The 121,258-nt window shown below is 31.4% G+C and overlaps 3 protein-coding genes across 7 annotated transcripts; 2 read left to right on the top strand and 1 right to left on the bottom strand.

Moving 5' to 3' along the window:
- Positions 1-7,542: 7,542 nt before the first annotated feature.
- Positions 7,543-58,274, top strand: LOC134683335 (serine/threonine-protein kinase Sgk1-like). Of its 5 annotated transcripts, none has more exons than XM_063542588.1 (15): positions 7,543-7,655; positions 11,973-12,087; positions 19,692-19,775; positions 31,308-31,453; positions 41,518-41,608; positions 42,141-42,190; positions 46,732-46,789; positions 47,341-47,556; positions 49,356-49,468; positions 50,660-50,696; positions 51,295-51,381; positions 53,133-53,336; positions 53,961-54,098; positions 54,627-54,684; positions 55,440-58,274. In XM_063542588.1, exons 2-15 carry the CDS (start codon positions 11,986-11,988, stop codon positions 55,553-55,555), a joined length of 1,500 nt encoding a protein of 499 aa, XP_063398658.1. In that variant the 5' UTR covers positions 7,543-7,655; positions 11,973-11,985; the 3' UTR covers positions 55,556-58,274. The 5 variants fall into 5 exon arrangements, with proteins under 5 accessions (XP_063398658.1, XP_063398666.1, XP_063398651.1 ...); XM_063542596.1 differs by lacking the exon at positions 7,543-7,655 and adding an exon at positions 11,348-11,457; XM_063542581.1 differs by lacking the exons at positions 7,543-7,655; positions 11,973-12,087 and having other exon boundaries at positions 19,025-19,775.
- A 7,289-nt stretch (positions 58,275-65,563) lies between these two features.
- On the top strand, positions 65,564-85,326 carry LOC134683332 (dehydrogenase/reductase SDR family member 11-like). Its single transcript, XM_063542567.1, has 7 exons — positions 65,564-65,640; positions 67,841-68,016; positions 70,114-70,317; positions 82,009-82,103; positions 82,505-82,625; positions 83,709-83,861; positions 84,685-85,326. The coding sequence occupies exons 2-7, from the start codon at positions 67,885-67,887 to the stop codon at positions 84,724-84,726; spliced, it is 747 nt and encodes a 248-aa protein (XP_063398637.1). The 5' UTR covers positions 65,564-65,640; positions 67,841-67,884; the 3' UTR covers positions 84,727-85,326.
- A 24,147-nt stretch (positions 85,327-109,473) lies between these two features.
- LOC134709859 (beta-1,3-galactosyltransferase brn-like) lies at positions 109,474-112,000 on the bottom strand. The gene has a single exon (XM_063569992.1). The coding sequence runs from the start codon at positions 111,029-111,031 to the stop codon at positions 110,042-110,044; it is 990 nt and encodes a 329-aa protein (XP_063426062.1). The 5' UTR covers positions 111,032-112,000; the 3' UTR covers positions 109,474-110,041.
- Positions 112,001-121,258: the final 9,258 nt, after the last annotated feature.

Here is a 121,258-nt window from a genome sequence, read left to right as displayed (position 1 = left end):
TTTAAAATTACCAATTCAGGGGCAGTAACCCAACAACAGGTTGTCTGATTCATCTGAAAATTTCAGGGCAGATAGATTTTGACCTGATAAACAAAATTATCCCATGTCAGATTTGCTCTAAATGCTTTGGTTTTTGAGTTATAAGCCAAAAACTGCATTTGACCCCTATGTTCTATTTTTAGCAATGGCGACCATGTTTGTTGATAGATCACAACTTCGGATACAATTTACAAACTAGATACCCTAAGGAACATTCAGTTAAAGTTTGGAAGTATTTGGCCCAGTAGTTTCAGAGGAGAAGATTTTTGTAAAAGATTACTAAGATATACGAAAAATGGTTAAAAATTGACTATAAAGGGCAATAACTCCTAAAGGGGTCAACTGACCATTTCCGTCATGTTGACTTATTTGTAAATCTTACTTTGCTGAACATTATTGCTGTATACAGTTTATCTCTATCTATAATAATATTCAAGATAATAACCAAAAACAGCAAAATTTCCTTGAAATTACCAATTCAGGGGCAGCAACCCAACAACGGGTTGTCTGATTCATCTGAAAATTTCAGGGCAGATAGATCTTAACCTGATAAACAATATTACCCCATGTCAGATTTGCTCTAAATGCTTTGGTTTTTGAGTTATAAGCCAAAAACTGCATTTGACCCCTATGTTCTATTTTTAGCAATGGCGACCATGTTTGTTGATAGATCAAAACTTCGGATACAATTTATAAATTAGATACCCTAAGGAACATTCAGTTAAAGTTTGAAAGTATTTGGCCCAGTAGTTTCAGAGGAGAAGATTCTTGAAATAGTTTACGACGACAGACGACGACAGACGACGACGGACGACGGACGACGACGGACGCCAAGTGATGGCATAAGCTCACTTGTCCCTTCGGGACAGGTGAGATAAAAAAGCAAAACACACAAACACACAGTGATACAAACAAAATAAGGTATTCAACTTAAACGGGCATCAGTATTTAGTGTGATGATGAGGTGAAACTCCTTGTTGTAATCATAGGCTTTACCCCTTTGAACTGAATTTCAATACATTTAGCTCTAAAATTTGTAAAAAAGCCGCACTATACCACTTAACATAGAAAATCACTGACTTTCTAAGAACTTTGATGAAATCTTTAATCATTTCTTTGCAGCTTTTCGATCATAGAAGACTGTAAAAAAACACTGTATAATGACATGGACTATCAAACTAACATTATACTAACATAATAATAGTCCCAGATATTGATAAACCGTACAAGGAGTAATACCAATTGACATAACGAATAAGCTCTAAAATTTAAAAAAAAAAGCCGCACTACCACTTAACATATCTAAACGAGTTTTAACGTACTCATCTATTCAAATGATCCACCTAACTTTCGTCACTTTTTCATGCTTTCAACCTCAATTATTGTCAGTACAAAGCACCACTGTTGCAGTGAACAATACACTCATTTTTTTTTATTTTTTTTTGGGGGGGGGGGGGAGTATAGGAACGAACCTTTATAATTATTTATGAAGACTGCAAATGCTCGTATAAAATTCGACTGGAATAGATACCAGCACTAAAAATCAGAATGGTTAGAAAAATTGGTATTGCTAAAAGGCACAATATTAGAGGCACATGAAAAATAAATAAATTCAGTAAAATTTATTTTTACATAATTTGATAATCATACCAATGCATATAACTTAAGGTGCAAAGGCATAGCTGAAAACCACGACGGAAAACAACAAATTACCAAAAGCTTTGGTTACAAGGCAGCAAGACTATGAAACTTCTTGCCTAATGAGTCAAGGTATATATCAACATTTGTCCAGTTCAGAAAACAATATTTTCACTTAGTATTTTACAGAAAATTATACCTGTAGCTCATGCTGCAAATACTGTAAAATATGTAGTGTTGTCTTCTTTAGTTATAAAACAAGCATTCAGTATTATTTTGCTTATGTTTAATCTTTGATTTGGTTACTTACATTGATATTATCGCATATTTTAACTGGTGCTTTATTATTTTTAGCCCACTTGGACTTAAGGGCATACGATACAGTTTTGATCCCGTATTTACAGTTTGATGAAAATTGCCCTTAGGCTATTCTTTGCCTGATTGAATCAAATATGTAATAAAAAATATACCTACTTTTTGAGTCAAATGAGGTCAAAATTTTGTTTATATGCTCAAAACTCTGACTTGTGGCCGTATTTTCCCTTTTGAAAGAAAGCCATAACTTTTTTTGTTTTAAAAGATAAAACACAAACTGTTTTTTGTTAAATAATTTGTAATTTCTGTATTTTATAAGTATCCTAAAAATTTATGCATTTTTATATTCATTTTATAGAAATAAAACACGTTACTATTTCTATGAGATCTTCAACAAAATACCGTATAATTAGCAATCTCAAGATGACTGACCCTTTTGGTGTTACTAATATAATGCATGTCAATTATAATTTTTACTATAAGGAAGGCGTTACCTTAAATTCCAGCTTTATACCTAGAATATGTCCAATATGTTGATTGTTGGTTGATTAACGACAGTGGCAAATATTTCATGCATGTTCAGGACATATAGTTGCACCCCTCCCCCTTTGTCTTGGGTTGGGACCGCCTTCTTAAAATGGCTGGATCCGCCCCTGGTATTTGTCTTAAAAACATATTCTGATTCCCAAATTGACGGGAAAAAATATTCTGTTCAAGCAGGGAACAATTTCATCATCATTCAACATCAATGATTTAGTCCGGCTCTGATTTACTGTCCATTTTTTGCAGCACAGAAAACCAACAATGCTATTTTAAAACTAATACCGAAAATGTAGGTACACGAATTAAGAAGGAAACTCCATAAAACAAATTTATTCAATTTATTTATGTTAGATTAATAGTATTCCGCTAATATTATCAATGCTACAACTTTAATAAAAGAGCAAAGTTTCTATTACCTCCACTTTTGTTCTTGATTATTTACAGATATATTAGAGAAATGACGGAATGATAGCAAATCTTACAATGCAATTCCCAATATAATTAATATTTCCAAATGGCATATCTCGTATAAAGAATACTTGATATGCACTGATTTTCGAATCATAATTAACCATATTAAAGGGCCGAAAGGACAGACAGAGGAATGAACGTGCGATATTTTATTTACCCTGCACTGCGTCGCTCTCTTTGGTGAACAAAAAATAGATAGTTATTTACCAATCAAATTACGGCATAGGCTATATGTCCATGCATGCAGTCCTCTCGTTTTTGCCAAATGAGAAATTTCAAGATGATATATTGTATACGATTTCTCTCTCTGGACAAAAGCATCCTTTAGCAAATTGAAGATTCTCCAATATAAGATTTCGTTTTGTTTTCTGACAACATAAAAAAGAAGATGTGGTATCTAGATATTCATACTAGTATTTTTTTCTACTCGAGTCAAAACTGTCAGAGGACTTAATTCTTATGTGAGATTTGCCCTAACTTGATGATGACGAATTTACCAAATTATCTTCATTTTTGACTAGCATCTAAAAAATAATTATAGATTGGGAAAAACTTTATTTACGAAAAATGATAAGATTTACAAATTATAATTCGAAACCATCAGTCGACTCTAGGAGAAGTTCAATGCTTAGTGTAATTCTTGGTGAGAGCAATTACCAGAAATCAATACGTAATTTAAATAGAGACAACATTTTACTCAATTTGAAGTCCAAAATAATGAACTGTATGACTTTATTCGATAGATATATTTGTCATAAATAGATTATGACCTTTTTGTCTAAATATTTCTTCTTGTCGCTTCCTGTCGTTAAAAATGAAATTGTCTCAAATTAGTTGCACCAAAAGAGTTTTCAAAGCCGCTTATTCATTGGACAATTTAATGTCATACGTTTTCATTGGTCGTGTGTTGGTGGTGTATACCACAGGGTAATATCATGCGTCTAGTGTATGGGACTGTCCCTTGTGGATGTCTTATGCCGCTGGCTAGCAATTTATTGTGAAAAGAAAGCCGAGTGTGTAAGCCTTTCCTGCCAGTACATAGCCTCTGTATTATCAAGACTTCAGCAGAATCCTCCTCGCGGTAGCACATGGATACTGATTACTTAGTTAGTCAGGCTAATCTGCTGGAGATCTCGGAGTAGCAAGGACCCTAGAGATGCAGTGTGTAGGCCCATCGGTGTGTGGATACGCCCTAGCACTCATCAACCTTGCCCCAGTTATGGGAAAATAAACGGTCAGATAGAGGTCGTAGTCAGGGATGACTATCTATCTAGGAGAGACAACTCTGAATTGAAACATGGGTAGATCATGACTCATAGTCGGAGACGACAACTGATCTAAAGGAAGAGAACCTTGAAAGAAAATCTCCTGGTCCTCCAGGTTGGGGGTTGAGCACAAGACCAACTATCTCGTCTCGTAAAAAAACAATCAGTTACGGAAACAAGGACAAGAAACTTAACTCGTCTCGGACACTCGGAATACCAGCAATCACATGCAAGTATAAATGGTGCCAGTGAAAGCCAAGAGGAAGCTAGCAGCAGGAATGGTATTCTGAACACGAGAACAAAACTAAAGGTAGGATGTTGGAATGTTCGTACAATGTATGAAACAGGAAAACAAGCACAAATTTTAAAAGAAATGAAAAATTATAAGCTCCACTTACTAGGCATTAGTGAATGTAGATGGACAGGTTGTGGAAAGTCTATAGCAAGATCAGGAGAAACAATCATACATTCTGGAAGGACAGACAACAAGCATCAACAAGGTGTTGCAATAATTATGAATAAACAAACAGCAAAATCACTTATTGAGTACAATCCTGTAAATGAAAGAATTATAAGAGCCCGTTTCCATGCAAAGAAAGGCAAAGTAACTTTTATTCAGTGCTATGCACCAACAAACGAAGCGGAAGAGGAAGTAAAGACTGAATTCTATAACGCCTTGCAAGCTGAGATCAGAAAAATACCAACACATGATTTGACAATTGTAATGGGTGATTTAAATGCAAAGGTTGGCAACGATAATACAGGAAATGAAAGAGTAATGGGTAAATATGGATGTGGGCAAATGAATGAAAATGGAGAACTTCTGGTTGACTTTTGTGGAATTAACAACTTAGTAATTGGTGGAACCATCTTCCCACACAAAGACATCCACAAGCTAACTTGGAACTCGCCAAATGGAAGAGACAAAAATCAAATAGACCACATTATGATCAATGGAAAATGGAAAAGATCATTACAAGATGTCAGGGTAAAGAGAGGAGCTGACATTGCAAGTGATCACTTTTTAATAACAGCCAATATAAAGTTGAAACTTAAAAAGATGTCTTCACCAACAACCATTAAAAGAAAATTTGATATAAATAAATTGCAAGACACCAAAGTAAAACAAGAATTTAACCTGCAGATAAAAAACAGATTTCAGGTACTAGAAAACACAATAGAAGAAACAGCAGAACCAACATCGATAAACAACAAATGGCTGAAAGTAGAAGAAATATACAAAGAAACCAGTGAAAAAGTTCTTGGCTATAAAAGACAAATACATAAAGAATGGATTACACAAGGAACATGGAAATTGATTGACGAAAGAAAAGAAATAAACAACAAACTCTGTCAGACTTATTCAGAAAGAATGAAAGATAAGCTAAGGAAGGAATACTCAGAATGCAATAAGAAAGTGAAGAAAGCAACACGAAGTGACAAAAGAAAGTATACAGAAGACCTTGCAAATGAAGCAGAAAATGCTGCATCCAATCAGAGAATGGGACAGGTTTACCAAGTTGTAAAACAGCTATGCAACAAGAAAACTAATAAGAGCATGCCAATTAAAGACAAACAAAACAACACATTGTCATCCGAAAAAGAACAAAAGGAAAGATGGAAAGAACATTTTCAAGAAGTTCTCAATAAAAAAGAACCAGAAAATACAGTTAGCATCGATATGACAGAAACACCATTAGAATTAGATATAGATCTTTATGCACCAACCAAACTAGAAATCCAGAGAGCACTAAAAAGTTTAAGGAATAAAAAGGCACCAGGCATTGACCAATTAAATGCTGAACTCTTTAAAGCTGATGCAAAGCAAACATCAGATATCCTTTACCCAGTTTTTAAAGAAATTTGGGAGAACAACACCATTCCAGACAACTGGTCCGAAGGTGACATCATAAGGATACCAAAGAAAGGTGATCTTACTAATTGCAATAACTGGAGAGGTATCACTCTTCTCTCTATTCCTAGTAAAGTATTTTGCAAAATCCTAATTTCAAGAATTAAAACAGCTATAGATAGAACACTTCGACAAGAACAGGCAGGTTTTAGACAAGGACGAAGCTGTACAGACCACATATTTGTCCTCAGAAACATCCTCGAACAATGTGCAGAATGGCAAAGAAAAATAATCATCAACTTTGTAGATTTTGAAAAGGCTTTTGACAGCTTACACAGACAGGGATTATGGACCATCTTAAAAAGCTATGGAATTCCTGAAAAAAATAATACAACTCATCAAAGCCTTCTACGACAACTTTAAATGCACTGTAGACTCTGACCCAGACACTAGTTTTTTGGTAAAATCTGGAGTGAGGCAAGGATGTGTGATGTCATCTCTTTTGTTTATCATTGCAGTCGACTGGGTGATGAAATCAACAACGTCAAATACCAACAACGGAATAAGGTGGACACTCACTTCAAACCTAGAGGACATAGACTATGCAGATGATCTAGCATTAGTATCCCATACTGAAAATCAAATGAAAGAAAAAACGGAGAGATTAGAACAGAATGCCGGAATGATTGGTTTGAAAATCAACTCTAAGAAAACACAAATAATGACAGTTAACATGCCTAATAAACCAGACATCAAAGTAAATGGAGAACAACTGGAATTGGTACAGTCCTTCACTTACCTAGGTAGTGTTGTAACATCAGAAGGTGGAGCTGAACAAGACATCAAAACTAGAATTGGCAAGGCAAGATCAGCCTTTCACAGACTAAGAAACATCTGGAAAACACCATCAATCAGAAAAAAGACCAAACTGAAAATCTATAACAGCTGTGTAACATCAGTTTTACTTTATGGAGCTGAATGCTGGAGAATGACCGAAAAAGACATTAACAGGTTATCCAGCTTTCACAACACCTGCCTACGTAGAATCATGAAGATATACTGGCCAAACAAAATAACTAACGAAGATCTTCATAAGAAAACAAAAAGCCAAGATATTGAAACCACTCTGCTACAGAAAAGATGGAGATGGCTTGGTCATGTTCTAAGAAAACCACAAGGAGATATGACCAAAGTTTCATTAAGATGGACACCAGAGGGAAAAAGGAAGAGAGGATGACCAAAAACAACATGGCGTAGAACAATAGAAACAGAGCTGAAAGAGAGAGGTTACACCTGGGGAACTATTGAGAAAAAAGCAGAAAACAGAGAGGAGTGGCGGCAACTTGTCCTTGCCCTATGTGCCAAAAGGCATAACAAGGACTAAGTAAAGTAAGTAAGTTTTCATTGGTCGACATAAAAGTGGGCGTCTGAAGTAAATGTGGAGGAAAATTTAAAAAAAAAGAAAAAGAAGAAAGGTACATGTTTTGCCTATTGTACCAAACAACAATCAAATAATTTGTTGTGTGTGTGATGTAAGTGACAGTCATATATTTCAAAATATATATATAATTTTTATGTTCGACGTAGCCAGTTAAAAACATTCATTTTATTAAAAAATGTGTTTGCAAAATATCTAAAACTTTAATTGATTTTATAATGATAAGGATTGTCAATTTTCATTTTGAAGATTAGTTGTTTTTTGCTGATGCTTCAGCTCCCTATACCACGAATTATCCAGCCACAGACTGGCCCATAAGCATGGTTCAGTGTAGTCCAAATAATTATTTAGCCTTTCCAGTCCTCATAATTATTTGGACTAGGTTCAGTGAAGACTTGAATAAAAAGTTATTATTTTATAAATTTTATTTCTTACTTATAATGATAACAAGGATATTTAGATGTGCATACACTACATCTTACAAGGTCATCAGACCCGTGAGGCAGTCTTCATTTGACCTCAACCTCATTTCATGGATCAGTGAACAAGGTTAAGTTTTTATGGTCAAGTCCATATATCGGATTCTATAGGCAATAGGTCTATTAAATTTGGTATACGGAATGATTGTAAGACTGGCAGGTCATCTGACCTTGACCTTATTTTCATGGTTCAGTGATGAACGTCTTTTTATTTTGCTCTTTTTTTCCCTAATACTATATACACAATAGGTCAACTATGTTTGGTGTATGGAAATATTTCATCATGTAGGTGTTAGTCTCTCAGGTTAAATTTGACCTTGACCCCAGTTTCATGGTTCAATACTAAGTATTATGCTTTTGTGTTAGTTTGTTTTTTCATTTTGTTTTCTTAAAGAATTGTAAGGTGTATATGTCTGTCTGGCAGGTATCATCTGACCTTAACCTCATTTTCATGGCAGGTTCATTGGTCAATTCTAAGTTTTTATGGTTAAGTTTGTTTCTTAGAATACTTAAACTATTAAATAGGTCAACTATATTTCATTCATATAATGATTGTAAGGAGTACATATCTGTCTTGCATGGTTCATCTGACCTTGACCTCATTTTCATGGTTCATAGGTCAATGTTTATTTTTAGTGGTTGAATCTGTTTCTTAGAAACTATAAGCAATAGGTCAACTGTATGTGGTATATTAAATGATTGTAAGGTGTAAATGTATTTCTTTTTTGGTTTATCTGACCTTGACCTAATTTTCTAGGATCATGTAAAGTTTAAATGTGATACTTGTATTGTAGTAAAATTTTATATTAAGGACTCAACATAAAATCAATGGTTAGTTGGTTAGTAAAGAAAGGGAGACATTGTTGAATTTATGATGTATATTATATAGATATAGGAAGATGTGGTGTGAGTGCCAATGAGACAACTCTCCATCCAAATAACAATTTAAAAATTAAACCATTATAGGTTAAAGTACGGCCTTCAACACGGAGCCTTGGCTCACACCGAACAACAAGCTATAAAGGGCCCCAAAATTACTAGTGTAAAACCATTCAAACGGGAAAACCAACGGTCTAATCTATATAAACAAAACGAGAAACGAGAAACACGTATATATTACATAAACAAACGACAACTACTGTACATCAGATTCCTGACTTAGGACAGGTGCAAACATTTGCAGCGGGATTAAACGTTTTAATGGGCCCAAACCTTCTCCCTTTTTCTGAAACAATAGCATAACATCACAACATATAAAAACATACGATAAAATATCAATTAGCAGACTTAACTCAATCAAAAAACGTATGATTACACAAAGAACGAATAAATTTGATCTGCGATATCTGAATACAAATGCACAGTTAATTAAATATTAGAGACAAACAGTCATGACCAAAAGGCTATCAAACAAATTCAAACACACTGAGAAATATTTAACCAATCAATGTTCACTTTAGAAAAAAACCGTTTTTTTATAATCTTGAAGTTTATACAAATGTTATAAGAATAAGTGAAAAATTGAAGATATTACAAATAATCAAAGCTGGTATACAGCCAAGATCCATATAAATAAAAAATGACAAAAAAGCATTATAAACAGTATCAACAGGTCGAATTAATTTTCTTCTAAATACAAGTTTTGTATACCAACTGTAGATGCACAAGATGTAACACCACCATTTATAATATGTTTAGACCTGCCAACTTTCCCAATTTTGGGGGTATACAGAGGCGGATTTAGGGGGGTCCAGGGGGCAAAAAATTTGGTTGCTAATATAGGAAATCACTGAAGTGTGACTGGAACGGCCCCCTCTTAGATCAGTCAGTGGGCCCCCACTCATGAAAATTTCTGGATCCGCCACTGGTATCATCCTGATTATCGTGCTCGAAAAACAAGTCAAAATCCAGATTTTCACAAAATATACTTGAAAAATTAGTGATTAGTGATTTTGAAGTTTTTCTGATCAATTTTAAGAAATCTATAATTTCACCTGGCAACATATTTATGACAAGTTTAGGACCCCATGCTAATCAATAGTCACACCAGGTGTCATAATTTTTTGTGACATGTAATTGGCTTATTTGATGGGTCAAAACAATTGATTTGTACACAGAATTCGGTCAATCTTAATAAATTTATCATACGATCACAATTTGAAACATATACCATATAGTTTTATGACAGAACTGTAATTAACTGAAAGACCAAAACTATGATGAACTCATTAGAAAACAGTGTTTATCTTGAAATCTGTTAAAATTTTGAAGTCATTTGTGTTTCTGTCCAGTTATGATTTAAAATCAACAAATCAAGATATTCACTTCTACTGTGTTTCAGCCTCCCCAGTAAGCATAGTAAGAGCACCTCTGAACACAAAGAAAGATAACTCAAATTTTATCCATTCTCTCATTTATACTGATAGACTTGCTCAAAATCTGTCTTCATCCTTCTAACTTTATGACATTTAGGGTCTTTTGATTGATGGTACAAAGATAACCAGGTCTTTGGCGGAGGGAAAAGCCTTCAAAAGGGTGTGATTGGTCTTCACTTTGTATCCTTTATTCTTATTTTGTATAATTTCAAAATAGTGCTGGAAGAAAATACATTTTATCTACACAGAATGATTATACAGTGTCATGATCTAAAGGTTATGTAAAAAGTGTTTAAAAGTGTTATATTTGGTTCAGCAATTTTTAGTTTGTTATATAATTAAAGGACAATAAAAGTGATGCCACCAAAATTCCAACTTGAGAAAAAAAATGTTTTGTGGTAATAAGCATTGTGTATCAAATTCATAAAATTTGCGTGAGACAAACTTAACTAAGAGAATATTAAATTCAGCAATATTTTTCGTTTGTATAGGGACATAATGTAATCTAGAACATTAAAAGTGACATAACCCAAATATAAACTTGATCTGTGTTTTGTGGAAATAAGCATCTGTGTATAAGTTTGATGACATTTGATGTCGCAACCTAAGTCAAGGAACAGGAACCTAGTCACCTGAATTTGGAATGTTCTAATGCCCCCTCTGCTACAAGGGGGGGGGGGACATATTTAGGAAACATAATTTGTATACATCCAGGAAGACAATTGCCCAATGATACACATCCTCCTTCCCACACAGACATTAAAATATTGTTTACAAAGACTTTATTGTATCCAGTACATTGTAAGATAAATAATCATTGATTGTTCATATCAGTGTTGTGCAATCTGGTCAAAGATTACTCCAGTTGGACAAAGTGTATTAATAAATGATAACCATCATTAAACTGTGAATAGTTGTGAATTTTTCATTTGTATTCTGGATTTTTTTTCTGTTTTAAATGCAGTAATTGTAAACTGAAAACAAATCATTGAAAGGTATTTTAGTTTTATAGGACTGTACTGTGGCTTAAACAGATAAAAAAGTAGGTGAAGTATTATATAGCTATCTTTTTATAGTTAGAGTTATCTTCCTTGGATTGATATCAGACTTATCAACTGTGCAAAATGGAACGTCACAGTGAAAAATGAAACATCAACTGACAATGTGAAGTTCTGTATAACATTTGATGCTTCAATAAACTTAAACAAAAATAAAATCAATGAATATCAGGTTTTATTATTCCAGAGTATATATATACGTACATGTACATTGGCGGAAAATATAAAATTTATTTGTATGAAAACTTATGAAAATTTCTCGATACGCCACTGAGAAGCTTATGAATAAAGGACTGATGTTGAAATTATATAATGTTGACTTGAACATTGTAAAGAGAGAAATAATATTTTTAATTTTAATTATACACACTGATCATGGATTTTTTTTTTATTAATGTCCAAATTCCAATAATGAGTAGGGTTTATATTGCATCACATTGGGTGCAGATTCTCATTCCACTAGACATCGGATGATTTATAGGTAACTGTATATTTGTAGGTAAAATAAAGAAATGAGTATGGATGGACTTGCTGGATCTATTACAGATCATAATAAACCTACCAGTGCTGCCATATCTGATTATCAAACCTGGGAAACAGATAAAAGATTTGTGGTAAATATAGAATAAGAGATAAAGTTCTGACTTTTGTGTGTGTCCTCACAGTACAGAGTGATACAAATCTTACACTTATAAACTTGTATTGGGTTTTAAGTTCGTTGTTGATTTAAGGATAAATTTTATATCTGAATTCTTTAGTATTTTTATGCACAACCTAGGGAGTCAGGGAGTACACAGGGACATCATGTTTTTTTGTCTCTGTGTCCTTAAGTTCATCCCTTCATTGGTCCATCTGTTTGTCCATCGTTTTGTCCCATTTCAGGTTAAAGTTTTTGGTCAAGATAGTTTTTGATGTAGTTGAAGTCTATTCATGGTCAAGATAGTTTTTGATGTAGTTGAAGTCTATTCAATTTGAAACTCAGTTCACATGTTCCCTATGATATGATCTTTTTAATTTTTATGCCAATATAGATTTTTCAACCCAATTTCACGGTCCACTGAACATAGAAAATGATAGTGTAAGTGGGGCATCCTTCTACACAGGATGTTGCATATGATATAAAACACTTATTGCGCTTTTGAAACTGACCCTGTAAAACCAAACACTTTTTTATTGTAAGAGTAATCTCCCCTTGGTCTTTTGAATTGATTTCCTTAGTCAATCAAAAAGAAAATTGGGTCAAGGTCAGATTCTAAATTTTTATTTTGACATAATATTGCTTCTTTTCAAAAACTTTATAACATTAACCTTTGCTGTAGATTCATATTTATACATGATAAAGCCTTGTGAATATTTTCATTAGGTCAATAGGTATATGACCATGAAAATATCAATCAGAAGTGACCTTTTTCAAACGGAAGTAGCAAATTATCTCCCTTATTTAAAGCAAACTATATATGGAAATTACATATTATTTGACACTGGAAGTGACTTTGAGTTAACCAGAAGTGGCTTATTATCTCCCTCTAATGATGAAAAATAGTTCCTGAAACATTGTATTTTCAAAATCAGTATGTGATAACCTATCATTTAAGCTGGATATACTGTTTTTTCTCAAAACTTGCTTGTTGTATGTAAATTGGAGTGGAAAGACCTTCAATTGGTTCTCTATAAAACAATTGCTTATTAATTTTTGGAAGGTTTTCTATCTGACTGCTGTCCTTCAGATGTAATTGAAGTGATTACCATATTTAAGAATATGTCACCTCTGTTTAGTTGGAAACATGACTCTCATAAGTTTGATGTATAAAGGAAATCAAGAGCGACTTCACTCAGTGTCTTAACCAGACTTGCACAACTGCCCTGTTTACTTTACAATTCATGTCTCTTTTTATTAGCTATAAAACCTTATACTAAGACATGTGTTAAGTAATACATATTTATTATATACAATTAATAACTAGTTTTTTAACCCTTGTTGTCATCACTTGTCATTTTATCCTTGAAAAATGTTATTTATGAACTCTTTTGTCACTTTAGAACTTTTTTCATGGCAATAAATAATAGAGGGGGAAACACTCAAGTCTGATATATATCATCTGCCAATTGTTAGATATCATATATTTTAATTCCATGGATAGCTATTGAGAAAATTGTTAGAAATATTAATGATTCCAGGTATAGCTAAATAATTGATAACTGCAAGAACCTGAATTGCCACTAAAACTTAGAATACATCAACTATTAAGTTTCAGCAGTTTGTAAATGTTTTTGCTGGTTGCCGTCTGTCATACTAGTATTTGTTTTCATTTAACGTTTTCCCATCAATCAGGCTATTGATTTTCTTGTGTGAGTTGTTTCACAATTTCTCATGTTGGTGCCTTTTAGTGCTGATCATTCCTAATCTAATGGATTTTGCTCATCGTTGATGGCTGTATAGTGACATGTAGTTCCTGTTCTTGGTTGGATAGTTGTCTCATTGGCAGTCATACCACATCTCCTAATTTCTTATGTAATGTGTGCATGTCTTATAAGATCCTGATTAAAAAAAAAAAAATGTATAGCATATCTCATGTAGACAGACACTTCTGGTATACAAATGCAAATTGTTTCTTTTTTTAACATAATACATTTTTAATAACATATTACTCTCTTCTTGGATATATCTGTGAACTGTTTCTTCTAAGTTCTATGTAATTTTGCATTTAATATGCAATGTTAGGATCTTTTAAAATTTCTTTGCTAAAGAAAATAAATATTGTATGTTACTAAGTAAATAAGTAGCATAAGTACAAGTACATGCTAAGAATTAATTTTTGATGAGTGAATCACATTTGTTTTAAGTTTTGTTATTCTTCATAATTCATTCGTAATATAAATTATAATTTTTTTTTTAGAATTGTTAAGTCTCAAGTATTGGTATTGTATCCTAAATAAGACATAATAAACAAAATAACTTCATATCTTTCACAGGTCAGTAGTTATGAGGATTAAAAGTCCATTTGTCAAACATATATTAAGGACTATATTATTGGTGTCAGAATAACATACTTAACCATGTCTACTTCACTGATCTTAAAGTGCTTAGACGAGATACACATCTTATCACTGTTTTAATTTGTTGTTTTATTTGAAAATTTTAACAAAAAGTATTATGAATTTGACTTAATTCTCACCTTTTTGGTAAAGGGTGTGTGATGAAGGTTTTGTTATATGTTAGATAAGTATTGGCTAATTCAGGCATTTAAATTTGAGACAGCTATGTAATAAGTATTAAAGACAAGGTTTTAAAAGTTATGATTTTTTAATGTTTAGTATAACATGAGATATTATTACGGTAGTTTAATACTGTCACTTTTCTCCTAGTCATTTGTTATTAAAAATATTTTTTTTCTTTCCCTCTGTTTTTTGAAAAGTTTAGAACTAGAACTAGCTAGGAGGTGTTTTTACCGTTTTTCTAAATGTTCTTTTCTCTTTTTACCTTTTTATACAGAGAGCCATTCTTAATTCACAAACTGTTAAATAATTCTCTTTGCAATTCTCCCCCCCTAAAAAAAAGAGTACTATATGGCAGAGATGCAAATTAATGCTCATTAAAAAATCAATCTGATTATGAAAATATGTCCTTAATTAAAATGTCAACAATTTACTCAAACAGCTTTAATCTTGTACTATAGTTTGAGTATCACCAAGTATATAAGATGCAAACAGACCAAAATTTGGCATAAAAAAATAACGTTTTAAGGATATAGAAACATATTTGTAAACAATCCCAAAATACCAACTTAGACCTTGTTCAAACCTTCTCTAATAAAATGTGTTTCTTTTGTCTTATTTTATCTGGATATCCGACTGTAATGTCAGATCCATTTTCAGACCACTATATAATATGGACTATTTTATTTTTATTGAATGCTGATATTTAAAATTGCTTTTATAAAAGTCCATATCTCATCAGTTTATTGTAAAGTCAAGAGGCTTTCCCTCTCGTTAAGGTGAACCTTACTGGCTGGTGAAGTCCCTGAGGGGGCCAACCAAAAGTTGACCAGCATTATTACTTTCTATTTATAATCAGTACCCAGGGCAAAGAAGGATTTTTATCAACTTTCAAAACCATATAAATTTGTAAATGTATTCTAAATATAAAACTTATTTACTATAAATAGATATATCTGCTTGGGGCGTTTTGAAACTTCTCATATTTGTCATTTAACTAAGTTGTAAATATTGACCTTGCTTTTGAATATAGTTTATTTTCTTTTGACTAAAATAACACTTCATATGACCATGAAATATGAAGGGGAAAATATGAATACCAAGAAGATTTTCTATTTCTAATTATTATAGGGCTCCAAAGGGGAATTTATATATAAACATTAAACTTGACAATAACATCAATAATTTTAAATAAAAAAAAATCATTAGTATTCAATAAAAACAACTGTAAAGAAAGATCATTGACCTGCCAATATTTCTTTGATTTGAAGCCTGGAGCTGGCATGTCAGTTAACTGCTAGTAGTCTGTTGTTATTTATGTATTATTGTCATTTTGTTTATTTACTTTGGTTACATCTTCTGACATCAGACTCGGACTTCTCTTGAACTGAATTTTAATGTGCGTATTGTTATGTGTTTACTTTTCTACATTTGCTAGAGGTATAGGGGGAGGGTTGCGATCTCACAAAAATGTTTAACCCCACCGCATTGTTGCGCCTGTCCCAAGTCAGGAGCCTCTGGCCTTTGTTAGTCTTGTATTATTTTGATTTTAGCTTCTTGTGTACAATTTGGAAATAAGTATGGCGTTCATTATCACCGAACTAGTACATACTTGTTAAGGGGGCAGCTGAAGGACGCCTCCAGTGCTGGAATTTCTCGCTACATTGAAGACCTGTTAGTGACCTTCTGCTGTTGTGTTTTTTTATATGGTCGGATTGTTGTCTCTTTGACACATTCCCCATTTCCATTCTCAATTTTATTAGTTATAGTTTTATTGCTTTATTTGGCTTTTGGTAAAATAATAAAACTTGTTAGATATTACTTTTTTTTACACCCTCAAAAAAGAGAACACTTATTTTTAGAAAATATAAGAAATTCTTATATACACTAACCAGAAGAGCTTTCATGTAGTTGATTGAGTCAGCTGGGTGATTATTATAGATCGAAGAGGTATTCTTGTTGTTACCATGACACTGTCATGGTTTGTTTAATTTTGTAAGGCCTATCATTTGACTATAATGTTCAAGATCATGTTACTTTTACATGTAAATGATTTACAATAAGATGTCATTAAAAGTAATTGGATATCCAACATTTTCATTCTTTCCTATCATTAAAGTTAAATTGCAGAAAGACCCCCGTATCTATCATTTTGCAATACCCTAATATCCTGTAGGAAATTAGATATACCACGTAAAGACCCTCATGTAATGTGCACTCACACCACATCTTCCTATATCTATGATGTGGGATGATGTAACTAGGCCCATCATCAGTTAACTCACAAATATTTTTTGTGTTAACAGGGAGATCATAAAAACCTCAAAGAATGACAAATTCAATCTATCTTTTATTCAAATGAAGACTTATTTCCTGACAGGTAGATATCAAAATAGAATTTACTAAACAGTTTGTTGACATGTAGGTCAGTAGTGACCATGTAGCCTTCACATGATGGCAAGGCCATACTAGGTATTAAATATTCATTCACATAAGATGTATTATGCATGGTGTGGGAGGCTGTTTAAGTGTAAACCTTTCAAGATGCTATGCATATCTGAGGGTTACAGTAATGTAATTTACTGTCAATTGTCAAATGGTCATTTTCGGCTACCGTGATACATCAAAATATCCTTATCGTGATTCTTTAGAGGTCTCAATTATTTATTGTTACCAGGACTTACCGTAATCGACATTTGGCAAGAATATTTACCGTTATTAGTCATAAAAGTATCCCCATTACCCCCCTCATATCTGGACCAGAGACAATTCAAGCTGAGTGGATAAGTCAAATAATTGTGTTAATTTCAGCACTTAAAAAAAACAGATCTTGATTATTCTTCTTTCTCCTACAAATACCTATACTTAATCATGTTTTAATAAAACAAGTTTATTTTATTTTTCAAAATTAGAATAATACATTTAAAATTATGTCCCTATACAAAAATAGTTTTGTCTATTATCTTAAAAATGCTGTAAATAGAGAAAATCTGATGAGACAGAAATATTCAGAATGTTCTTATAATTGTCAACAGTCCAATAACACCCAAAACTCATTGAAGTAATTATTGTTCTACAATATTGAGTTTTACCTGCTTCAGTTTTGCCTATTATCTTAGGTTGAAGCTCTATAAAAGAAAAAAAATTTAACATATCAGTCAATGCAAAAATCTTGGGATGGCTTCTTTGAAGTGTTTTTGTCCCAACATATTGTTTTTCACTGTAATAGATAAAGACATCTTTTACGTAAATTACAAAAATGATAAGCAGGACAAGATCTACAAATTTGTGGAGATGGCAGAAATTGTTGTTTGGCTCCTATCATGTAGAAATTAATTCCTTTTAAAATTTATTTTTATCCATCTTTTACATTTTGGCCAAATCTGTAGAAGATAAAACAAGAATGTGTCCATAGTACACAGATGCCCAATTCCCACTATCATTTTCTATGTTCAGTTTTTATCTTATAAATAAGAATAAGATGATTTGGTACATATGATTTCCACCAATTCCATTTTCCATCTTTCCACCTAAGTGATCTAAAAAGATATTGACAAATATAGATTACCGTACAGTCTTCATCAATGAGAAATAACCATATCATATAGTAAGCAATATAAAAACCTCTGAATAAAAAATGTGAAACAAATTTTGACTTCTCGAAGGATTTGCCATGAAAGTTGTATTTGAATGACGCTTGAGACCAAACTAGAAATACATGTGGGAGTCGCTCGAAATAAAATTCAATAAAACAGTTTAGAAAATATGTCTTTTTATGACAGTCTTGTTTGTCTCTGTACAATTTTAAAACATGAAGCATTTGGTTATTTAGGAAAATCATTCGCTTTCCATATTGGTTTAATGCAAAAGGTTATTAATTTATATAAACTAAATAATGCTTTGATGTCATGATCTAGGCTCAATTTAACATGGTATGCATTTTATTTTCAATATTTTTACAAGAAGAATTTTTGACAAACATGATGCCCACGCTTGTTGAAAAAAGGTGAAAAAAATATTTCTAAATAAAATTAAAAGCCTTGATTTGTGCAGTTGATTAAAGACATTTCAACAACAATGATAAAAAGCAGTTTTTAAATATTTATTTTTTTAGGTAACAAAATAATTGCATTCTTTAAATCAGTAAACATAGTCTTTAAATATGACAAATCATATTAAATTTTGGGGAAAAATTCATATCATTGTCATAAATTCACTCAACAATATGTCAAGTTTTAATTAAAAATGTTAACACTGGTTGAAGCACTGTCTGTCAAGGTTATTTATTCCTTAATTAGGTAACTTTTACCTGTAGAGTTGACTGATAAACACCCCTGTGTGGTCAGTAAGAACTATCCATTGAGTTGACAAGGAGGAGGAAGATTAAATAGCTTGACATTCACTTGTTTATAGTCAGTCTATTGTAATAGTTGTACCAGCTGGTTTATATAGGCCACGGTCTAATAAGTTGATATATTAAGCTGAGGGGACTATAACTTATTAGAAATGCAAACCTGAAAATCTGTATATTCATGTGGAAACATTAGATCTGAATCTGTGGAGGACTACTATTCATATTCTACTTTTTTTTCTTTCTGAAAGCAGAGTGTACATACAACTTTTATCTCTAGTGTGAACAAGTGTGACTTACCATTAGGAAGTGTGTGATCTGATGTGATAAACTAAGGTTCCACAAGATAGGAACTGCTGAGTGGATAAATGATTTCAGTGATTTAGAACTGAATTATACAACCCTTATTTGTATTTCTTTTTTGGACCTGCAAAATGAAATAGAAATACATGCTATATCTTATCATTGTAAAGACATTGGTTTATTAGAAATGACTAGTCACAGTATTAGTACTATTTGATACTATAAACTATGGAAGAACCTAACATATCAGTATCATTAGAGCTCAGTGTCAAATGTAAATCATCGGTCAAGAAGAATATCATCCAGTCCAATTTAATGGGAATCATTAAGTATGTTCTTCCTCTGCAGGTGTATAAAGTAGTGGTCAATGCTGACAATAAGTCGTGGTTCATCTTCAGAAGATATAATGAATTCTATCAACTTCATGAAAAGGTAAGTTTATCATATACAATGATACTTTATGAAGAATGATACAAGATTTATGAGGCCAAATAAAATTCTTTAATTTACTTATCGTAATCTGTTTGACCTCTAGATGTCTTTTTGTGTTGCAAGTTTTTCTCAGAGCCATTTTACTTACATTTATTTTGATGCCTCTTTAATGTTATATTTTATTAATGCAACAATTTTAATATGAAACTAAAAAAGACATTGTTAGACAGGCTTAGTATGCATTTTTGGCACAGCTGTTTATTGTCTTCTTCAACAACTGAAACAGTGGATGTAAAAACTTGTGCTGATATTTACAAATATATGCTATGCAGGACATTTTTCCCTTCAATAGATTCAAATAAAACAGGGTAACTGCACATGTAACCTTTATGATTGCTTCAGTAAAAAAATGCAGGTGCAAGGAGGCAATTTGAAAATATATAAAAAGGGATTTATGAGAGGAATCACCAAAAAAACTACTCATCACATAAAACCACATCATAAATTGAAGAATAAGATCATATGCTCTTAAGTAAAAGGCAAACAAAATTTCTCAAATTAAAACCCCTATTGATAGAGCAACATTAAAATTATAAAGACAATAGCATGAGAAGTGTCAGAATACATGAACTGTTGAATGGTTAGTATTGTCTGTTCAGCTTGTGATATAATAATGATAAATTGTTACTTTAACCCCATGGAAATTTAAAATCTCTTGTAAAAAGAAACAAGATCTACTGCATTTCATTGAAGTCAAAACTGTCAGATGACTTCTTATAGGAGTTATTGTCCTTAATTGTCCATTTAAAAAAAATAAAAATTTGTCTGCTACTTTGAAAATTATTATAGGCACAAAGAAATTTTAATTAGGAAAAATGATTAGCAACATAAGATCTGCAAATAAGTTAACATGGCTGAGATCATTAGAAGACTCCTAAGTCCTTGTTGAAGTTATTGCCCTTCCATTATGATTTTTATAAAAAAAAATAGACATTGTTAATATGCAGGTGAGCAACACTGCCCCTTAAGAGCCTCATAAGATAAAACAAAATTAAATACATGTATCTGATCATTTTATAGGTTTTTGGTGATTTTGATTTAAAACTTTTTTAATTCAATTAAATTTGAAAGCTTTTTTCATATCATGTTGATGTAGCATGCACATTTTTTCGTATAAATTTTCCATACCAAAATAAACATTACAAATCTATATACATTTATATCCTTGTTTAAATGGTTATGAAATGTTGTTTAATTAATTAACTCTGGTGACTTATATATGTACTTCATCATTTATTACCAGATACTAGATAATTACTTATTCAGGTGCCATACAAATTGTTGCCATTTTTTAGTGACTAATTCATCTGCACCATGTTAATCTTTTATATTTAAGATTTATGATACTATTTAACATTTACTTATATGTATATATACTAACTTGACTGGGATCTAAGTATAAAGGCAGGTAGATAAGAATTATTTCATTTTGTTTATAAACCATTTATTTGAAATTGAATGAACGCATTTCTGTTTGTACTGTATACAAGTCCTTTTGAATTCCACATGTTGCTATTAAAGATTATTGATTTGTTTTTGTTTTGGTACCAGGACTAAAGGTCATTTTTTTTAGGACAGTTATTATACTAATAAAGCATTAAAAATAAGTATTTAGAGTTCCAAACTCAAACTTTGTACTCCAGTTTGTACTCAGATCCTAGACTCAACATCAAATTCTAAATTTCAGTGGAAATGACCAAATTGAAATACTATTCTAATCTCAAATTCATATTGATTGATTGATTGTGTATGGCTAGATGTGCTTGGTGCAAAAAGGTTATTTATCTTGACCATTCTTACAGACAAGGTCAAAGACTGGAAGAGTTCAAACTATTGTTAAGACAATATTTCTGTATATGCATACTGTAAAGGTTGTTATAAGTTTTTCAGGGTATCAACCAAATCTATATACATTTGAATAATGCATCTAATTGTATATTTGCAATTACAAGATATAGGTTTTTGTTTCATTTGCAGATTCTTTCCAAAATATATCTGTATTTTATTCTTGTGTCTATATACGCACCTACAACTAACAAACAACTCAGAGTCTCTTTTCAATTATTTCAATTAATTAAAGTTTTTTTTTCTAATTTAGGGTTTGATTGTATGTAATTTATGCTGAGTTCACACGTAATTCTAATTCGATTCGCATTAACTAATTCAAATTAGTTTGATTCGCATTTGAAACGTTTTACGTCCTAACATCAATTCTAATTCGAATTAAATTTCACGTCAAATTCGCTTTACTGTCCAAACGACGTTAACTTTTAATTCGTATTAACAAAAATGTATTTCTAATTCGAAATTGGGTAATTCAAATTAACCAATTTGAATTAAAAAAGAAGAGTGTGTGAACGCGATAAGCGAATTCGATTCGAATTCAATTCGAATTAAATGTCCGTGTGAACGAGGCATAAGAAATGTTATTGGATGAAAGATTGCTACCATGGCAATTTGCTTTTCCTTACATGTATAGTAAAAACTTATTGTCTCATTATGAGAGGTCATGGGTTTGTAAGTATGAGAGTATATCCCCTTCGAAAACCAGATTGTACAAGACATTTTTGGCCAACTGGGATACAGCTATGATTTCATGAATGTCAATATAAATGCCTACACAATATACAGTATACTCTGTTAAAAATCATTTAACCAGCATTTTTGGAAAAGTACAAAGTCCATATTGATTTTTTAAAACTTAGTTTTTGTCTGACCGACTGTAACATGTGATATCATTGTCATGTAAATAACCATGCACTGGCTAGATGCACTGAGGGAAAATAATCTTTATTTTGTCCCATAAAATGACAATGACTGGCTTAGATAAAGAGATGATTATCTGATGTCACTACAAATTTTGTAACAGTTTCAGTATATGTATTCAATTGTGTCAGCAGTTTCTGATATTTACTTATGTGGTTGTTTTACCTGGTTGTTAAATTATCACAAATGTCCTCAATTATGACAATAGAATTTGTTTTTCTCTCTATTTTTAGAGAATAACATGAATATAAATGAAAAAAAAATTTAGATTGCCATTAAAACTATATTTATGTTATTAAGTATGTTGTTTCTCTTAACCCCAAGTTCAAAAGTCATGTTATACATTGTTTATTGATATTAAAAGTAAAATAAAGTGTAGATCATGCATAAACATTAAAATTTGTATATTCTTGTAAATGCATTAGGTCAGAATAGGTTTAAAACACATTAAAGCTCTTGTTATATTAATCAAAGGTCGGCTAAATTGTGTTTGAATGAATAAAGAGCAACATAGTAAGTCAAGGTAATAAATTGACAAAACTTAGCTCTTCATATTATACATGAAAGATCATATGTCTGTAAGCTAAATGTCCAGTGGCAGAATCATTGACATATAATAGTGATGAAGATTTAAGATGAGATCCTATAGTAATGAATCCTTATTTATTGACCTCATTTACCTATAGAGAGCACAAGGGATACAGTGGCTGAAATATATTATTTGGGCTACTTCCAATCGATGAATGTTTGAACTGACGAAAAATCACCATGTTTCTTTTTGACAAATCTCAATTTAGAACTAATATCAAGTAAATACTGAGAAAATGTAAAAAGAAAATGTATGATCGCTAATTAGACTACTCTCCATTAGAGACCAAAATGACACAGAAATTAACAACTATAGGTCAACGTTGGCCTTCAACAATGAGAATAAAGACCAGGATTGAACACACCTTGTCACAAGTGGCCCACTGTGGGGTTCACACTCACAACTTCAGGTGATTACTATACTATATTGCCAATGAGACAACTATCTACACAGAGACAAAAGGACGAGGATGTTTAGTCCACCTTGCAGTTCAACATTAAACAAATCAATACTGAACATCAAGCTACATGAGGTGCCAGCATGACAAAATTTGAAAGGATTCAAGAGAAAACCAAAAAACTGATTTATTTTTTAAAAGGATAAAAGAAAAACAAATATGTCAGACAGCAACCAACATCAACCACCATCACAGGCTCCTGACTTGGGACAGGGACAGGAACTCAGTCATTCACCTCATAAAATTAAACAATAAAAATCAGTTTAAAAAGATTGAACTCATCTGATCGTCACTATAAAGCACTTAAAAAATCTAAGAAAATACTTAAAAAACAAGGTTAGATGTACATCCAAGAGTACTCACAATTACTGATAGCTGTCTCATAGCCAATTCAACTTATTAAACCCTGCTTTCCAATACTTTTCATGTTGTAAAGTAAATCATAAGAATATTATCAGATTCTGTGGCATTTTATGAATTTATTTGAAAAGATGCTTAGTCTACAAAACAATGTACCATTTAAAATGTTGACTATATGCAGTGTAAATTTTAATGGTTATTGAGTGGAAATTTAGACCATGGACAGAAGATTTCTTTTATGTTCTAAGTTCACTTGAACAACAAACACAATTACATGTAGTATAATTCTATTTCATTTGACTTTGAATAAGTCAGGTTTTACTTGTGTCATCCAGATTGATGTGATTTTTTTTAAAACGCAAAAAAACATAGTAAATATATATCTCAGCATACTGTATTACTCATGTTACTTTTTGTTGACATTTTAAAGGTCATTTAAAGGTTAATTAAATCTGAATGTACTGGATGATCTTAATTAAATCATCTAATTATTTTACTTTGATAGTGATCTGAATAAATAAATATATTAAACAATGTGGTATCATCAGGTAAAAAGACTCTTGAATCTATTTGTTTAAAACTATGAAGTGTAATGGAACTGAGCTCATTTATATTATTCCTATGATTTGGCATGGCTTTTAATCTTCACTTTATTTTGACCAAGTGGGACAATTAAAATGTTGTTTACATCACTTGATATTTTTTTTTATATCCAGCCATTATTCTTTGATATTATTTTGTTATCCAAGCATTTTTCTTTTAAAATTTGTAAGAAACTGCAAAATTGACACATCTTATGTCTAGGCATTCATGTTGGGAAAATTGACACATCTTATGTCTAGGCATTCATGTTGGGAAAATTGACTAGCCAGTTACAAAGCCGTCATTTTAAAAAATTAAAAACATGTAGTAAAAAGTCTTCAAAATAACCGAGAAGTTCTGAAACTGTATTAAGATTATAGTACATTTTTTAACGATCATCTTCTACTCAGTATCAACATCTTTCCTGTCATACTGTAGAGTCAGGGTTACCTCCCTTCCTATGTTTATTTACATAAGGTGGTTCACATAATATAGATATCATTCATTTTCAAATGAACTTTAAAACTTATAAAGAAAACTTTAGATAAGAATACAATAACAGTTCTTATCCAATATATAATAATCTAATTCCACTACGGCATAAGTTGACCAAAATTTAGGTCAATGTTAGTCAGGATTATAAATGGCTTGAACGTCAATAAACCCAACGACTTTAGATAGTGTCAAGTACGTTTGGGGGAAAGGACCAGTCATGCTAAAGGCCTACTTCATATAGAGTATTTATGTTCCAATAAATTCTAAAAGTGGTAGCATTTCTTTTATGATAGTGTTTAACTGTAAATGGCATATATGTACACAATGTATGTATATTAGAGACGTATATACATGTATTATTTAAGATTTGTCTCTTTTTATATAGTTTTTTTAAAAAGTTTTTGCAGTGTAAAATTCACTTTTCTTTTATAAATATTACATACTATTATTACATTGGTTGCAGTGAGTTACATTTATTTTCTAGTTAAATAAAAACCGATAATTTCACATGTGAAATAAACGTGGTTATTTCGTTTATTTCACATGTGAAATAATCGGTTTTTATTTAACTGGGAAATCAATGTAACTCACTGCAACCAATGTAATAAAAGTATGTAAACATAAGTGGTTATTTCACTCTTTGACATCATGCAACAATATACAATTATGGCCCGTTGAAAAGGTGAATATCCAAAATTGTCAACACAAGAAGGTTATTTCAATGAGGGCCCAGCCTGAAGTGAAATAACTTTTAAGGGTTGACAATTTTGGATATTCATCGATTCTAAGGGGCTACAATTGTTTTATTATACCAAATTAACAGTGGAAGGGCCTTTTGAACACTATATGTTTTACATAAAAAACATAAGCTGACATTTGAAAACAGCTCAGGAAAATACATTTGTCATGTTGGTGTTCTAGAATTTCTGTGATGTACAACAAAGTTAAAATCTTTTTGTAAAATATAAATGGCCCTGAAAAGGACCGTTTATAGGAGATAACATCGGCTGCTGGCACTCATTTACAAAGCCTTATTTCCTCGTCTCTCGATGGGCTGTCTGTGTTGCGTAAACGCTGCCATCTTGCTTACTTAGGTCTGTGATGTCATTTTCATGGGAGTTAACTCGAGTGCAAATATAGACACTAAAAAAGGTAATTCGCCGGTGAATAATAGGGTTATTCACCGCTGGTGTAAATTTTAAGGGTTATTCGTCCTCCCTTGCAATAAATGAAAATTAACCGAATTATTCCATGTCACGTGATAAGTTGTTATCCAATAGAATTGTTTGTTATATATGTATAAGGTATAATAATAGGCATTGTCAAAACGTTGATAACGGCGGATCAAAACTAATTCTGAATGCGTAGAAAAAAAATATAGTTCCTTACATGTTTTACATTAATTTCTTTAAAAAAAGCCATTTGCTAATTTAATAAAAAGAATAACTAATTAAAGAATTCAAATATCGAAAAAATATTAAACGCGTGACCGAACAACACTGATAATTAACTTATTCACACGCGCATTTGTCAACTAATGTGTTGTTTCGTCATGCGTTGAATATTTTTCTCTATTTAAATTCTTCGATTAGTTATTCTATAATTATTAAACCATTTTTTTTATATTAAAATTATTTCTCTTTCAACATTGTGTTGAACATTACATCAGAAAAAAACTTGAGATAATTGCTGTTAATTGGAACTATTATTAAGCAAAATGTTAAAACAAAAGCATTTCATGCTGTCAAAACCTAACATCTCTGTTTCTAGAGTTTTTATATGTTAGTTATTTAAAACTGTTTTTGACCCATTAAGTGGAATGCCACTGAAATATATGATTTATTGAGAAAGGTTACAAGTCCACAAAAAGCATATTGGAGACATTCCTACAAGTCCAAATGACAAAACTCATATGTACCAGTATGACAGTTACAGTTAGCTATTTACATGACATAACCAACATAAGGGGTGAACTTAGTTGAGCAGGAACTGTTTACCACTCATACACACTTGAGATTATCCTGAGTTTTGTGGGGTTAGCATTGACTAATTTTAAGTTTTGTGAGTGTTATTTTGATGACTGTTGCTTGTCTTTATTTGTTTTGACCATAATGTTTTCTGTTCTGCATTGGATTTTGGTTTTTGGCTGCCCCCTTGATATCTTAATCCAATTTTCATCTTTTATGCAAAGAATGTCACTTAATGTTAGACATAAGGATGTCAATCCAGCAATTGTGACAAGTTTGTCCTTTGCTCTTTGTATACTGTCATATTTCAGATGGATTGGATAGCCATATTTGTTCTGCAATTATCTGGGGAATATATCTGGCTTTTGTCCATTGACCTTAATCTCATTTTCATGGTTCAATAGCGTTTTAAACATGTTGTACTTTTTGGTATATAGACTCATTGCAAAGTATGCATGTGTTAAACATTAGATTCACCTCACAATTGACTTATGATTAGGTCCATCTCTCAGATGTTGTAAGTAATAAGTCAACTATATTTGGTGTACAGAATATCTGTATGGTGTTCATGTCTGTCTGATAGGATTCTTCTGACCGTGACCTTATCTTCATGAATCATTGATATTTGACTTTTTGTTCTAACTGTAGTTAGTTTGTGATATTCATGATATTAGTGACCTTCAACATAAAATCTATCATAATCAGTCAAACAGCAAAATCATTTCAGGGTCTAGTTTACAGTACTACATTTTCCCCTATACCTGGCCTGTAAATTACAGATAGTATACAATATTCTACATGGCTTCTCTTCTTATGACTGAATTACAGAGTAAATTACAAGGAAATCCTACCCTGATCTTTGTTTAAATGGGGTTAAAATTTAATATAATCATGCACATACATTTTCATGCATTATTATGTTAATGAGAAGAATTATCATGTTTTTTGGCAAATATTTTGCAAGATTACTTGATTGCACATTTTAATGGATTTATACAATGTTGAATGACATATTTCACCTGGCCAAATAACTTATAGGATCAACAAAGATTTGAGAAAAAGAACAGAAATTGACCAACAACATAATATCTATTCAACTTAAGTCACCATTACCTGGGAATCCCAGCCCAATATAGCTTTGGGTCTAGCAAGTGGAGCCAGAAACCAACTCAAGCTGGTGCTAGGGACCATCTTGCAGTGAGTTGAGCTTGTTTTTGCTCCCTGTTGAGGCCTCATTGTGACTGAGATGAAGAACAATAAAAGTGATATTCCTTTGCTTTTTGTGTGTTTATCTTTAATATTTTTTAACTGTGCATGTACTTATATTGTGTTATGGATGAATACCCAATATTCTTTGTTTTCTAATAAATGTACCGAAATGAATCAAGATTATCCAGAAAACCAACAAAAATTCCAAACAACAATGCACAACATTGTTCTTAAATTAAATGAAATGATTGTTACAACTGAGTTCTAAAATTATAACCTGAATAAAGCAAACTTTATTGAAATAATCTATTGATAGAAAAGAGAGGATATAGAGTATCCATCTCTGACACAAATCAGTACAGGAAAAGTCAAACGGGAACAGTGCTTGTATTATTGTTCTTATTCTCAAAGTCACAGCAAGGCCTTGAACTTGGAGCAAATAACTCTCATCTCACTCATTTAGTTCTTACAACATGATTAAATTACTGCATGCACAGCTTGAAATTTTGAAACATAAAAAATATGAGCTGCATCTGTATGTTAATCTAGGTTGCTTTATCACTTATCTTTACCTTGACAACTTTATTTTTAAAGATCTTAATCATGTGAATATTCATTGACATGCGTTTTACTTGTAAATTCATGTAAACTTTAGTAAAAAGATAATGCTTTAAGGACATATTTTATGGTACCTTGAAAAAAGTTAAAAACAATAGTTTAACATAGGCTATTGAACTCACTAACCCAGTATAACTTAGGGGTAATTTTTATTGTTAGTTATGTACAATGTCAATTTTCCTACAGAGCAAAAAACTAGACGAAGTAGGCCAAAAATGTCAACAATGGATGTCCATTAAATGGGACTATACCATACAAATGATTTTCATTACAATCCAGAATGTAATTCTAACACATGTATTTGAATTGTTACATTGCACTGTAATATTGGTAGCTGTACATTGTAGTATTTTCAAATAGCAACAGCATGAAGTAAGGTACAGATATGTGCAGGACACTTTTATTGATCAATGAAAAGCATAACCAGAACAGATCTGTTTATTTGTATTGGATTGTGAATTGATGATATGAAGTGGACTTGAGATCTGGTCACAATAATATGTGCTCCAGCTTGTTATTTTACTACATGTATTATGATATATTATAGAACTTTTATATCTGGTAGTCATTTGAGTAAAGTTATGTGAAGTGTTTTACTGCTTTTAAAGCACAGGCACTTGTCTCTGATTTTTTTAAAACCTATATATATACCTTAATATAACAAACACAAAAATAAAGGATTTTGGAAAAGAGGGGGAGGGCTAAACAATTATTGTCTTGTCCTGTTCCAAAATACATATTAAAAAAAATCACATCGGATTTTTAATCATAGCATCATATTAAGGTCATGCTTTTTGTTATAATACGGTATACAGGTATTTTTTTTCTGAAACAAGTGCTTGTGTTTTGAAGAACCTTTTAAAGTTAAGAATGGCTTTTGTTTGGGAACTAAATTGTCGAACTAAATAACAGTAGATCTTTGATTAATGTTTTGAATGTTTATATTGATCTGGGTATACAAAGCATGTATTGGTACCCACTCTTGTCTGGTTTTATTTACATAATGGTATTTAAAGTATAACATATTTTCAGCGTATGCATTTCAAGTAGGACTTTTGTAATAAAACGTCACTGAGATTAGAATCGGGCAATGATTAACATGTACAGACCATATAAGTCTAATTTGTGTGAAGGATTAAAAATTTTAAGCAGGATTGATATTTAGGACAACAAGATTTTCAGGCTTATATTTTTCCTGCTTACGGTGTTAAATAATTCCAAATTGGATTGACATTAAAGGTGTGAATAACAGTAAAGAAAGTTTTTAATGATATATGATAAATAATGATGTCTGTTAATTTGAAAGGTAAGTATACACTCTGAAAATTGTAATGAACTGCAGTTTAATTTATGATCATATTATTTAAATTTTTATACCATTCAGGTATCATATTAATATAACGGTGTACATAATTCATATTTCTGTATACAAGGTTGCCAAAAAATACTTTTGTTACTGTGTATAAAATGAATTGTTTATTTGGTTGTAAAACGACTATTACATTGTTGTTAAAGTGATCTTGAATTTGACTTTGCCCAGTACAGATAAGTCCAGTCATTTGCCAGTATTATATATATGACCTATGTTTGATGTCCTGTATATTGTTTGGTTGACTGAGTGTACACCTGTATAAACTGTGATAACATTACCAACTCTATACATGTACGCCTGACCCTAGGGTTTACTTTATTGATTCAGAGATGACCAAAATTTTACCTGTAAACATTATATCTTGACTTAAATGTACTTATTTCTTTTAAAGATTTTAGTCAAAAGGAAACAAAATAATGAACATTTTTGTTTTTCATAGGCAATAGGTAGTAATAAATAATACTTTCATTATATCTTTTTTTTTATGGAGAAACATTATATTTTTATGTTGTTGATATGCCTTTATTTTTAGTTTTTTATAATTGTGACTATTATGAGAGCTGATGCCATTGCCTTTTTTGTTTCTCTGCATGATTTGTTCAATATTAATCCAGAGATTTCATTGTCCCTGAGATTTTTTTAAAAATATAAATGTTTAGTTTTTAAAAAAATTGTATTTAATGTTTTTAATGTGTAACTAAAGTTGACTACACTTTCCAAAAAGTCAGTTTGTTTTTATTGATCACTGTAACAGATGACCAGCTTCTTGTACAATATTTGTTTGTTAAACAGAGTTGACATGTTCAATGACTCTACAATTTAGATGTATAGCAATACCGCTTATTTAGCCTATCAATAGTAAGAATGTTCAAATTCTAGACAATTTATTATCAAAAAAGGTGCTTTCGTACAGACAAATGTAACAGCAAGTATGTCTTTCTTAAAAGTTCTTTTACTCATAAAAGATAACTTCTTCTTACATTATGCATGAATTGATTGTTATCTTTTGTTATTAATTGTGTTTTAACTAATTTGTGACACTGATTGTTTTCTTCAGATTAAGAAGTTGTATCCTGATGCCAATCTCAGACTGCCAGGAAAGAGACTATTTGGTAATCTAGATCCAGACTTTATACAGCAGAGAAGAGATGGCTTAGATGAATTTATACAGAAACTTGTATCTCACCCTAAAATTTCTCAACAGTAAGTGAATTTATACAGAGCTTGTATCTTATACAGAACTGCTAAGTGTCTCACCCTAAAATCTCTTAACAGTAAATGAATTTATGCAGAACTTGTATCTCACCCTAAAATCTCTCAACAGTAAGTGAACTTATACAGAACTTGTATCTCACCCTAATATCTCACAACAGTAAGTGAATTAGTTCAGATCTTGTATCTCACCCTAATATCTCACAACAGTGAGTGAATTAATTCAGAACTGCTAAGTATCTCATCCTAAAAATCTCTCAACAGTAAGTGAATTTGTACAGAACTGCTAAGTGTATCACCCTTAAATCTCTCAACTGTAAGTGATTTTGTACAGAACTGCTAAGTGTCTCACCCTTAAATCTCTCAACAGTGAGTAAATTTGTACAAAACTGCTGAGTAGCTCACCTTTAAATTTCTCAACAGTAAGTGAATTTGTACAGAACTTGTGTCTCGCCCTAAAAGCTCTCAAGAGTAAGTAAATCTATACAGAACTTGTGTCACACCCTAAAATCTCTTAACAGTAAGATCATGTATCTCGCCCTAAAACCTCTAAACAGTAGGAGAATTTTTACTGAAAATTGTATCTCACCCTAAAATCTCACAACATTCAGTGAATTGTACAGAGTTGAGAAATTATGTATCATAACAGTAGGTAAATTTTACAAAGCAGTTATAGAGACTTTACTTTCTAAACTCCTTCTTATATTGAGTGGAATTTTAGTATGTGAGTCTTCTGTGATGAGTAAAGAATTGGATATTACGTTTGGTTCAGCTCTGTCTGAATAACGGGAATTAGGACTTTCAAAATTTTGTGGAAATAACAGTTAAACAGTCTTTTTTTCTGGATGACTTCAGACATGGATCTGATATTTTGTATGTGAGTCTACTTCCATTAGTTGCTGATAAAGTTTATTCCTGGTTATACTTTTCTGATTTGTGCCTAAATTATCTGAACAGTTGAAAGGACTTTTATTCTCAAACTTCCACTCCTAAAAATGACGTCAAATTTTTTGCGGCAGGGCCATTTGTGTTGTTCCAACACATCTAGTTTTGATTATTGACTCTAAATGACTAAATTTTTACTTCTTTCCCCTTGATTACCAACCAGTAAGATTGATTGTAGGAGATTACAAAATGTCCCATGTGAACTTCTGATAGTCCTTTTCATGCTGATTCTGGTATACCTGTAATCTGAATGATTTTGCAGACATTGTGGATGGTTATTTTTTTCCATTTTCTTATTGAAAACAAGAATTTACAATATCCATGTATCCCATTTCATGTTTGGAGTAAGGTAGAACTTATATTTTTAGAATTAATTTCCAGGTAGGAAGCAATAAATTCTATAAAGCATCGAAAAACTTGTTCCTATCCAAATGATTGGCCGATAAAATTCTATCTTTAAATAGTGAACTTGAATTTAAAGTTTATATTGTCCAATGCTGTACCTATATTTTGACACCTACAATAGTTTTCACATTATCATACAGTGATCATACCTGTGTCGTCCAATAAAATAATAGTATATTAGGTTTTACATAGTTCTTGTGAATCTCATTAAGACAGGAAACATAAATATTGTTTTTATGTATGTAGATGTCACTTACTACAGTGGTGTTATAACAATTGTTACTTGTGTGTATTGATATGTACTATCATGGTTAAATTTACTCTAGCAAAATTTTTCCGTAAAAGTGATTCAACTGAAAGTGAAACTGAAAGGTAAATAAATATTGGTTTTTATTTGAATATATAGATGCTTTGCTGAATGCAAATTGAATAAAAAATATTTTAATTATAAAAATGTAATATTAAAATTTTATATGACTACATTGTATCGATTTTTTTTTTTTTTTTTTTTTATCTGTAATATAAAATGGCTTGGACTCCCTCCCCCTTTTCAAAAAATGAAAAGAAAAAAGAAAACAGCATAAAACTGTTAAGTTTCCTTCCTTATATGTCCAATTATTCATAAGTATTTAAAGCACAAGTTCGAAAATCTCCTTTTTCCCATAAATTATACTTTTTGGTTCATTTACCACTTTAATATTTAGTCATTATTATAACTTTTTTAAAAGAATGAAATAATCTTTGAGATGTTTCATACTGTCATTGCAGACTATTATTTTTTTATATATCATTTGTAAATTGAAAGTGGATTGTTTTAAAAACTACCATTGTAGTAAATGCATCTATATAACCTTAAATTTAATATGCTAAAATATACATATGGTAAAGATAATGTTGAAGAGTATTGTGGTAGCATCTATTGTCAGAATCTCTTTTTTTTTAAAAGGTCAAGTTCTTCTCTGATAGAGGATAAGAAAAAATCAAAAGGTGAAATCGTTATAGTCAACACTGCATCGTGATACTGGTTTTACTATTTATAAGTTTCTTATTGTTATTTATTGTCATGCCTGCTGAAGATGCCTTTGTTATGGATAAAAGTCTGTCTTGCATCGACCTTGGCAGTGTTGATATATGATCAAATCATGCTATACTTGTCCTCTGTTTTAGTCATAAACTTTTATAGCTTTATTATAAGAACAACACTTCACCAATAATTGTGAAGCATTATTCAAGGTTATCTTTCAAAACAGACAAGATTTTTTTGATAAAATCTTTAAAAGGGAGATAACTCTGATAAAATGTTCAAAAAGGGAGATAACTGATGAAATAAGCGTGAAGGTAAAATGTGTCATGAAAGGACAAGAGAATGAAAAGTATGGATTTTAACACTAATGTTTAGCTGGAGGGTAAGAGATGTATGTCTGTTTCTATAATTTTATTGCCAGATGAATATATATTGTCCTACAATACTGCTCAGGTGTGAAATTGATGACTAGTTATTGTCTTTTATAGGTCACTAACTACTTAATATTCATTTTGAGTGCTATTTTTGTATAGAGAGTTGTCTGCTAAATGAGCATCTTTAAGCATTGTCTTTAGAATTGAATGAATTTAAAGGGAATTGTTCTTCTAAATGTAAGTTAGTGTTTAGATTTGGAGGATAATGATTTAATAAATATTTTGAAAAAATTTGAATTAATTGGGAAAATTTAAAGAAAAACTCTGTTTTATGAAAAAGTTATTATGTGTAGAGAAAATAACAACAAAGTTGCTATTTACGAATAGATTTCTTAATATGATATTTTTTTTTTAAATTTTTGATGAAAAGTCTAAAAAGTGCAATTTTTCACATATTTTTTGTGTTATCCAAAGTAACAATTATTGAAGAAAATTATATATGAATTAAAAGAGACAACCTTTTGAACTTTTGGATTAATGTTACACTATATGTTGTAATGTTGATTAATTCGTAGAATTCTTAAGAAATCCTACAAGATCAGACCATAATATGGTACGAGCAGTTTGTATCAAATAATTATAGATTTGTACTGTCAATGATGGGCCTGAGGCGTAATGTATCGTGATTTCTTGGTATGTTCATCATATCTTGTATATATGGTACTCAAATAAGGTATCATTAAGGTGAATAAAGCAGGGTAAATATACTAATTTTCTCTCTGCCAAGTACTTACAATGATAGTTTTATTGATTAGAAAAGATTTAAAGGTGGAGGTACACTTTCCCTCTTTTTATTCAAGTTAATAGCCACCTCTATTTTAAAATGAGCAATGTAAAAGTCCTACAGTGAAAAATAATTGGTTACTGGTAGTCTTTCATTTACTTTTTATTTTATGTGAAAAGAATTTGAATCAATCTAAATGACAACTGTTCTTGTCTCTGTCAATTATTAGTTTATTAAGCAACTTTTTATGAATATGAACAAAGCCTCTTTTACTTAAAGAAAAATAATTATGCACAATCATGATACTGATATTATGTGAGAAAAATGTGAAATTGTCATTCTAGTAATATATTTTACAAGCCATTGTATTAGATCCTACACTTATGTTTGCACCAAAACAAAAACATATGTACTTTGGCATTTTGAAGGTCTTCTACAAACTGTCTGCATGTGCATGCATTTTTTGTGCATATTATCTGCATTGTCATGAATAATAGAAATATCTAGACAGTCAAATTTATAGAATTTATATTAATCTGTTTGTTTTTGATGAACTTTTGATATATCAGTAGATATAAAAAGTGTATTACTTAAGTACAAAGCCATGAGTAATTCATGAATTGTTAATGGTAGGTTACATTGCTTGAAGGAAGAACATCAATCTTATTACCATGTTCAAAGTCAAATCTTTTGTTGTAGGCAGAGGTTTTTGTTAAACATGTATTAGGGGTCTACTTAAAATTAAACAAAATCAAAAGCTTATGTAAAGGAAAACTGTTTTGAATGAAGATTATACACTCTTTAACCTCTTAGTTCTGTAAATGGACTTTAAGGGTAGTAAAAGTAGATATTAATTAGTGGTCCTTTTGGTAATATAAGTATAATGCTTGCTTGGATCAGCATCTTCACCAGATAAAATTCATTTTCAAACTATGAACAAAGATTAAGTAATAACATTCTTTTTTTTTTTATAATAACTGGATGAGCCAAAGCACACATAGTGTAATGTATCTTTTTAATGAGATGTAGTATTGCATTAACAAGAAATTAGGACTAATACAGTTGAGACTGGAAATGGGGGATGTGTCAAAAAGACAACAACAATACTAATGAGCAGAAAACAGCCAAAGGCCACCAATGAGTTTCAACACAGCGAGAAACTCTTGCACCCAGAGGCGTGCTTCAGCTTGACCCTTAACAAAAATGTGCACTGGTTCAGTGATAATAGAAGTCATACTTAAGTCAGAAATATATAAATAAAATTAAAAGACATACAAGACTAACAAAGACCAGAGGCTCCTGACTTGGCCCAAGTCACTGGACAAGGGGCAACCATGTGGAGGGGTTAAACATGTTTTGTGAGCTCTTTAATCTCCCCTATAAGCAGGTATAACACCACATGTAATAATTATTAATATGCTTAAAGAAGTTGCAAAATTCTAATGATGTCCTTGAAGAAAAGTTCAAAAGAATAGATTTGTACCCACTAAAGTTAAGATTAAGTTTGATCACTATTGTGAAATTTATGAGAGTATTGTCAAATAACTGTGGTGGAATACCATTCAGGGTCAATACACAAGGTGTATGAGATCGGCATTAATCTGGGACACAGATACGGGAGGTCATAATATTGCGAAACAGTTCCAGTTCATAGTTTTGAAATTGTTTTTCAAAAGGGTTTATAATCCATACAAGATTGTTTTTCTGGCTGTTATGAAATCCTTTTAAGTTATACAGAATGCAGATTTGTATTTTAATTCTGAACTGATATTGTTTTCAAACACAATTTCTTGCAACAGGACCACAATCCTTTTTAGTCTAATAATTACAATGAAGACTTCTGAAATCATATAAGAAGTTGTCTAGTAGATTAACTGACCAATCTACATCCTAACTTTCCTATTTACTACTAGACTCAGGATGGGATTGTCTCAGGGCTTCTAAACTTTGTCCTTCAATGGGCTAGCTGTCAAAAACTGAATAACTGTTTCTCTGCTTATCTTTCCATAGGGGATTTTACAGCTGAAGATATTTTGATATTGAAGTTTGGTGAATAATTAATATCTACTTCTCACCACTGCTCTTCATTCCAGTCATCTAGCACAACTTCAACATCTATAGAAGGGGAATTATTCCTATCAAATTGGAATTTTAGGGTTAAATTTAGGCTTCATTACTATTGGTCAATTTTAACCAAACTTGGCAGAAATGATTTTAATTTGAGGTCCTCTACAAACTATTCTCATTTGGTTTCAATCTAGCAAAAAAGATATCTGCTAGAGGAACTCATTGAAATCTTATTGACACTGAACACGATTAAAAAAAAGATTCTCCTTTAACCAAATAGTTTTAAATTTTGCATGCTGGATGATTAGAGGGTCCTGTACACTAAGTATACTCATTAAATATGTATGTATAATGTGTCCAGTACCATTCATTTACCATCACATTGACAAAATAACCACTTAATTACTGTTGTTAAAGTTCTTCAACTAAATTAACCCAGGTGAGCAATTCACGATTCATCGAGTTCATTATTTAGATAATAACGATAATTTTATTTGTTAACCTCAAATATTTTGGCGGTCATTACCATCATAGATTGTTGTTTTGTATGTAGACTTTGTGAACGGAAATGTAATACAGTAAAACAGTGTTTATCAAGGATTGCGGGAAGTTTCATTCATGTTTTTCATGTTAATTAGACATAAACTAGTAGAAAATCTAAATATAGCATTAAATGATTACTATTTCAGTAAAACATCATCTTCATCAAATGACTACTCCCATGAATATAGACTTAATTAATTATTAAGTTAGAATGACGTAAGAAGGTTGTTGTCCTTTTCTTATTTTTAAGTTAAACATTAGTAATCAATGTACAAATTTATTTATCTTACTATTCACTGAAGCTTATAAAAAAACCAAGGACATTTTATAGTTTATTTCTTTTTGCTGAAAAATTTCACTTTATTTTGAATCATTTTCCAAGATTCATTTTAACTATCTGCCCCAGCTTTTCTTAAATAAGTATAAGAGTAATAGTAAGAAATATTAATGTTGTATAGTTGATTTTTTCACAAATAAACTGTTCAATGTTTTATATTTTTGTTTGATAAACAAACATTTTACCTAAAACCTGAGATATGTACTCAACAAAACTTGTTTCCCAACTTATTGACCCAGTAAACATTAGAATTTAAAACAACAATACGTAAAACTACATTCTACGTAAAACTATAGTCCACGTGTATAGGAAACCACCTGTTGCTACTGATACAAGGATTGGCTTTTTTCTTACTTACTAATTAAAAATATCGTAGGGAAAGGAATAACATTAATGAAAGGAAACTGGTTAAAAGTATTTTTAAAGGAAACCATTACCTATCAATTTAAATAGAGATTTATTGTGATGTAGGTCTATATACTACAATTACTATTTAAATCACTGTCATTTTATAGGATTTTTATTCTGGGAAGCGGAAATATACCAACCAATGGAATTTTATCATTTTAAGGAGGATACTGTTTATAAATATATGTATGGGAAAAGTTCTGGTGTAAACAAACCTCAACTTTCTATAAACTTGTGACATCACTTTACGACCTACTTTTATATTGACCATAACAAACATACTATAACTATGAATGGAGAGGACACATGCCTATCAGCTGACTCTACGACTCTGACCTAATAACTGGACATTTACTATATTACAGTGATATCTTACTACGATCAACATAACTTAACTTGTATTGGATTTAACTACTACATGTACCATAATGTGTGTTATAATGACATTTTGGACATATTGTTAATCTCTCTACGTACATGTTATTCTTCTAACGTAATTCTTACATAATAGTAGTACACAATTTACGTAAATTTGTGTTTTTATTTTGGTGAAGTGACTCAGTAATAAACAGTTAGTATATTGATACTGAGAGAGTGGATTGAAAGAAAGACTAATAGGGAAAATCATTAATGCCGGCACGTATGAAAAAAATTCTCCGATGTTTGAGCAGACTTTTACATAAACATGTGATGTATGTATATTGTAATGTTTTAAGAATAGGATTTTTGGTTGTTTTTTTTAAATTTATTTAAGAACCAAGGATTTTTATAGTAAGATACAATACAATCTTACTATACAAATCCTTGTAAGAACTAATCATCTGGCTGGAGGTTTTATGGTTCCATTTGTGACCTTGCAGTATTTGAAGTCATATCTGGATTGGTGTATTTCATCAATGATATATGTTATATGTGTTGATAATATACCATTCAATACTGGAAAATAAACAATTAGGAACCTGGATCTTGCGATCTTTAATTTTAGATGTAGTTTTTTTTTGTAGACTGCTGTTAAATGCCTTTCTTTTGACCATAGTTTTGTAGACCTATGTTTTTGATTTCTCCCTCTAGTATCCATTAAGCACTAATTTTAGCAGATTTCTGTCTTACATTACATAAAATCTGTCCTCATGAAATTAGGGGGAAACCAATTTCTAAACATTTTTTATTTATGATATGACATTAAAACAAACAAAAAATAAGAAATACATTTTCAATTGAATTATCATGTAATGTGTTCTGCTCAAACAGTATAGTTGCTGTACATAGTTGTGGTGTGAAGGGGGGTTTAACACTTATACATAAACATAAGAAGATGTGGTATGATTGCCAATGAGACCACTCTCCACAAGATGACTCAGAAATTTTAACAACTTTAGTTTACTGTATGGCCTTCAGCCATGAGCAAAGCCCATACCTAATCGTCAGCTATTAAAGGTCACATGTTCATCTTTCTGCTCCTTTTATTTTTCATGTTCATTTGAATTTTAGAAAATGTTTACATAATTGAAGATGGTTTTTTTGCAAATTTTGCTACATGTATTCATCAAGTGCAATTATCAACAATTTTGTATAATACTAAAATTGAATGTTGAACATTGAGTTATCAATTGAAAAAAAACATAGATTTTCAGTAAATTTTAATTTCATTTTAAGAAAGACAATTGAAAGTTTTACTTCAATTAAACTTTTTTTGCGTTGGTGGACTTTTTCAGTATACGTCATAATAATTTACAATATGTTGCATTTACATTAACTAAATCAATATTTTTTACATTTGGAAAATTTAAGTGAAGTACTTTATATAAGAATAATAAGTGTTTTGTTCCTGGAAATGAATGAACATTCTTTTAAAATGATTGAATTAAAATAACATTAATGTACATAATATTCTAATGAATTAGACTTACAAAAGGTATGTTCAAGTTTCTTTTAAAAAATTTGAAGTTTCAATACTAAATTTGCCATACATTAAATATTTTTATAAGGCTGTTTATGAACCAGTTTGTTAAGCAAAATATTATTGCTTTTCATCTCTTTATTATCTGAGTATTATTATGAATATAGTTATTGATTATGTAGATATTAGGCAAAACCTGAATGATATATACAGTACTTAGGTTTAATTCTTTATGTTGATCTCATTATGCTAGATACTAATGTAGGAGCAACTTGATTTTGTCATTCTACCGTTTTCAGTTAGGATTTTTCATTGTGTTAATCAATACTATAATAGCCATTGAATGATTTTATATAATAATTGATAACTGAATTATTTCTTGTCAGTAGTTCTCTTCAAAGTTTATGTAATTATAAATCTTTGAGTGTTATATTGTAGACTCTGAGGTATTGACATGTTTTATTCTCAAATGGCGTATGTTTCTGATGGATATATATTTAGCAACATTGTCAATATGATAGGAAAGATTAATTATATAAGTTAATGAAATTAATTTCGTGTTGTACATTATTCAGTAACCTTTTGATTAAATCAGTATATTTATTTTAGTATTCCATTTGATAACACAATGAAAAATATTTGAAGGGAGTGCTTCTGTTTTGATTGTGTTTATTTTAGTCCTGTGATTTGGACCTTCTTCTATGGCTAAAAATCTCACACCCATTATTCTCTTCAAGGGACTGGGTTGTCTTGTGTATTGGACCTAAGTAGTGACCTTCTTGGTACTTTTGATTCAATGTTTATTATTGTTTGCCTATGGAACTGATTTAGACAAGTGATTATTTATGTACTAAGATCATGAAGATTCTTGGAAATTTTAACATATAAATTTGTGGTGATTATAATTTTGATGGATTTTGTAAATCCCTGAATTGGACTTGACTTACTATTAAATGTCAGATTACTATATAAATATGTTATATGGACTGGCATGCTGTCTAGTGTATAGTCTATAAAAATAAGAACTGTGTACTTTAATAGCAATGAACAAGGTATAAGTAAAGACAAAAATCCATCCCATTTTTAACTACAAATTACAGTTGCTAAGAATATTTTTTCAACCATTAATTCAGGTTTTAACCAGTGTTGTGATGTGTATATGTTAAGTTTGCAACTGATATTGATCATCTTAGCCGTCTGTTAATTATGAATGTTTTTATTATTTCAGTCCAGAAGTTGTTAATTATGAATGTTTTTTATTATTTCAGTCCAGAAGTACGCTCCTTCTTGTCACTAGATAATCCTAGAAATGCTTCGGAACCTGTAGATACAGACACCTTTGAGGACTCAGAAGCTATGGTAAAAGAAATATAAGTTATAAACCTATGTCTTAAACTATTATTTATCATCAGTGGGAGATTCAGTGGTGTTTTTTTAAGATTAAACCTTTTAACTTGAATCCCTGAATACAACTGAGTTTCATTGAAGCATTTTATTACCAGTAAATTAATGAGTAAAATGTGTAGTTTATGAGAGAAAAAAAAACGTTAAATGATTGTATGACTTCTAAATATGATATCTGATTGAAATGTTACCAACCATAATATATTTTCTGTGGGAAAAATAATATTGTGAACATACATGGATGGTATGAGTAGGATCAAAACCATTAATCTTGGGATTGTAGAGCCGTGCTTTTACATCCCCAACAGGCAACTCAACCAGCTAGACTATAGGTGTAAGAAGATGTGGTATGAGTGCCAATACTCAAATAAAATCATTGTTATAATTGACAGTAAAGTGGCTAATGTTAATTTTGTGTTTTTTTTACATTATAGTATTTCCTCTGTCACATGAAAAAAATATAACAATTGCAAACTTTTTCTTCTAGAATGGCAAAGACAATAACCCAGTAAATCTTGGTCCAAGTGAAAAGACAAGGTAAGCCTTAGTTTTAAGGTGGTACATAACACTACAGGGAGATAACTCTGTACAAATCAGCTGAACGTTATTATTTAGTTCTATTGTTAAAGAAATGTTAAGCTTCTCTATGATCAAAATTGGTGTTAGTCAAACATATGTCCAAAGAAAATTTTCCCAAAAAAGTGTGTGCATGATTTAACTTTTTTGAAATTTTTGTATTTTTGTCAAAGGCTCAAAGTAAATATTTTGTCAAAATTCTATGACAATTAAATGAGCCAAATTAATTTGAGTGAAGGTGTTTGGTACCACCTTAACAGGTTTCATTAGTGACAATTTGACTGTCATATGTAGAATGGGCTTATTCTCATTTCGCCTTAGCTGTCAAAATTTATATATAAAAATAATCCCAGTTTGCCTTAGTACAAATTTTACAGGTGCACAAGAATTAACTAAGGCGAAATGGGAGCTTCTGTAAACAATGTAATTAAGTTGTTTTGTTTGTATTGCAATTAGTTGATATTTGTTATTTTGATGTCAAGTTCTACCATGAAATACTTTTTAAAAGAAAGTATTTTTTATAATTTTTGGTGTCCCACTTTTTATAGTTGTTCTTTTTTTTTCTGAAAGTGTTTCGTTTTTTACTCATGTGTTATATTTTGTAAATAAAGTCTTATTAGAGATGACACACTGGATAGGAACATTTCATATATTAATGAATAAATGAAGACACATGCAAGGCACTGATATACACATTTGAATGTTCAAGGTTAATTTAGTTTCCAATTTCCAAAGATGCTGCATCACCATACTGAATATAGTCAATTGTACCATTGTGTAGGGCTCTCTTTTTGAGCTTGTTATGTCAGCCCCCTAAATGCTTATTTGTCCTGTGTCCCTCTTCTAGTGGTGGTTCAAGGTTGGTTGTGGGTATCTGTCCTCTCTTCATATCACAAATATACGTTTACTTGGTGCAGGCATCAATCTGTGGTGCGTTTTCCAAGGTTTGTATTCTTGGTTAAGTATTTAGTAAACGTGATTGCAGTTTTGTCTGGTAGAGTGCATCTCATGATAAACTAGTCATTGGTAATTTGTTCAAATCTTGAAGAAGTCAAGTCATTGAATACCGTGTATTTTGCTTAATATAAACATTTGTATAATTAGCGCAGTTTTGAAGATTTTTCAATATTTTTTTTATTAAAGTTTTTGTTATGTAATTTAAATCAAGTCTGTGGGAAAATATGTGATTTTTTTCTATTTAACTTTTTTGTGTTGCATAATGTAAAGGATAATTAAATTATTTTGATTTTTCCAAGGATTTGTAGATACAAATCATCTACAAATCCTTGATTTTTCTAACTGCATGAATAAAAAAAAGTTGCAACTTTTATTTAATATGAAACAAACAATGTTTCAAGAGAAGCAACTTTCCAACTACTTTTTTTAGCTCACCTGGCCCGAAGGGCCAAGTGAGCTTTTCTCATCACTTGGCGTCCGGCGTCCGTCGTCGTCGTCGTCGTCCGTCGTCCGTCGTCGTCCGTCGTCGTCCGTCGTCGTTAACTTTTACAAAAATCTTCTCCTCTGAAACTACTGGGCCAAATTGAACCAAACTTGGCCACAATCATCATTGGGGTATCTAGTTTAAAAAATGTGTGGCGTGACCCGGTCAACCAACCAAGATGGCCGCCACGGCTAAAAATAGAACATAGGGGTAAACTGCAGTTTTTGGCTAATAACTCAAAAACCAAAGCATTTAGAGGAAATCTGACATGGGGTAAAAATGTTTATCAGGTCAAGATCTATCTGCCCTGAAATTTTCAGATGAATCGGTCAACCCGTTGTTGGGTTGCTGCCCCTGAATTGGTAATTTTGTGGAAATTATGCAGTTTTTGGTTGTTATCTTGAATATTATTATAGATAGAGATAAACTGTAAACAGCAATAATGTTTAGTAAAGTAGGATTTACAAATAAGTCAACATGACCGAAATGGTCAGTTGACCCGTTTAGGAGTTATTGCCCTTTATAGTCAATTTTTAACCATTTTTCGTAAATCTTAGTTATCTTTTACAAAAATCTTCTCCTCTGAAACTACTGGGCCAAATTGAACCAAACTTGGCCACAATCATCATTGGGGTATCTAGTTTAAAAAATGTGTGGCGTGACCCGGTCAACCAACCAAGATGGCCACCACGGCTAAAAATAGAACATAGGGGTAAACTGCAGTTTTTGGCTTATAACTCAAAAACCAAAGCATTTAGAGGAAATCTGACATGGGGTAAAAATGTTTATCAGGTCAAGATCTATCTGCCCTGAAATTTTCAGATGAATCGGTCAACCCGTTGTTGGGTTGCTGCCCCTGAATTGGTAATTTTGTGGAAATTTTGCAGTTTTTGGTTGTTATCTTGAATATTATTATAGATAGAGATAAACTGTAAACAGCAATAATGTTTAGTAAAGTAGGATTTACAAATAAGTCAACATGACCGAAATGGTCAGTTGACCCGTTTAGGAGTTATTGCCCTTTATAGTCAATTTTTAACCATTTTTCGTAAATCTTAGTTATCTTTTACAAAAATCTTCTCCTCTGAAACTACTGGGCCAAATTGAACCAAACTTGGCCACAATCATCATTGGGGTATATAGTTTAAAAAATGTGTGGCGTGACCCAGTCATCCAACCAAGATGGCCGCCACGGCAAAAAATAGAACATAGGGGTAAACTGCAGTTTTTGGCTTATAACTCAAAAACCAAAGCATTTAGAGGAAATCTGACATGGGGTAAAAATGTTTATCAGGTCAAGATCTATCTGCCCTGAAATTTTCAGATGAATCGGTCAACCCGTTGTTGGGTTGCTGCCCCTGAATTGGTAATTTTGTGGAAATTTTGCAGTTTTTGGTTATTATCTTGAATATTATTATAGATAGAGATAAACTGTAAACAGCAATAATGTTTAGTAAAGTAGGATTTACAAATAAGTCAACATGACCGAAATGGTCAGTTGACCTGTTTAGGAGTTATTGCCCTTTATAGTCAATTTTTAACCATTTTTCGTAAATCTTAGTTATCTTTTACAAAAATCTTCTCCTCTGAAACTACTGGGCCAAATTAATCCAGACTTGGCAATCATCATCTTTGGGGTATCTTGTTTTAAAAATGTGTCCGGTGACCCGACTATCAAATCAAGATGGCCGCCACAGCTAAAAATAGAACATAGGGGTAAAATGCAGTTTTTGGCTTATAACTCAAAAACCAAAGCATTTAGAGCAAATCCAACACGGGGTTAAATTATTAATCAGATCAAGATCTATCTGCCCTATAATTTTCAGATGAATCGGTCAACCCATTGTTGGGTTGCTGCCCCTGAATCGGTAATTTTAAGGAAATTTTGCTGTTTTTGGTTATTATCTTAAATTTTATTATAGATAGAGATAAACTGTAAACAGCAATTATGTTCAGCAAAGTAAGATTTACAAATAAGTCAACACGACGGAAATTGTCAATTGACCCCCTAAGGAGTTATTGTCCTTTATAGTCAATTTTTAACAATTTTCATAAAATTTGTAAATTTTTATTAACATTTTCCACTGAAACTACTGGGCCAAGTTCATTATAGATAGAGATAAATGTAAGCAGCAAGACTAGTAAAGTAAGATTTACAAACACATCACCATCACCAAAACACAATTTTGTCATGAATCCATCTGCTTCCTTTGTTTAATATTCACATAGACCAAGGTGAGCGACACAGGCTCTTTGGAGCCTCTAGTTTTATTGTAGATTATTACTGATTTCACAACTTTGAAATCATAAAAATGGTCACTTTTATTAAAAATAATAATTCAAGAGAACAAAATCTCATAATTACATGTTGTTTAAATTGTTATAAAAACACAGAGGTGTAATTTGTTTATTTAAGATTTTTATCTAAATTCACATTTCGCCTTAGTTCAATTCCCATCTGGCCGTAGTATATTTTTTACCTTTTTTACTTGGAATTCACAGCTAAGGCGAAATGGGAACACACCGTAGAATGTCATCCTGATATTTATGTCACTTTAATTTAGAATAGCTAACAGTAAATTGTAATAATCTGTATGTTTAACATGTTACCTTACTTAACGAGGTCATTACTTAATAAATTATATATTTGAAATAATAAATATGGTCGAAATTTTTAAAATTATTACCGGTCTTGCAGACATGGATGTTAACAAATTCATATGAAATGATTTATTTAGTGTTTAACAGTTTGTAAAAAAGAAAACATTTCACTATTTATTAATTTTCAGTTAATTAATCAATTTTCCTTTGATTGAAAAATTTCATGCCAGAAAAAAATCAAATATCTTTTTTTTCTGAGGTTATAAATTGTGCTGTTTATGGATGAACTGAGATGCTAAAGTACTTATTTTCTCCTACTTAAGTATGTAAATCATTTCCTTTATCACCAAAACAGTCTGACGCCACCCCCACCTTCTGTTTACTTTGAACTGCATTGTTTTATGCATATATGTACTTTTTATCTAGTATGTTTTACTATTTACATCCTGTTTTGTTTCAGTGTTAAACCAAGTGACTTTGAATTTCTGAAGGTTATCGGCAAGGGCAGCTTTGGCAAGGTGAGTTAACTAGTACTGACTTAAGGCTTTCTTTTAACATGTTAAGAAGTTGACTCATAATTGCTTGATTTAAATCTATACACCCATGGGTGTTTGAATTAAATTTTTATAAAATTGCTAACTTTAAACATTTTACCTATGCATATCTATTTTTACCTAATAAAAAAGAGTAGTTACCTATTTCAATTATGCAAACTTCAAGTTGAGAAGTCAAGCTATCAGTTATGTTTAACATGAATGAATCAGATCTTATACAGAAGTACACATTTATTATGTAATTTCTACAGGGGTTTGGAGGGGGACTAGAAGGGAAGGGGAAATGGGAAACACTGTTTAAAAAAATCAAATTCTCAAAAAATACTGAACTGTTAAGATAGTTTGTGTGCACATTTATCAACAGTCAGTTTAAGATGTCAAATGGCTGTTCATAAATAATATAATTCAAAAAGGCATACAAATATTCATATACATGAATTTTACAGAAAAAAAACACCTCAATTTGCATTTATTTATATGCTATAAAATTTTACTGTATGTTTTATAATTTTTAGGTGCTTTTAGCCAGACATAAGAATGAGAGTAAAATGTTTGCTATTAAAGTCCTGCAGAAGCAGGCAATAATGAAGAGAAATGAAGTGAAGCATATCATGTCTGAGAGGAATGTCTTGCTGAAAAACATCAAACATCCATTTCTGGTGGGACTTCATTACTCCTTCCAGACACAAGATAAACTCTACTTTGTCTTGGATTATGTTAATGGTGGAGAGGTAAGCAGTTTATTTGTAGTTAGTGTATATAAAAGAAAATCCTCAATGATTCTGGGCTTATGATTTTGTAAGACAGGCAACTGTTTCTCCTACAAAAGACTGATCATAAATACTACACATAGTTACTCCTGCAAATTACCAAATCAAACTGTCACTACCTGCTTTGTCCATTGATTATTTTGATCAACAAAAGGAAAAGTGGTATTGTCATGCACTCCGTACTTTGTTTTACTTGTTTTACTTGCCTAATGTTAGTAGAAAGACACCTGCCCATTCAATGTGGAAGCAGATGTGAATGGGGAGGAATTATGCAGTATATCTGTCAAAGATTTAACCATTCTCTATATTTATTTTTATACTGAAGAAATTTAGGACAGAACTGTACAATCCTTACAGGGGAATTCTGATTATAAGTATGTCATATTTGGGAATGCCTAATAAGGCTTGTTATCTAACTACATGGTACTTGTTTCACAGCTGTTAATGGCAATGAATTCATTAAAGTTGATGCACAGTTACATGTATTACAATAAGAAGACATATGTTTTTAGTCTTAGAACATTATTTATTTTTGTAACAGAATAGATATCTTGTTGACTTGAACTTTGACCTTGGTTATTTTGGTATGAATGCTAGACATTTTTGGACAGATAACCTTGTCAAGTTATTTTTAGATTTTAAATTCACCACCTTTAAACATGATACACATACCAAGAGAGAATTTGTTCTACCTGTTTTATAGAATGTTCTGGTAATGAACGATACCCCATAGAATTTGTTCTAATTGTTGCAGGGGTCCTGTTTTTTTTATTTTTGAAATCACTCAAACAGGCCCCTTTTTATGACAGTCAGTGACCCCACCCCCTCTTATGAAAATGATCCCCCACTTCAAAGAATATTTTTTTTAAAATATGTTCAGTTAATACATACAGTCTATAACTCGAACGATGTGAACTTTCGTATAGTAAGGTAAAAAAATTTGTCCAGACAGAAATACAATTGGCTTCATTAGAACTTCTCAAAGAAATCAGTGTTCATAAATATGATAGCATATTCTGACCTATAATGTTATATTTTACAGAAGTAATCTAGTAGTTAATAGTTTATCATGATTTATAACTAAACTGAACTATCATTGTTATGCTGACGAAACATTTTTTGTTTTTATTGTTATTTCATGTTGAATGATGATGGAACGGTAATACTATTTCGTAATACTATTTCGTCATTGTTTTTGTTTTGACTATAATTATTACATCTTTTTTGTCTCATTACATCATCAATGAATGTGCAAAATACATGACAACTATTGTATAGAGATGTTATTTGTGGTCTGAATCAGTACAATATCCAAATCGATACATCTAACCACAGACATGGTATTTTTGTTATGCATTTGAAAAAAAATGTTGATCATGTTTTTGTGAGATAAATATAGATTGATTTGTATTTTAAAAAACCAAAATAGCAACATATTACTAAAAGAATATATGAGTTATGTCTAATATGTAAATGTTGTTATGAAATTACTTTAGTTTAGAATATTTTAAGTCTGTCTAAGTTGATTAAACCCCACGCTGGCAATGTATTTTGTTGTTGTATGCATTCACAATGAGTATTCTTTATAAATATGTGTACATGATTGTCACATATAATTTAACCTATCAAACCACAAGTTTCATACGATTGCTGTTCACTTTTTTGTACTGACACCATATGTAACAATTTAATGTTTATGTATATATAATCTGTAGAAGGTTTGTTTGCTATAATTTCAAATTTTATTTCTCTTTTTTCAGTTGTTTTTTCATTTACAAAGAGAAAGATATTTTCCAGAACAACGTGCCAAATTTTATGCTGCAGAAATGGCTAGTGCTATTGGTTACCTTCATTCATTAAATATCATATATAGGTAAATACTTTTGTTATAGTAATAGTAGTCCCCGTACAGAAATGGCTAGTGCTATTGGTTACCTCCATTCATTAAATATCATATATAGGATATATAGGTAAACACTTTTGTTATAGTCATGGTAGTCTATCTGTTCTCTTCACTTTATTATAAACAAAGAAATAAAAGTCAACTGCTCCATTTGAATATTTCACTAAGTTCATTTTAAAATGTTTAAGACCAAAACTGTGTCTGCACCAGCATAGCAAAGAAAAACAATCATTATAAAAAAAAAGAGGATTGGAAATTCACGACATAATATGGCTTAGTTTCACATGGGAAACCTGAGAAAAATACTTGAAATCTGTCTTTAATAGAAGGTGTACATACTGTAAACCAACTTATTTTCGCGGATACTATATTTCGCTATTTACCCTTTCTTGACCACTTCGCGGCTTTTTAATTTCGTGATTTACTGATTTACTTGATGAAGTTTATATGGAAAAATCCAAGATTTATATATTCGTGAGGATTTATATTCGCATTATTTTTCTAACCGCGAAAGTTGCGAAAAATAAATCGCTCGCGAAAAATAAGTTGGTTTACAGTATTCATTAAGTATGAAATCACGGTTGAGAAATGTTGAATGGAAACTATTAAAAACCTTGGATCTGACACTGAAAATTACTACACTAAGGAAACCTAAGAAAAACAATTCAAATACGTTCAAAGTTGGAGGTGCATGCACATCACCAATCTGTGTTATTACTGTTCTAAGTAATAGCCTGATTTTAGTGGTAACTGCAGTTGCCTCTAGTAAAAATCATGAATACAAACATTTGTTTAGGTTCATTTGAAATACAAGAAGTAAATCTACACAAGTCAAACTTTTACATTATAACAAAAATGTTAATTAAAACTGCAAGGTGTTGAAATGTTAACCCAAAATTATTTTATTAATCAAAATGATAATTTCTGTGAGATGACATGACAACGTGTTATATCGGTAGACCACTATTTTTATGACTGATGTACGTTTCCTTTTGTCAGAGTCATTAATGAGTGACATACATGTATTTTCACAGAACATAAATTTTCAGGGACTTTCCGAAACATCTGGTATTTATGTTAATTACTTCTTCAAAATTGATTTATCTTTAAAAAAAATAATTTGAAAGCAGTAATTTTAATTTTTGTTTAAACTTCTTTCAGAGATCTGAAGCCAGAAAATATTTTACTTGATTCAAAAGTGAGTATTTTGTTAAATTTTTTTTTTTGTATTATATTGTTGGTAAAGAAAAAGAAAATGATGCAATACCCATATGCGTCTGATAATATATAAATAAGTAGATGTGGTAGGATTGCCAATGAGACAACTATCCACCAATGTTCAAATGAAGTGGATGTAAGTAATTATAGACAACTGTATGGCCTTCAACAATGAAAAAAGAAACAATAGTATAGTCGACTATAAAAGGCCAGAATATAAAAATATGAATCAATTCTATTAATAAAGCTCATGGCATAGTTTATAACAAAACAGTTTATGAAAAGAATAATGACGGCATGAACAAACAACAAAACTGTTTTCAAAACATATGAGAATATAGTGTGCTCTTAGATAACAAGAAACCATCTGTTGTTTTTTTTAAAAAGGGCACAATTGATAAGTCCCCATGAAGGATAATAGAATATAAGCCTTTTGATAGAATGGAATATCTCCCTCTTATTAACCAATCAAAATCTAACAATTTTAAGCAACCTCAAGCTTAGGTTTTTAAACCAAAGGAAAGGCTTGAAGTTTAATTGTTGTTCTACATACTAATTATATAATAATATGATTTTAGGGTCATGTGACTTTGACAGACTTTGGTTTATGTAAAGAGGGAATAGAAGGCATGGGAACAACAAGCACTTTCTGTGGAACACCTGAGGTAAATATGTTTATGGATAACTCAGTACTCATTTTTTAGAGGTAAGGGATTGCCACTACTGTCAAGCCTCAAATACCCACTGTTTCCTCTTCTGTAAGCATTAAATTTTCCTTAAAATCTAATTGTGATTTTTCATGTTGTACTGTTGAGCTACCATTAGCCTCAAACTGAAAAAATATCTATTGTTAAAAATTATTTAACACATTTGGCCATTGCATGTATTGAAGCATTATCCATTCCCTTCAGTATCATGTGCAGTTTTGTAATTTAACATGTCCTTATAAATAATAAGAAAGATAAGAAATTCTCAAGATATACCTAAATAATACATAAAACAAGAATCGCCAAAAAATACTTGACAGTACCACAGACCACATTAACCACAAACACTGTAGGAATAGATGTTCAAAAACACATCAACAACAACAAACAAACATGTGGTCTATATAGCCAGACAAGGTATAGACACTTAATGTTGTGAGGTTAAACTAGTTGTAATGGTGGAGATCTGTAAGAAAAAGAGAATTTTTATAAATTGAGCTTGTAATACATCTAAAAATCACTTTTTTTGAAGTACAGGGATGGCAGTATATATTTTTTTAGTAGAAATAGAGAAAGTACTTATATTGTTGAATGAATATAATATAAGTAGATGTGGTACTACATGTATTGTCAATGAGACAACTATCCACCAGAGCCCAAATAATGAAGATATTAAAACAGCTTATGGACTCTGTATTGTACAGCTTTCAACAAAAAGACTAGATTTTATCTATTCTATGTGTTTAACACCTAATAGGTTTAAATACAAAATATTTGTTCAATAATTTGTAAAAGTTTCTCCGTAAAAACTAACTCTGAACACAAACAAAACTGTATATAAAAGTACATCCCCACTAACTATTACCCCTCCAGTAGATTGATATATTAATATGTTTAAACCACAGTCTGTCAATCATACTGACAATAAACGTCACACTGTTATATTTGATTCAAACATAATAATGAAATTTTTTATGAAAATTAAATTGCAAAGTTCAATGTTATGTACAGTACTGACTAATAGCTTCAATTTTTTTCTTTGTGGCATTTTAATTATAACATGAACTAAGTTTGTTCATAACACATAGCAATGTTTAAATATGTAAATCAAAAGACCATGTTTGTGTTTGCTTGAAATTCAACCATTTGTTTATTGATAATTAGGATTTTTATTCCCCACGATAATAAATAAGACTTAATGAAGTCAATAAATTTAAGAGAGATATGTATTCAAAATAGGAATAAATCATTTAATTCCATCTAAACACTAAAAGTACATATACTTGAGGTAATTAAAACATTATAATTGATGTAAGTTGTTTGGTTCTTTACAGTACATTGATAATGATATATTGTCGCATCATGAACTACGCCATAAAGAAATATGATAATGAATCACTTCTACGTCTAAAAAGTAGAACAACAAACTTTTATTTCATGTGCTTCATGGCTATTGTAAAATTGAAATTAAATATGTTAACTTGAAACGCATAAAAAACAATGACACATATATTTATGATATTAGACGTTTATTTTTAGAAACAAGATGTTACAGTCGATTCATTATTTGTATCATGTAATCTGTGATATAGGTCTAGATGTCTGTTATCACCTGTTACATTCTTAATTTAGACAAAAAATGCATTAAAAGGTTTTAGATGATTTGCAATCCTATAGCATGTATTAAAGATATAAAATTCATTTTTCAGTATCTTGCACCAGAAGTGTTAAGAAAACAGCCCTATGACAAAACTGTAGATTGGTGGTGTTTAGGAGCTGTGTTATATGAAATGATGTATGGGTTACCTCCCTTTTACAGTCGTGATACAGCTGAAATGTATGACAATATTCTATATAAACCTCTTCGTCTTAGAACTAATGTTTCATCAGCTGCTAGATCAATACTAGAAGGGGTAAGCATTTACAAAATTATTATTAAGATAGAAGACTTGCTTTTTAATTTTATTTAAGAATTGAATGCTTCTTTTTGTAAATTTATTGGGGTGTAAAAGCGTTGACCGAAGTACATTTTGTATGAAGCGCGGAAGTATTCATACTAAAAATGTGCGCACGGTCAACGCTTTTACAACCCTATAAAGTTACAAAAAGAAGCATTCAATACTTATAATTACATTTTTTAGCTATGATCATGAAAACACGAATTTTATAAATTTTGTATTTTATTCACCTGTGCACTTTATTGTGGGACCACGTGCTTTCATGAATGAAATGTTTTATTGAGTGATGCAATTGCTTACAGAATAACAAATGATGTGCCGTTAGCCAATCAAAATAAAGTATTATAATGAAACATACATCTAATGTAATTATTTTAAAATGCATTCAGATAAAGTACAGTGTATCGTAAAATAATTTGTTATATATATAATGTATATTTCATAAAGAAATTAGACTACTCTTTCATTCTTCCTATTAAAATTTAAAAAAAAACATAAAAAGAATATTCTTATACTTTTGAGTTATTTCTGTTATTTAATTGTTTGATTAACTATTTACTTTGTATTGTCTTCCAACAGCTGTTGCAAAAAGAAAAAGAACAAAGACTTGGTGCCAAGAAAGATTTCCATGAAATCAAAACTCATTCTTTTTTCTCTGACATAAATTGGGATGATCTTGATAAGAAAAAGATTCACCCACCCTATAATCCTAATGTGGTGAGTTATTTTAAAGATCTTATAAGAACAGTGTCACAACCAAAATTGAACCATTTTATCCTAATCAAATGGTACTTTGTGTTTTAATTTTGTATAGAGTTCTGTAAAGCTATATAACATGAGTGATCTCCCCTGATATAACAAAGACATAGAATTTTTAAATCAATAAACAGACTAAAAGATGTTACCATAGGAGAAAATGTTCTTCGGTTAAATTTAGTCTCACAAATAAGTTTAATTTCTGCATCAAATTTGCTGTAGATTTGCTTCACATCACACTGAGCAATTATGCAAGATTATTAAACAATGTTAAAAAGTCACATTATATTTTACCCTGCTCTTCCAATAATATATATTGGAATTTTACCCTTGACATTTGTAGTTTTAGTGATATTGACATCAAGGTAAACTGAAAAAAGTCAATTGTTTGTTCATTTTTTTTTCATCTGACATTTAAAATTAAATTTAAATCATTCTATTTCAACATTTCCAAAGTAATACATGTATATATTTATTCATTATTTTCAGAGTGGACAGTTGGATTTGAAGCATTTTGATCCTGAATTTGTCAGAGAACCTGTTCCTGGTAGGTTTTACACTAGGAACAATTTATGTTAAATATTCCATGAAAATTGTGATTTATATCCTGAGTTTTGACACCTTAGTTGTAACTTGTTATCACCGTTTGTAAATCTGATGCTTCAAGCTGTTACATCTTATTAATATTTATTTTAACACCTGGAGTCTTAATGAATACTTGATAAAATGTAAATTGATTTGACCAGTAAACTGACCAAGCACTAGGAAATTGGTTCATATGAATAAAAAGATGTTGTATGAGTGCCGATGAGACAACCCTTCATCAAAGTCATGAATAGTTTCTGCTGTAGAATAATATAGCAATTCAATGTACATTAAAACAAATATGTGTGTTCACATAATACAGCTTCAAAGACAATTTGTTTTTTTCTTTGTTACTCATAATTTAATGTAAAAAAACAGTTTATAAGCAATCCAATTGATTGAAATATCAATATATTTGATTATCTCCCCTTATTTCACTTAATTCAAGTTAAATATTTCTTTTGATTTCAAAAAAAATAAAGGATGCTTTAGATAAGAGTTTATCAAAAAAAATTCAGAAAACAAATACTAATAATGATAATAATCTTACATAAAAAAAAATGCCTAGAAACTATACATGTCTTGCATGAATTCAAGTTTTTGTATTTGTGCTGAATTTGGATTTTTTGTTTATGCATAGAAAGGGCTGTCATATAGATTTTAATATTATTATACTTTTAAAATCGAAAAATTTAAAATGCCTTATTATTTTTTCAGCTTCTGTTGGTAAATCTGCAGGGGGAGGTAAAATGGTTAGTGCTAGTGTGATGGAAGCAGACAATATGTTTCAAGGATTTTCTTATGTACCTCCAGCAGAAGATGCATTTAGCTAGTATTTACCAACCTAACTTTCTTTATAAGCATGGTTGTGATATTAATAAAAATCCTGTCCAACAATTTTCCAATTGTGAATTTAAGTTGTTAAATATTTATTATTTGTACATTATATTGTTTTTCTTGTTATATTGTTAATTGATACAAAAATAGACATTTATTGAGGAACCAGTGAATTTTGTGATATTCCTCTCTTACAAATTTTGAGGAGACTATGAAATGGAATGTGTTCATTGATGTATTCTTTAAATAGACTATAGACATTAACATACAGTGCAAGCATGGCTCAATATTTCTACCTGTGTAAAGAATGGAACAATAAAGGATTAGAAATAAGAAATGAACATTGCCCACCAAGTGACCATTGACTTTTGTTATAACTTTTGAATAAGGTGCTATATGTTTTTATGTATATTTTATTGTTAAGACTTATACACCTTAAATATTTTGTGATTATTTTTAAAGTCACAAGTTTACATCATAGACTATCATTATGTACTCAGTGCATTTTATCATTTTGTGTTTTATACCTGGACGATTTTAACATTAGTAATTATTAAGTATCAATGTTATAACAATGTAGGTTGTTCATACTTCTAAATATTGTATTTAGAGATGTGTTTTAGTTGTCTATAATCATTCAAGTCATTAGCAAGCCGTTGAGAAATCTTCCCTTTTATTTTAGTTTGAATAGTATTTCTACAGTTAAAAATATACTGTATTTTTACATATTAAAATATATATTGTATTATTACAGTTGAAAATGTGCTGCAATTCCAAATCTAAAGTTTACAAACTTCTTGAACTTGTTGAATTTAACAATGTATTTATCAAAATTTTATCATATCCTATATTTGTCTAGTAAATGATAAAAAGTTCTGAGTATATGATAGTATATCTTGATTAAGATAGATGTATGTTTTGGACCAATAGTGTGAATAATAGTCAGATTTTACCTCAAACCAGACAATTCTCTTAAAAGGGATGATACTATATTCCCATTACATTCCATAGGGCATATTGTTTTAATGTCAAGATATATTATAATATTAAATTTTGTTTTAAAATTATTTTTATATATAATTATAAACTTTTAAATAATACTACTATAAATTCTTCATTACTATTTATCTTCAAATGAATCATAAAAAGCACTTTTTCCTAAGTTTTTGAAAGAAATGACCAAATAATCTATAGACAGTATAAGTATATCAAATTTAAATTTTAAACATTTCCATGTTTTTGTTTTGTTTACAAAATGGTAATGCCAATTATTGTCAAAATTAAAACAAACTCATAACTGAATTATTGAAATTTTGTCTAAAGATTTTGTAGACTTATAATATACCAGTATTGTTATAAATACTGGGTGTAATAGGTATTTAACTTGGTACTGGTAAAAGACAATCAAAATACTTTGATCAAAGGACTTTTTGTGCAATTATACATGTTAAGCAGACTTTATTTTAATACAACGAGTAAAATGCCAAATAAGAAACTTGACTAGTCAGAATTATGCCTTGTATGAGGTGCCTTGTATGTCATAAGCCTTTTTGAAAAATAACTGCCATTGCCAGAATTGTTTAAATTTGAATACATTTCACTGAAAGTAGTCAAACTAATTTGTTGAGAGCAGCATTTACTTCAAACTTATATTAAAATTATGGTAGTTATTTTAATAAGAGGTTTAAAATGACATACAAATGTTTTCTTCCTCTGATATTACCATAGTATGTAAACTGATTTGAGAAAGAAAACATTTCTGTTTAAAGGATTTTCATGTTGTTATGTACAGTTTATATATTTATATGTTTTGATAACTAAAATACTTAAGTTAAGACCATTTTGTTGTTTTTTTGTCATTTTTGTAATGATTAAAGGTTTTGGTCGGTATTTTTCAGCCAAGATATGACAAAAACTTTCATTATACTGAGAATGAATTTCAATTAGAATGAAAAACACAGTTCGAAAATACATTTTGTTGCTTTTTTTTTTGTAATATTTTTCAAGACGTGTAACTACTGTATTTTATATCAAATGCTTCAGTAAATTTTTAACCCCCACAAATCATTGTAGGGGTTACCATATTTTTTTTTTTCATAATACATTTGATAACCAAAACATTTCTGATGGCGTCTTCACTGAAAGTATAATTTATTGTAATTTTGTTGTTGAAATGGTATCTTTACTTTCAAGAGTACGCTTATTTTGAGCATTATTAATAAAAGTATATGAGATTCATTCTTCATTTTTATTGTCAACCCTACAACATTTTTGTAAGCAGTGTTGTCAGTCGTGGCATCAACATTGAAGTGCTTTTGTATTTAACATCAATATTTTTAGCAAATCTCTTTTTATGTAATTTGGAAAAAAATCATTTTTTCATAATGAATAATATTGACAACAGTATAGAGGAAACAAACTGTTATCAAGGAAATATTAGTTTTTTTTAGAAACAGACGATAAACATATTTGTATATTCATGAATGCTTTGTAAAGTATTTGGACAAAAAAATCATACACTTCATTTTGTAAAAGTATTCAACCTCATTTTCAGTCATATATGTAGCATTTTTAGAACACAAATTTTGTTTGTACTTAACATTGTTTAGTCATATGCTCAATGTTAAAACTTTTTTTTAAGTCAAAATGACTTTAAATATGTTGATATCTATGCAACTGGTTGCATACAATGATAAAATAAAATTACAAAACCAAGTCTTTATATGTTTCCTTTTTTTCAACCCTTTTTTTCTATTTTTTGTGTGTGGCAATATTGGTAAATGGTATAACACTTCCCAATAGTATAAACCAAAGTGGCTAGCAAGTTAATTGTTAGGTACAGGCATCTGATACAAAAGAGGTCCTTCATTGTTTTTTCCTTAAAATTTTGACACAAGTCTTTGATATGCACTATTTCATATATATTGATATCAATGAACAAGAGCCTCTCAAAAGCAGGGTTCTCGCTAAGGATTTTTGAAGGCGAGTCCAGGGACTCGTCATTTTTGGCCATGGTGAGTCCAACAGCAAGAAGAATATATTTTATTGCAATATAATGTAAAATTTTATCCCCCATGGACTAACAGAGCAATGAAATGACATTAGATTCAGATTACTTCTTAAACTTTTGCTATAAAATGATGATATTTGTGTTAAACTGCTGTGTTCAGTTTATACAAAATTTTACAATCTTGATGCATCTGTGGACTCACCAGTTTTGAAAATGGTGAGTCCAGACAGATTTTGATGAGTCCAGGACTCATTGCCTCGCCTTAGCGAGAACCCTGCAAAAGCCTGTGTCACTTACCTTGGTCTGTGTGCCGGAGGGCATATTAAACAAAGGACACTTTTCAATAAGAAAGATAAAAATAGAATTCATGACAAATTCTCAGTTTTTGTGTTTTTATAGGGTCGATTGACAATTTTGATTACTTTATTTGTAGATCTTACTTTACTGGACATTCTTGCTGTTTACAGTCTCTATCTATTATGATTTGGGCCCAGTAGTTTTGAGAAGATTTTTGTAAAAAAAAAAAAAATAATGAAAAATTGTAAAAAGCTGACTTTTAGTGCAATACACCTGAAGGGGTCAATTGACAATTTTGGTCATGCTTACTTATTTGTAGAGATAACTTTGCTGAACAGTTTTGCTGTTTACACTTTATCTCTAATTATATTATTATATTTTTCAAGATAATTACCACAAACTGCAAAATTTCTTTAAAATTACAAATTCAGAAGCAGCAACACAACTAAAGGTTGTCTGATGTGTCTGAAAAAACATGGGCAGATAGATCTGGACCTGATGAACATTTTATCCATGTCAGATTTGCTCTAAATGCTTTAGCTTCAGAGAAATAAGCTAACAACTGATTTTTTCCCAATGTTCAATTTTTAGCAATGACCGCCATCTTGATTGATTGGCTGAGTCATCAGATGCGTTTTGACGGTAAACTTGATACCCTACCCTAAGGATGATTAAAGGCAAGTACCGGTATGCTTTTATTTAGCCCAGTAGTTTCAGAGGAGAATATTTATACAAAGAATACAAAAATTTAGGAAAAAATTGTGAAAAATTTACCTTATAGGACAATAAATCCTTTTTGGGTCAAATGATGATTTTGGTCATAATTACTTTCTTTTGTTGAGCTTACTTGGATAAACAATTTTGCTATTTACAGTTTATCTTTATCTATTATAATATTCAAGATAATTACCAAAAACTGCAAAATTTCCTTAAAATTACCAGAGGCAGCAACACAACAACAGATCTTGACCTGATAAGCATGTTTACCCCATGTATGATTTGAACTTAATGCTTCTGTTTCAGATATATATATATTTTAAAAAAGTGCATTTTACCCCCATGTTCTAGTTTTAGCCTCTAGGCCAGGTGAGCTAAAAACGAAAAGAACAAGAATGTGTCCCTAGTACATGGAAGCCCCAACCGCACTATCATTTTCTAAGTTCAGAGGACCTTTTTTTTTTTTTTTTTTCTTTTTTTTTTTAAGACATAAAAACGTTTTATTCCTAAATATTTCCTGTGAACAATTACCTTAGTCGTCCAGGATCAGACTAAGGGTCCCTGTTTACAAAAAGAAACCATCTATCCAGGGGAAATAGAAGGCAATAAAAAAGTGGTCCACTTTTAACCTTGGATTTACATTTAGTGTAAAAAAAATTATATCTATATAATGTTAGAAGCATCTAACAGATCTATACTTTAATTTCAAAATAGTAAGTAAAAAACCCACATAAAATATGTGCATTTACTAAAATAACCATGATAGGCTATTACTTTTTTGTCATATTTTCGTATATACAATCATTATTCTAATGCTATAAACCATAAAAAATGTACTTTGACTCAAGCTATATTTCACTATGTAAAATGTCTAAATTTTCATTATTACAGACTCCAATTTTGTCTTATCAATGTATCAACGCCTTTCAAAAGAAGAACAAATTTTAGATTATATTTCAAGTTGTGTTTCCAAATTTTATAAATATCTTGTGGTGTTTTAGGCGTTTTGTTAAATTTTATTGAATTCCTAATTTTCCATAGTGTCCATTTAAAATATATGATAATTATGTTAAAAAAATTATCATCTTTTGGTTCTCCCGTATTTTTGCCCAATAGAACCTCCTTTTCACCAAAAGGATTATTTATTCCTATTTTTGATTTGATAAGTATTTCTTGGAGGTTTTTTAAAATTAACTGTGATGTACTACAACTGAAAAAATAAATGTTGCAGGGTTTCTATATTATTGTCATTTTGACAAATGTGGCATTTTCCATTTGATATCTTCATTTTTTTTTAATCTTTCTTCAGTATATAAAATATTGTGCATGGAATTCTTTTACTTTATTTTCAATTTTCAAATATTTTAATTCCGACCACATATTTTCCCAAGGTATATTTGTTCCAAATATTTCCTTCCACTTAATTTGACATTTTGGAGATACATCTTTATTTAAAACCGTACGAATATAATTGAGTTTTAACTTCGCTGGTTTGATTTTTTGGTTGTTTAAGTTAATGATCTCAAGGTCATTTGATATGTTTAATCTACTTTCATAATGCAAATTCTGGTTTCCGCAAGATTTCAAAATTTGCACGAAATCTTTTGGAATTGCCTGTTTAATTTTTGAAAATTCGGAAATACAATTTCTCCGATCAATCAGCTTCCTATAAATTTCATTACAGCTAATGAAATCCGTAGTTTCTAAATTCCAAATGTCCTGGATAGTTGTATTACCGCTTTTTAAAAAAGAAGAGTAAACCAATGGCTTATTTTTTCAGAGGACCTTAAGGTTCAGGTAAAACACTTACTTCGCATTGAATTGGAAATATTATCTTATAGGGAAAATGTGTACTCAGATCCAAGTTGATTGGACTTCAAATTCTTTAAAAACTACCTTGATTAAAAACTTTAACCTGAAGGGGACCAACGGCTGGATGAATGGACAAACGTACACATGAACAGACTGAAAAACATAATGCCCATAAGTAGGGCATAAAACAATGCCTTTTATGCTTTTAAGGAAGTTTTCAAGTTGAAGAGGAAATTGTTGTGGAATATATATATATGTATTATGTGTCTCTGCTAGAGCCTAGTTATGAGTTCTAATGTGACGTCCATTTTCATTGAATTGGTACACATTTTTGTTTAGGGACCATCCAGCAGCGTTTTTTTTTATATCTGATGAGGCAAATGATTCAAATTTTGGTGGCCTTTCTATGAAAAATGTGGAATATTTGTAGTTAGCATATAAATTAATACATGTCAATGAAACTGCTAGTTAAAAGATTTAATAACAGTTTTCAGTTACAAACAGGTCCTGATAAAACAAAAATAAATTAATGACAAAACTAAATGTATGACCTCCTCAAAATGCTTTTGTACAGAATTTTGGAATATGAAGTCCACTATGTCTTTTAACTTCATACGTTTAGCTTTTGAGAACCTGTATGGATGATCATCTTTGCTAGCCAAGGGTTACGATCTACTAGAACGGGAGTGAATCATAACCCTTGGCTAGTGAAGATGATGAATGATATACTAACTGTGATATATTGCTTATATTAACCAAGACAGAACAGCTCTTCATAAAATGTAGGAATGCGAAGTGTCTTTAGAAAACTTTGTCTATCAAAAGTTATAAGTTCGTTGTAAAAAAAATCAATACCAGTATATCAGTTATGACCTCTTGTTTGAATCAGTTTTTCGCAGTGTATACTTTGACTGTTACTAAAATAAAGATATCGTGTTCATGTTATGAAAGAAAGTTTTCAAAATGGTAATAGTGAGTAAAGCATTCAACATTTTATTTTGAACAATCATCACTCAGTATGCAGTTTAGCTCACAAGTTAGCTTTTCTCATCACTTTGCATCTGTCGTCCAGCGTCGTCTGTTAACTTTCGCAAAAATCTTTTCCTCTGAAACTACTGGGCCAAATTAAACCAAACTTGACCAAAATCAAATTGAGGTATCAAGTTTTAAAAAAGTTTCCGGTGACCCTGCCAACCAACAAAGATGGCTGCCATTGCTAAAAATAGAACATAGGGATGAAATGTAGATTTTGAATTATATCTCTGAAACCGAAGCAATTAGCGCAAATCTGACAGGGTGAAATTGTTTATCAGGTCAAGATCTATCTGCCCTGAAATTTTCATATGAATCAGACAACCTGTTTTTGGGTTGCTGCCCCTGAATTGGTTATTTTAAGAAAATTTTGCCATTTTTGTTGAGCCTGCAACTTTTGTTGCAGAAAGCTCGACATAGGGATAGTGATCCGGTGGCGGCGGCGGTGTTAGCTCACTTCTTAAAAGCTTTATATTTTATAAGGTGGAAGACCTGGATGCTTCATACTTTGTTTATATATGCCTCATGTTACGAAGTTTCCGTCAGTCACATGTCCAATGTCCTTGACCTCATTTTCATGGTTCAGTGACCACTTGAAAAAAAAAGTTAAGATTTTTTGTAATGTTGAATTCTCTCTTATTATAAGTAATAGGATAACTCTATTTGGTATGTGCGTACCTTGCAAGGTCCTCATGCCCGTCAGACAGTTTTCACTTGACCACGACCTCATTTCATGGCTCAGTAAACAAGGTTGAGTTTTGGTGGTCAAGTCCATATCTCAGATACTATAAGCAATAGGGCTAGTATATTCGGTGTATGGAAGGACTGGATGGTGTACATGTCCAACTGGCAGGTGTCATCTGACCTTGACCTCATTTTCATTGTTCAGTGGTTATAGTTAAGTTTTTGTGTTTTGGTCTGTTTTTCTCTTACTTTAAGCAATAGGTCTACTATATTTGTTGTATGGAATTATTGTAAGGTGAACATGTCTAGCGGACAGATGTTATCTGACCTTGACCTCATTTTCATGGTTCAGTGGTCAAAGTTAATTTTTTCAGTTTTGTTAATTTTATCAAATACTATACGCCATAGGTGAACTATATAAAGTGTATGGAAATATTTTATGATCTATATATTAGTCGCGCAGGTTTTATTTGACCGTGACCTCATTTTCACAGTTCATTGCTCAGTGTTAAGTTTTTGTGTTTTGGTCTATTTTTATTAAACTATAAGTATTAGGTCAACTATATTTGTTTTATGGAAGCATTGTTAGCTGTACATGTCAGCCTGGCATGGTTCATCTGACCTTGATCCCATTATCATGGTTCATTGGTCTTTGTTTAGTTATCTTGGTTAATGTAACGTTTATGTGACAGTTGTAATAAAGCTTTATATTTAGGACTATCAACAGAATATCAATGATTAGTAAAGAAGGCGAGACATTTCAGTGTATGCACTCTTGTTGGTTATTATCTTGAATTTTATAATAGAAAGAGATAAACTGTAAACAGCAATTATGTTCAGCAAAGTAAGACCTACAAATAAGTCTAAATGATCAAAATGTTCAGTTGAACCTTTAAGGAGTTATTGCTCTTTATAGTCAATTTTTAACAATTTCTCGTAAATTTTTGTAATCTTTTACAAAAGTCTTCTCCTCTATAACTATAAAGACAAATTTAACCAAACTTGTCCATAATCATCATTAGGGTAACTTGTTTAAAAAAGTGTCCGATGACCCCGCCCACAAAACAAAGGTGGCCGACATGGCTAAAAAAAGTACATAGGGTAAAATGCAGTTTTTGGCTCATATTCTGAAACCAAAGCATTTAATGCAAATTTTACAGGATACAACTGTTGATTAGGTCAAGATCTATCTGCCCATAAATTTTCAGACCAATCAGGCATTCCGTTGTTGGGTTCCTGCCCCTGAATTAATAATTTTCATAAATTTTGGCAGCTTTTGGTTATTATCTTGTATATTATTATAGATAGAGATAAACTGTAAACAGCAATAATGTACAGCAAAGTAAGACCTACAAATAAATCAACATGATCAAATGGTTAATTGATCCCTTAAGGAGTTATTGCTCTTTATAGTCAGTATTTTACAATTTTCATAAATTTTGTAAATTTTTGTAAATTTTTACAAACTATTTTACACTGTAAGTTACTACTGGGCCAAGTTCATTATAGATAGAGATAATTATAAGCAGCAACAATGTTTAAATATGCACAAATACCAAGGTGAGCGACACAGGCTCTTAAGAGCCTCCAGTTTATTTTACCTTATACATGTATTACTAGTACATGAGGTAAACGGTAAATAATTGTATATCTCTTTTTAGCTAATAATAGTTATCAAAGGTACCAAGATTGCTAACCTGATCCGAAGGGCCAAGTAAGCCTTTCTCATCACTTGGCGTCCGTCTTCGTCCGTCGTCGTTAACTTTTACAAAAATCTTCTCCTCTGAAACTACTAGGCCATTTAACCAAACTTGGCCACAATCATCATTGAAGTATCTAGTTTAAAAATGTGTCCGGTGACCCGGCCAACCAACCAAGATGGCCGCCATGGCTAAAAATAAAACATATGAGATAAAATGTAGTTTTTAACTTATATCTCTGAAACCAAAGCATTTAAAGCAAACATTTGCTTGTATTACTACTGGGCCAAGTTGATTTAAATGGGGATAATTGTAAGGAACAAGAATGTTCAGTAAAGTAAGATCTACAAACACATCACCATCACCAAAACAGAATTTTGTCTCGAATCCATCTGTGTCCTTTGTTTAAAATTCACATAGACCAAGGTGAGTGACACAGGCTCTTTAGAGCTTTTAGTTTTTAATGGTAAAATTTCAGTGAGACGGTTGTCTCATTGCGCCAATGAAAGCTTCACTGCCAGCTGAAGCTCGCCTCTGGTAAATTCAGGATTTTCTCGCCGCTGTGGTGAAGACCCATTGGTGACATTCGGCGTTTTTTTGCTCTTAAGTCGGTTGTTGCCTCTTCGACTCTTTCTCCATTTTCATTCTCAATTTTATTTTTCTGATATATTGATAATCAATGCGCTTGTATACTTTGTAATTATTGATGTTGGGATGATTCACGCTGTCTACACTAGTAACATGCGTATTTAGTTAGTTATTATGCAGTTTCAATCTGTCACACTTATGTCGTATAGATCGATATATTACGGTACAAAGGGTTTACAAGGTACGTACAACTTTTTATTGTAGCTCGAGGCTGAAATTTTGTTGATGGATTAGTTTTTTCTATATTACAGTATTTGAACTTTTTTTTTTAATGTAGGTATGTTTTTATAAATATTGATAATGTTTAGATTTATAAAGCACTGTAGGCATGTGCACGCATAATGCATATTATGTATATTTGCATATTGTCTGTTATACTGGGACGTAGCAGCACTTGACTAAATTCTCATCCTTTATCATTTTCTTCTTCAATGGTCTTCAATTCACCCTTAACTCCATTTAAGTAAAAAATAGTTAGAAATGGTTTGATTCCTCAAATTGACACGAAGCACAAAACACAGATATATATGTATATATAGCATGATGGCAACTGTAGCAAGAACCGATGTAAAACTGAAGACTAGTTCAACTACAATTACTAATAAATAGATAATATTCTCCGACACTAAACTATCAATCAGTACACATCCAACAAATTGAGTATAGAGACGTCATACATATGAAACTATATATACGAAACTTGAAGTATGACATGGGCATGCACAGTGAATTATAAGGGATCGGTAATTCAGTTGTAACAAAAATGGACGAAGGGCAGAAATAAAGGGGACCTGAGTTTTTTGGGAGAGGACAAAAGAGGTAATTTATTTCGTTACTTCAGATGGCGGGGATAATTTTTTTTTTTAAATTTGAGCCATTCTGTATTTCAAACATGCAAATTATGATATCTAGTTTTTTTAATAGAGTCAATGTACTGATACTAATTCCCTAGCAAAAATGTCTGTATCAGTTGAGTCATATAATCATGTAAACAGACAATGTCATCGAGAGCATAACCGACAGCCCAAGACCACCAATTGTTCTTCAACATAGCCTTTAAACCATAATGTATATAATCTGTGTGTTTTTTGGTATTCTATTTTCAGGATAAACACCCTGTCAAGTACGCTTTTTTATATATGTATTCTGCTTTGTATCAATCTTATGAGTTAAGCTCTTTTCGAATTATTTTATAGTTTGTTCTAAAAGTTGTATATAGTTACACCACTGATCTAGGAGTGAAACTTTTTTAAACATCTTTCTTTGTTTTATTTTTTTTTAAATTCTGATCTGCAGAGGCGAACTAAGCATGGGGCACACCCGACGTTACAAGCCCCCAAAACATAACAAAAGACATTATTTTTCCTCCCTCGATCCCTGGGCGGCTCGGCGCAATTGTTAAGGTCACAACCTTACTTTATTCAATTCTTGGTTTTCATCATGTTGCTGAAATTGAATGAAAATAAAAAAAAAGAAGATGTGTGCCAAAGAGACAACTCTCCACAAGAGACCAAATGACACTGAAAATAACCACTGTAGGTCACCGCACGGCCTTCAACAATGATCAAAGCCCATACCGCATAGTCAACTATAAAATGCTCAGAAATGACAATTGTAAACCAATTCAAACGAGAGAACAAACGGCCGAATTTATGTACACAAAATGAAAGAAAATATGTAGCACATCAACAAACGACAACCACAGAATTACAGGCTCCTGGTTTTGGACAGGCACATACATACATAATGTGGCGGATCCCCACCCTCCTCTAACTTCAAGTTCGTTTTGTTCGACCCTGTATTGACAGATTATATTCTCGGATAGATTTCTGAGTCCACACTAAAAATATCTCCTTTGTTGAACTCATGCATTATTTTCTAATGTTGATAAAAAAAATAGAATTCCAAGCATTACATTTTTTCAATATAAAAGCATAGGTATTGAGAAATGTTGGGGAGGGGTAAACTATTTTGTATTTGGGAGAAGGGCTTTAACATCTTCTTTTTTCATAGTGGGGACTATAATCTTACTTTTTTGTCAGCTCCTTGCTGTAGTAGACCTGTCCCTACGAGCATGATTTTTAATTTTTTTGACCATTAAGAAACGCACATATTGACATTTTTGTATACTATTTCTTGCACATATGTTCCATTGCATATGTGTACATATATTGATTTCCCTGACTAGGATTTTCCTTCAATCATTTTGTAGATGTTTAATTTGAATAATGTTAGGAATGCATGATGATAATAAAAACAATATAGAACCAACAAACGGTTTCTAAGAATGCTTGAAAACTCTTACATAATGGTTAATCAATCTCACAGTAACCATTTATATTATCTGTTTTCATGAATACTTTTTTTTTTATTCTTTTTAGTTTTTAGCACTTAATTTTATAAAGTTTTAAGATACTTAAAAATTATGGAAACATGGAGGAATAGAGTTGCCTTGGTAACTGGGGCATCAATGGGTATCGGATATATAACATGTAAGAATCTAGCAAAACATGGTATTAAAGTTGTTGGCTGTGCAAGATCTGCAGAAAAACTGAAGGTGGGTGTCATGTTAAAAACAATTAAACAGATTCTCTAGTATGAAAAATAAAATATGTGATTATATCAGAGTTGATAAAAATAGAAAATTGAAGTTCAGTGCAAACAATGATTCAGTTTTTTTAATCCAAATAATGTTCCCTTGCGTCTGTGAAAAGCATACGCTAACGAAACTGTTATTTCATAATAAAATTTGGCTTGCTCCCTTCCTACTGCAGATCAATCAGAATTCGGATCCAATAGAAAGAAATAGCAAGCTGGTATCAATAAATAGAGAGCCGTGGTGTAGTGGTTAATGCATCGGACTACTAACACAAAGGTTCCTGGTTCGATTCCCGTTTGGGATGAAGATTTCAGGAACTCAATTTTCGGCTCTCCCTTGACACCATTTGCGAGTATGGTCTTAAGGAAACGATGATAGTCCGTCGGAAGGGGACGATAAATGGCTGACCCGTGTTAAGAGAGAGCCATATCTCTTGCACGTTAAAGACACCCTTGTAGATTTCGAAAAAGAGTAGGCTAATGCCGCTACAAGGCAACACTCGTACCCGCAAAGTGGAAAGGGATTAATATAAGTTGCAAAACTTGTTTCTTAATCCACTCTAAATAAATATATTTAAACTAATAAATAGATATAGTTAATCAAACTGATATAAAATGTCTTATTCAATCGTAGTGTTCTCTTAATTTACGAAGATTTTAAATACAATACATAAATCAACGTTTTGACTTTTGTTTCTATTGGTTACCTAGTTATTTACAAAAAGCACATAGTTAAAAAAAAACCTAAAAGAGTCGTCACATAGGAATAGAAATGCAGACACAAAAGCATTAATGTCAAACAAGGGACAAATTAACGCTTACATCTAGAGACCTGAATTATATTACATACAAGACTTAGTGATAACAACCTATTGAGGGGTATACTAGTATGATGTCAAATATGCTTTATACGAAATTTGCAGGTATGATCTGATACATGAACCAGTATTTTGTTGTTGTAAATATCAAAATATACCCCTAAGAAGAAAGCTCGATCGTCTGCCTCCCAATCAATCCCAATAAAATCGTCGTTTTAAATTGTTATGACTATTGATGTTACAAATATAAATCCAATATGAAGAAAATGGTCGTGCGTGGTGTTGAAATATCACAGTAATAGAGGAGCGTTGTTTTTTTAGTCGTTGCTTTTTCATTTATTTATTTAAAACCCAAACGTTGAAATCAAGTTGGTGAAAGAGACTTTTGTCTTTGCAATTCCTCTATTGTGGTGCCTTTTATTGTCAAACGTTATCCCGCTCTGAACTCGGTTACGAACTGTTTTATTCTACCATATAGTGACCGCCTTCAACAAATTGAAGATTATGTCACAGGAGGAAACTTACAACATTTATTTATACAGTCTTTGTTTTTAGTTCAGAAAAAAATCCACCCCCCTTTCAATTTAAATGGTTGCTCCCTTTGTCGAAGACAAACGGACAACGCCATGACAGAAAAAAAAATCAACGAAAAAACCCAACAGTCAATAAAACACAACACAGTGACTGACCACCACGATTCACATGCATGCAGTAAGACAAAACGGGATGAAAGGAATGATAAGCAGATCCTGATCCATATGTGACACACTTCGTGTTGTTCATACAAGAACAAAACATTCACGACGGTTCTCATTTGCCGTCTGATGATGTTTTCCGATTTAATTTAGAAACAGACTATTTGTGATACATTAAAACGAGTTTTTTTTTAGTTTAGTTTTTTCTTTTTATCGAAAATCAATGTCGTTTTGATTTTTTTGAATGAATTCTCATAATAAGCGGTCGGTGATTAAATTATAATCAATTAACCATGTACAGTGTCAGTTTTGAAGGGTAACCACATGTTTAACTTTTTTTTAGACTTGTTATAAATATACACCTTTCTGCCAATGAAAGCGTTTTAAACGCAATATTTTTTTCTCTCTGTTCACTGTATGCATGGTAGTGTTATAATTTGACACATATCACTTAAATAAGATTTAGTGTGATGTCACTGATGTGATATAAAATTTATATACCGTGACTACGAAATTTGAATCAATAATTTCCTAATTTTCTAGGATTTAGAAGAACAAATTGTAGAAAATGGTGGCCAGTTCCTGCCAATTATTTGTGATTTGCGAAAGCAAGACGATATCATGGAGATGTTTGAGATGATAAAAAAAAGATGGGGCGGTGTTGATATTTGTATCAATAATGCTGGATTGTCACTGGATGCTCCTATTATTAATGGAGATTTTTCTTCATGGGAAAACATGTGGCAGGTGAGTTTATCGTTACATCGGTTTGTGATCGACAAGCAATTTCTTCGTTATATAAGTTATTATCATTGTAATCGGCAATTAAGCCATTGCTTCTTGTTGGCGGTGACCTTTTCGTGGGAAAATTTTTGTTGGTTATATATATAGGGTATAACTGAAGCAATGATGACTGGACCCCCCCCCCCCCATTTTTAAGGTCAGTCAGCCCCCTCCCCCCCGTGGGAAAATTTTGGTTGGTTATATAGGGTATTACTGAAGCGATGATGACTGGACCCTCCTTTTTAAGGTCAGTCAGCCCCCCTTTATGAAAAGTTCTAGATCCGCCACTGGGATTTTGCAAGTATGTTAATCAATATATAAGTTTGGTTAGTGCCGGCTCTGATTGCCATATCTTAATTCAAACCATTCTATAGAAATGGTTATTTTACTGGCACCAGAAAAATACAGAATGTGTTGCCGGCGCCGGATTTTTTTTTATTTTTCTGGCATAAGGTAAGTTCAAACTATATTGTTTACACATATGCAATTCAAATAGCGGAGTGCCTTTTATTTAAAAAGCAAGTTTAATCAAATCAATTTTTTTTTAATTTTGAAGCTATGCAATCATGGTAATCGACTTCATTATATTGTATAATATTTTATCAAATTTATGATTCAACGTGATTTTTTACAGTTAAACATTCTGAGATTCAAGCTATTCTTTTGATGCGTGTACATCATGCAACATGTAAGACTGTCATTAAATTGAGTTGTTTGTTTTATATCAATGAAAGTTCGCTCGATTGTGTAGCTTTTTAAATTTGAAAATAAACACAAATACAAACACGACAACAAACTGGACAAAAATACTAATCCCGTTAAACATCGAGCAAAACAAAACAAGATAGCTATCATAAAAATAATCGAAAAGGAGAAAAAAGGTTGTCTCATTTTAATGTAATGTTTAGGTGATTTTTTTTACTTAAAAACATTTAGATGTATTCAGATGGGACAGAAATGATTTCATGCAATTACTTTCTCGCCAAATACAACGTTTCTTCAAGGAATCGATGATTACCGAAAAAAAAAAGAACTACAACTGCTACGGTATTTGTTTACTATAAATTTTGGTTTTGATTATCTATGCAATTACTTAGGCATATACAACTGTACATTTTATATAAGAATCGCTATTTTTTTTCAAATCATCTGTCACTAAGTTATACTCGTTCTCAGTCCATAGTTTCAGACAAAGACGTTTCCTCCAAGAAACATGTAGGGCGGAAACATGTCTGATTTCATTTTGAACCTTTTAAAATTTGAAAATGAACAAAACAACTACGGCCGTAAAAAAGAGTGATGATCAAATACAAACATTTAATACAAATTGGGCCACAGATCATTCCCGTCGATGCACATGTTTAATAAAGCAAAAGAAAACAAGAAAGCTATCATAAAATTACTCTATAAGGAGAAAAAAGGGTTGTCGTTTGAATGTTACGTTTTGGTGATTTGTTTACTTTAAAATATTTTGACGTATGCAGATGTGACAGAAATGATTTCGTGCAATTACTTTCTCGCCAAATACAACGTTTCTTCAAGGAATCGATGATTACCGAAAAAAACAAACTACAACTGCTACGGTATTTGTTTACTATAAATTTTGGTTTTGATTATCTATGCAATTACTTAGGCATATACAACTCGTTCTCAGTCGGTCCGTGTAACACTTATCAATTAAAAGTTTTAAAAAGTTTTGAAATTTTAGATTTTTGGAATTTTGATCAAAGTTTTAAAATATCAAAATTTCAAATTGTGTTAAAGTTTTGAAATTTTGAAATTTTAACCAAATTATTAAAATATCAAAATTCTAAATATCGTTTATAAATTTGACAGTTTAGAAATTTGACCAAACATTTTTAAATACTAAACCTAACGCGCAATTTTGATTATTTCACTTTTTGAAAGTTTGATTTTTTAAATATTTGCTTAAAATATCAAAATAGAAAAGAGGCAATAAGAGGGATACCTGTAAAAAGCGAAACGAAATAAAAGAGGAACGAAGCGAAGCAATATGAATTAAAAACATACTGATACTTAAAAGTTTATGTATGAAATAAAACGGACAGTTGAAAGCGGTGAAAAATTGGATGACAAAATTAATATTTCTTAAAAGAAGATAATTCATTTCAAAACCAGACGTACGGCTCTGATATTGACCATTTTACCTGCTGGTTTTTCTAGCACCCATATTTTAGGAGAAACAGGAGTAACAGTAAAAACTGAACAATTTGCAGTAGGTCAAATAGTATGGTAATGTTGAGCATGTATATACATTTTCTACTAAACTCTAAGCCATAAAAAGGCCCAATACACGATGTATTATCTCTTGATTCATTTTTTTCTGTTTTGCTTTACGACTTCTTACTTTCTGCAATCATGTTGGCTAAAGAATATATCATTTCATGTACAGAATGAAAGATCATCTTAAACGTTTTTATCTGTTCTTTGTAAGTTGATTGCCCTAAATATTCAGCTTTAAGCGTTCCGTAAGGAGGTCGATCAAGAAAAGCGCTTCATGATACTGAATGCATGGTTTAAGGTTGTGCTAGACCACAGTGTGGGAGGTTTTTAATATAATTTTTTTACGCTGAAATTAAAACGGTAATAGGATCCAATATCAGCAAATTGGAGCCAAGATACTGTTACAAGGTATCTACAAAAACTCATCATAGATGGATACCAGAATATAAATTTTGCCGATTTTTGCGCCAGACGCGCGTTTCGTTTACAAAAGACTTATCATTGACACTCGAACCAAATTAAGTTCAAAAGGCAAATAAAGTCAAATAAAATTGAAAAGGCCAAATAAAGTAAACTTTTAAATCCAACGTATAGCTCTGGTTTTGTAAAAGTTGAAACCTTTCATATCATATATAAACGTATACCATAAACATTATTTTCACGAGCATTCATATTTATGTAATAATTACCGCTGTACTACATTAGGCACCCAACTTGCATTCATGTTTATGTAATAGTTGCTGCTGTACTACATTAAGCACCCATCTATCCAGTTGTAGGTGTCGGCATTTTGAAAGTTGAAAATTGTGTTCAAAAGTTTTTATCAGCGATAAATGGTAATCTTCTGTGGAACCAATATTTAGATAGTACCTGTTTTTTACTTGATACTACCACTAGGGGCTTCGATAATGATACATTAAAATATTCTGATCCCTAATTTGATGATATAATATTCTGTGCCAGAAGAGGACAAAAGAAAAATTATCCATGCCTTTAGTGTTAAATTTTGAACCAGACAAGTTGATTGAATGCGATGAAAAACTTAATAAAATTGTTAGCGCTTCGACAAAACAACCTCACCCCACTTTTAAAGTTACATGGTTGCTACCTTAAAGACAACGTTTGGACTGGTTATCATACACATAGCTCCATTATAGGTTCTAAATCAACCACTGTTTTATTATAGTAAACAAAAGGAATAGATTTTTTTGTATTAAAGGATATTAATGTCCCGTATTTGCATTTTGTTATTTGGGTATTTTGAAGTTATCGTACGACAATCGACTTTTAACAAACTAAAAGTTCACATGTACACCCAGTCAGAATGGGGCGTGCAAAGAGAAGCCACACTGTCAGCTGCATGATGGATTTTTTCCATTTTTGGCCGTAAACCAAAAAAAAAACAGTACAATGTTAAACGCTGAATTTGAAGTAAAGAATTCAAATACGGAACGCTGAAACTGAAATTTGAAATTCAAGCAAAATAAGAACGAAACAATTAAAGAGGTGTTTGACCAAAGTGAAGTTAAAACATATTTAAATCCATCTATAAGGTCTACTTTGTCCTAGGAAGTTGAATCTTAAGTTTCTTCGTAATTTTTATGTAAACAACCTTTTTTAAATTATCGATTTTTTGTTGTTGCCAGTGACAAATATTTCATGAATGTTCCGGAACAAAACAGCAATAAATGCAACAGGGAGAGAGTGTGCATACTGAGGACATATAAAACCTTTCAATTAGTTTAATTGTGGTCTGGAGCTGGCGTATGACAGTAACTGCTAGCCTTTTTTTGTTATTTTATTATCATTGTCATGCATGTTAATTAGTTTCTTAGTTTGTTTCCTATTCTGACATAGAACTTGTATTTCCTATTGAAGTGCGTTTTACTGTTCGTATAACTGTGTGTTTTTCATTCTTTATTGGCTAGAGGTATAGGGGAGGGTTGTTATCTAACGAAACATGTTAAACCCCGCCGCATGTGTGCGCCTGTCCCAATCCAGGAGCCTCGACTGTCCTTCTAAGTCTTGTATGATTTTGATTTTAGTTCATTGTTATGTACGGAGTTTAGTATTACGTCTATAATTGCTGAACCAGAACACTTTTTTGTCTAGTAGGGGCTAGCTGAAATACGCCTAGCACACTTGAACTTTTATTGCGACGCTATATTTAAGTATTCCTTCCGTATCATTTCTTGGAACTGAAATACATCATAAAAGGAAATATATTGTCATCATGCAATCGATAAACAAGAAAGGAAAACGTTTTAAGTTGTATGCCAGCCCACCGAAGCGCTTTTTCTGGATCTACCTTCATCAGGAACGTCAAAAAGGCGAATAATACTGTATGGTTTACTGCGAGTTGGTCATTTTTCACTGATACTTCTAAATGTTGGGCACTGGGAACACAAAATAGCTTTGCATTATTTATCTCAAACGCTAACCTTATATAAGAGATTTAAATTAACGTAGTTGATTCCGGTTTAAATAGGTTTAATTATTATTTTTTTTTTGATAGATGCACAACCTTAAAATTTCAGGATACTGTTATCCCATGTGATGTCTAATATGTTTCATAAAAAATACCCGACTTCTTCTTTTCATTATTTATTTTGTTATTAAGAATGATTTGATATATTCCATGCTATTTATTTATAACTAAGAATAGTTCCTTTCAGAGCCGTGTTTACATCAGTGATTACAGGTACCCCCCTTGTCGCCTCTTTTCTTTTTTGATATTTTAAGCAAACATTTAAAAAATTAAACTTTCAAAAAGTGAAATAATCAAAATTGCACATTAGGTTTAGTATTTTAAAAGTTTGATCAAATGTCTAAACTATCAAATTTATAAACGATATTTAGAATTTTGATATTTTAAAAATTTGGTTAAAATTTCAAAATTATAAAACTTTAACGCAATTTGAAATTTTGATATTTTAAAACTTTGATTAACATTCCAAAAATCTAAAATTTCAAAACTTTTTAAAACTTTGAATTGATAAGTGTTACACGGACCTCAGTCCATAGTTTCAGACAAAGACGTTTCCTCCCAGAAACATGTAGGGCGGAAACATGTCTGATTTTATTTTGAACCTTTTAAAATTTGAAAATGAACAAAACAACTACGGCCGTAAAAAAGAGTGATAATCAAATACAAACATTTAATACAAATTGGGCCACAGATCATTCCCGTCGATGCACATGTTTAATAAAGCAAAAGAAAACAAGAAAGCTGTCATAAAATTACTCTATAAGGAGAAAAAAGGGTTGTCGTTTGAATGTTACGTTTTGGTGATTTGTTTACTTTAAAATATTTTGACGTATGCAGATGTGACAGAAATGATTTCGTGCAATTACTTTCTCGCCAAATACAACGTTTCTTCAAGGAATCGATGATTACCGAAAAAAAGAACTACAACTGCTACGGCATATGTTTACTTTAAATTTTGGTTTTGATTATCTATGCAATTACTTTGGCCTTTACAACTATATATTGTTTATAAGAATCGCTATTTTTTCCCAAAGCATCTGTCACTTAATTATACTCGTTTTCAAGTTCATAGTTTTCAAAGACGTTACCTCCCAGAAACCTGTAAAGGGAGGAAACATTTATGATCTCATTTTGACCTTTTTAAGTTTGAAAATGATCAAAACAACTACGGCCGTAAACAAAAGTGATAATCAAATACAAACGCTTAATACAAATTGGGCCACAGATCAATTCCGTTGAAGGACATATATAATAAGGAAAAGAAAACAAGAAAACTTCAGTACCGTTAAATTACACTATGAGGAGTAAAAAGTTTGTCCTTTTAATTTAACTTGGTCTTTAATTTAACTTGGTGATTTGTTTATCGAAAAAACTTTTGACGTATTCAGAGGTAATATAAATGATTCCCTGTCATAACATTCTCACAAATACAATTTTCTTCAAGAGCTCGCCAATTGCCAATAGGAACTGCAGCTACAGAATCAAATAAACTGAAAAAAGCTCATACGCAAAAAGAAAATTTATATCCATAGTGCAAAACACAGTACAATATCTTACTGGCAAACCACTAAGCTACAAAAAATTAGCAGACACGAATTTGCCAAAACAGAAAGATACGCATTCACACAATTTTTTTTGTAAAATCACATTCATATCATTTGAAGAAGCTTTTCCCAAAGAACTAAACATCTATCTGGTATAAATTTCCAAAAACATGTCCATTAATTTTGTAATATTCCTGGTCTTGTATCTTCATTATTATTAATTTTTTTTATATTTCTTTTTTTTTAACAGTAAAATGACCCTTTGTCTTATAGGGACAATGACTCCTTCTGTAGCCATTTTTGTACGAACTTTTCAAAGTTCAATTGTATCAAAACTACAGATATAATGAATAATAGAGATAAGCCATTATGTACATTTTCCAAGGGGAAACTTGATGCAAAGCATTATTTTCTATTGTTTTAGTTATATATATAGCACGGCTCTTACGAATTAAGATTTTTAATGCATCGAAAACGCGTAGCGTTTGAGTGCATTAAAAATTTTAATGAGTAAGGCGTGGCTATATATGATTTGTAATATGACCAATGAAAATGCTATATTATCATGATTATACAGACATTGAAAATGTTAATTATTACGGCGTGGCCAAAATGACGTTATTCCCGCTAAAATTCTGCACGAGCTCTTGTCTGTCTAGAAGCTTAACTGAAATGTCGGAGGCAATGGTTGATTTTAAGGCGACGATTAAGAAAACTGTGTTCTCTCTCAAATCTCCGAACAAGATGCTACTGGAAGATTTATAAGATTCATTGGTCGAAACAACAAGACTTTAGGCAATTTACGGCTGGATAATAAAGATATCAAACCCTATGCAAGAGGTAAGTGTATACATATTCAAATTATTTTAAAAAAAATACATGTTTTTAAAACGGCAATTACTGAATTAGCATATCACGTTTTATGTATTTTTAAACAAAAGCCGTGACAAATTTGTGTCAGGCTAAATCGTATAAACTTGTAGAAATCTGAAGACTCCCACATTAAAAGCATGTGGTTGTCTTTTATTTTCACTTTGTCCGTCTGTCCGTTTGTTTGTTTGTCTGTCCATCCCTCCAAACGGATAGTTATTTTGGGCGCTTCATCTGAAGAGACAGGATGGGGTTGCTGACTGGCCTATATCATTTTCTGAATCTTCAGCTGTTTCCACTAAGATATTTAAAATTTTGCCGGTGGGAGACCCTTTCTAACTATTCAGTCGAGTTTTCTAGTTTTTATATGAATTTTAAACTTATTAATAAATACCACTTGTTATTTCTTTCTGTTTCTATACATGCAACATAATTTTAGCGGAGGAAAATACATTTTAAAGTTCATAATTCTTCTTTTGCAGGTCAAAGATGCATAGTTGACTTCTAAGAAACATACTTGAAGGCAATTGGATCTGGCGTATTTTATCGCAAACCACTTATTTCTGATGTCCAAGATAAGTATCGCTATGGAAAGTCCGCGTTAGGAGTGAACAAGTTGAATGGGTTATACGTGAAATGTGTGATAAGGGGGGGGGGGCTTCGTTGGCAAATTGACCGACCACTCGGGAAAAAGAACACTTGCTACTGCGCTATATCAAGCAGGAATAGATGAGCAACAGATTATGGAAAGGACTGGGCAACGCTCTACGAAAGGCGTTCGAACATACAAGACCGATTATGAGACTGGTTATATATCCGACATGAAGATTGAATTAATATGTTGCCGAGTTATTAACTGACTAACTTTGAATTTGTTTTATTTAATGTAAAGCATAACGGTGGGCTTTTATATTTTTTCACTTGAATGTATAAATTACAGTACTAGTAATTAAAATTTCATTTTATTCAGTTTTTGCTATTTTCAGAGATATTCCATGCGAGGTTCTACACAAGAGTTTAATTTTAGTGCGAATTTTAGGGAAAAAAACACACACTATTCTCTTCTTTCAAGTAAAAGAAGTTTGTTTATGTAAAAAAAAGAGGTGGATCCTTACTGTGCACTTTCAGTGAAGTTAATGCACTGCTTTTTGGCTCCTCCCACCAATGGTTTTCTAATGGGAGATTGTTGAATAATTCTACGACAGTGCAATAACGTTCAAATCGGGAAGTTAATGCACTCCTTTCCAAAACATCAGATTTTAAAGCACACAAAAGATCAAAGAAATTAGTAAAAATCATATTACAATTGCATTTAATAGAAAACCATAGAAAAAGAGGACTTTGTTGCAAATAAATCAAGATTTTTTATAGAAAATCCACAGCCTTTATCCTTGTACTCTCATATTTTGTAATTTGATAGATTAAGGATAATTGCATGCAGTGCTAGCATTGATTTCCTTAAAACAAGTTTGTAAATGTAGTTATTTAAAACAAATATAAATATGGGCAAAATCAAGTACACCTTTAATATTGGATGTGCTGACTTTAGCGACTCAGCACAAGGTTTTTTTGGAATTTACAGGCTGCTTAGAACTTTTTGTATAAAAATCTTGATTTATTTGCCACAAAGTCCTCTTTTTCTATCAAATGCAATGAAACAGTAAAAAATAATTCTTTGCATCAAGTTTCCCCTTGGAACAATGTTGAATATATACAAAATGGCCTATCTCTATTATTCCTTGTATCTGTAGTTTTGATACAATTGAAGTTTGAAAAATTTCAGTTTGTACAAAAATGGCTACAGAAGGGCTCATAAACCTTAAGGGATAACCCTCATTTTGTGGGTTGTTCCCAACACGAACACAGACATATGCAGGCAATAAGCCAAATATAGACTATCATAATACTCACCATCCCCACCTATGGTCAAAAACTGCATCAAACACAGCAACTCAAAATAACCAATTACTTAATAAATGGCAAAAGAAATATTATACCATTTTTAGCACTGCCACGATTCATTTTTATCACATCTTCTTGTCCCTATAAATAGGTTTTTTTTGTATCCTTTTGTCGCTTCTTGCATAAAGCTGCTTGTCACTTATTATAGTGCCAGAGACTACACTACCAGCATGTAGGTACATGTATGTACTATGTATACTACCAACCAGTTCATTCTGGATGTTTCTGCCACAGTCGATTACGACATACCTTGATAATATTTAGAATGAATAGAGCAAAAATATTAAAAATGCAGGAAACAGATTACAACTTAAAAAAAGTGCAGGAGGAATTTTTCATCCAAGCCCCATCCCCCCCTCCCCCCAAAAAAATAGAATAAATTAAAATAAATAAAAAATAAATCAAATAAAATCAAATGGTTGCTCCCTCATTTTAACCTGTTCTTCTGAATGCAGACAGTAACCTTTCTGTGACTGCTATATAAATAAATTTAAATTAAAAGAGATATTTCAACAATCTTAAGTTAATATGATTTACTTGATTTACACAACAATAAAGATAAGAGATTAAATTGGTACTTAGTGTCTGCCTTTGACGAATATCTGAGTTACATGCTAATAGAACATGTGACATTACTAGAAACAATAACTTCTCTACCTTCATGAGAAATTTGGAATTTGATAGGCTCTATAAATTAATGCGTCACAAAACTGAATATGATGCATCAATGTGACACTGAATGCTACATAACTTAGACTAAATATCTTAGAAACCCAAGTAATTTGAAAAACACCTGCATGGAATTTTAAACTCTTTAAAATTTTAAGTAAACTCTGTATTCAATATTAACTATCTGGTTTAGAATTTCTTGTGTAACTGTTTCAGACCATATGAGTATTTGGACCGTACCTGTACGGTCCGACCATACATGTACGGTCGGACCGTATGGGTATACGCGTACTGTCCAGCTGATCCTACATGTTTTGGAATCATATGGGTTAAATTTAAACAAACATTTATCAAAATCTTTATCTTTAGTTATGCAAATTGTTATTATTACAAAATAGATGGATAAAGTGAATACACGATCAATTGTCATTAAATATTTGTTTAATTGTATGTCCGTGAATTCTATTGTCATGGTGTTACTGTGGCCAAAGGTGACACTTACTTCTAATAAAAACCTTGTATTTTTTTATTCAATGAACATACTGAGCTGCAATTAATGAATTACTGGCCTGCAAAATACAGGAGATTAAGAGATTAAATAAGCGTGATCTTTTTAAATAGTTAAAATATCAAGTTTTTATGTCAAATGCTGTTAAACTTTTTATATTAATTGGAGATATAAGTTATGTTGATCTGTTATACATTTGTATCTAATAAAGTTGACCAACTTCTTAATATCAGTCAGACTGTACGCATACTGTCCGAACGTATGCATATTTTGAAAAAGTATGTATACGGTCCAGACCGTATGCGTATGGTCCAAATACTCATAAGGTCTGGAACATTACCATGGTAACTGGCTCAATGTCAACATTGTATCTCATAAATCCCTCTTTACCAGTGATCTTTAAAATTAGTCTCACATGAATTTGTAACACCTTCTACCTTATGAACTCAATTAATACTAAACCAAAAATAATTGGTTATTGCCATTTGTAATCCCTTGTCATCCCAGTACATATTGGAAAGTCATGGTCCGATTCATTGCTTTTGTGATTCTACTCCTGTTTTAACGATTTTACATTTATTATCCCTCTTTCACTGTTAATTCCACAAAGCAATACACACAATACCAACTTTATTATAATGTTATTCAATAATAATTCTTATATCATTTGCATATCTTTAAATACTTGAATTGGATTGGTCAATTAGATTTTTCTCTTGGTTTACACTTCGATAAACCATGTTTCCGAAACTACTTTCGTAATCTATTTATGCCCGATATACATTCTTGCAGGGATACTGGGATTTTCAGCAAATTGAGATTATATAATAATTGCATAACAGTTGTTTCTATTCTAATGTAAATAGAACAAAAAAAAAATAAATAAATGCACAAAAGCGTTAAAAATATAAAAGATTCAATTTTGAAAAAAATCCACGAAATTTCATGAAGGATTTGGCGAATTTCATCATGGCAAAACACAACGTCATACGAATGAAAATGTTCAAGGGAAAGACTATTTCGTTATGTGTTCGCTTCAAATTTGGATAATATTTAATTGAAATGAAGTTTTTTGAGGTAGGTGCTATTTCATTTTAGATTCTGTTGCATTTGTCGGACATTTATTGTTTTTAGAACGTCAAGATGGCAGCGTACTCTCTTACTCACAAGCTTGACATAAAAGCTTTTATTCAGTTTGTGAGTTTATAATCGCCCCATGAGTTTACTAATCAATAACCTCTAGAAAAAATGTGTTTAATTCTATAATAAATATTAGAAAGTTGTCAAAAAGCTGCTATTATTCTTGTTTTGAATAGTTAATTGAATGACATGTAAAGTTAAGGTTGTTATTTATATTTATGTCTTTCTAGGTGAATGTGATGGCTCTATGTCTTTGTACAAGAGAGTCTGTGAAAATGATGAGGGCCAATGGAGTTGATGATGGTCATATCATTAATATCAACAGGTGAAATCTTTATGACAGGTGTAGTTTTAAATCAAATATTAGGTTGATATAAGAATTATTTCATAAACAAATAGATACTTTAACATTTCTTTATCATATATACAGTAATAATATGGGATATGTAAATGATATGATGCACATCTATTCTCTGGTCATTCATTATTGAAAATCGCAATATTTTATTATAAGTAAAACATTCAGTGGCAAATATAGTCATGTGTTTATTAAAAATATACAAGCTGAGGATGCATAAAGATAATTCTCTGAAAAATGAACCAATGAAAATATAAAACCTGAATTGTTTTGGTCAAACTGTATTGTATTGTATTGGTGCTTTAAGTAGATGCTGTTTGATTGTCATTCACAGAAATGTGTAAACTTGATCATTCCTATATTCAAAGTTTATCTGGACATCGCTGTGGCAAAGCACACTTTTATTCAGCTACTAAACATGCAGTGACTGCATTAACGGAAGGCATTAGATGGGAACTTAGAGAAATAAACAGTCATATCAAAATAACAGTAAGTTTAGCAGTATTGTCTTTTAAAAATGTTCACTATAAAGTTAAAGAATAATATCTTCTACAGATCACAGTGGCTTCCAAAATGACTGACTTTTTTGATAATCATGATACCTTTTTTTAGCTCACCTGGCCCAAAGGGCCATGTGAGCCTTATGCCATCACTTGGCGTCCGTCGTTGTCCATCGTCTGTCAGATAAACTGTTAATAGCAAAAATGTTAAGCAAAGTAAGATATACAAATACGTCAATTTGACCAAAATTGTCAATTGACCCCTTAAGGAGTTATTGCCCTTTAAGGACTTTTTTTCACAATTTGTTCATCATGTTGACCTACTTTAAAAAATTTTCTCCTTTGAAACTGCTGTATCAATTTCAGCCAAACTTAGGCTAGATGAGTTTCAGAGTATCTAGTATAAATTTTATATTTTATTTCCTTGTATGTCAAGAAACATAGCTCCTATGGCTAAAATAGAACATAGGAGAAATGATTTTTTTTTTGCTTTTGAAGAAAATAGGACGATTCAAAGAACATTTAAATAAATTGAACAGCCAAAATAATCATTGATGAGAGATTTAACCAAAAAAATTAAGGTGAGCGATTCAGGCTCTTGAGAGCCTCTTGTTTTATTAATGAGTGTATTCATATTTTTGTTTAAATAAACTTCAGTCACTCTAATCGTTCTCATCATTTACTGAACTTTATTTTGTGATTCATTTGATTGTATAGCTCAAATTTTGGGCACCTTGATTGGTTAATAAAATATCATGTGTCTTGTTCACCTCACATATCTTCTGGATTTTATTTTATTTTATTCTAGTCATTTATTCACACTTATTCATGATTAATAAATAAGCACAAAACTCACATACCGTGCTTCATTAATCCATATCGAGCATCTTAGATGAGATATTTACAATAAAAGAAATAGTCTTATTCAAAATTTTAGATGAATGAAAGAATATATATTTTTCAGTAATATATACACTCCAGCATGCTGTTATTGTCTGCTCTTTTGTTTTATCAACACATTTTGTTTGTAACACAGAGATCCTTATAACATATATTTTATTTTTTGTTACAGAGTATCAGTCCTGGTTTAGTGAAGACTAACTTTGCCTATACTGCAGTTGGAGAAGCAGCAGCTGAGGAGTGTTACAGTACAAGACAAAGTCTAGATCCCCAGGACATCGCCAATGCTATTGAAACAGTTCTATCTTACCCATCACATGTTCAGGTGAAATAATTTAGTAGTAAAACAAAAATGAGAATTTGAATGTTTTTGTAAGTTTCTTAAAAGTTAAAAGAATTAAACCATAATATTCTATCAGAGACAAAGTTGTTTATATATATATATATTGATCTTTGGATATAAACATTATATCATTCCCTAATATTCTCATTATTGCTTTCTGTAGCAAGGACTTTAAAATTTTGGCCCTGTAAGTAAAACAGAGAAAATTGCCATTATCTGTTTGTTGTGGTAAAATTAAAAAAACCCAAATAACCTGTAAAAGGACAACAACACATATCTGGAGTCTAGTTTGGGCTGCTTGTCTTAGCACAACTATTCTTATGCTTGGGTATTAAAAACTGTTCGACATACCCACCATCCATAAATGATGCTAGATAGCCAGTTATTACATTTGTCTTTATAAATGCAACTGGTATATACCGATTGTAATGATGCTATGTCATTACTACAATGGCTTCCATTTTTACAAGTAATAAAACTATTTGGCATAATGGAGAGATAACTTTGGAGAAGTAGACTCCTGACTTTTAATAATAGTGCAAGGAGACTAGATTCATTCATTTCTTTTTGTTACATGAATTTGCAAAGTTGTATCTAAATATTTACATGTATAAGTATTTTATTCTTAAACTTTTGTTTCCCAACATAATAGAAGAGTCCAGGTTTTTCCCCCAGAGAAAGGTGTATTGTACTTAATGTCTAGGTTTGCTTGCTATTTTACTTAATAAAGCAAGTATGCTTGTTAAAAAATGAAATTAACTTAGAAAATATGGAGTTCAACCCTAAAATATCCTTTATTTTACAGGTTAGTGAAATGATGATTCGCCCAACAGAACAAGTTGTGTAGGAGTATTACATGAACAAAATACATTATAATAAAAGTGAAGATACAATCATATAGATTAAGCTCATTGAGAATGTTTGACTGTTTGGTAGTAAACTATAAATAGAAGAGACTCCGTGATATTGGTTGAGAACTAGTAGAAACTCCAAAAGCAACATATACAGTATAAATGTATGAAATAAGTGTACCTTCAGATTGTCTAATCTTCAACATCAGAAATGTAGAGATGTTGAAGTTAAGGGCTTTAACTGGATACAACATACAGGTTATGCATTACATTCATATGCTAGCTTGATATATGATTAAAAATTAGTGTTGGGATCTAGAGAAAATGTTTTGTTTTTGATTCTTTTCAATGAATACTTCGCCTTCTTAGTACCTGTATTGCACACAATGCACATTTAAATCGTTTCCTCATAACACTGTAAATTCATCTCTCTGACAGTAAATGAATTGAAAGCTTTCTGTTTTGTTTATTCAAAAAGTCAATTTTTGATGAAATCATACACATTTTATTTGGACCCTTTGAACCTGAGTGTTAACCAATTAAAATATGGGACCCAAAGTCAAAAATCTAAATACACATTTAGATTCAGCATATATATATATATATATAATAGAATCTTAAAAATTCAACACTGGAATTGGTGAAGAAACTAAACAATTCATCAAAGTTTGAGAAAAGTATTGATTTTTACCCCATTTTATACACCTGTATTATGATATAATGTTATAAATTTTAAGTTTCTGAGTTATGTTATTTTATTCATAAAAATGGCGTAATTTTCCAGTTTTTCTGACAATGCTTTCAGCAGTTATCGTGAAACTCCCTTTAGTTTTTCATAAATTTCTGATATGACATTGAGAAGTTATTGAACTTCATTCTTTTAAAAAGAATGTGTATCATGCGCTAATGGCGCAGCTACTGTGAAAGTACTTTAATTCGTGGGTATCAATTATTCCCAGAAGGTTCAGACAATAATCTCCAAATATGAATTCCAACGTACTTTTTTTTGGTATAGGACCTTGTGCAATTTCATAGAGATCAATAGATTTTTTTCTCAAGTTATTGTTCAGGAACTCTTTGTTTTTTCCCCACTTTTTAGTCCCTTATTCCCAAACAGTTTTGGTCATAACCCCTCATATTCAGTCTCAAAAGAGGGACGAAAGATACCAAAGGGCAAAGGGACAGTCAAACTCGTAAATCTGAAACAAACTGACAACGCCAGGGCTAAAAATGAAAAAGACAAACAGAAAAACAATAGTACACATGACAAAACATAGAAAACTAAAGAATAAACAACACGAACCCCACCAAAAACTAGGGGTGATCTCAGGTGCTCCGGAAGAGTAAGCAGATCCTGCTCCTCATGCGCCACCCGTCGTGTTGCTTATGTGATTACAAATCCGGTAAATAGTCTAATTCGGTAGGTCAAATTCATGAAAGGGAAGGGGATTGTAGTTACGACATAAGGAACATATCCGATATCATTTGTGAAACGGTTATTCCATAACGGTCAACCAACTCGTGATGGCGTCCGTAAAATTTACCAAGGGATGATTTCAACTTCACCATTTGGAACTCTTGGTTTAATAGCTTCCTTGTGAGCAGTAACCCTCTATCAAGAAAATCATGATAGGAAATGCAAGCACAGGAATATCGTATCAATTGGGAGATATATACCCCGTATGCAGGTGCTGCTGGAGTGTTGCTACTTAGAAATGGAAAGTTCACAATTGGAAAGCTGAAATCATCTCTTTTGTCGTAAAGTTTTGTCTTCAACCGACCCTCATTGTCAATTTCTAGATGTAAGTCAAGATATGAAGCCGACTTAACTGTATCTGTAGTATTCTTTATCTCCAATTCGATGGGATAGATGAGATCCACATAGTCACCAAATTTTGAATTGTTTAGTGAAAGAACGTCATCTATATAGCGGAAAGTAGAGTTAAAGGATATTGCTAACTTCTTATCTTTCTTCCTAAGAAGTTCCTGCATGAAGTCAGCCTCATAATAATAAAGAAACAAGTCAGCAAGTAGAGGGGCACAGTTTGTTCCCATTGGGATGTCGACAGTCTGTTGAAAAACACGTCCTCCGAAACGTAACAAATATGTTGTCAATCAAGAAATCAAGCATCTTGATAATATCGGTTTCAGAGAATTTCTCAACCTTTCTTATGAAGTTTGAAACATTGTATTGCAATTTCATAGATATCCAAACACTTATTCACTTTTATTGTCCTGAAACAAGAAAAATGTTAGTTTATGGCCCCTTATTCAGAAATAGTTGGAACAAAACATTTTTTTAATAGCTTTGATGGAAAATTTGAAGCTAGATTTTTGTTTTTGTTTTGTTGTAATTAAATCATATGCAACTGGTCTGTTTGAATATCCAATTTGTCATAAACTCTTATAACTGTTTATTAGTTTAGTAAGACAGTTTTGAATGTTATGTTTCATTATGTATACCGTTGAAAGCAACAGCAGTCAACCAATGTTTAATGACTGGGTAGGCGAAAGATTTTAACATGTGAAGTCAAGTTTTAGAATAATGGTTTTAAATTTTTGACAAATGAGACATTAATCTGATCTCAATGGCGGGATACAATCATAATATGAAAGATAGTCTGAAGGCAGGTATGATCAGGAATGTTTCTGCAGATGGATGCATCACAAAAATACCCAAACAATGTTGATAACACCCTCTAAATAATGGTGAAAAAAGGGAAGTATATACATGTATTCAGGTTGTGTGATTCTCAACACTATCAAATTTTGCTTGCTTTAAAACAGTTACTAGTATGAGTATATACATTCAAAATGAAGTATGTAAATGTGTTATTCTTTATGTGTGGCCCAAAATGCGTCAATTGCTACATGATATACTTGTAGTTATACCCTTTAGTCAACAGTAGAAACCACTAAATTATGCTTTCGATTGTTGAGAATAATAAAAAAAACAATTTCCAAGTTTTCGTCTTGACTTGATCATATATTGAACCCATCACTTGAGTCACAATGTGTTGTCCCGTAGTCTTACCCATGGGCACTAATTGTGCCCCTTTAATAGCAGACTTGTTTTTGTACTGTTACGAATTACAGTTTATGACTAAACTCAGTAAAGACCTGTCGAAATTGCATTTAATTGATAAATTCAACAACACTTACCGTTATCTTGATGATATTTTTTAGTTAAATAATCAAGAATTTTCTCAATATACTGCTGAAATTTACCCCAAGGAACTTACTTTAAATAAATAAAATTTATTCGGTAATAACTGTTCTTTCCTGGATTTAGATATTTCGGTTTTAAACGGGAAACTCCACACTAAAATTAACGACAAAAAAGACGAGTTTTCGTTCCCTATTGTTAATTTTCCATTTTTAGAAGGTAATGTTCCTTTGGCACCATTTTACGGTGTTTATATTTCACAGCTCGTTCACTATGCCCGTTTCTTTTGTGACGTTTTTGATTTTAACGAACGCAATCTGTGATTACTGGTAAATTATTAAACTAGGGATATCGTTACCATAAATTACTTAAAACCTTTACTAAATTTTTCCATAGATATAAAGATTTGGTTTTGAAGTTTGGTTGTACCTGTAGAAAACTTATTTCAACCGGGATAGCACATCCTCATTTTTACGGAAATGTTGTTAACCGTGCCCGGAAATTTAGAAATGATCCATGTAAACTTGTTGCTCCTTTAAATAAACTTATTCTAAAAGGTTACATATTCAACACTGTAATAATATCATTGAATATTGTTTTTTTAGGTATAAATATTGATTTCGTTATCAGTAAATTAAAAGCTAACTAAATATTACTAGTATGTTATATACATATACATATTCATGGATCTACAATCTGTCGATTCCTGTAACCTGGCATTGCACAAGGTCGTGTTTTTCTCTAGCTGTTTATGACGTCTTTACACTAAATCCATTGGATGTTGGATGTGTACGGATTGATAGTTTAGTCTTAGATGCATGATTTTTAATTAGTTTTTAGTGGCTTTGAACTAGCTGTCAGATAACTGTGAGTACTCTCAGATCTGTCCATTTTGTCTTTTTGTGTCGAGATGTATAAGTACTCGGCCACGTCCACTTGTATTTTTGTCCATCTGATGAGTTAAGCCTTTTTCAGCTGATTTTTATAGTTCGATCTTATGTTGTACTGTTATACCACTGTCCCAGGTTAGGGGGAGGGTTGGGATCCCGCTAACCTGTTTTAACCCCGCCACAATATTTATGTATGTGCCTATCCCAAGTCAGGAGCCTGTAATTCAGTGGTTGTCGTTTGTTTATTTGTTACATATTTGTTTTTCGTTCATTTTCTTATATAAATAAGGCCGTTAGTTTTCTCGTTTGACATGTTTTACATTGTCTTATCGGGGCCTTTTATAGCTGACTATACGGTATGGGCTTTGCTCATTGTTGAAGGCCGTACGGTGACCTATAGTTTTTAATGTCTGTGTCATTTTGGTCTCTTGTGGACAGTTGTCTCATTGGCAATCATACCACATCTTTTTTTTTTATATTATCGTCTTGTTGAAAAAATGTTGTTGTTATTTTGTTGTCTCATTGAAATTTATTCAATACTTTGTCCTCTTTTATTTCTGTTAAGGTAGCAATCGAAAGTTGGTGTGTAAATTTACCTCACAATTTGTAACAAATTCAATTGTACTGTCATGTACACATTTACGCATCAGTGTTTCTCAATAACTGGATTTCAACCCCAAAATTAAAATTATATTTTTTTTCTGGTTTTGTTTTATGCATTCATTGTAACGTTATGTATTGATTCGCCGAAAATATGGCATACTAAGACGTGGAATTTCACATGTTTCCCCAACCTCGAGGTGAAGTAGCATTTCATTTTCATATGATTATATCTTTTTTGGAATCAGAAGCATTTATCTATAACATACAAAACAGAAATTTGTATTACCGATGTACACACATTATATTTACATTTATTAGACACCTTATTGAGCAGGTTTACGTTGAATTAAACATTTTAAGACCAATAAGTCTTATCAATGGACACTTAATGAGTCAGAGATATGCAAAGGTTTGACTATGTTCTCCAAATATCAAAAAGACAAAACGTTAATTTTTAATTATCTTATATTTAACCTGTATATAGTGTACTCATAAAAAAATTAAACTAAATAAGGATTTTTTTCTTCAAAGAGTTTAAATGTCGCCTAAATTTAACAAAATTAAAAACCAAAAATTATTACGAAAGAGGAGCGAAAGATACCATAGGGACAGTCAAACGCTTAGATCGAAAGTAAACTGACAACGCCATGGCTAAAAAGAAACTGAAGACACAATATATAAACTAAAGATTAAGCAACACGAACCCCACCAAAATTCGGGTTTCTTTGTTATGCAACATTTTGGCGGGAATGCCTAATCCACAATAAGACTTATAATTATTTATTGAGAAAAGACACCCTTTCAAAATTCATGTAGAAAATATCCATTGTCTATGATGGGATTTGAACTCGAGACATTTAGCATACGAACCCACGAGACATACCCCTATACTAGGAGGACTTGATACCAACTCTCAGTAATTCAACATATTTAAAGGAAGCAACATATTTTCATAAATGGGGCGAGTTGGCAGATTTATTCAGTGGTATTTTTACCCTTTATAAAAATAATGCGAGTTGTCCGACTGATAGTCGAAATGGGCTTTTACCTTTTTGATAAGTGGGACGAGGTACACAAGAGTGGGGTGATCTCATAGACAATGACAATTTAGTGTGGGCCGATCGGACAGTGGGTCGAGTTGACAAGGTTTCATATTTAAATATCGTGTTTAGGGGTCATAAAGGGTAAATATTATATAGTTATGTATAATAAGGTATATTATTATGGATGTTTGGCGTTCTAAAATAGATTTTATGAATTGTAAATGGTTTTTCGTCTAATCTAAAACAGTTTGGATGTAAAAAAGTTATCCCATTGGGATTTGGGCCATCGGGTTGATCTTACACTGACACACCAAGTCCGAATGGGATAACTATTTCTTTTATCGCACCACGGATAAATTATCACGTTGTGATTGGTTTAACGCCGTCACGTGGTGACCCCCTATGAGACCGTAGGGAGTTAGTAAGTCCCCCTATGGATTTTACTAACCCTCTATGGATCCGTAGGGGGTCAGTAGCGAACCATATAACTTATAATATAATGTCACATTTAGTTTTCGGTTGTAGTTACCGGTTTCCTTCTTTTAATTCCTCCTATATCAGGACACTTATCTGTCCCGTTTCCACATGCTCTGTTTTTATTGCTTACCAAACTTGAAGTAACGATCCAGTAAACTTTGGAAACAAACTCGAAAGTTAATTAGCTTCGATCAACAGCCACTGAAAGAAGTAATTTAAAATTGTCGATAATACATATATATATATGTGTTATAAATATAAAGAACGTGAACGCCAGGCTAAGTATATATGTATACAAGTTGTGATGTTGTACAAATTATAATTTGTACAGATTTTTTGTACAAGTTATCAGTTATCAATATTTTATGAACTGCTTAAGGTTAATGTACCCTTCTGTAGCCATTTTTGTACGAAATTTTTAAACTTCAATTGTATCAAAACTACAGATACAATGAATAATAGAGATAAGCCATTTTGTACATATTCCAAGGGGAAACCTGATGCAAAGCATTATTTTTTACTGTTTCATTGCATTTGATAGAAAAAGAGGACTTTGTGACAAATAAATCAAGATTTTTATAGAAAATCCACAGCCTTTAATACAGAGATTTTTGTTATAAAATTTGAAACATAAATTACTCACTTGATTTTCTATGATGTGCTAGTGTTTATTTTTTACAAACAGTTCTAAGCAACCTGTAAATTCCAAAACACCTCGTGCTGAGTCACTAAAGTCGAGCGCACCCTAAAAGGTGTACTTGATTTTGGCCATATTTATATTTGTTTTAACCAATAACTACATTTATAAACTTGTTTTAAGGAAATCAATGCTAGCACTGCATGCAATAATACTATATCTATCAGTCTTCAAATTGCTAAATATGAGAGTACAAGGATAAAGGCTGTGGATTTTCTATAATAATCTTGATTTATTTGCCACAAAGTCCTCTTTTTCTATTAAATGCAATGGAACAGTAAAAAATAACGCTTTGCATCAAGTTTTCCCTTGGAATATGTACAAAATGGCCTATCTCTATTATTCATTGTATCTGTAGTTTTGATACAATTGAAGTTTAAAAATTTCGTACAAAAATGGCTACAGAAGGGTACATTAACCTTAAAACCATTCAGGAATCCTCTTTTCCAGTTTGAAGACAAGGAGAATAGCACTTAATTTTAGGTTGAAGAATATAAATTTGAATTTTAAACATTAAACGAGTACATTGTTGAAGATAAACATGTATCACCTGGTGCAAGAATGTATGTGTCAAAAAACTTAGACGTTACGCGCGATGTTCGTACCACATTAGAAAATCGGTGTAGTTGACATGATGCAAGTCCAAATATTATATTTTGTGATATCATATTCATTGCTATTGTACGCAATTTGAACAAAAATGTTTCTTTTTACATAAAAAAGAAAAATATTTGTTGAAACTATGTTTTATGCTGCATGCGATAAGCTTCAGTTTTGAAAAATGGATATTTTTAGGCTGTCCCGCGTAACAAATTTCATTTATTGTAACCACTAAACTGTGATTTTCGTCCAAACTATTTAATATTTTGAAAAACGGTTTTTTCCATTATTTAACAAAAAGGTTCCTTCATTTTTTGCGCATTTTCAATGACGTTTTGATGACGTCATAGAAAAAATAAAGTGTTCCATACTAAAAGGGCAAATCTGTCCCGCGGGAGAGAAAAAATTGGTATTCCAGATTTGAGAATCAAAAACATTTATCTAAAAGAAAAAAGGTTAGTATTTGTATTTACTACATCAATGTTATTTTGCTTAATTTTATGAATTTAAAGACAAATATTCTGAAAAATGATATATGGTAATTTATGAGCGATTTTTCAAAGGCTTACACGGTTGTCGCACCGCCAGTTTTTGACGTAAAAACGATCTCAACTCAAATTTACGTCAATTGTTTGCTTATCTGAGCTCTTATAATAGTCGAATTTTATTATTTTTTAAAATGTTATTTTTCTTAATTTTTCAAAAATCTAAAGTACATCAATTTTCGATAAGTAGTTAAAACGCACCGTCGATTTTGCGGAGTCTTACAAGAATGTCGCACATGCTTAAAACCAACGTTTCAGTCGAACTTTTGGTTTGAACGTTACGAAATATTTGCTACGTTTTGTTACGCTAACATGTACGAACATCGCGCGTAACGTCATATATAACTTGCACAAAAACCATTTACAAATTATTATTTGCACAAACTTACATCTTGTACACAACATATGCATGCATTGGTTCGATAATTTCGATAACATTAATTTTTTTTTTTTACTATGACTATAAGAAAAATAAAATTGAGAATGGAAATAGGGAAAATGTCGAGAAACCACCTGACCAAAGTGCAGACAACAACCGAAGACCATCAAATGGCCTTCAACATAGCGAGAAAATCCTGCACCCGGAAGTGGTCCTCAGCTGGCGCTTAAATATAATTGTGTACTATTTTAGTGGAAATGGACGTCACACTCAACTCCAAAACGTATAAATGAACTAAAATGATAATAAAAAACCATACAAGATAAACAAAGTCCACAGGCTTCTGTCGTGGGACAGGCACAATATTGCGGCGGGTTTGTAAGATCTCAAGTTGACAACCCTCCTCTATACCTCTAGCCAATGTAGAATGAAGAAACACATAGCAAAACTCACAGTAAAACGCAGTTAAAGAGAGGTCCGATTCCGATATTCGAATAGGTAACAAAAGAAACTAAGCAAAATGACAATGATACATAAGAGAACTTCCACACCGAGGGTTCTCACTAGGAATTTTTCATGGCGAGTCCTGGGAGTCCAAATAGATTTAGATGAGTCCGGGATGCATGTAATTTTTGGTGTCATAATATAATGAAATATGACGAAATACAACTTAAACGATTCGTGTTGGATGGGTTATTTTTATTATATCAATAAAAATTATGATCTCTTGATAGTTGTATGTAACAGACTTCTTTCTGGGTGTGTTAATTCATGATATGGTGCCACATTAAAAAAAAATGTTGCTTTGCCAAAGCCAGAGTTCCATAAAAAAGATTTGGGCGATAGATAGGATTGTAGTTAATTTAAAAAAATAAAATATGAATGGACTACTAGTATGAAATAATAAGCTCAGTAAATAATTTCTCTTATGATTTTTAGTTATCAAATTTAAATGAAAAAAAAACACACTTTACAAATTAACCCCTTCCCATTTACGCCCTTTTCCCAATTATTTGGTGTAGATTGAATGATATATATATACCAAGTTTAACGATTTACATGGCTTCAACGTAAATATCCAGACTGGGTTGTCTTTTAATTAGGTGTTAGTAAATCGTTAGTTCGCGTAAGGTCAATTGATACGTCATTGGAATGAGACTACAATACTCATTCGGAGGTCACACAGGTTTATACAACACTCGTCAATACACAAACGTAGTCCTACATAGCGATATCTGTAGGGCTGTATCTTCATAGTGGTGACCTAATTGCAGGATACAAACAAATCAATGATATGTTTTCAGAACTGGAAGCCTTTCAAGCATGTATTTAATATAAATACCCCGATGGAGTAATTATAACAAAACGGTGACGAAATTATTTACAGAACTGGAAAGAAAACCTATTGCGACTAATATTTAAAACCTTTCCATCATTATTTAAAGCAAATTTGTGATATAAATACCTTAATTGACGGATTACATCTAAATAGCCTGATTGAGAGCTTTGTCTATTCTGAAACTGAGGCGTGCAACAGATAACGGAAAATTTCTAAATGTTTACCTAGTTGGTCAAATGAATATTTCTTTTCTTTATATTGTTGTTAATTAGATTTTCCTTTAGATATTTTTTTCAGCCCTACCCTACGAAATTTACTTGATTTTCATACAGTTTTGTTCTATAGATAAAGAATTTTGATAGTAGTTTTGTTAAATGTTTTATATTATTTTTTTCTTTTTTTTTTTCCTTCTAAATTTCCGAAAAAAAATATATCAATGTTGAATGGAATTATTTGTGTTTGGTTATAAATCCAGTCATCGAGTCATATCAACAGATCTGCATTTTATGACATGTCCAAAATATGTGTTCAATATCTTCGGTAACTTCATTGCAGAAAGTACATTTATCGCTTTTTTTCTTTTTTTTTTAATACAAATTTATTTGTCCCCATTATTCTGTGTATTTTTTTTTTATATTGGAACCAGTGGAGTTTTGAGTTTTTTGTGGAGTAAAAAGACATATTGTGCACAGTTTTCCATTCAAAAGTTTTTTCAGTGTTAAGGGCCATTTTTCTACACATCTAAGTTTAGTACTGCTTTTTTCTAATAAAACATAGATATTTTTCAATAAAAAAAAATTCTTATGTTATTTGGAATAATTGGTCCTTGTGTTTTATAAAGATTGTTTATGGGTATATTATTCTTTAGAGATTTTTAAAATGATTTTATTGTTGAAATTACCCCATTATAAGTTTGATTTATTTTGTAAATGTTTTGGAATTGTTGGAAAGTTATTAGTTTTCCCTCATCGATTAAGAACTCGTTTTTCAAAGAGATCCCTTTATCTACTTTGTCTTTATAGAAAATAGATGTTGTTCCTATTTTAATGTTTTCATTATTCCAGAGCGAATCTGATACAGACTCTGCTTCATTTTTCGGTATAAATTTATTTAACAAATATGTCTAAGCTTTAAAAACTTCTTCCCAAAAAGTTTTTTTTTCATCTTTTTGTTGGGCGTAAATAAACTAGGTTTTCAATATTAGTTTTTGTAGTACTTTCTAATACCTTATTTAGTTTTGGGTTGTTTTTCAGAAACCGTCTAATCCCTCTAAGTTTCAATCCTTTTATATATAAACGTAATACTAAAAATAAATTAAAGACTGAAAGAAAATATACATAATATCTTAAATTATGTTATATGAATTTAAGGCGCAATTACTACACAAGTAAGCCGCCTTCCAAAACCAATAACAACAACAATATATTTGTCAATCATTTTCAGCCCTCCTAATTTGTGTTCAGAACATAATATTTATCTTTTTATCTTGTCAGGTTTGTTTTCCCGAATAACTGAATAAATTTTGTCATTTAGTTGTTTTAAGTATTTTTGGATGGTGCTTGTAATTTTATATATGGTTCAATTTTGAAATAATTAGTGTCTTTATTGTTGTTATTTTTTCGGGAGAGATCCGTTTGCGCCAAAAATGCGTCCTTTTGCGCCACAACTTTTTTCTCCAATGCTACGTTTGCGCCACAACTTTTTTTCTCCAATGCTACGTTTGCGCCACCTGTTTTAAAATTACATGGTATAATTTGCGCCAAAAATAAAACATACGATTGCGTCAATTAGAAGTAAAATTACTTCCCACCTCCTTGGAACCGACAGTTTACACGACAAATGCAACATACTTTCTTGTTACTGCTGCTGCATGGGTACTTCCGAATTTAATGTATGTAGTAGCTTGTAACTTCACTTTATTGTCCAAAAACACAAACATTGGAGGATGAAATGCATAAAATAGTTCATAATAATTCCTGTGGAATGCTTTTGCTCCATTACTGATACGTCTTGCGGTAGATAGTTTCAGCCGATACGCATGGTGGGAACAAAGCACTGTGTCATCAACATATGTGGCTAAAACATAATCAGCAAAAGCTTCTATTTTCACCTCTTTTGGCATATCTTGTATTAAATATTCAGCAACGCAATAAGTTTTATTCTCTCTCTGTACATTGATTGTCTAATGCATTTTTAGTCATTTCTCTCCAGATGCCCATCTTCTTGGTGAAATATCTCCGAACATATGATACTTTATAAGGCAAAAATAAGAATAAATATGATAGATATGTGTACAGGTAAATTGGCGCAAATGAGTTCCGAATATTGGCGCAATTGATACATTTAGAAAAAACAAATTGGCGAAAATGATACCCCTGAAAAAAAGTAATTGGCGCAAAAGGACTGCTGCCATTTTCTACCGGTGTTAATGTTTGTTTAGACCAAATTTTTATTACAGCTACTAAACCACTCAACGTTCCCTCTTACACGGAACGAAAACGGAACGAACACGCGAATGGAATGGAATGAGAACGAACGAGTAAAATCAGTCAGAATCGTGTTTCTCCACTCATTTCATTCATAGAAGTCAAATCGTGTTTTTCCGCTCACAGTCGTGTGTGAACGAAACGAACGAAACGAACGAAACGATCAGTATATTTCGTGTAAACACACATGTTCCGTTTAGAAACGATAATATCTCACCTGATTGGTTGTTTGGCGATTATGCTAGTTTTCAAATTTCCAAATGAAACGAATAAATATACTAAAATTAATCGGCATATAATACTACTCATTTTATTTATTTATGAATAGTTTTATTCATTACATTATTTCGTTATTGCATTTAAAATAAAAGTAATAAGTCTGAAATTAATGTTTAAAAAGACAAGTAATATAAACAAATATTTAAATTATGAAAGGCTAACAAGATCAATCTAAATATTAAAATACTTTCTCTTCGTTTGCCGGCTTGTTATACGAGTTCTTAAAAAAAATGCATATTACTTGTAAAAAAAATGTACGCTAACATTCTTTATTTCATTATTCACATCTATTGTTAAAGTTGTCCCGTAGTTTTTTCTATTGATTTTTGCTTAGGGATCTTCATATTAGTTATTGAAATATACATCGTAAAAGACGTGAATAAATTAGTGAATATCTCAGAAACATAATTTAGTGACAGTCGCTCTCCCTGGTTAAGATAAATAGAAATTATTATATTAACATTTGTGTGTCAATCTTTTTCGTTTTCAACGTCAAACGATTTGCATAGTTTTCTTTATTAAAGAAATGAATGACCGTATTCGTGTTTGTAATTAAACTAATGCCTATTACGGTTTTTCGAAAAATAAAATAAAAAATCTTCTTATTTCGTTTCACGTAGGGAAACCATGTCTTACGATGACTGTAGTGAAAACATCTCCAATTTTTTATATTAGCGTATGAACGGTATACATGTATTTAACCGTTTTCAAACCTAGTACAATTCAATTAAACCATTAACCAAATTCTGTTAATATATCTGCATAAGCAGGCCAAGTCCAGTATTATCTACATATACAATGTATTTGTTTTTATTCAAGTGCAAACACCGGTAATGATTGGTTGTTGGTTTCTTAACGTCCAGTGGCACATATTTCATGCATGCTCAGGACGAATTACGCTCACTGATATACTTAGAAAGACTTTTCAGTGAAGAAAATAAATAATCATTCAATATATAGTCCTTTCTGTTTACCTATATGGATCAAAACAATTAAACGGTTGATATTATTAGAAAATCTAACTAACGGAAATTACAAAACAGACGTTTATAAAAAAAAATGAAAATTAACCAGACACAAGAGAAGGGAGTCATTCTTAAAAAGTTTTTGAAAAAGAAATAAAACTGCTTTGAATATCAAAATATACTATGAAAATATTTGAATTGTCTTGGACAGTAAAATAAATACCAAATATGAAAAAAACAAAAACTCTTATAAGATATTTGTTTTTATGTAATATGCAAGTAAGTGACGATTGGCTTGGAAATAGAAATAATCATGTTTAAAATAAACTTTATGAACTTTTAAATTAATAACATCACTCTTTATTTGTTTCTTTTTTGCGTTCTTCGCCGACCGCAAATACAAAGCTTTGATCGGAATCTCGCTAACTGATAATAATTTCCAGAATAACTTCATACATGTAACACCTTTTTATTTCTCCTCCATATAATGTACATGTTGATTTTTAGCATCCGTCTATCGCATCGTCACTCTTTGAAGTTTCCCACCTTGGGAGAGAAATAACAAGTCGCTATCTATTTCCAAATTGGGAACTTTTAGGTGTTCGAACTAAAATCAGAATACTGTTACAGTTTAATCACGTTTATCATCGATAATTTACCAATATTATGATTTAGTTTAAACTGTAATAAATCAGAAAATTTATAATTTTTTACACTTGTTTCATTTAGATTTAATCGTTGCAAAATTGTTATAGCAAACTTAAAAATTGCCAAAATGTCAATAAATGTATATATATAAAGGGGCCCTTTATAGCTTGTTTAGAAAGAATGCATTTATACTAGTATGTTATTTTTCATGTCATAAGCTTTGACATTTTAATATATACATGTACCTTTAATATAAAACATGTTTAGCCCCGTCGTATTTTGTGATTGTCTCAAGTCAGGAGCCTCTGGTCGTTCTTAGTCTTGTATGCTTTTTAATTTTAACTCATTTATATATTTCGGAGTTAAGTTGACGTCCATAATCACTGAACTAGTACACATGTTTTTGGAGGCCAACTGAAGCACGATTCCGGGTGCGGGATTTTCTCCATGTCTTGAAGACCCATTGGTGGCCTTCGGCTGTTTTCAACTCGTTAGTCGGGTTGTTTTCTCTTTGACACATTCTCCATTTCCATTCTCAATTTTACGTCATGTTAAGTTGGAAATAACCAGGATATTCAAATCATGGTCATATACATACACGTATCTATGATGAAAATAGAAAACATTCATGGTCGGATCAAGCCATTTTAAAAAGGGGGGTTTCAACACAGGATTAAGAAGAGTTACAATCATATGACCCCATCCAAAAGCATTGATTGTCAAAATTAGTTGGTTCCAACCCCCGTAACCCAACTGAATAAGATTTGAAAGGCTCCGTTATATTTACGACAGATAGGTACTTATTCAAACTTTCATACTAAAACATATTACTTCGAAAAAAACAAATTATAATAAAAACAAATTATCAATTCTTTTTATTTTGTCAAGTAAACATAATGTATGATAGCTTTGTGAATCGATTCTTAGCTTATCTTTGTTACGTTTTCCTAACGTACAGTGGCAAATATTTCACTTAAATTCCGGATGAAATAGTGGTAATAACAAAATCTTACAATACTAAAATGTGTTCATCAAAATAGGGTAAGAATTTTGACAGCTACTGAACATTGGAGAAATATTATAAAGGGGCATACATTTTGAGAGTACAACAGGCCACATATATACGATCATTCAAAGTGTTGTTGTAATGGTTCGTTAACTCGCATAGTGCATGTAGTAATGTACCTGCTCGATGTTACACGAGTCGTCGGTTTTAGCGTCCGTTTTCAACGAAACTTGGATCTCTATACTACCTGCTCATGCATACTAGTACTTATATCTCTGTTCGCGGCATTTGGTTTTACTGCTAGATGGACGGTTCGATGATGTTTTTCATTTTAGACATATACATACAATTGAGAATGGAAATGGGGAATGTGTCAAAGAGACAACAACCCGACCAAATAAATATACATACATGTATGTACTATGAAGACGACTAAATCGAAGTCATAATAATTTATCAATAATAACGCGGAAATGTGCACTCAGAATTGTCAAATGGCGGGTTTCTTTTATGAAAGACCAATTAACAGATTTTTTTTTAACATTCGGGACAAATTGCATGACAAGCAAGTATCATCAACGATCTATCCTCTTTTTCTAATGGTGACCAAATATCATGCGAGACAGGAATTAATTTATTGCATGCTACGTAAACAACTCCAATGAAGATAATTAACATTTCGTTTCATATTTCATAAAATATGTCTCTCGCATTTTATTAAAACATCAGTTTTATAGATAGAAATATTCAAAACTGGGAGCTTATTGAATAACTGTGTTACACCTTGCATATTAGAGAAAAAAGAGAAAAACATTAAAGAAAAACTGCGAAAAGATACTGGAATAGAACTGAAATTAAATGTATCTATAGCTATCTCTGATGTTTAGATTGTTCTTTTTTTAACAAAATATTTCTCTTTTCGCGAAAAATTAAGTTGGACACACAGCAATGCAGTGCAGTAAGCAAAAGAAAGCAATTGAAAGATTGATACTTTCTTTGAACCATTTAATTCATAAACACAACTGTTTGCGGACCAGTTTAATATCTATAAGTCATTTGGTCTCTGTTGGCATAGGCGGATCCACCCATTTTAAAAAGGGGGGTCCCAACCCAGAGTAAAAAGGGGGGTCCAACTTGTGCTCCCCTTCAAATGCATTGATCGTCAAAAAAAAGGGGGGTCCAAATTTTTATTGAATATTCTTTTCTACGCTATAATTGCGATTTTTGTTATCCTTGTTTAATCTTAATATTACTTATATAATATATGATATATGAATAAACGAAAATTCAAAACTCTAAACACACTGTGCACTTTACACTAAATATAACTTTTTGTCCTTACTGACACAAAAGTGCAATATTTGAGATGATTTGTTGTAAAATTTCATATTGCTGTAAGTTATGAGTACAATTGATTAGAAAAGGAAAAAATCTCTTTTTTATACTAGTTCCTTGTTTCAAACAGTTTTGATTCATTATTTGTAGGTACTTTATATTGAAAATTTAAAGACAAAGCTGAAATATCTACACTACATTATTCATCGTTTTTAAAATCTTTCATCGGCAACATTTAGGGCTGAATACCAATTTCTGGGTTATGGGAATTTGTAAAAGATAAATTTTTTTTAGAAACATCATCATAAGCTATAATTTACCCCCCCCCCCAAAAAAAAAAACCAAACCCATTGATGATGATTGAAGTTTTTTAACGAACTTGACTGGCTATACAGCTCTTACATACATATATCTACAGGTATGCTATGCGTATTCAAATTAATTTTAAGCGTCAAATTACGGTAATAGTAAAGGTTCAGTAACTGAAAAAGCAACTATCAGTGAATAAATCGACAACTTGTTCTGGTTTATGCCTTTGTTTACACAACACAGATCATGCATATATATAAAAAAGAAGATGTGGTATGATTACCAGTGAGATGATTCAGAGCTCCACAAGACACCAAATGACACAGAAATTAACAATTTTACATATATATCGGCTCTGGCTTTCAACAGTGAGTAAAACCCATTACACGTTGTAAGCAACCGGTGATTATTTTTCATGTAACTTCTATTCTTGTGGCTTTTTTCCTGCGACTTCATTTCCTAGGGACTTTGTGCGACTTTTTTCATGACTTTTTATTCGTTTACCGTTCTCTTAACAGGTATCACGTTATAAGTACACTGTTATTGTCAGATTAGCTGAAAGCTAAAACATTTTGAATAAAAGAAATTAAAATACTGAATCATATTACTGTATACATTTTGAACACCAAAAAAAAAATCTGTATATATTCATATATCTTTATCAGTCTCATTTGCTAAAAATAACAAAAATGAAAGATCCATTTGATAAAAGAAATTTAAGATGATTGGCGGTAGAATAATTATCTGTTGAACAACTAAGTGTGAAATGTCTGTCAATTTCTCTAAAGATGTCCTGCAGAGTTCACCCGCTGGTTATTTAGATTGATTCAAAAATGCATTCTAACCTCGAAAGCGTTGTCACCACTTTAATTATTACACAACTGTTGTAATAAAATGTTGTTATAGCCATGTTAAGTAATTTTAGCCTTACAGAAATATTTTATTTTAAATAGTCCACTAAACCCAAACACAATGCTGCATATACTTGTTTCAAAATATGCATGATATTTACATGTATAATATGTAAATAAAAAAACACTTTCCTATAACAGTAAGATAACAGTAACTGAATTCAAAAAAATATCTATCTTGTTTAATTTAACGAAACACAGACTTACTGAAATATTGTCCCTATTTTTTAAGCAATCGTAGATACATTTTATATAGCATTTACTTCATTTAAAATATAAGAAAAATAAACAAACTACCACACTGCAATTTTGTACAGTCGTTTTTTTGTAAATTAGTTAGACACCATAGCTGAAACTCGGCGTATCCAATAAGCCATGTTTATAATACACTTTGAGATAGATATATTTTAAAACATCCTTTTTACCAAAATAAGGAACCAGTGAATACATTTAATCTCAATATGGAAGTAAAATATATAATATTTCCCTCGAGATATTTCCATGTCTCAACAAGTTTTAATAGCTATACTGTGAACCGAAAAGTTTTTACGGAAGCGTATTAGCGCCACACATTTTTTTTTTTTTTTTTTTTTCCCTATGTTTGCGTTATAACGCAAACCTTTGCGTTATAACGCAAACATTTTCGCAAACCTTTGCGTTATAACGCAAACCTTTGCGTTATAACGCAAACATTTTGCGTTATAACGCAAACCTTTGCGATATAACGCAAACCTTTGCGTTATAACGCAAACCTTTGCGTTTTAACGCAAACATTTGCGATATAACGCAAACCTTTGCGATATAACGCAAACCTTTGCGTTATAACGCAAACCTTTGCGATATAACGCAAACATTTGTTTTTTCTTATTTCTTATTTAAGATTCAAAGGAAACAGTAGTTATTAATGGAGGAGGCTGGATATAATAAACTTTATCACCTTTGTAGTAATTGCAAAGTAAACTACTTGAATAATTAGATCATATCAATGACTAATAATGAGCATAATAATATAAGAAGATGTGGTATGAGTGCCAATAATAAAACTCTCCATCTAAGTCACTATTCGTAAAAGTAAACCATCATAGGCCGAATTACGGTCTTCAACACGGAGCATTGGCTCACACTAAACAACAAACTATAAGGTCCCCAAAAACGATATCCAAGTTACTACTAGTATATATATTACAAAGAAAATTGAGTAAATTGAGGTTATACCTAAGAAAAAAATCAACCCTGCTAATATAGCTATAACCGAATATAAATATACTTCCAAAGTAAGCTCTCATTTGAGAACTGTGTAAAGTAGGTTACATTCAAACAAGCTACCCTTTGGCAATAAATGTATAGAATGAAGATGTTTCATTAATAAAATTATGTTCTCTCTATTCAAATTGCTACCCAAGCATCTTAAAAATACTTCATTATATTGAAATGAAAATTCAATGACTTTCTATCAAAGAATCTTGATCATATTCTGAGATTTAAAAAAAATGTTTCCTTATTAATAATTCATTTTAAAGCAGAAAGATCATTTTGTCTATTTGACTTGGAGGTTTCACAATTGTATGACATTATTTTTGATCTTTCAATTTTAATATGACTATATACTATATCTATTTTCTTGTTAAATTATATACTTTTCTGATGCACAAATCAGTCTTAATTTATGTATAATTGCACTTCAATTATTCCATTATTCCTATGCATATTTATTATAATGATTTGGCCTTGTATGTATGTTTCTTTTTTTATCTACTAGTAAATCACATCCGAAATGAATGACAGACGGACATATATACAAAACTTAATGAATAATTGAAATAAAGATGTTTGCGTTATAACGCAAAGGTTTGCGTTATATCGCAAAGGTTTGCGTTATATCGCAAAGGTTTGCGTTATATCGCAAAGGTTCGCGTTATATCGCAAAGGTTTGCGTTATATCGCAAATGTTTGCGTTATAACGCAAAGGTTTGCGTTATAACGCAAAGGTTTGCGTTATATCGCAAAGGTTTGCGTTATAACGCAAAAGGTTTGCGTTAAAACGCAAAGGTTTGCGTTATAACGCAAAGGTTTGCGTTATATCGCAAAGGTTTGCGTTATAACGCAAATGTTTGCGTTATAACGCAAACATAGGAAGAAAAATAAAAAAAATAAATGTGTGGCGCTAATACGCTTCCGTAGTTTAGACACGTTCTTACATTTTTTTCTTTCACGTTCTTCATACTTTTGTGTTTTCGTGACATATACATTTGAGGATAGTGATAAACATTTTCAATGATAAATCGTATGGGAAGAGCTAAATAAGTTCATGAGAGAGAGACAAAAAACACAGTAAAGAGAAATTGATTTTTTTTTTGTTCAAACTACTGAAATCTTTATCAGAAAAGTATACTGTAGTTTAAAGTATGTATTGAACAATGGACATACATTTGAGATTAGTTTTTTATAATTAGAAAAATAACACACATAATTTTGCAATTAGAATATAAAATTATTTTTTTTCTAAACATATCTTCCGCAATTAACGAAAACCTCGGAAAAATGTATAAGAACCTATATGGAAGCAAGTATATAAGTTTATATGTGTTTTCAAATAATTTTCGTAATATGTTTGCGTTATAATGTCAGGAGTTACCAGTGTGATTAATTGGCGACTGATACATTGTGATCGTGTTATTTTTTTTTGTATTCAGTTACGAATCATGGGTTTGATCATAATTATTAATAAAAAAAATGACTGGTATAACTTTTTGTGGACTGTTATCCTGTGAACCTTTCGAAGTAGAAGTCATATTTATAACCCATCGACCTTTTTTCGCGTTGATTTACATATATATTTGCCACTGGACATCAAATATAAATCAATCATCCTCCTTAACGGTGTTATCTGAACACCCAGTGACACATTTTAAATTGCTACATTGTACCTATTGACATGAATATGTGCAACATTCTCATAAAGATATACTGTGTAACGTTCTATGCAGACAGCAATCCAACAATTAACGTTAAAATAGAAATGTATACGACAAATTTGACCTATAGACATAGACAAGTGTCCACAGTTTATTATACATCCTTGACAATTCATTTTAATTTCAGCAGAAGCATACATTGTTCATGATATCGAAATGAACACCAATTCTTTGGCATGTAAACTTTTATTTTGTTTAGTATTAAACTATAAAAGTTATAAGTATTATATTTTACAAAAGCTAGTGCTCCAAAGAGATTGTGTGCAGCCGATTTTTAGTCTGTAAACTGATTCTAATCAATATTTTTTTTTATTACAAATACTATATTAATCGCTTTTATTGTTTAACTAAATAATCATATTGTTACAGAAATGGCTTCATTTAATATGAATAAACTATCATGGTCGTTGACGTTGTGGTGGTCGTCGGTTTTGTTGATGAAGAAAATACATGTGATGATGTGATTATAAAATATAAAAATATATTTCGCTTTACAATGATATAATCGTTCACACACGCTGCAAACGTTCTAAAACGAAATGATTAGCTTCACGCGTTTACCGAACAACACGCTTGATATCATTCTATGTCGTGTATAAACGGAATTGAACACGGAATGTAACACGGAATGAACTCAAACGAAATGAACGAAATGAATGAAATGAATGACACGGAAACGGAATGAACGAAACACGCAAACGGAACGAATGAAAAACGGAGCGAGAACGGAAAAACGGGAAACTTGAGTGGTTCAGTAGCTGTATATTTTCAATTTTCCTTAATTTTGAACCATAGTTCAACAATTCCATTTCATAAAAATTTATAGAAAGTTTATTCCTAGTAATGTAAACCGACTGGAACCCCAATCCAATCCCCATTTTATGCACATGGTGTTTTGAAGAGATGCATCTAGAGATGTGGGAGTACCGTAAAGTATTATGGATGTGTCATCTGCGTTTTGGAAGATAAGTTATTCTGTGTCATCAATTTTAATTCTGTTAATTTCTTTGTTCTTTCTGATTAAAATTCCTAGAATTTCAGAACATGAAAGAAAAATGTAAGGTGATAAAGGATCCCTTGTGTAAAGCCTATTTGAATATCATAGAAATCTGACAGAAAACAGTTTTGAGATACTGATGAGCTTATATGTGTAAAAGGTCTTTATCCAAGGTTTTATAGAGGGTCCAAATTGAAAAAAATATGAATTTCCATGATACGGAATCAAAAGCTTTTCAAAATCTATGAGAAGGAGAAGACCTGGCAAATCATCGAACTCTGAATAGAACAGCATATCATATACAAAACGAGTTTTTTTTCCTCCAATATATCTGTCTGATCATTGGTAATATTAATGGGTAGAACAGATTTTATACGCTCTGCTATACAACTTGATGATAGTTTATATGTTGTATTCAAAAGACTTATTGGTTGCCAATTTTTTATGATATTTGAACTTTGGTGGATAGTTGTGTCATTGGCAATCATATTACATGTCATGATTTTTTTATTATCAATTGCAAAATGGTTTATATTAATTCTATTTTATGCTAGTCATAATCAATATAGACTAGACGTTATTTTAGGGCTAGTCATAAGTAATTACGAATAGACATGTATAATTATTTAGGACGCAAAAACCGCGGAGATTCACTGCTCGTATCGATAATGTTGGTCAAGTCTAGTTTCAAAATCAAACTGTACGCAGCACCACTTATAATTATTGCAACGTGATTAATGTATTATTTGCATTGTATGAATATACTTTTGTTTTAATTGATCAGCGACGTGTATCAAAATCGGGGAAAATGCCGGTTTTGGGAAATCACCTGCAGATCTGATCACATCATTCGAGTCAGAGACGTCTTTGCACCGGACTTGTAAAAAATCGAAAACAACACGTTTTATAATTTCTTGCGTCCGAAGGTCTTTTCTGGATATATCTTCATCAGAAACGCTCAAAGCCAAACATTTGAAATCCGAAGATGTATAAGTACCGAAACCGTTGAAAAGCTATAGGTAAAAAATACCTAAAATAAATAGCCAAATTCATCTAAAGCCAACTTTGCCTGAGGGAGTTGAAACCTTAGTTTCTTAATAATTTCTAAATTTATAAACGGACAATTTTAGTAAAGTTGGTTAAATCATGTCAGTACCGAAATACTGACTACTGAGCTGATGATACCCTCGGGGACTGATAGTCCACCAGCAGAGGTATCGACCCAGTGATGTAAAAAATTGAAAACAATACGTTTAATAATGTCTTCCGTCCGAAGCGCTTTTCTGGATATACTTTCATCAGGAACGCTCAAAGCCAAACATTTGAAACCCGAAGATGTATAAGTACCGAAACCTTCGAAGAGCTTTAGTTTAATAATTCTTAAATAAATAGCCAAATTCATCTAAAGCCAACTTTGCCTGAGGAAGTTGAAACCTTAGTTTTTATTATAATTTCTAACTTTATAGACGGACAATTTTAGTAAAGTTTGTTAAATCATGTCAGTACCGAAATACTGACTACTGAGCTGATGATGCCCGCGGGGACGGATAGTCCACCAGCAGAGGTATCGACCCAGTGACGTAAAAAAATGAAAACAACACGTTTAATAATTTCTTGCGTCCGAAGCGCTTTTCTGGATATACCTTGTAAAATCGACACCAAGTGGCCACAGTGGCAACAGTCACAAAAATATATATCGATTAAGAATGTTAAGAGTAGAATTAAGTTGGAGTATTGTATACATGCTTAGAGTTAACAGAGAGGGCAGCGATATTGACCGCTATTTCTTAATAAAGCTTTCAAATTATGTGTTTCATTGTTCTTAAAAATAATTACTTATGAAGGGATTCCATAGTTTTATGAAAAAGTCGAAACTAGTGAAATAGTAAAGTTGTAGACGTCTTGCATAATTCGCATTTGTTAGTACATGTAAAAGAGGGACGAAAGATACCAAAGGGACAGTCAAACTCATAAATCGAAAATAAAATGACAACGCCATGGCTAAAAATGAAAAGGACACACAGACAAACAATAGTACACATGACACAACATAGAAAACTAAAGAATGAACAACACGAACCCCACCAAAAACTAGGGGAGATCTTAGGTGCTCCAGAAGGGTAAGCAGATCCTGCTCCACATGTGGCACCTGTCGTGTTGCTTATGATATAACAAATCCGGTAAATAGCCTAATTCGGTAGGTCACATTTATGAACGGGAAGGGGATTGTAGTTACGACGTAAAGAACATGTCCGATATAATTTGTGAAACGGTTATTCCATAACGGTCAACCAACTCTTAATAGCGTCCGTAAAATCTACGAAGAGATGATTTCAACTTCACCATTGGGAATTCTTGATTTATAAGCTTCCTTGTGAGCAACAACCCTCTATCAAGAAAATCATGATAGGAAATGCAAGCACGGGAATATCGTATCAATTGGGAGATATATACCCCGTATGCAGGTGCTGCTGGAATGTTGCTACTTAGAAATGGAAAGTTCACAATTGGAAAGCTGAAATCATCTCTTTTGTCGTAAAGTTTTGTTTTCAATCGACCCTCATTGTCAATTTCTAGATATAAGTCAAGATATGAGGCCGAATTAACTGTATCTGTTGTATCCTTAATCTCTAGTTCAATGGGATAGATGCGTTCGACATAGTCACCAAATTTTGAATTATTTAGTGAAAGAACATCATCAATATAGCGGAACGTAGAGTTAAAGGATACTGCTAACTTCTTATCTTTCTTCCTAAGAAGTTCCTGTATGAAGTCAGCCTCATAATAATAAAGAAACAAGTCGGCAAGAACAGGGGCACAATTCGTTTCCATTGGAATGCCGATATTCTGTTGAAAAACACGTCCCCCGAACGTAACAAATATGTTGTCAAGCAAGAAATCGAGCATCTTGATAAGGTCAGTTTCAGAGAATTTTTTTATTGAATCAGAGTGATCCTTTACAAAGTAGGACTATCCCTTCCTAAGACAAGATACTTGTATCTTCGTTGGCCATTCTTTTTTATGAAACAAAGCAATACCAACTCTTTCAATTTGTTTTTTAGTTTGGAATGTGGAATACTTGTTTAAAGTGTAGAAAAGTCAAATGTTTTAATACTATTACAAGATGAAAGAGAGTTAGATTGTATGTACTCTAAAAGATCTTTTTTATATAAGTATCCAGATCTGATTCACGCCACCTCTAGAATAGGCAGTTTCACAATAACTTTGAAGCCCGTCTTTGATGGCTGATAAAATATATAAAAATTTAAACGGAGGTTTCGTGGAGCACTTGGAAGACCCAGCAATATACCGTTGTTTGTAATGACACTTATGCAGTTTAGGTATCCAATACAGTGATGGAAGATCCAGTTCATCATCTTTGGTTGAAATTCCAAAGGAACATAGAACAGACCTATGATTATCCAGGATTTCCTCTATGGTAAGTGTCATGAGGGTATATGTTGGGTTTCTAAGTGAATTGTCAATACCTATTCGTTTATCAAGCAGTTAATGTAATGAGTTTTACACACACAAACGATGTTGTTTGGGGCTTTATCTGTGTGATATTGTCTCTTTGAATAGCATGTTGGTACAAAGAAAGTTTAAAACAATAGCTGGAAATTTCACAATAATTTCACTGTAAACCATATTACTCTCTATACTAATATTCAAAATGAGAGTTTATTGCTTTCCATTCCCTACTCATGATATCGTAACTTTTATAATCCGGACTTGATATCTTATGAATCAATTCACTGCCAGGTACATAAACTGGCAAAAAACCTTCATTATGTTCCACGTTTATATTTAGCATATTTGCTAGTATTCCAATATAAGCATCTTCTATTCTAATAACTTTGGAATAAGGTATCGCTTCCCTTAGTGTTTTTATTACCATCATATTTGTTACTGCTGTTCCTCCAATCAAATATGGAGGCCAGACATCAAACTCATACTCGTTTACTGATATATACCATTTGGAAGAATTGTTGCGATACGGTTTTGCAGAAGTAACTTTAAACCCTACCATTTTCATTTCGAACAATGGTATGCTTTTAATCGCCAAGTTTAAAAGGTTTTGTGGATTGATCATCCTATCATCATCCACGAAATGTATAAACTTTGCCTGGATGTTAATATCACATAACCAAGCAATTGAGAAAACAGTTTTAAACACGAGATTATCATATATATCTTGCATATCGAACTGTAGAATATCTTCGTGATGTTTTGATTCAATATCAATTAATGATTGGAAAGGTTCACTGTATCCGAGGATGAATATCGCCAACGTACGCATTCCTGTGTTGTTGCCCCATGTCTCACGAATGGCGATTCTCTGACTAAAATTCAACACGGAAGATTTTACAAGGTAGATTATATCAACAGATCCGCATATGTGAGATATACATTTCTTTTGGAGCGGATGTTTTAGAAGCCTATAAGAAGAAGTAAGATTATTCAATGGCTGCACTGATGTTTTTGAGGTTTTTCTAATTTGATTTACAATATCCCTCAAGTTTTTGTTGATATACTGCGATTGTTCAAATTCTCTCTCGCTATGTCTTTCCTTCCTATCTTTAATAAAGAATATAATACAAAGACAGCAAAATATATGCCTGAAATAGAAATCAGTAGACTGTTTTAACATTTCTCTACAATATTTTAGACTGCAAAACTAAAACAAAGAATTTCATCTAGTGTCATACTAAAACAACGTAGAAACTAATTATATGAATATACCATTCAAAATTTGAACTTTGAATCAATGCATATTTGTCCATTTGAATGAAAAGTTTGAATATTCAGCTTATAAATGATTTTAAATGAAAATAACACTTTATGAAAGTATGAACTCGGTGATAAGTCTAATTAGGTAGGTCACACTCGAGAAAAATGGGACGGGATTGTAACACATCCTTCGTCATCTTTCCATAACAGTCAACTTTGCATATGCATGCACTATGCATATAGACGTTTGCTATATAGAAATGTTCTCATCTGGGAAGCTAAACTCATCTCTTTTGTCGTAATGTTATGTTTTCAACCGACCCTAATTGTCAATTTCTAGATGTAAGTCAAGATGTGAAGCAGAATTAACTGTATCGGTTGTATTCTTTGTTTTAACATATATAGGTTCGATGGGATAGATGCGTTTATATAATCACGAAACTGAGGATTATTTAGTGGAAGGACATCATATATATATAGCGAATCGTAACGTAAAGGATCATGCTAGCTTCTTTATATTCTCCATTAAAAGATATTACATAAAGACTGCCTCATATAGAATAGAAGTACACTATTAAAGTTCCCAAAACGACGATTGTCTGTTGAAAAACACATCCTCCAAACCTTACAAAGATGTTGTCAATCAAGAAATCAAGTATCATGAAAATTATAATAGATTTGTTTTAACAATAGCGATTTGTTATTAACAAATACTATTTATCCCTCATAATTAATAAGTAATTTTCAGACAATGAAAAAAGGTTGAAATAGGATAAATCCAATTAATCTTTTTGTTTTGAAATTATACTTTTTTTCCATTACAATTTTGCTATTAATGCATCGTCACTGATGAAATAGAAGATGCAATCCTTACACATCACATTATGTTGAAAACATTTTAATCTATGACTTACTTTTTGTAGCATCTGATGATTTTTCGTAACATAATAAACCTTAAATGTGCATTGGTTTTTATTATATATTGCAGTGTAAGGTTGATTGCTTTTCAAAACATTACTGTTAAGCTGCAATGATTTCAAGGATATATTCTTACAGTTTGCAGCTACAGTGATTTTATATTAACTTTAAACCTGCCGAAATCACTAGTCATTTGAGGAAAATATTGTTTCAATTGTTTCAATATTTTCTGACTTTCCCACCTAATAATACATTTTACATAAATCAACAGGTCACACACAGAATTATCAACACGGGGAAATAATTGTCTTGTTTAACTAGCTATAACATACAATTGATGGTCGGTTTAAAAAAAAAGACATACTTATAAGTACTGATGTGATAGAAATATTCTTTATAACTTATTTCATTTGTGCTTAATACAAGTAAACATTTTGAACTTATTTAATTTAATATTTAATTAGTTGCAAACTATTAGAAGAATACAATTTTAGATTATTTTGGATTTGATATATATTTGTCGCTTTTACTGTTGAATATATATTTAAAATTGGTATGTTTAATCAATCGTTAAATACGGGTCAATTACAATATCCACGATCTCCTATATACTATCAAAATATAAGTCTTGGTATATTATTATAGGCTTATATGCAAATAAAATAAATTGAACTCTTTATAACAAAAGGTTAAAAGGCCAAGTTGGTATATTTGAATTGTTTATGTCTATCTCTTTGACCTTTACAAGTTTAATATAGGTGCATATATTAAGATTAATCCATCTATTATACGTGTTTATAATCAACTAATAGTATGGGGCATCGAGATATTTGTAAACTTCTAAATAAAAGACAATTTTTCACGAAACAATATATTATGGTATTAAAAAATGCAAATTCATTTGGATCTTTAATAGGCAGTACAAAAGTAGCATAAATTCCATAGAAAAACAAAAATCCACAGAAAGACAAAGTAATAACTTTTAAAGCATTAATATGCATCTCTGCCCAGGTGGAAAACATTTCGGGTTAAAATCCTAAAAATTTGAAATAATTTCACCTGAACCACGAGAAAGTTGGTTTTATCATTTTTGTTAAGGCGCGTTTGAGGGGCATATTTTGTCTTGAAAATGTGCGAAGCAAAGGTATTTGATATATCATTTCGCTTCAGATTCTACCATTTTATAAGTTTACTCTTCATGTTGATATTTAACATTAAAAATTCACATAAACAAAATTTAATATACGAATCAAAGGAAATACCTAGATAAGATTTGGTCTACTGCAGATGTAAAAACTTGAGATATATTTCTGACTTTAAAAAAATATTTTGGTCCCTCATTTGTAAATCATTCTTCTATTCATGAAATACAACGGTCACTAGCACATCCCTTACATTTTACAAAATACCATTGACGACGTTCATTTCTAATGGATGTTTTATTTGCATATCTGTTGAAAAAATATGTTTGTGTTTTCTATTGTAATTAGTTATTCATATCTGAATTTTTTTTATTTAAGTCCTTCCACGAAATATTTTCATAGAATTTTGTGTTGTTTTTTTTAAGTTTCACAACCCTCCTATACTAATAAAACATTTGTTATTTTCACAAAAGACCAAAAGTACAAAAAATGAATTGGTTTGAAGAGTTGAATTGATAAAGCGTCAAACCTAAAATAGCTTCTATTTTTAGCATTGAATTAGGTTGCGTATGGGGTGATATTTTTTACTAAGAAGAATCCTCACTTATTAGAATATACGAGTTAAACGATTGATCTACATGCAAATTATTAAGAGTCCATTGTGATTAATGGGCTCTGAAAAGTTATATTTTGAGACTTTATCGAACCGCATGTTTATTTGCAAATATGACATAAGAGTTATCATTGATAGACCTATTGAAAAAAAAAACGTAAAACATGTTCATCTTTCAAAAGTATTGTCTGTGTCTGTTAAACAGATGTATTTTATAAACTGTCATACAGGTTTGCACTTGTAAATATAGACAATTCAATTTCCGATAGGAACTCATTCTACTGCTAAACGTGTGCTTCTTTTACTATGAAGTTTCGTATGAATTATACATGAATAGACTAAATAAATAAGTGATTTGGAAAATACGTTGAATGTAAAAAAAGTCATGAGAATTCCGAATGCAATTAGGTTCTATCCGGGTACTCTGGTTCTAATCCGTGGTTAAATCTGGGTTTTTTGGTTCTAAACCTTAGTTCTATCCGGGGTTATCATGGTAACTGGTTCAACATCTGGGTTGTTTGGTTATAGCACCCAAGCTCTTGGTTCCATCTGGGTTCTTTTCTACTGTTGAAGTTGAAGATGGAGAAGATATCCGCAAGTATCCGAATAAAAAGATAAAAAGATAAAGTAGGTAAAATACGCTTAATTTGTTTACTTCATCATACATTTCAGCATCGACGGCAAATGAAGCTTTTTAAGGAATTTATCTTCTCATTTTAATTATTTTGACTAATAAAGCATCGTATAGATAAACATCCTTTTATTTAAATCAGTCAGAACGTTCTGTTCATTTATTTTTCTTTACCCCTTATTTCCGTTAATATTGCTAGAAGTTTTTTTTAAAACCTCCCAATACATGTAAGACATGTCTTTTAATTGGCCAACGATATGTGCATCTAGTCGATTGACGACTTGCATATGTGAAACTTGATTGAGTATTCATTTTCAAGTTCGACTGAATTTTGTTTAATTGGTTTCAGTAATAATGTCAGCAATGATTTGATAAAAATGCATGTGAATTATATGTAATAAACCGTTTCGTTCAAAACAATATGCAAAAAGACATGTAAATTTAAAATGTAAGCTTTAACTACAATAGTAGTTTAAAATTGTGCTATTGAAATATTACAAAAATGTATATATAGAATAAATTTGTCAAATTGACACTCCTTGTGAATATAATCACATATCATTTGCTCAAAATAAAGTAATCAAAATTAAGATTGAATATTTTTATAATAAAATTGTGTGTGTGTTAATGACAGTGCTAGTAGAATGGGTATCACCAGCACAATAGGCATAACTGCTGTAGCGGAGGGAGCACAAAGTGTTACCATCGTCAGTCCGTCCCGAACGTACCAAAAAAAAAAGAGTTCTGTTCTCCTTACTTTATAAAAAAAAGGAAGACGTGGCATGAGTGCCAATGAGAACTCTCCACAAGACCACCAAATGACACAGAAATTAACAATTATAGGTCATCATTATACCTTTCATAACGAGAAAAGCTCCGCATATTCAGCTATAAAAGGCACCGAAATGACAAATGTTACACAATTTAATTCGAACGAGAAAACTAACGGCTTTATTAATATACAAAATATGAACGAAAGCGAATATGTAACACATAAAAAAACGACAACCACTGAATTACAGGCGCCTGACTTGAGACAGGCACATACATACAGAATAAGGTGGGGTTAAACATGTAAACGGGATCACCACCCTCCCCTTTACCTGGGAAAATGCTTATAACCACAAAAAACAAAATCAAATATGAAATTTGGTAGCGTCACTTTGACCCTCATGAGTTATCATGCCCCTATATAAACATAGAAAATGCTGATTTTTTTCGTTTCCGTCCTCTTAAATAAGTTCGTCTAAATCAAATGTTAAATAGACCTCATACGCAATGTTTATTACCTCAAAACACAGATCTATCAATTTCGGTATTGGGAGTCGTCACCTTTACTGTTCATGGTTATAATATGTAAGAAGATGTGGTACGAGTACCAATGATACAAATGTTAACAAGGAACCTTAAGATAGGAAAAATACTTGTAAAAGTAACTTGAATATTTTTTTCAGGATCTCAGTGCAGTTTGGTAACAGACAGTGATATTAGAAGTGACATGTGACCAGACAGACCAGCATAAAAAAGTGTTTAATTAGATTGAGCTCTCTGACTAAGTGTACTTTAAAGGTTCTTTGCACTGAGTTCAGTTTATTGATATGCGTATACTTCTGTGTGAATTTTAAAGATGCATAAACAGATCAAATTTATTCGTTCATAGTGTGTTAATTTACGTTTTTAGATTGAGTTAAGCCTTCCAATAGATATTTTATCGTGTGGGTTTCTATGTTGTGATGTTATGCTATTGTTTCAGAGAGGGTTTGGTACCATTGAAACGTTAAATCCCGCTGCAAATGTTTTCACCTGTCCTAAGTCAGGAATCTGATATACAGTAGTTGTCGTTTGTTTATGTAATTTGTACGTGTTTCTCTTTTCTCGTTTTTTTATATAGATTAGACCGTTGGTTTTCCCGTTTGAATGGTTTTAAACTGGTAATTTCGGGGCCCTTTATAGCATTTTGTTCGGTGTGAGCCAAGGCTCCGTGTTGAAGGCCGTACATTGACCTATAATGGTTTACTTTTATAAATTGTTATTTAGATGGAGAGTTGTCTCATTGGCACTCACACCACATCTTCCTATATCTATCCATATCTACATGTCCATGACATGAAATGTAAGGTAAAATGATTGAAACATTTTGCATTATCCATCACAACTGGCAGCACATGGTACTACTGAAGCAATGAATGTTATCTCTAATTTTTCAAGGAAATTAAAGTATTTAGTTTTCACTTGAACCTAACATTCTTAAACATTGAGAATGGAAATGTGGAATGTGTAAAAGAGACAGTAACATGACAAAAGAGCAGAAAGCAGTCAAAGGCCAGCAATGGGTCTTCAACAAAGCGAGAAAATCCCTCACCCGGAGGCGGGCTTCAGATGACCCCTTAACAACATGTGTACTAGTTCAAACTCTATAACATAAAACTGAATTTACGATTAAAAACATACAAGACAAGTTAGGAGTTAGTATCATACCATCACAAAATATACGTGAACATAACAGGAGTCTATCTGTCAGGCAGCCAATTAGAGAAAGCACAGTTAGATAAAAACAAAATGCTTATTACAAAACATGTATGATGTCAGGTTTTTAAACCTGCACTGCCTACTTAAGAGTACCAAGTACAAATTGCTACTTCATACTTTATTTGGCCTTTAAAACATTTTTTTATTAGAGCGTCACTGATGAGTCTTTAGTAGACGAAACGCGCGTCTGGCGTAAACATAAAGTTTTTATCCTGGTATCTATGATGAGTTTATTTACGACCACTGGGTCGATGCCACTGCTAGTGGAGATTTATTTCCCCGAGGGTATCACAAGCCCAGTAGTCGGCACTTCTGTGTTGACTAGAGTTATCATTGATATGTTTATGGATATGAATTATGATTAAAAAAAAATTAAAATTAGATAAAATAAATGTTCGGCAAATGGTTAATACGTTTAATTTAGGAAGGTAGCAGCCAATGCGCTTTAAAACATTCAGTTGTTGAGATGCTTTACGACAAATATTTTTAATGTGGTGATTAAAATTAAGATGTAGCCAATAATATATGTATACTACTATTTGTTTTAAAAAGCCTTCATCGGGTAAACACGACAAATCAAAGAATTCAACTTTATACATAGCTAATATAGGACAATGGTGTTGATAAAAAATTGCACCACTCCAGACCCTTTTGTTTTCCACATAATTGATATTAACAAGTTCCGGGTCAAATCCGAAACCGATACAAATAGTATATTCACCTGTTACATATTATAACCTTATCTGTACGTTCGGCATCTCACAGACGCACCACCAAACGGTGTATTTAGGATTTGCTACATTGTATACACGGGTCATAATCCCAGGGTTGACACTTTTGTAGTATTTTAATCAGCATGACTTTATTAGATGACAATACGAACAATAAAAATCTAGACTAAAAATAAGGCGTATATCTACAGTTTCCAATTTGTTAGCCGGCATGACCGTGAGACGTAAAACAGCGAATCAAAGAATTCAACTTTATTTATAACTTATAATTATATAGGACAATGCTGTTGATTAAAAATTACTCCATTTCAGGCCCTTTTAATTTCCAAATAATCAATATAACCAATAATTGATAAGTTGCAGGCCGACGGGTTCAAACAGAAAGATTTTGAAAGCATAGAAATGACTTTATCAGATGACAATACCAATACTAAAAATCCAAGCTTAAATAAGGCTTACACATAGATATATACAATTCAGTCACGGACCCCCGATATCACGGGTGTGGTCTAGTGTACTACTATTTTTTTTTTAAAGTGAAAACATAGGGCTGTGCTGCATAATTTCAACTTTTGTATGCATATAACTCTAAAAGTTAAAACTTATACTTAAATTCTGTACTACCCCTACTTTCAATTTGGTAACATTCGAAAGTTATGTCTATACGAGATTAAACACAGTAATCATATCTGGGAACCAGAAGGCAAACAAAACAAAATATGTATGGAAATGAAAGTTCTCCTTAACAGAGATGTGGTTTGTGAAACTTATAAACATCGTTTAATTTTGTTATTTTGGTAAGCGTTAGGTTAGGTTATGTAAAAAAAAAAGTATGAACAGACATACAAAAGTCCAAGGTGTATTCACTTAGGGGAAAATTGACAAAATAAAACGTTAAGCGAATCAATGGCCGGAACGAATGGAAGATAACTTTCACATTCCCTACATGGTGTAGACATTTACCAAAGAAAATGGTGGGTTCAACTTAGTGTTTTAGTCAAATATCCAACTTGTAGGGCAGTTATAAAAGGGTTGATGCAAAAACATAATAGGTTAATTAATTCACTTCTTTTTTATTTGAGATTAAACCCTTATTCATTTCTGATATGAATACAACAAATGATTGATTGAATGGATTAGGGATTATGTACACCTTTGTTTTGTTTATGCTAAACATATGATTTTTTTTCTCATCTTTACTTATATTTGACAATTCGGCTCTTAATCAATACAGGAAAAATGTATCCGTGCTAGCAATGATTTCAATGAAAGAAGCTTTGAATATATTAGATATTAAATAAAAGCAAGTAGAAAAACAGATTTTTTTCAAGTCCATTTAACTTTAACTTCTAGGTTGTGCACGACTTTATTACTCAACTCAAAGTTTTCTGGATTGTATAAATGTTGTCTATAAAATTTTGTTAACAATAACAAGTAACAAAACATGGACAAACAAGTGGGTAGACTATATTTTAAATGTTATAAAGAAAACTCTGTCATATTGTCTATGGATTTGTTAAGGTTTATGTACCCTTCTGTAGCCATTTTTGTATGAACTTTTCAAACTTCAATTATATCAAAACTAAAGATATAATGAATAATAGAGATAGGCCATTTTGTACATATTCCAAGGGGAAACTTGATGCAAAGCATCATTTTTTACTGTTCCATTGCATTTAATAGAAAAAGAGGACTTTGTGGCAAATAAATCAAGATTTTAATAGAAAATCCACAGCCGTTATCCTTGTACTCTCATATTTGGCAATTTGATGACTGATAGATATAGGATTATTGCATGCAGTGCTAGCATTGATTTCCTTAAAATAAGTTTATAAATGTAGTTATTGGTTAAGACAAATATAAATATGGCCAAAATCAAGTACACCTTTTAGGGTGCGCTTGACTTTAGTGACCCAATGTTTTGGAATTTACAGGTTGCTTAGAACTTTTTGTAAAAAAATAAACACTAGCACATCATAGAAAATCAAGTGAGTAATTTATGTTTCAAATTTTATAACAAAAATCTCTGTATTAAAGGCTGTGGATTTTCTATAAAAATCTTGATTTATTTGCCACAAAGTCCTCTTTTTATATCAAATGCAATGATACAGTAAAAAATAATGCTTTGCATCAAGTTTCCCGTTAGAAAATGTCCTGAATGGCCTATCTCTATTATTCATTATATCTGTAGTTTTGATACAATTGATATTTGAAAAATTCGTATAAAAATGGCTACAGAAGGGTACATAAACCTTAAAAAAAAGTTTAGTTGATTTGCCACAAAATTCCCATTTTCCATTATTGTTACATGTATGAATCTATCATTATGATTGGGATAAACGGCGTTTCCCTCATTTATATTTATTTGATATATCTATAGTGTATTCAATATCTCTATGTTTTGATATTATTATGCTGTGAAAACTTCAATTTTAGTGTAATGTATGACGTCAATACATCTTTTTCCCGGCTTCTTTTCATTTAATTCACAAAATAAGCCTAAATGTGAATAGATCGAGAAAAAAACTATCATCAAGTGAAAAGATATTAAATCAAACATTTTGAAAAACAACAAGTTACCTAAAAAAGAAAATTACACAGATGAATTTTAATACTTATTTTGACCTAAATTTAACTTTACTTTTATAACTATATAAACATTTTGTTTTTAATTTCAATCAACATGTTTACTAAAAACTTCTTTTCAATTCAAATAATTAACTCAATCTACAATATACCGGGTTGTATTTTTCGATTTATAGTAGAATCACAATTTGACGTAAATAGCTATAGATGAAGACAACAAATTATCCAAACTTCTCCTGTTGGTAGAGTTTAAAAATTCATTATCATGTTTTTTTTACAACTAGCATGATAAGTACTAAATGCCTTAATTTCGAATAATCAATCCGAAATGCTTAAGTTGTTTTCTACTCCAATATATATACAGCTGTAAATCAAAGTGGAAATGTATCTGTTATTTTTAGCATAGCATAAGATTATAGACAAGGCGAGATTTAAGCTCTGTCTGTTATACTGTGTACTGAAAAGTAGCTATTAGGCTTCAAAACAATAAGATAAAAGAGGACAAGAGGAAAACATTTAGATATGTTAGCATTAAAAACATATGCTCAATTGTCAGATAATTTTTCAATTATTTTAGATGAATTAGACGAATTTCGGATGCATAACTTCTTCGTGATTATAATAAACTAGTGTGAAATCCATGTATTATGGATTTGCAATTCTAAAAAAGCATTTTGCTTTTTGTATTAGCTTAAAATTATCTTGGTGTAATCATTATTTTGCATACCTAGGAATATATTTTGATTTAGAATTAAGGTATATGATGCCATTAAATAATGAAAAACATACTGATTAAATCTCTTCCAAAACCGAAGAGCAAGAGATAACGAACTCAAATATTGCCTAAATCGTTGATAATAACATCGGGATTGTGAAAACTAATACGTTTGTTTTTCATTTTTGTATTTCTCTTTCCCGAGTCTTCTTGTGTTTATTTGTACTGTAATCCTGACATTTTAGCGGTCAACTTAAACATTGTCATTTACGCGGGAGGTTT

This window comes from Mytilus trossulus, chromosome 1 (assembly GCF_036588685.1).
Source record: "Mytilus trossulus isolate FHL-02 chromosome 1, PNRI_Mtr1.1.1.hap1, whole genome shotgun sequence".
In the NCBI taxonomy this organism is placed as follows: Eukaryota; Metazoa; Mollusca; class Bivalvia; order Mytilida; family Mytilidae; genus Mytilus; species Mytilus trossulus.
The sequence above is the reverse complement of the archived record's forward strand: the minus strand, read 5'-3'. Positions and strand labels throughout refer to the sequence as shown.

Coding starts and splice junctions, on each gene's coding strand:
- LOC134683332 (XM_063542567.1), top strand. CDS start 67,885: ATGGAAACATGGAGGAATAGAGTTGCCTTGGTAACTGGGGCATCAATG. Junction 82,626..83,708: donor ACAGTCATATCAAAATAACA/GTAAGTTTAGCA, acceptor TTTTTGTTACAG/AGTATCAGTCCTGGTTTAGT. Junction 83,862..84,684: donor CTTACCCATCACATGTTCAG/GTGAAATAATTT, acceptor TTTATTTTACAG/GTTAGTGAAATGATGATTCG.
- LOC134683335 (XM_063542581.1), top strand. CDS start 19,572: ATGGAAGAACCTAACATATCAGTATCATTAGAGCTCAGTGTCAAATGT. Junction 19,776..31,307: donor TCTATCAACTTCATGAAAAG/GTAAGTTTATCA, acceptor TGTTTTCTTCAG/ATTAAGAAGTTGTATCCTGA. Junction 49,469..50,659: donor TCATTAAATATCATATATAG/GTAAATACTTTT, acceptor AACTTCTTTCAG/AGATCTGAAGCCAGAAAATA.
- LOC134709859 (XM_063569992.1), bottom strand. CDS start 111,031: ATGTTAAAACAGTCTACTGATTTCTATTTCAGGCATATATTTTGCTGT.